General features: G+C 31.1%; 11 protein-coding genes across 19 annotated transcripts; 6 read left to right on the top strand and 5 right to left on the bottom strand.

The window, feature by feature from the left end:
* Positions 1-9612: 9612 nt before the first annotated feature.
* Positions 9613-16166, top strand: GDH1 (glutamate dehydrogenase 1). 4 transcript variants are annotated; one of them, XM_047303666.2, is made up of 10 exons: positions 9613-10223; positions 13112-13231; positions 13351-13464; positions 13763-13984; positions 14143-14217; positions 14330-14446; positions 14800-15050; positions 15312-15387; positions 15487-15573; positions 15795-16166. In XM_047303666.2, the coding sequence occupies exons 2-10, from the start codon at positions 13124-13126 to the stop codon at positions 15978-15980; spliced, it is 1236 nt and encodes a 411-aa protein (XP_047159622.1). In that variant the 5' UTR covers positions 9613-10223; positions 13112-13123; the 3' UTR covers positions 15981-16166. The 4 variants fall into 4 exon arrangements, with proteins under 4 accessions (XP_047159622.1, XP_047159620.1, XP_047159623.1 ...); XM_047303664.2 differs by having other exon boundaries at positions 9614-10223; positions 13100-13231; XM_047303667.2 differs by lacking the exon at positions 9613-10223 and adding an exon at positions 12516-12661.
* A 9409-nt stretch (positions 16167-25575) lies between these two features.
* On the bottom strand, positions 25576-27386 carry LOC124830052 (H/ACA ribonucleoprotein complex subunit 1-like protein 2). Its single transcript, XM_047303663.2, has 4 exons — positions 27157-27386; positions 26785-26933; positions 26575-26690; positions 25576-25913 (listed from the first exon to the last, which is right to left on the bottom strand). Exons 1-4 carry the CDS (start codon positions 27305-27307, stop codon positions 25742-25744), a joined length of 588 nt encoding a protein of 195 aa, XP_047159619.1. The 5' UTR covers positions 27308-27386; the 3' UTR covers positions 25576-25741.
* An 8060-nt stretch (positions 27387-35446) lies between these two features.
* On the bottom strand, positions 35447-42378 carry LOC124830051 (casein kinase 1-like protein HD16). Its single transcript, XM_047303662.2, has 17 exons — positions 41954-42378; positions 40753-41225; positions 40224-40352; positions 40051-40124; positions 39868-39937; positions 39732-39787; positions 39578-39649; positions 39374-39468; positions 39177-39243; positions 38962-39091; positions 38649-38867; positions 38418-38548; positions 37319-37493; positions 37113-37203; positions 36381-36538; positions 36104-36292; positions 35447-35612 (listed from the first exon to the last, which is right to left on the bottom strand). Exons 2-17 carry the CDS (start codon positions 41164-41166, stop codon positions 35553-35555), a joined length of 2130 nt encoding a protein of 709 aa, XP_047159618.1. The 5' UTR covers positions 41167-41225; positions 41954-42378; the 3' UTR covers positions 35447-35552.
* A 10779-nt stretch (positions 42379-53157) lies between these two features.
* On the top strand, positions 53158-57495 carry LOC124830050 (YTH domain-containing protein ECT4-like). 2 transcript variants are annotated; one of them, XM_047303659.2, is made up of 9 exons: positions 53158-53290; positions 53824-53900; positions 54022-54127; positions 54228-54295; positions 54702-55301; positions 55647-56213; positions 56307-56519; positions 56748-56894; positions 57048-57495. In XM_047303659.2, exons 1-9 carry the CDS (start codon positions 53263-53265, stop codon positions 57225-57227), a joined length of 1986 nt encoding a protein of 661 aa, XP_047159615.1. In that variant the 5' UTR covers positions 53158-53262; the 3' UTR covers positions 57228-57495. The 2 variants fall into 2 exon arrangements, with proteins under 2 accessions (XP_047159615.1, XP_047159616.1); XM_047303660.2 differs by lacking the exons at positions 53158-53290; positions 53824-53900 and having other exon boundaries at positions 54022-54132.
* A 707-nt stretch (positions 57496-58202) lies between these two features.
* PNSB2 (NDH-dependent cyclic electron flow 1) lies at positions 58203-60093 on the top strand. Its single transcript, XM_047303658.2, has 3 exons — positions 58203-58755; positions 58983-59423; positions 59596-60093. Exons 1-3 carry the CDS (start codon positions 58324-58326, stop codon positions 59791-59793), a joined length of 1071 nt encoding a protein of 356 aa, XP_047159614.1. The 5' UTR covers positions 58203-58323; the 3' UTR covers positions 59794-60093.
* Positions 60094-66740: 6647 nt separating this feature from the next.
* On the bottom strand, positions 66741-69717 carry LOC124830048 (ARM repeat superfamily protein). 3 transcript variants are annotated; one of them, XM_047303655.2, is made up of 3 exons: positions 69660-69717; positions 67829-69148; positions 66741-67424 (listed from the first exon to the last, which is right to left on the bottom strand). In XM_047303655.2, exons 2-3 carry the CDS (start codon positions 69137-69139, stop codon positions 66954-66956), a joined length of 1782 nt encoding a protein of 593 aa, XP_047159611.1. In that variant the 5' UTR covers positions 69140-69148; positions 69660-69717; the 3' UTR covers positions 66741-66953. The 3 variants fall into 3 exon arrangements, with proteins under 3 accessions (XP_047159611.1, XP_047159612.1, XP_047159613.1); XM_047303656.2 differs by having other exon boundaries at positions 69558-69693; XM_047303657.2 differs by having other exon boundaries at positions 67829-69142; positions 69660-69692.
* Positions 69718-80257: 10540 nt separating this feature from the next.
* On the bottom strand, positions 80258-86743 carry ING2 (PHD finger protein-like protein). Of its 2 annotated transcripts, none has more exons than XM_047303653.2 (7): positions 86540-86736; positions 86371-86442; positions 85898-86112; positions 82643-82706; positions 81602-81858; positions 81427-81465; positions 80258-80823 (listed from the first exon to the last, which is right to left on the bottom strand). In XM_047303653.2, the coding sequence occupies exons 1-7, from the start codon at positions 86583-86585 to the stop codon at positions 80710-80712; spliced, it is 807 nt and encodes a 268-aa protein (XP_047159609.1). In that variant the 5' UTR covers positions 86586-86736; the 3' UTR covers positions 80258-80709. The 2 variants fall into 2 exon arrangements, 1 of the variants encoding a protein (XP_047159609.1); XR_015779897.1 differs by having other exon boundaries at positions 80723-80823; positions 81554-81858; positions 86540-86743.
* Positions 86744-95268: 8525 nt separating this feature from the next.
* On the top strand, positions 95269-96296 carry LOC124830045 (NADPH-dependent aldehyde reductase-like protein, chloroplastic). The gene has a single exon (XM_047303651.2). It carries the CDS (start codon positions 95370-95372, stop codon positions 96159-96161), a length of 792 nt encoding a protein of 263 aa, XP_047159607.1. The 5' UTR covers positions 95269-95369; the 3' UTR covers positions 96162-96296.
* Positions 96297-102141: 5845 nt separating this feature from the next.
* Positions 102142-109096, top strand: LOC124830044 (HNH endonuclease). Of its 2 annotated transcripts, XM_088116348.1 has the most exons (8): positions 102142-102688; positions 103806-103860; positions 104254-104328; positions 104540-104631; positions 106202-106283; positions 108002-108082; positions 108469-108552; positions 108757-109096. In XM_088116348.1, the coding sequence occupies exons 1-8, from the start codon at positions 102336-102338 to the stop codon at positions 108868-108870; spliced, it is 936 nt and encodes a 311-aa protein (XP_087972474.1). In that variant the 5' UTR covers positions 102142-102335; the 3' UTR covers positions 108871-109096. The 2 variants fall into 2 exon arrangements, with proteins under 2 accessions (XP_087972474.1, XP_047159606.1); XM_047303650.2 differs by lacking the exon at positions 108002-108082 and having other exon boundaries at positions 102151-102688.
* Positions 109097-115449: 6353 nt separating this feature from the next.
* LOC124830043 (GATA transcription factor 9-like) lies at positions 115450-116790 on the top strand. Its single transcript, XM_047303649.2, has 2 exons — positions 115450-115699; positions 115949-116790. Exons 1-2 carry the CDS (start codon positions 115586-115588, stop codon positions 116645-116647), a joined length of 813 nt encoding a protein of 270 aa, XP_047159605.1. The 5' UTR covers positions 115450-115585; the 3' UTR covers positions 116648-116790.
* A 23166-nt stretch (positions 116791-139956) lies between these two features.
* LOC124845972 (O-Glycosyl hydrolases family 17 protein) lies at positions 139957-144144 on the bottom strand. The gene is made up of 2 exons (XM_047323162.2): positions 142772-144144; positions 139957-141215 (listed from the first exon to the last, which is right to left on the bottom strand). The coding sequence occupies exons 1-2, from the start codon at positions 143098-143100 to the stop codon at positions 140111-140113; spliced, it is 1434 nt and encodes a 477-aa protein (XP_047179118.1). The 5' UTR covers positions 143101-144144; the 3' UTR covers positions 139957-140110.
* Between the last annotated feature and the right edge of the window lie 35 nt (positions 144145-144179).

The following is a 144179-nucleotide window of genomic DNA, read 5'->3' as shown; positions in this document are numbered from 1 at the left end:
TTAAATACTCATATTTAAAGACAAATCTTGTCATTTATTATTTTGTTTTCAAACATTGTATATAAATATAATTAAATTTATCTTTTTTATTGACATTTATAAATCTCTCCACCCTTATCTCTTTCATACATATTAATCTCTTTCACTCATATTCATCTTCTTTATTCACACTTGTCCACTCATCTCCTTTATACACATTTTTTACTTATATCTTTCATTCACATTTGTCTCCTTCATCCACTATAATTTTTTTTTCTATTTTTTCGTTTACATTTTATTTTTGTAAACATAAAGACATTGTATGGGAATTTTTTTAAAGTTAATGTCATTAACGTCGATTTTTGCTCGTTAACTATTCTTTTTAGTGACTCGGCCTTATCCAACCAAAATCTAGAACTAAGAGCACACTCTTATACAATATGTGAAACAAATGGAAAGAGTAAAATATTTGTGTAAAAGAGAAGATATAATAAATGAGATTTGAATAGTTAACAATATTCGTATATAAAAGACTTTGCATTTTAAAGCTAATAATAAAACTTTATCTAACATAATGGGAGGGGTTTAGGTTGATTGTAGATCACTTATAATTTGTCTCTTTAATAAGTTTTGAAAGAAAATAATGAAGAATGATTGAAAATTAAATAATATAATAAAATATTTTCAAGAAAATGCTAGAAATCATAGAATACATGTTTACACTCAAACTTTATGATATAAATAAAATAGTGACTCACCACTTGTAACCTAATTCATAAGAATGTAGAGTTTATTATTTTCTCAAGGAGACACATATAAATGAAATGTTTTCAAACAAGAAACAAATAAGAGAATACTAATGTTAATTTGGAATGATATTCTCATTCGTAAACATGATTTAATTTTTTTTTTATTTAATGAGAACATGTTGATAATTAATAATGGTAACACACTTTATGTTGCATTTTTAGGAAGGAGTTATTCACATTTTAAACTCCAAGTGAGTTTGGAGTTTGAATATTGGCGATTGTGTCTAAGGAAATTTATGTCGATGATGTATATTTACAAACTAACATGAAAATGTAATTGTTGTCTATATGAATTAAACATGCTCTAGGTGTTTATTTTAATTTGAATTTTTTATAAGTGTTAGATGCTAGCAGTTATGATAATCATGGTTGAAGTGGAGAAACTTTATAAATTGTATTGAAGAAATTTGATGTTGCAAAAGACAATTTCAATGTTATGGATATGGAGATATCTTCATCATCAAAGCCTAGCCATATTGATTAAAATTAAAAAAGAATTGATTGTTTAGTAAAAAGGGATACACTTTAAAGATTGAAAAGCCCATAGTTAGAGAAATGTTTCAGTGCATGACAAGTAAGCAAACAAGGGCATCCACTAAGAAGCATCATTCCTATATAGCACATATGAGTGATACTAAACAACATTACATGAAGCCACATCACCTCCAAGTGATAATAAACATATTTCATTCTTTGTAACCTATCATCACACATAACCTACTAACCAAAGTAGTCAAGTCTGAGTCATTTTGCCTGGTTACCAAAGCATCATGGCCAAAACATGTCTCCCCTGCTTCCCAAAAAGCCTTACGAGTAAAAACTCTACTTGCTTACCAAAGACCTCCTACCAACATAGCAGTATACTCACCTCAAGCTAAAGTCTTACGAGCAAAAAAAAAATCTCCTTTTTCCTCAACTTACCAAAGTCTCAAGCAAAAAGGAAAAGGAAATGAACCTTCCTATTCCCCAACTAACCAAAGCTCAACCAAAAAGGAACGAAATTTCGCTTTACAAGTTACAAAAATAAGATATCGAACCAAACCCATCTCCTAATAAAAATTGAGATGGCAAGACAAAACATATCAACCGACAACCAAAAAAACAACTTTGCAACATAAGCAAATAGCTCAGACACAACCAAAAGTAAGCATGACAACATAGCCAAATAGTATAGCAACAATCCAGAAACACACTCAAACAACATAACAACAATTTGAAAACACACCCAACAATATATCAACAATATGGAAACACACCCAAATGATATAGCAACAGTCTGAAACACCCCCAATAACATAGCAACAACACAACACCAACAACGACAAATATTCAATCATACAATATACCTTACACTACATACGCCTCGTACGACATTGGAGAGATAAAAGGAACAAGAAAACTATGACGCCTATGGTACCAGTTTCATGCAAGACAAAGCTACACAGGGCATGATAATTACATTAATTACAACACGAAAAGGGTTGCACATCATGGCTTAATATAATCATGGAAAACCAACTCCAGCTCAACTAATAATAATAAAAATGTATATAATGGGTAACAAAGTCTACACCCAAAATTCACCTAATTAATTAACCTAATTACATTTATTACATACATATATATATATATATATATATATATATATATATATATATATATATATATATATATAATCGAAGTTAACATCAACATGTCATGTTAATGTATTTTTAACCTTGTTTAACCAATTTAATTATAAGAGTCTACTTTTATCAAATTTTAATAAATAAATACTCAATTGAGAATAAAAATAAGTGAGAGATTCATTTAAGACAAGGAACCAAAAATAGAGACCTTGAGAATAATTTAACTTAAAAAAGCACACTATATAACTTTTCTCAACAACACTTTCACTCATAGAGTTCTCATTCCAAAGACATTTGTCCTCTAACTTTGACATGACAAAGACTCTATAATACCATGCACACCCAAACATCGTTCATAGAATTCTCTGTCCAAAGACATCCATCCTATGGCTTTGGCATTCTAAGAACCATCTCCTCGTGGAGCTACCAACAAAGAGGTATTCTCTCAAGGAACACCCGCTCTAATAAAAGCTCAAACTATCATCATATTCACAACTCTCAACTAGAGTGCACCCATACAAAAATCAAAAACACCCTTAAAAATTCAAACTTTAAAATAATAATTTAAAAATCATAACTTTCACAACTCACACATCCCTCTACCCATAAAACTCATAAAATCATGAAACAAAATATTCTTTCATCAAAATATCATCTTTTTTTAAAAACACCCTTTGAAACCCTAAATCAATTAGTAATTTCTCAAAATTCAACATTTTTCAACTAAAAACCATTTTAAACTTTGAAAGATAATAATCAAATAAAAAATAATCACAATTTAACCTAACTCATCATACACACACAAACTAGAAGACAAGAAATAAAACAATAATGTTAGTTCCCCTACCTCTCTCACTCATCACTTATCTTTCAAATCTACTTAGTCACGTTTTATCTCACCCAATTATAACACTCACTCACTCGTTTAATATGTATATTTATAAGTTTCACTCTTCCATAGATACTTTTAAGAAATTTTAAATATTCCTTCTAATAGCCATAAAATATTACATATATATTTTCTTACCCTTTTATTTGTTTTTTCTTAAAAACATCTCTTTAAATTTTTTATATATAATAAAAATCACACATGTAATAAATCTTATATATTTTAATAAGTTGGTTTGAGAAATAACTATTATATATAACTTGTTTAAAATAACTATTTAGATATTTTTTAAGAAACTTATACTATAATAATTAATTTTTATATCTTTAAAATAAAATAATTTTTTTAAATAATTAGTAAATTATGTCTTTTTAAAATAAAAAACAATAAATTATTTAAATATGTAGTTCCTAATTATTATAATTTTTTAAAGTTTTACAAGTGACCTACTTAAACAAATATAATACAAAGAGAGTGAGTGATGGATCTAAGTTTATGGATTCCTTAATATGGATAAACATATTATGTTGAAATAAAAATAATAATAACTATCATAGATGTGAAGACCTGAAAAATGGGCCAAGAGCAGTTGGGTCTTATGTTGAGGCAGCTAGGCCCGTAAGACTAAGGGCACTATGACCTTAGAAAGGGCTTTCAGATCTAAGTTCATTATCTCAGCTTCCCGTTCTCTCTCTAAAAAGCTTGTTCCTCCATTTTTCTCTACATTCTCTCTACCCCTTCACCAATTTCGACCATTGCATTGTTGATTAGGTGGTGCTCAGGTGACCGCGCCGTAGAGACCTTCGCAACCATCCAAATACATTTTCATTCTTCAGCGGGTAAGTAGCTCTTCACTGTTCTCCGCTATTTGGGACCTAGTGTACCCTTCTTTACGTTTTTTCTCTATTCGTTCTAGCTCTAAGAGATGTTTCTATCGCCATTTGGATGATTTGTAGAGTGGGGTTGTGCCCTTGCTGTGTGAGGTGTTGTAGAACGGTACTGTAAGTTGTGCTGTAAAGTTTTCCAGGTAAGGGGAGCTAATTATTTTGGGTTGAGTTTGTTTCAAAGTATGGGTGTATGATGATTTATAAAATGAATGATGTTTGGCTGCATTTTTTATGTTCCGTATGTTGGATGGTATGAACTGAAAATGATGATGATGATATTGGGAGTTCTTGTATGTGTGCTGCGTTTGATGAATTCTAATGGCTGAAATTGGAATTGTAAGATCATTTTGTGGGTACGATAGAGGAATCTTAAAAATCGGAGTTGGTACATTCCTGATCATAGAGCAGCCTTGGCCTGATCCAGCAAGTTGTAACTAGTCATATGTACTGGCGCTTATGGTGAGTTTGATGCGTCAAACATTTGATTCTTCTTCGATGACCAATTGGGCTGGCAAGAAAGGGGTGGGGTAAGAATTATGTGGTGATGGTAGTTGGATAAACAGTTTAGAAATTTTGAAGTATTTGAGGACACTTTGAGAGGAAGTGAGATAGTGAATTTGGAAAGTAGGGGTTCTGAAAATAATGGGACTGTTTAAAATCTTACATTTAATAAAAATAAAGATGATAAATAATACATAAAATGAAAGAGTGACAAACTCAATATATTAAAACCTTATATTGAATTGATATTTTTAATAACGTTTATAAGTTTGTCTATAATTTATTAGTTTTAAAATTCATATTAATGAAGAAAAAAGAACAAATCATGGATTGACAACCAAGAGAGAAGGAAAATAAAAAATATGGGTACACCAAGAATGATAATGGACTACTTAATTTTAAATACAACAAAGTAAACTATGAATATATTTTTTTAGTGTGATGAATTTAGTGCATTTTACTTTTTGTTAATGGAAATAGTACTATTTTGTACTACTAAGTGGAGCAGTTAGCTCATACTCCGTGTTAGGATCACCAATACGTTGATAATTAATTAAGTATGAAAAACATTTCTAAAATTGAAATATGGTTTTGCAGTAATTTTTTACTTATTTTGGAAGTAAAATTTCTAAAAGATGTGAGATTAATCTGAATCAAATAAAAAAATAATTAAAGTATAAATATAAATTATTATTTTATTTTTTGTTTTAAAGTCGATATTATGCGCTATTGTTATCCTGTTGTTACGGCGGAGCACTGCCAGCACCCGTGCTCAAATAGATAATAAATTGTTTAGTAAATTTAAAAATGCAATAGCTTGTAAAATTGACTATTTAGAATTATTTTAACAGACATTTTTCTTAAAATTTTGAACTAAGGTAAGTAATTACACTTTAAGAATACTTTATATCATTCTTATTTTAAATTAATATAATATCATTAAACGCTTTGAGGAACCCGAACACTGCTTTACTGAAATTTATTAAAATTAACTAACTTTCATATGCGTGTGATATATATAATATGAATTCCTTTTAGGCATGTGAATTCATTAATGTTTTTACTAAATAAATATCATTTTCATTTTTTTTTCCTTTACGTTATTTTGGATGCTGGGAAGGAGATAGAATTTTAAAGGGTCGGTTATGTACCCGAAAAAAGGGTAGATGTTTAAAAAGACAAAATACATAAGTTCAATGAATATCATATTTGGAAGAATAAATTAAGGTGGTCCAACTCTCGAGTATTTTTAATCTTGCAATACGTGGGGTAACCTTTTCTGGTCTCATGTTATGGATGATGAATGGGTTTGAAATTGACAAAATGCTTCAATAATATTCTTTTACTTTAAATACTAATTTAGTTTTTATTTGTTTAATTTAATTTTTATTTTATTTTATTATTTAATTAAGTTTCAACTTTTTTTAATTTTGGTTGATTTAGTCAGTTTTGTGTAAATAGTTAACATTAAAATAAATAGGTGGCTTATTTAATCTTACATGACTCATCTCCATCATTATCATCCAATATTTAAATCATGTTATTAAGAAATACTAAATTGACAAAAATTATGAAATTTGAAACTTAGTTGAACAAGAAAATAAAATTATAATTAAATTGAATAGAAATAGGGACTAAATTAGTATTTAAGATTTTTTTTCCTCTTGTTTGTATTATTATTTTGAAAAAAATGATTTGTATAATTTATAATAATTTGTTGATGGGCAAGTAAAATAAAATTGTTCTCACTTTTATAATCTCTATTAATTAGATGAAAAGAGAAATTAAACTAGAAAATGTATACTTTTTATTGATAATAATGTTCAACATTAATTATTTATATTACAAGTTTCTAACTTATATATATAGTATAAGATGTGAGATTAAAGGTAATTTAAATATATTTTTTATTTAATTGTTTGAGTTATTTTTTAATGAAAAAAATCCTAACACAAAATCTTAGTTTCAAAACAAAAATATTTTCATTGCAGTCATTTATTCTAACAATGTCATTATTACCGAACAAAGGTTAAGAAATTGGTGTTGAAACAAAAGTAAGCTTCTAAACACAAATCTTCCTTCTTTAAAAGTATTAAAACTTTCCTTCCCTTACTTAGCCATCAATTATGGTAAATGAAAAAGTGATTCCAAAGATAAATTTTTGTTTTCCTTAGACCATAATTGGGTATTTATTTCAATACACTCAATAATCTTATATTACTTAGAAATGGAGAACAAGGACAATTTGAATACACATTCTCCTTCAATCTCCAAAGATTCTTATTCTTTACCAAACATTTATTAATTAATTGACACAACAACAGGGTTCAAAGTCGTTAGCTTTGTGGATGCTTACTTCAAACATGTTTGTATCCCAAATATGAGGAAGAAATTATATTCATGAAGAAATAACTAATTACTATTACTGTGTAATTCCTTTAAGGTTGAAAAATGCAAGAGTCACAAACTAAATATTAATGAAGATCTTGAAGAACATGTTAGACGAAAATGTATAGTGGAATAGATGGATAATATGATGATCGAATTCACCCTATGTAGTCACTATAAGATTAATTTAAAGGAATTTCTCAACACCAGCAATGAGTAGCAATTGAAATTGAACTTGGATAAATGTTTTTTTGGCGTTATTGAGAAAATTTCTTAGATTCATGTTAATACATTTGACATAAAAGTCAACCCATAAATATTCTTGAAGATGTTTTAACGATGAGGATTGTTCATTGTATTGTATGGTTTAACTTTCATGAGTGAATATATATGATTCATGCATACAACAAAGCTTTAATCTATGCTTAAAAAGTGCAACTCACTACAACTTTTACAAAATGTTTAAAGATTTTCAAAATTTTATTAAAATAGTTTTAGAAACAAACTAATCTCTTGTTAGAATCAATTGTTCTTTTGAATAATCAATCATTTTGATGATAATTCATTATTTTCAAAATCATTTATTTTCATTGTTAATTGCTTATCTTAATGAATACTTGATTAAGTTTTTAGTTAGACAAAAAAACTTTACTTTCTTTACATTGATGATTGAGTATACATTAACAGAATTGATTATCCTTCTCTAATGTAATAACTTTGCTTGCACAAATAACTTATTAAATGGAAGCATAACTCATTGTATTCTTCCAATTATACTTGTAAAAGCAACTTATAGTTAAATACATTATTATTACTTACCATAGTCAATTAAGCCACATGTCAAATTATTTCTACAAAATGGATTTTTTTTAGTTTTCTTTCAAAAACAAGAAGCTCAAATATCTACGAAAACATCACTTTCTCTTCAAGATCAAATTCAAGTTTGTTTATGAAAGTTTTGCTTGTTTTATTCATTGATTTTTGTCTTTGTAGTTCATCACATTAGATAATATTCTTTTTTAAATCGTATAATTTTTGGTAATACATTTGTTTGGCATAGTGGTTGTAGAGTATATATATATATATATATATATATATATATATATATATATATATATATATATATATATATATATATATATATATATATATATATGTATGTATGTATTCTTTAGAATTTTCCTTAACAATTATTCGAGAAAATTTTAGGTGCATTATCTTGAGTGTGATTTGATGTCATGAATAATGGATCTCTTGTTGTTTGATCAATTATATGATTAACTTCAACTTCAATTATTAAAGTATTATATTATTCATAGTCTAATTTACTAATGGATTAACTTTTAATATAATTTCTTAATATTGTCAATAAGGGATTATGCATAGTTTGACCTAATGATATGATTAACTTTGACTTTAGTTGCTAAAATATTGGATGGTTCATTGTTCAATCTATCTTTCTTATACTCATTTATTTATTATTGTAGGAATCCTAACTCCTTTATTAAAAGATTAATTAGTAATTTGGTCCCTAAGTTATTTGATTCATTTTGGTCATGTATTTTTTTATTCAATTGAGTTTCTATACTTTTTTTAAAAAAAAATCAATTAAATCTCTACTTTTTGTAAAATAAACTCAATATAGTCTCTTCCGTTAAATTGACGTTATCGTCTTTTGGAAGTATCATGTGTTAAACGTGTCAAAATCCATACCATCTTCTATTACGAAGGTACCACATGTCAAGATAAGAGAGATTTCAAGTAGAAAATGACTTTCACTTTGATATCTTGTAAACCTAGATTTTGCACATGTTTCTGAGAAAAAACATTCAAAAGACGAGAAATGATAAACTTTAAAATTACTTAGTTCAAAATTCAACATGAGTAATTGAATAAATTCCTATAAAATTACAGCGAAAAACACACATGTAAAACACGATCCAATCACACTTTCAAATTTTGAACAACCTCAAAGAGATATTACAAAAGTTATGCATAAACGTAGCGCACAATTCCTCATGAACAAATTAAAAAAGAACGAATAATATATTACCTTAAAGTGATCAATTTATATAGTATAAAACATCGATCATTCACACGACAAGAAACCGGTTTTATTTGTGCTCTGAATCAGTCTTTACTGGTTTTACTATAAAGCAAAATTCGACTTATTAGATAGGAATATGCGAATCTCTATCATATATCAGCATCTCACCTGATCAGTTTAAAATAGGGGTTGGATACCCTTGTGTGGAAATTGTGCCAAACTATATGTATATAGGAATTGAGCCAATTTGCAACAACACGAGCTTTATAGAGCACTACACTCACACCTAGATATTCACTTAAAACGTATCTCTGCTATATCGAGTAATAAATTGGACCACTTTGATCGTAACACATAACAACTTACAAAATATGTATATGACATCCTCGTAAATCAACTTTACTTGTTTTGTAAATGTCTAGTGTCTGTAAAATAGACCTAGAATTTTACAGAACAGACAATTCACTCTTTAATGTTTCGATTATGGTCCCAAGAGACTTTTAACTAAACATTTAGCAAAGGTAACATCATCAATGGAGTTTTGAAGATTTGATTGGTTAGTGTTATGTGTGGGAATCGCGTTGGATTCCCGTGTGTGATCAAACCATGTATATTTATAGTCACTGGGCAATGACAGTACAACCCTGCTATTAATATTATGCTTATGTTCCCTTCCTCCCAAGTGTGTTGTGTGTCAGTGAAGCGCAGTGTTGTGACTAATGGTGGAGAGTGGTTGAGATATGCTATATAGTGCCAAGTGGGATATAGGAAAGGACATCAAACACTTATCTTTCGTTCACACTCGCATCATATTCTGTCAGTGCAAAATTGTAGTTCTCAGTTCTGATCAAAATCAAAGTACATACATATGTTGATTTGAGTGTTTCTGGCATATTTGGGGTGTCTGCAAACTACACAGGGATTTTGCTTTTCAATTGAATTAGATTCCTTTTGGAATTCAATTCTGATTCTTTCTAGGGTTTAGGTTTTCTTTCTTTTCTTCCCCTCTATTTATATCTGGGCTGGTATTCTGCTAATCAAACCTTGCCTTGCTTGCTGCAATCCATTCCTCCGAGTCTGATTCTCCAAGTCTTGGTAAGTTTCTCAATTCACTTTTTTATCTGAAATGTTAAAAATTTGTTAAATAAATTTGGTTGCCTTAATTTCTTTCTGTTTTGGAACTGCAATTCGATGATACTAAGGTGTTTAATGTCTTCAATTAGAGAATGAGTTGGTTTTTGCCTTTGGTACTATGGCTTTGGTTTTTATTTCTGTAGAGTCAGGGATTCTGGATCATGATGCATTTGCTTTTGTAAATAATATACAACACTCGGTACTACTGACAAAAATTTCCCCTTTACCTGTTCTTAGATAACATTGTCCAACAAGCATGAGAATGATGATGACTTTATTTATTTGGATAAACCATGATCATTATCAGTGCAAAGTTCTGATCAAAGTTGAAGCAAAAGACCCTGTTTTATTAAATATAAACAATAAAATCACCATGAATATCTCATTTGATGGAAGATTGTTAAAATGACTCGTGTTGCATTTAATATCTAAGTTATCCCCTTTTTCCGGTGTCACTTGCCTCATCAATTAATAACTTGTTACTATATGAATTTAGCTGATATGTAGAATATGCCCAAAGATGATAAATTTGTTTACACTTTCAGAGTTATTTTAGCACAGTAAAATTATAACTAAATGGAATTTAAGTATAGGAGAAAATTCAGTCCACATAATTTGAACTGATTCATTCATATATTGATACGAAAATGACGTCTACTTAAACTGATTGGATACGTGCAATGATTAAATAAATTTCATTAACTTAGTAGGGAGGGAGTTAAAAGATTATCAAGCTCATCCCTCTTGCTTTGAATAACTAACTATACAGATTCTGGATATATCAGTATGTCCTAACCTCAGCATTTTCTTGGAAACCACTTTCAAAAGAAAAAGGTGTGATGTTTTTCATCGTGTTTTTCAGCTCATTGAACTTTTAATTAATATTATTAATCCTATGCTGATGTAGGGTTTAAAATTTAATACGTGTGTTTGGACAGTCACATGTGCCATATGGCATTACAAAAACTTACTTTTGGAATGAAATCTAACTTTTTTAAGTGTATGTTGACCCCATCAATGATGCAGAACTTGAACTACCCTTCTTCTGATAAACCTTTTTTTTCATTTTGGTAACTTAGACTATAAATATTATTGATTTCACATAGTACCAAAAACCAATTTCAGTGGTTGAAGCAGTGAATATGCTGCTGGCTTAGCGTGTTCTCTTTCACACACCCAAGAGTAGCTTGAACAATTAAAATGTTTTTAATGTTATTGTTATGACAAAGTCTAAAATGTTATTAGATTGGACTGAGCACTTGTGATTCAAATATAAAAGCAGAACAAGTTGGCAAGTGGGGCAGGTCCATATATATTTAAATCATTATAACAAAAGTAGAAAAGGAAGGGCACATAACTTTAAACTTGTTTCCTTTATTAAAATAATATCTAAGAGCTAGAAGGTTGTATCATCAATACCATTTAGTGGGGCATCGTGGAAGGCAAGTACTCCGAAAAATAATTTAGTGAAGTTTGGAATTGCCACATTTTGTAATTGATATATGAACTTTGGAACAAAAGAAATATATAATCTATGGCACGATCCGCAACAAAAGCCGTGAAATCTGTGTTTGTCTTAAATGCATAATTTATGTTCCTTCTTACCCCTGACAGGGAAACTTATTTCTAAGAATTGTTTATCAATATTATCATTATTTTCATGTCATATATTAGATTATAAAAAATTGAAGATATTTATGTATATAAATTACAATCTCTTATAAATTGTTAACCATAGAAGAAATATGAAATATTAGAAAAAGAAAGGATATTTTTGAGTTAAAAAATCTGTTAGAAGATACTCAATCGGAAATGAAAATTAAATTATTGTTTATACAAAGAGCATTGAAGATTGAAAACGTGGCAGTAACAGACAAGTGTGAAAGTATCTGTGGATGCAATGAATTTCACTGTAACCAACAAGTGCATGAGCCGTATTTAGATGTTAGACTTGTTAAACAAAATTTTGCATCTTCGAGGGTAGAATTTTGTCACTTTTGTTGAGAGTATCTTACTTCCCACCTCACCTGGATAGTGCCTCTTCAGATGATTTTGTAGCCATTGAGAAACTTCTAATTCTTAAAAGTTTCTTCTGCATGGAGATTCCAAAGAAGTTGGCCCTTCTTGATGTTGTATTCCTGAGATTCTCTTTTTGGGTCCATTAGCAAAGGCTTTGCCCTGTAGTAACTCATAACGTGTCACTAATAAAAGGGGCACTGGCTGCACAGTTCTTTCATAAGCTATTTCAGAAAAGTATATAACAAAGGCTTCCTGAACAGATCGACTTTGAATTCTCAGAAAGTGAAAAATAAAACTGTATTCTCATCCCAAGGAGCATGGTAGATCTTTCTAACTAGTTTTCTTCTTGGAGATGTGAAAGAAGATAGAACACTAGACAGGTACACTCAGTAGTGAAGAAGATTATCACTGCAAAGTTAACAATAGTTTCTCTTACCAGATATTCTTATTGGGATAATGCAACCTATTTATATTTTGCCTTGCAGAGAGAGAGAGGGTGGCATGTTTAACTTTTTCCTTTGACATCTTAAATTTTACATGATTTAACTGGTGATATTGATCCACATGATATGGCGCATTGCTGGCACTTATCCATTTTGCTAGTATTATATGGGCCATACCAACATCTACTAGTCTATATTGTATTGTTGACATTTGACTATAGCTAGCTTTATGTATATCTTGATATATAAATATTAGCTCAAATGCATCTCTTTTCATCTTCAATACAATATCTCTAGTCCCAATTCTAGTAACACTGCAGGGTCTATTTTCCACATCTCAGATATCTGTGGCTAAAAGATTGAATATTGTGTTAGTCTTTTCTGTAGTAAAGGGGAGCCATGAATGCACTAGCAGCCACCAACAGGAACTTTAAGCTGGCCTCTAGGCTTCTGGGATTGGATTCAAAGCTTGAGAAAAGTTTACTGATTCCATTCAGGGAAATCAAGGCAAGTAAAATGCTTCTTGTGTTTTTCATATCTCTCTGGAAAATTAGTTGACTTGTTTTCTCTCTGCTATCTCACGTGTTCACCAACCCTAGTTCTAAATAATGTTTCACAAAATGCAGGTTGAATGTACCATACCTAAAGATGATGGCACATTGCAATCTTATGTCGGATTCAGGGTTCAACATGATAATGCCAGAGGCCCCATGAAAGGAGGAATCAGATACCATCCTGAGGTTAACACTAAAAGCTTTTAATTATTAACCATTCAAGGCTTTTATCTATGCATTCTTTTGATTGAACATCTAGTCCAGCGCTGAACTGCCATTAGATTTTTCTCAAGGAAACTTGTTTGATTCTTAAATTTTTGTATAACTTCGAAAAGCTGTAGGGGTAATCCTCTGAACAGCCATATATTTAATAAAAGCTATGGTTCAAATTACAACTTTTTTTATGTGTAACTGTTTATATGTGTATATGGTGTGTAGTTTAGGTTCTCCATTCTGACTCAGAATCACTTAATGGAATAAATAGGTTGACCCTGATGAAGTGAATGCTTTAGCACAACTAATGACATGGAAAACAGCTGTGGCAAATATACCATACGGTGGTGCCAAAGGAGGGATAGGGTGTGATCCAGCAGAATTAAGTATATCTGAGTTAGAAAGACTAACCAGAGTTTTTACCCAGAAAATTCACGATCTGATTGGGACTCACACAGATGTGCCAGCACCTGACATGGGAACAGGACCACAGGTCAGTACTAATTACACAGATTTAGAATTGAATCTTCTGCTGTCTGTTTAAAGACAATATACAATTTTTTATTATATAACTGTTATTTTATATGTGACTGCTGATATGATTTTTTGCAATTGAATATTATCTTGCTGAATGAATGCTTATCTTTGCAGACTATGGCATGGATACTAGATGAGTACTCCAAATTTCATGGTTATTCTCCTGCAGTAGTGACTGGAAAACCTATAGTAAGTAATGTGCTTTGTTTGTATACTTCATTTCATTGGTCATTTCATTGGTCATTTCAATGACCAGATGAAATCATGCTTGAAAACAATTGAATTATTTTCTTCAATGTAGGATCTTGGTGGATCTCTAGGTAGAGAAGCGGCTACAGGACGAGGTGTTCTCTTTGCAACAGAGGCTTTGCTTAATGAGCATGGAAAGAGTGTATCAGGACAACGGTTTGTCATACAGGTACTTGTTGTGTCTAGTGTATTTACTTTCATTAATCTCTGTGCCAGTGAATGGATATTGCATTGTGCCAACTTGAAATGATGTTCAAATTAATGAACACATGATTGTGTTAGTGATAACAAATGAACCTCTGGGTTGTGTTGTAAGAGATTCCCACAGACCATTTAGTTAGAAGTTATTCATAGTAAATAGTTAATTTAGAACAATGAGTCAATTTTGGAGAGGTTAGACCTGTTTACTCTGTTCTAATACCGTTGAACTACTAACAAAGGACGCATTGGCTTTTCTAAAACCACATTTAGTATTCCAAATAGTTGAAGATAGACTCATGATATTATAGTGTATTTCTTCAGGGTTTTGGAAATGTAGGGTCATGGGCTGCACAATTAATCAGTGAGAAAGGTGGGAAAGTTGTTGCTGTGAGTGACATATCTGGAGCCATAAAGAACAGCAAAGGTCTTGACATCCCAAGCTTACTCGAGCATTCCAAAAAACACAAGGGTGTAAAAGGATTCCATGGTGGTGATCCAATTTCCCCGGACTCAATATTGGTTGAAGATTGTGATGTTCTAGTTCCAGCAGCTCTTGGAGGTGTCATCAATAGGTGATTTTCCTAACTTAACTACAAAACTCTTTTGTTATTAACTCAGGCAAACAAGGGACACCTCAAACTAATTGATTATTTTGACAAACTATGTAGCACCATCGTCATAGCTTACTTTCAAAAGTAAACATAAAATTAAACCACCCATTTTCTTTGTTGCTTTGTACTTCCTTCCAAAAGTCAATATTCCAAAGTTGAATTATTACATAATAAGGGGTATGTATAAAGCTACTTTTCTTGTATCATTTGGTATGGTTGAAGGGAAAATGCAAATGAGATCAAGGCCAAATTCATTGTGGAAGCAGCTAATCACCCTACTGACCCAGAGGCTGATGAGGCTAGTTTGAATTTTCTCCTCCCTTTCCTTCTTCATTCAAGAAAGAAAGAGAAACAAATCCAGTATTGCTAACTATTTATTTGTTTAATGAACTTGCAGATTCTTAAGAAAAAAGGTGTTGTCATCCTCCCAGACATATATGCAAATTCAGGAGGTGTTACAGTTAGCTACTTTGAGTGGGTTCAGGTAACTAACTATCTATCTGTCTAATGAACTACATGATTTCACATGCTTAAGGATAAATTAATTTGAGTGTTTCATGAAAAAAAAATGATATTCTAACACTGTTTGTTGTTCATGTAAGTTAACAACCATAATATCAATGACTAATTTTCGTAGAAGAAAAATGTTTTTGCTTGTGGACTTTATGTAGTCCTCATGTTCTTCATGGTTTTTTTTACATACAGAACATCCAAGGATTCATGTGGAATGAGGAAAAAGTGAACAATGAGCTAGGGAACTACATGACCAAAGGTTTCAAAGACGTGAAGGAAATGTGCAAAACCCATGATTGTGATCTTCGTATGGGAGCCTTCACCCTGGCAGTTAATCGTGTGGCACGTGCCACTGTCCTTAGGGGTTGGGAAGCTTGACACCTATTGCTGCTGCATGCATGCTTTCAATAAAAGAGCTCCATTCTCAGCAACACTTCACAAAGTTTTTATTGCTTTCATGTGTTGGGTGAATTGTATTTTCACCCCCAATTCTTCTTTGATCCGCATTATATCTCATTTATCAAAAGGGGAGCACTCCGTGTTCTATTCTTATTAATATTCCAATTGCTGTTCTTGCACTAAATACTTCTTTTTATAAGCAAAAGAAAGTATAGCATGAGTCTCTAGTTTTGACCAAATCAAGCCATCTCATTTCAACAATGGAGCATATTGGTATTACAACTCCATATAGTATAAGAGTCTGAAAAAGTTTGATCAAATGCCTTCTTAAGTCACAATCTGCAGCGAAATAAGATGTTCTGGATGCTTCCACTGAAAGAAATTGTTTGTTTTGAAATAAACACGTATTCTCCAATGCCACAATGTCTATGTTGTTGCACTCCATAAAATTTGCCATCTGTCGTTTGCCTTCCTATTGCCCCATTGAATAACATATACCTGTATGAAATGGGAGCGAGCAGATGCAGGGAATATAAATTGAATATTAAGGATATTAAACGATTGCAAATACCAACAGAAACTCACGAAAATAACACATGATCCAATGATTCCTTTGTTTCCAAAATGGGCAATAGAAATCCTGCTTTTGGTATCACCACTGCCCTTCTCAGATTGTCTCTAGTGTTGCAGGGTACATCTTAAGCTAGTTGGGTTATCAGATAACAATAATTGTTATCAGATCTAAGATCATGAGTTTGATTCCTAAAGGAAAAACTATTTAGTAGAAGATTGTTGTGGGTTATCTAACACCAATTTTAATATATTAAACAGAACTTTTGCAAATGTTTTATAAATACATCCACCAAAGAAATCAATCTAAATTTCCTAAATGGTGTAGATTATCCACCTTAGTAAGGAGTGAGACAAGAAAAAGTTTTGCCATTACAAAAGACTCCATTATCATGAAATTTATTCAGAAGTCTCATGACATTCTCTTTCAACAAAAACTTCTACAAATTTAAAGTTAAATCCATTTTAACTTGACTCTATTTACCTTTATACTCCATTCAATTTAGGCTTATTTACTACTTATTTATTGTTAGTCTGTACATTGGCAGAGGACAAGTCAAGATTTTTATCTTGTTTTAGTACTGAGATCCACCTCATTTTTGGTAGGTCAATGGAGAACCGAACCAAAATGAGTCAAACTAGCTCATTTTGTCATTTCTACTTCTATCCACTCTTCCTTCATACTTTTAATATAGGAAAAACTCTAAAAGGGGGTTTCAATAGAATTTTTAAAACTTTTTGCAAACAAGTGTTTAAACTCTTTTGTTGGGGTTAGACAGTCTGTAACAAGTGTTAAACACTTAAGTTTTTCAATGAGCGTTTAGGAAAACTTTTAAAATAAAAGCAGTAAGACAAGTTTATTTTTATACTAATTCGCTCCAAACTGAGCTACGTTCAATCCTCCCTTAAGCACTCTTAAGGGGTTCCACTAATCTTGAAAGATTACAATACGAGTTTAACCACTCCAAGTATTACAACTAACCCAACTGGTTAGAACGAGTTTCACAACTCCTAGTATAAACTAGTCCAACTCTCTACAATGTTTAACAGTACTGAGTTAAACTTACAAATGTATGAATTCACTTCTGAATCTAAAAACAACAAAGTATTTTTCGATATACAACAACATAATACAATTCTCCTAAAGAGGATATGAAATTAATACAGAGTGATTCTGAAAACTTGTAAAGAAAGCTTTTCTTTTTCAAAGAACGAGTCTCAGACCACGTGAGCTTTTAAAGAGAAATCAACCGCGTGAACGTGTGCAGAGATCATTCTTGTTTTATTCTTCTCTTCATGCAATCTTCTTTATATAGACTTCTTCAAAAAAGATCTATTACTCCAAGCTTTGACATTCTTTTAGGGATATAAACTTTTAGTATGAGGTCAGAAGTTATGTTGCATCTTGTAAAGGCAATTGTGTTGTGTGTACGGAGGAGACAAAAGGGTTTAGTCACTATGTACCTCTATTAAAGCTTTAGAAGATTCTAAGAGTTTAGTCATAATACGTGAGTAAGCATTTAGGCATTATTTGACTAACATATAGCGTTTAGGATATTTTTTACGTACAGCGTTTAGCACTTTGTACTTTTATTCTAGATGATTTGCTTTGTTAAATGCTATTTCGTTTAGAAGCTTTATTAAACTTCTAAACAATGTTTGTTTAGACAATCTTGTCTTAACAATCTCCTTAGTTTTTATGTTTGACAAATATATATGCTAACACGAAATAGGTATCAAATAATTGGCTAGATGTGATAGAGTTAAACCATTTCATCAATTCTATCATGCTAGTCGTTTAACTATCATTTTTTGAGTAAATTTTTCATGTATGTGTATCAGAGTAAAGATAGTTCTAAGATCTTATCATAACGTTTATATGAAAGCATGTTAATAAAAATAAAGTTAAGATATAAACATTAGAGCTTGTAAAAGGACATAGTATCATAGCATTTATTAAAAAAAAATAGGTCATCAGAGCTTATGGCTTTAACATAGAAACATTTCATATTTATCATAGCAAATAAATTACAGAATATATATGAATTGAATTAGAGCAAACATGACAATTTTATCAGAGTTCTATGAGCAATATGTATGAATGATTGAACGATGACTTCCCATAAGTCATAAATCAATTTACGCATTGTATTACAGCATGACACTTTTATCAAAGTATTCAAAAACATAGAGCATGTATATGCATAAGCAACCATGTTTCTATCTGAACAAATAATCATAATAATAAATTTTAAAGTATTATAGTATACAAAAAAATTAGCATAATCAAATAATACTTATTGATGAATGTAAAATTAATGAATGTACATATCTAAAACATTTTCTCTCATTAAAAGTATTCTCCCCCTAGAACTAATACCTCCCAAAATTGTTTAGCATATAATGTCCTCCACCTTATTTGATAAACATAAAAAGGATTGAAAATAGAACATCACGATTTAGGGTGTTAAGGAGGATGGTGAGGACAATTTGGTCTTCTTGTCGCGCATTGTTTTCAGCAAACAGGTGATAAACGTGATCAATAATGATTGAGGTGGGTGAGTCATTTGGCAAAACGGTAAGGCTAGGGTGGTATGTGGTGGCATGGTGGATATAGGTTGGAGATATGGATAATTATTTGAGGAGCTAGGCTAGGAACTGGTGATGCAGGGCTTGGTGGTAGGGCTAGGTGGTTTGACAGGGCTAGGAAGATGGTTGTCGTTGTTGAGACTGATAACACTCTAGATTTACATATTTTTCTCTGTTAAAAATCATTTCTTAGATTTCTTTAGTTTTTAATTTCTTAGAATTAAGCTAGTTTTATGTTTTTCTCTTAATTCTTTAGTTTTATAAAATTTTAGTTAAAAATAGGTTTTTAGATGTAATTTTTAGCTTTTGTTAATTAGTAGGAAAATAATAATTTTTTTTTAGAAAATCTTTAATAAAAATCTTTCTTTTTAATTGTTAGATTTTTTTTTTTAATTTGGTACTGTTTTTTTGCAGAGAGGGGCTGGTGCTGTTTGGGCCAAATTAGAAAGCCCAGTACTGATTAAAATGGAGTGCAGTGTGTGCAAGGAGTTGAACTGAAGCCTTCTTAGCCAATTAGTGAAACGGTGCGTAGAAGACCAAAGCTGAAGGGGGTCTCTTGTTTTACCATTGATTCGTGCAGAGGATCAGATTTGGGGAATTTATCCCAATTTTCTCAACACTCAAGCGAAGGCTTGCAAAGAGGACTTCTTCCCCAATTTCTTCAACCTAGGTTCATGGTTCAGCAAGGAGGAGAACCAAAGTAGAGAAGCAAGCTCCACGGCCCAAAAAGGAAGCCGGCCCAGAGCTAAATCGGTCCGGGGAAGCAAATAGGAAGGAGTGCTGAGCTGGATTGTTGGTTAGAAGCACGTGCGAAGCAGTTGACAGTTGAAAGCAGTGCGGTTCAGAGTTGTTGAAGATCAATCAAGAAGCTTTCCAGTTAGTTTTTTTTTAGCTCTTTCTTTTTCCCTTTTCTTTTCTCTTTTCGTTTTTCGACCCTATATAAAGGGGTTTTTCACCATGTATAGGGGACACTACTTTACACACTTTGAGATACACTCTCTGTTCATAGTTCTAAGCTCTTTAGGTTAGGGTTCCTTTCCGCTTTCGTAGAAGTAGAGTTCTCGACTTTTGGATTTTGTTGAGACGATCGCGAGGGTGACAGGCCGCGAGAGTCTTGGTGATTTCCGGTAGTTTGTAAAATTTTCTTTTCATGTTAATAAAGTTGAGTTTTGTGTTCTTGTTCTGTTCTTGTTTATGTCTCGATTTTGTTCTTTGTTTTTGATTTCTGTACTTGTTATGTGTTGAGAAAATGATTTGGATTCTGTAACTCTGCACTTCTATGGTTCCGTTTGGAATTAAATGTCTCCGTAGTGAGCATTCTTCATCGAGATGTCTTCTCGAGACAGAGAACAGTCCAATGCATAAAAATTGATTCAAATATGTGTTTCTTGAATTTGTTTGTGCATTTTAGATTGATGAATAGGTTAATGAACATTGATTGGAAAAATTAGTCGAAAGAGTCAATTTAAAGTTCTGAAATATGACTTAGAATATCCTGTATTGGAATTCATATTATCAGGATGTCTTCCTGAGAGCTCTAAGCACTCTTTTATTCAGTTCAATGTGCAATTCACCTATGACTTCAATTCTGTTTTTTTTATTGTGATACTGCTTTTAGAATTTAGGTACTGTTTTTGATTTGTTTCAATTCTAAATTCTGTTATTGATTGATTTCTGGTGATATATAGATTAGGATAGAGTGATCTGTATTGCATTTTAATTTTACTTTGATTTTTGTTTTCCTATGAATAGACTAAGTTTAGTAGATTAGATGTTGAACTGTCTACTCTTAGAATCTTGTTCAGTTTTAGTTTTAGTTTCATTTTGTTGTATTAGGTTAGTTTTAATTGCACTCAGTTCTCATTTTAGTTTAGGTTCTGTTTTGTTATGCAGTTATTTTACAATTTAGATTAGGTTCTAGTTTTGTTGTTATTTCTTTGCATTTTATTTCTTGATTTTTTTTTCTTTTATACAGATTTGATTCCTGTATTCTTTTCTCTTTAATTTCATTGTTCATATTTCTTTTCCCCACCTTGCTTTAGTAGTTATTAGATAGTAAATAAATACAAGATTTAATTCTACACTTTAGGCTTAATTGTACCGAGTCTTTGGATTGATACCTAGGTTGTCCCTATACTTCATTAGTGGGGAAACTTAGTTTGTTCTGTTTTTGTGCGACGAAAAACGGTTTAACAGAGACCCATTGTGTTGTCCAACTTCTTGGAGGCTTCATCATCATAAGCATCTTCAAGAAGAGCGTATGTTGTTGGATCATCACAATTGTGTTGGATTGCTGCATCTTCTATAACTTGCATGGTTGAAAAGACGACGATGAGAAATTGTGCTTGTTGGAAAGCGTCGTTGAGTGCATATTTATGCCCACATTTATGCCCACATTTATGCTTTAAAATTAAATTTTTGATGAAATTCATGTGCTTTAATGATTGATTTAAAGATGATTTGTGATGATTGGAGTTGTTGGGTTTGGGAATTAAAGAGACGTAAACAGAGAGTTTTAGCGCATAAAATATTCTTGGATGTTCTTACGTTTATTTCTGAAGTGAAATTATAAGTTTTATTGGTCCAAATGGCAATTCAAGGCCCAAAATCAGGTTTTATTTGGAAAATAATGTACATATGGGCCAAACAGACAGACTTTACCCTTGCACCTCCTAAAATCCCTACATACACTCCTATTTCTGAAACAGGCCAACAACAATGCCCAAACACTAAGCCTTTTCTACTTCACCTCCCTAAGTTTCCTATTCCTATCCCTCTTAAATCAGATTTCACCAGATTCTGCCACGTGTCCAAATCCTCCACACACAGATCTGACCAACCAGAACATCCTCATGCCTCTTGTCACGTCAGCCTTGTCTTCTCTAACAGAGAAACCCTAATCCAGCAGAACCCTAGCCGCCACCATGTGCCCCCACCGTGAAACAGCGTCGCCGCGTCGCTCCGTCACCGGACAACCATCATCATTCTCGCGCTTCCACCGTGATCACCACTTCTTCTGCTCTGAAACCTCCATCTCTATGCCGTCGTGAAGCCGTCGCGCACTCCTCCTCCGAAATCATCGCCACGACCAACATCCATTGACGCACAACAGCGATTCTCATCACCTTGTCGTCGCACAACTGCAAGACGCGCCACCACCGTGAAACCGTCGCACTGTTCCTCCATCAACCTTCAACGCACATCACCATCTTCTTCGCTCTACCAGAATCGCGAGTTCGTCTTCGCATCTCCACAGAAATCGCGGATCACTTTCTTCTTCCTCGGGAGTTCCGTCGTGCCATCACAACCACCGCCTCACCATGTCGCGACCACCATTAACCTCCATCACCTCGCGAGCTTCCTTGCCGCTGCCATCCAAGCTTCATTCATCTTCAAACCTGTACTCAGGAAAACCAAATCGCGCCACCGCAAGCAACCACCACGCTGCAGATCCAAACAACGCCACTGTTTCTCGCGATTCCTTTTATTGCGCCTCTGCGAGTTCGTGTCTCGACCACCATCGCACAACCATCTTCATCTTCTCATCCACGCTTATCGCGCACCATTGACGCAACCATCAACACCAACACAGCGCTTCCATCGTCCGCAAGCACCTCCTCCAAGCCAGCATCCAAAACGACCACCACCTGCACTCAGAAAAACCACACAGCAAAACCCAGAACAAAAATCGTCGTCTCCACTGTGGCAGCCTCCACATTCTCTCATACTCCTCTCACTTTTCTTTCATCTTGTATTCAACTCCATTCATGGAGAGCTAAGCATCTAGGGCTATTCTGCTGTAATTCCATGATGGATTCTGAGGTTACGTTCTGTTAATGCAATTGTTTACTTTGATTATTGATTTAAGTTGTTCTCTCTATGTCTTTCGTCTCTCTATCTTGTTAAAAGTAAAGATTTTTGCATCATAATGTGTTTGAATCTACATGCATATTGATTATATGAGTTCTAGGGTTTCTAGGTTTAATTAAGAATCTACTTTGATTTAATTTAGGAACTTTCATATGATTAAATGGTTTTTACTATCAATTGAGAATGTACTTTGGTTGGCAGTAATAATTTCAACTATAATTAATTGAGAATTTAATTTGATTGATTAACTTTTAACTTGGTTAGGAGATTTAAGAATAGACATGATTAAACACGATAGAATTTGATTGAGAATGTACTTTGGTTGCATTTATTGTGAATAATCTAGAAAGGTTTTGCATTTGATTGAGATTTTACTTTGGTTAAATGCATGATCGCCCTCAAATTAATTAAGAATGTACTTTAATTAATTTGAAACTTAAACAATAATTAATTGAACAATTATTCGTGCATAACTGTTTTTAAGTTTCTTATTTATTCTTTAAACATTCTTCAACCATTACTTTTATTCATAAGCATTGCATAACATTTATAAGAGCCAAATATTCGAAAGAAATTTTGTGTTCGTAGGGAGACGACTCAGGGTTACTTTAAGCCCTATCTACTTTCTTGGATACTACTTGGCAATACTGAAGTTGCCTTGAAAAGTAGTATGAATTTGATAGCTTCAACGACAGCCTATCAGTAAGCGCTGAGGGGCATCGCTTTTAGAAGACTTTTTCCCCTTACGATTGGATCTACTATAAAGGTAGCATTGGTATCATCAAAGTGATGTACCTAGCAAGGTTTCAAGACGTTTGTGCTGGGAGGAAGTATCATTTCCCTATACTCGTCTAGAGAATGCTGACTAGAATTGGCATGAAGAGGCCTAGACACATTAGTTTGGCTAAAAATACTTTGTCATCAAAACAGATAAGCGTCTAACTCATCGAAGAGCGTTGAAGGCTTAACATACTTTTGGATTGGCCAACATTGGTTGTGTAGGCGTCGGACAAGGGTGTTTGATCAACTTAACCTTAGTCATCTTGAAAACTCTCAATTCCTCGAGAGGTAAACGAGATGCTATAACATCTAGCACCACGAATACTTCCTCAAAGCATGCAAACCGTGTTTGTTTTGCTTCAACAACAACATAAACATATTTTTGAAGAATTCAATGAGTACAGACAAATTAGGATGTTCAATAGGAATAGGGTCAAACTTGAACCTCTTACAGTAGAATGTTCAATAGGAATAGGATCAAACTTGAACCTCTTACGGTAGAAGGTTACTTCTCTTTTGAAGAACATGATAGTTGACATATTTTAGACGTCCTCAAGAGACTTTTGAAGAGACTTTTGAAGAATTGCTTGAAACTCTTCAAACTCATTATCATCGAACGTGGGTAACAGAGAAAACGATGATTGGATAAGGTCATGCATCAATCTTTCTTCCATGGCAATGAGCATACCAGATGGTTGCTCATTATTAGCTCTCAAAATTGCCATTGACCCAATGAGAGATTAGTATAGGCTAGGTAAAATAGATAGATTAAGGTAGGTTTCTAAGGTCCAAATTGGTGGTGTCAAGGCTATTACGGCAATGGGTGATAGTTAATGGTGAAAGATTGGCATGTAAAGTGTGGTTATGCATGTGCATATGGCATTGAAGGGGTGTAAAGTGAATGGTTTAAAACATTCAAATGAATTAAAATGAGTATATAACACATGTACTCATTTTAATGTTTTAAATATATTAAAAAGATCTTAATATGTCAAAATTAGTAAACTAATTTCCTCTGGGATAAGCCAATCACCTTCAGCAATGAACTCATCCACCGTAGACTTCAATTGAGCATGAACAAGTGCAGGAATTTGCAGTCAATCCTTAACAAAAACCTCAAGTGTTTATCAAGCAAAAATTGATGTACTCCCATTAACAACCTACCATACGGAATTATCAAACGTTTTAGTGCAGAATTTTCCTTTCATCACTCTACATCTAAGAACCTTTGTCCATTCCAAATTAGTTGTTCATAGGTTCCAACTCTTTTAAAGCCAAAGCTTTATTCAAATGTTTAAAAGATATAGCTCACCACCAGCAGCAAACAGGACGGTGTCATGCAACTGATACAAGCTTTATCCCACTAATATATAACCTGTCTATGAAGTTTTTCATTTCTTTCAATAAAGTCGAAATTCAGCTTAATATAACCTGTCTATTGAAGATATCGCAGCTTATGACCAACCGGTCACATAATTTGTCATCCTATTCAACAGTCTTCTCATATCTATAAAATCGGGTGTGATCTACAATAAAAAATAACTTTTACTCATAAATACTAATTATTTTTTAACTTTCAATAAAGCACTATTTTGTAAGTATTTTTAATATGCAAAAATAAGTAGCAATTGCTCTTTCTTACACTCCAAAAAGTTGCTATCTAGAACCTAGTTGGAGTACATTAAAACTGGACTGTACTAAGAATGCATGTCTTTGATTCAGTTTTAATTGACTTTATAATATAGTCTGGGAATCTCAATCCACCTTTGCCAAAATGATAACAAGTTAAATAAACATCTATGTTATCTCCAAACAAAATGCAATGCAGCAGAACCACTCAATCCTTAAGAAATAACAAGTTAAATAAACATCTATGTTATCTCCAAAACAAAACTGCAGCAATATGAAAAACATTACATAAGACTCCCCCCCTATGATCTTCCCCTTCCCCTGAAACCCCCACCCCTAGGAGGACCACCTCTCCCACCCCTTGGGCCACCTCTCCCACGAAAACCACCACCTCCACGAAAACCTCCACCACCTCCACGGCCACCTCTACCACCACCACGACCTCCTCCACCTCTACCAGCTTGTGCTTGTCCCCTGCAAAAAAAACAGACCACTCGTGTTAAGTGAAATGACTCCAAACCATTTTAAATACAGTGCCAGCAATAATTCACAAACAAATCACTGACAGAAAAAAGTTCAGAGTCCTATATTTTTTAGGACTGCAAACACAGTACTAATAATTCTCTAATCCATATATAATCTAAAGAGGCTACAATAAGACTTCCATATTCACTTTCAACTTGTGGCTGTACAAGAAGCTGTTGTTCTATGTGTAAAAGAAGCACCACATGCCAACAACAAAATAAAACAGCGTTGGAAAATTTAAGAAATCATAAAAAAACATTGATTCAAGGCAAGAACAGCGCACACAATAAACAACCTGTGAAACAATTCGCATTTCAAAGTTAGGTTAAAAGAATGATGTGGCATGGGTAGTAAAAAACATGGTTGGACATGATATAAAAGAATGTAGCCAAAAACAAAACAAATAAAACAAAAAAACAGATTCAAAACAAACAAAGATGAACAAAAAAATAAAATACAAGGACAATCAGAACATATATAGAAGTAAGGAAAGTTAATTGGACAATGATTAACCCATATTCATCTCCATATAGTACATATCAATGAGAAAATAAATTGCATGATACTTGGAAAAGTTAATTTTTGGCAAAGAGATGCAAAGAGGCCATACTTAGGTTGTGGAAGAAATCTTGCAAGAGGCAACAGTTTCCTTGGATCAATGTAAAACTTGTCCCCAGCTGAATAAGAGGTAGCAACAATCCCTTCCATCATTTTAATCGAGAAGTACTGCATGTTCACAAGGAAAGCACCATAACATCACTACTCCGTTGCAAAACAAAAACTTCCAACATGTTAAAACACAAAAAGGAAAGAAACCCACAGCTTCGTTGATGGGGCCAAATATTTCATCAACTTTCCCGATCTGAGTCATGTTTTTCAGATATATAGGAGCATTGAAAAAGGGAACTTTCTCGTTCGTAAGCTTTGTCACTGCATCTCCCTCACATGCATGCATAAACGTTGCAACTTCTGCAGACAACAAGCCCCGTTAAAAGATTAAACGCCAACATAACTTACTTTTTATAACCGATAGAGTTATATTCTTTCACAGTAAATTATAGACGAAATCGTGCCAGCAACAAAAACAACAAAGCAGTATAATTTTAAGCTTCAAACACTTTTCGTTAAATACCCAACAGAGAACAAAAAAATAGAAACGTTTCTTAAGTTCCGTAATGGAAGAAAAAACAACCTACAACTTCGGAGGGTGGTCCTTCGTCGCGAAAACCGCCACCGCCGCGTCCTCCACCGCCACGACCAAATCCACCTCTACCCCTGAAACCGCCACCGTCGCGGCCACCCCTGAAACCGCCACCGCGCCCACCGCCTCTGGGGGGTCTCATTGTTTGGTTATCAGAGAATGCAGCCACAGACGCTTGCCAAGACAACGTTTGGGGGGTTTAGGGTTTTGGAGCAACGTAGTGGAAAATAGGGTTTTGAAGAGAGAAGAATACTTCAATGTTTGGGCCGCTATTGGGCTATGTTGGGTCTACAAATTATCGCTATCATCATTTTTTTTTCCACACACCTCATATTTTTTTCTCCTCCCTCCCACCCCCACTAAACACCCGTTTATTTTCTAATTCCTCTTCATTCACCGCCCATTTTACCCTATTTGTTTTTCCTTCTCATAAATTAATGAAAAACTTGTTTACGTCATGTTAAATTTTCCACTCCCAATTATACACGAGTTTTGTATATTATAAACAATAAAAAAAAATTGTTGTGTTAAATTCTCCACCCACTACTTCCAACGCTAATAAAGAAAACAATTTGTTATGCATTGAAATAAAAGTAAACAATTTGACAATCTCATGAAATATAATATATATATATAAATAAATTAACATAACATAATTTATCAATCAATAATATTAATAAGTCTATTACTATAACGATCCACACATGTTTATATATACAATGCATTTTCACAAGGACTATACATACTTTAGATTTTTTTCATTTTATTTTTTTATGCTTTATTATTCACTTGAACATCTATAATTGGATCACCATTTCTACTAATTTTAACTAAATAAAAAAATATTAAAGAATCATGACGTTTGAATCAAACATTCTAGAATTAAGTTCCAGATGGAGCAATTATGTTGATCAATTTTTGTGTTACTTATATTTTAGTGTTTTTTTATGTGCAAATAATTATGGTAATGAGAAGGGGAATGGTTCTTGGTAAGGAGAATGTGTGAGACCAATTGTTTTTATCACGCAAAAAAAACATGGGGTGCCAAAGAGAAAATGCACCATGAAGATACACATGTACACCGTAATGAACCAATTTTGTAGTGTTTGCATATACTTCCATATTAACAATGTATAAAGATCACATGGCTTATAATTTGTAGGATAGGTTGGTAAGAAATTTTATTTATTAAATGTTTACATTTTTTAAATGAAACTCACATGGTAAATATTACTATGAAACATTGACAATTCAACTGGACTATTATATATAGGCACATCAAATCTTATGTAAAACATAACATCATTTGTCCTTCTTTAAATAATGCATCTTTTTATATTTGTATTTTGTTTTTGCACTAAGATATTAATTATAGGTATATTATCAAAAGTTGATATCCAACTTTCTTAAGTGATTATTTCACTTATTGGAGAAATGATCATCACACCAACTTATGTGTCATCATTGTTGCATATACTAATCATCATCCAATTCTAAATGTCCATAAACTTAGATGTAACACAAATCATATATGTTTTTGTAATTACGTTTTTGTAATTACGTTTTTGTAATTACTTAGTATTAAGCACAGGGATACAACTATAGAGACAAGATAGTGTAGTGGACAAGTATCCCTACACTAGCCATGTGAGGTGTGCAATGATTGTTAAGCAATAAACTATGGATCTTTGTAACTCAAGCTAATTTAATGAATCTTATAGGTAGCACAATCTTTGTGAACATGAATGTCATCTTAGTCAATATATTCTATTTGGGTTTGTTTTGTGGTCTTAGGATAAGTAGAGTGTATTCTTAGTGAGTAACTACATCAACTCATCTCTATGAGCAACTTGTTAATGTTTTTTTGTTAAACATAAAGTAGCTTACAAGGATATATTTAGAATTTGTGAACTTTTTTCTTATTTTGCGAATTGTATATGCACTAACAACATGCATAAATATTTTTATATAATAAGCATGAACATATGAGTACTTTCCCTAACTCAAATTGAGGGAGGTAGGTCTAAGTTATGTTAAGAAATTGTCGTTGTATTATGCATATTGTATTATGCATATGTAGTAGGAAGATTTCTTGCATTTGCAATAATGTGATTCCAACTAGATAACTCAGAATTAAATGTTTATCATACCTAAAACCTTAGTTATAATTATAAAATCAAGGTTTGTGTTTATCACACTCAAAATCAACATTAAATGTAAAGTAAAACCAAATAATTAAATTAATCAATCTTATTAAAATAGAGAAGAAGAATTAAATGAGTTAGGAAATTCTATTATTAACCTCTAACAACAAGGTATCTAGTCACCCGTGGCTTTTAGATTACATTAATATCCTTATTGATTACTCTGACACTCTAAATGTTGTGATGGTGTCTGGTGTTTTTTGTTAGCAAAAGAAGAAAATGGACATTTTGCTTCAGTAAAGAATTTTGATGATGATGATTCATGGAGAAGTGTGGAAGACTTAAAAAGTGGTTAGATTCAAGAGATACATTGAAGACTTAAAAAGTGGTTAGATTCAAGAGATACATTGAATACTAAATAATTTAGTTGTTAAAATCATCGAAGTTTTGTATTTTATTTAAATTAGTAGACCAAGAGTCAATAGAAAGATCAAGAGTAAACAGACACAAACAACATAAAACTCAAGGACAATTTTATTTTTCATAAAAACCTTTAAGAGAATCAATTATGACTATTGATAATCGATTGTCACAGTTAATTTTAGGTTTTCAGAAAATCCTTTAGAATAAATTTTGAAATAGTTTATTTAATAATCGATTATCACTTATAATAACGGATTATCAATGACAGTTGCAAATAGACTCTTCAGTTTTCTAACCTAATTTTCAGATTAAGGGTCTATATATAGTTTACCTAAACCTAATTTATAGAGAACTTTTCACTGAGAGTTTTAAAGTTGTGACTACTAAAGAAACTCTGTGTTTGTGAAAAGATGGCTTTGAGAGCCTAGTGTGGGCAGAGCAAAAACTTTCACTGAGTGTGTCTACGTGATTGAGTGTTGTTGTTGTTGCTAGGAAAGTTGTTCATCCATTGTGTCTAAAGAGGTCTTTGCTAACCTTAACTTTATTCTCTATGATTATAAGTTGTTGGTTATTTTTAGTGATTGGTTAATCCCTCTTTAGAGAGATTAACAACTAGACGTAGGGTCTTTTAATCTGAACCAACATAAAATACTTGTGTAGTTTCTCTCTTTCCTTATACTCTTTAATTCTATTGTTGATTAGTTATAAAGAATCATGCTATAAAATTAGTTTATAAAAAGGGGAAAATTTTAAAAGGCCCAATTTTATTAAGCAAATCAATTCACCTCCCCTTTGATTTTCGTCAAGATACAAACATTTCGTTGTGTGATTCCAACAATTGGTATTAGAGTTTTCTTTGATAGTTTTTCAAATATTTTGAAAATATCACGATAAAACCAAACATTTTCTAAAGGTATTTTTATTAATAGACCTTCACTTTTAACTAGTAAAAATTATCTATTCTAGAAAGTCAAAATGCAAATCTTTATAGAGTTTAGCGATAAAGTTGTGTAAGATGTTATTTTAAACGGATCATATATGCCTATTGTACGTCTAAATAATGTGCAAAAACCAAAGTTTTATATTCCATGCACCACTGAGAAAAATAAAAGAGCTTAGTATGATGTAAGAGTTAAAAATATTATTTCATCTTTTATAACCATGGATGAGTTTTTCAATTTTTTTATATCATTTTATTTTAATGATGTAAATATGTATGAATGTTATATCTTAAATAATTAACCCTTACAAATTAAATTCTAATATATGAATAATATAATTTAAACAATAAAAAAAACTTTTTAAAGGTCAAACAAAAGCTAACTAAAAGAAGAAATTTAAACACGTTTCAGAACTTGACATGCGGTTAAATGTGATGCTGACATTTGATAATGTGTATTTTTGACACATGACACACTCTCATTAACTTACATAAAAAAAAATCAAAAAAGACATTCTCTCGTTTAAGTAAAAGAAGAAACCAACCTCGTTACATAAAAGCCTATAAATTCGACATATGATCATTTATTTTTCTTACATGTGGTACAAGAACAACCCATTTCTACAAAATACATTTCTTTTACATGTTACACATTACACTATATATTACATGAGATATTATTAATATTATTAATAATATTGAGTATTAATTTTATTATTATTTAATCATATTGTTTATATTTTGTAATGTTTTAATTGATATGAGAAGAAAGACGAATGTTTTTGAAACCTGTTTATTTCTATTAAAGGTCCATCCAGACATTTATCAACACGGTGTTGAGTAATTTTGATAAAACAATTTAAATAAAATACATTATCATATATTATTATTATTAATTAAATTATTAAATGAAATACATTATTAATGTTCTTTTCCTTATGCACATTGCATTTGGACATTCTCATATCTAATATATTTAATTTCCTTAAGTGTAAGGAAGCTAATTATTTCCACTTTTTCATTGTGTGATTTTCAATAACTTATATTTATTATTATGATTATTTTTGTTATTTTATTTTTAAAATTTATGTAACTTTTTCAACAACCCACCTTCCAAGACTTCTCACCTTCCCATACATCTTGACAGAAAGGTGAAAGAAATCGTTTCGTTTTAGGGTTTATTTTCAACAATCATGTTTCAAATGATTTTTCAATTTCTCCCTCCGTTCCTGTAACATTTCATGTTATTTCATATGTGCTCAAAAGAAACGGTCGAATGCTCTTTCCAATTTAGGCTTTAGGTACACTATTACTATTTTAAATCACTTTTCAACTTCTTCCTCCTTTAGTTTAACATTTTAACTTATTAATAATATACCCATTCTTAAATTGTTAAATTGTAAAATAGGCAGGTATAAATATTTGTAACTAATCCATTCAATTTAAATTTGTTCAAATATTTAATTTTCTATATTTAAAAGCTTTAATTAAATTCTGCTCTATATTATTCAAAGAAATATTTCTTTTAAAAAAATATTTATAAAATCAGTTTCTTACTATGTAAAATAAATAGAAAAAATATAACTTACATTTTTACAAAAATTTTAAAAATTATTCAATTTGATATTCATATGATGCAAAATAACTAATAATACTTTCAGTTTCAATATTTTTCGAAATTAAGATTCACATTGCCAACACCAAGAAAAATTTTAAATTAAAAATTTATGATAACAAAGTTTGAATTTAAAATTTAAAAGTTGCAAAAAATTATAAAATTGCCACATTTTTTTTCTTATAATATAATCCTTTAAATAAAATATTTAAATTAAAATAATTATTTTACCAATTTACTATTTAAGTCAATTTTTCTTTCAATTTTAACAATTTTTTTTATTTGAGTTCTTTTAAACTTAACTATTTCTTAATAAAAAATCCTACCTGTAAAATAAATAAAAATTATTTACAATAAAATTACACAATTTATTTATATTTAATTTTATAATTATAATAATATGGAGAATAATAATTTGATAATTATCCAAATACTACAGTCTCCAATAGCATGATCCAGTAAATTTACAAACAGCATTATAGCAATTTGGAGGAAACATTAATGGTGCAAAAGGGTATAGAATAATCATATAACATCATTATAATAAGAAGCAAATGTTAATTGTCCAAGGCTATTCCAAATCATCCTATAATACTTATCATATACTTAAGTTTTAAATTTAGATGTGAAATTGAAATTCAATTATATTCATGTTAATACATTTTGATCTTAAATTTTAAATACAAATTAATATAATTATTTTAATTCAAATATATTAATTATTTTCAATGTTAATTGAGATTGACATTTGAGCTAGTAACTCACACATCAATCCATATAAAAAAATTAAATACAATTGAATTAAAAAGGTTATATTTATTCATTTTTAAAATTTAGAGATTAAAAATATATTTAAGTCTAAAAAAATTATAATTGTCCTAATATTTACGTCAATATATACCAAGCTTCCTCTAAGATCAAATGCAAGTTTGTAGAAAACATCAATTGACAAAAAGTTAAAATTAATATGCAAAAGGATTAGTATATAACATTACACTAAATGAATTTCATTAATCAATAGGCCCTGCAATAAAGAGCAAACAAAATATAACAACTTTCAATATATATCTTTCAAACGCACATTCCTCACATAACAATAATCAATGAAACATGTCCTTCATATAATGTTTATTGTTTTTGTATGAGGTCGAGTCACCTAATCTTACACACTTTTTATCGCTTCCGTCCGATCTTCGCTGGATTCTTTCCTCCGTTGTCTAAGTTTTGTCCGTCTAGTCCGTCTGAGAGGGTACCTGTTAAAGGTGCTCCGATGCTTAAGTCAGTAATGGTCCGATCGGTGGTTTAAGCGCTGCAATAAATGTGTAATTAATGAATTTGTCTAACTCTTACCTTTGACCTGTATTTATAGTTTTGGTCGTGGGCCTTGGATTAGCAAAGCCTTAATCACGGCCCAATCCAAAGCCCAATCGTCCTTAACTAGCATTTTACCTTAATCATGTTCGGAGACCGTACCGTCCGTCTTGGGTGTTTATCAGGTATCGTCCCGGGATCATCTAGTACATTTATCAAATTTAAAACTAAAAGACTTAGGATTTAAAAAAATATAATGAACAAAACTTATAATTCAATTGACTATTGGTTCTTGAATTCTTTACATACACCCTTAAACCATGAGTTTTAGAAAAGCTATATCTCAATGCATTTTCACTCATCCTTATTTATCTCTATTTTCTTTCCAATTTTTTTGCCATTAATGCTTAACATACATTCTTCCTAGAAAACAAAATAAAAGGATTCACATGATTAGTAATGTAAAAAAAATGTTTACAATTTGGACGTTTTGCAATCTCCCTTTGAAGATTTTGTTTTTCCAAATCATTTCTCTTTCTCGTGGCTTTCTCTCATTTATTTGTTCTATTTTTCTTTCCTTTTTGCCTCTTTTCTTTGTCATAATCTTTGTTCTATTTTGGTGAAGTTTATCAAACTTTCACTTTATTTCTATACATTCTCTTTCACCACCGGAGATGGAATGAGAAGATCTCGAATTTATTATCGAACGCTATTGTCAATTTGCATCTCCAAAACTTAATTCAACATTTATGACAAAATCATAGAATAAATCTCCTTTTTTTAAAGACATTTTTCTTCAAAACAATATTAGTAAAACAAAATAAGACAAAGAAACAAAATAAATGGTTAGAAGTAATAAATGAAATATGCACCTCTCCACTCAGTAAATATCTACACTCAATTCACTTTTCCACAAGGGACTTGAATTATTAAAGTTAAAATCTTCCTTCTCCTTTATTATTGGAAATATAGGATTTACATTTTTATTTGAAATTTGAATTTGATGATAATTTGTCGTAAACATAGTCCTATATAGCATTTGTAAAAACACTTTTGAGATATATAAAATTGATAGTATTTTCAAAAGAAACATTCTTAGAGTTTTATCTTGATTTATAGAAGTCAATCAACGATTCAACAATTAGAGCTTTTGTTTGAAGAAGCATATAATTATCTTGTACAAATAGCATGTCATTCTTTGGAGGAGCATATAATTATGATTTTCTTATTTTCTGTTATTCACTGGGACATATGTTGATAGTTCCTTTTCTCGCTCTTAAGTATCATATCACAAAGGAAAGGGTTTGATGAGGAAGGAGAGAATAGATGGTGGAAAGGGAGATTGAAGGTAGAAAAGTGAAGATAGGTAAATGGTAGGAGGAAATGTGAAGAGACCAATGTTGTAAACAATACTCTAAACGGAGGTAGGTTCCACCATAGTCCATTAGCAGTAGGAGGGTCAAAAGAAAATGAGCGTAGGTGTTGGAAAGGGACACCCCAAGACCAACAGTTTAACACAAAAATCGTAAGGACAAAAGAAAAAAGCCTATGGAGCACTAAGTGACCCCCCATCGATTATTATGTCGTTTAGAGTGTGCATACCGACCACCACTAGGATCAGGATCGCAAATCTACAAATTATTATGGTCTTAGAATTCATTGTTATGTTTGACGCTGGTAAAAATTTATACCATTACATACAAAATCTTAAATTGTTTAAACCACAACCATGAATCATGGCCAAGGTAACCACCATAATTCTGACTTTCTCCTTAACTTTTTTCTTTCTTTTATACAATTATAACGAAATTTTTATAAGGGAGGGAATTATGTGAATGGATTCTGGGGTCAAAAGCAAACCTACCCATTCCAACTTAATAATCATGAAAAATATTCTCATCATAATAATTTTGCCTCGTTTTTCAGGGATACAAGCAAATGTTCACTACAGAAGCTAGCAAACAGTTCGCCCATAACATATAGAGGCAATGTAGAGATTCTTGGCCCATTTTTCCTGCACAAACATCAAACTATATATTAATACCTAGCGGGGGCAAATCCTACACAATCAGCAGCAGTACCACATATCACAAAAATCATACAGAAATCTTTGTATTATTTTGATAAGTTCTTCTCTAGGTTAATCATTCCCAACAAAGCTATCAGTACTCTCCAGATCCTCAGATGTTAATTTTCTCCAATCAAAAAAATTGGAAGAGGACCAAAAAACTCGAGGAAAACCAAAAAGGAATAACAGCAGTGGCGCACCATAGAAAACTGTTAAGATTTTAATTTCCTTTTTTCATCATTAAAAAGAACAAGGTTCACAAATCACTGTAATTTCAGATATTTTTTTTCGTTTAACAAGTTGGATTAAGTTTAACCATATTCATAATTGTCCAATTAAATTAATAAATAATCAAACCTAAATGGATTGGCAAACACCAACATGCATGCTAAAACTGCGCAGATCCCAAACATAAAATTAATATAACTGGAAATTACCTTAACATGGGTACTAGGAAAAGCAGATGTACGAAGCGTCTCCTGAGTTTCATCAAGCAATTTCCGCTTTGGTATGCTCAGTATGAAGGCTGCCTGGTCACTGGTAGCAGCCATAGAAGTAATCCGATAACCATTCTCCCATCGACGATGGATTCCTTCACTTGGATACAAAAAGTCAATCTCCACAACCTTGCATCATCAAACGAAAAAAAAAAAACAATCAGCGTTTAAAATATTCATACAATACCGAAAATTAGTGGTGAAAAGATTTAGATACCTGATCAGAATACCCAGAATTCCTGGACATGACAACACCCCAGCGGCTGCCAGCAGTAGTCATTGAGGTAACATGGAATCCTTCTTTCCACTTCTTGTTTATCCATTTGAAAGGAAATGATTCACTGACTTTGTATGACTGCTGCGTATAAGGAGTTCCTAAAGCAAGGATTCAACCACGAGACAACAAACAGAAAGTCATTTAGTTTGAAAAACAGTTGATATTTCTTTCATTCAATAAAATAAACGGGGTAAAACAAAAGTAACCCTCCTGTAAACTATTTAAAAGTTTCTTTTGGAGCTTCTTTAACTAAAGTTTTTGGAAGAAAAGTTCATTTTCATTACGTAGCAATTCAATTGCATATAGGTTAAAAAGACCGAACATATGGCATGAAAACCACCATGCGAACAAGGAGAGAATCAATGTCTTCTATAATGCAACACAAGGAGAAGTTTAAATTGATGTTAAAAATAACACATTGCAGTAAATGCCGCCTTGTAAGTTAATATTACTCAAGACACAACAATTGGCATCACAACCCCCATGCAAACAAAAAACGATATATTCAAAAGTTCAAATCAACTACCGCATAAAAGATTGTAAAATGGGACAACAATATTTTAAATTCAAAAATAGGTGCCATGGGTCATGGTGGCCAAATGGGGCGCAATAAGTAAACAATGGCGAAGCATAAAGATTTACGTCAGGCTTTTCAAAGTAAATAATATAAACCTTTGGACATGACAACCAAGGAACTCCCATTAACTGCACCAGCGATTGCACTGATGTAGTAATTTTTCTCCCATTGCTCCATTATCCAATCCTAAAAGATCAAAATACCAGTAATTCAGCACAAAGACATCAATTATTTAACTCATACATATTTATGTTTATTTAAGAAAAAATGAAATATATAAAGCAAGGAAGAGAAAACACGCCTTGTGCAGGAAGGCCAGAGATAACTCATAAACTTGTGAAGAAAAACCCGTTCCTGCATCCATGATTAGTGCCCATAAATTTGCTGCAGAGGCTACACAGCTTATATACAACCCATCCTCAATACCCTTGTCGACATGTTGTCGGAGCCTAGTGTCTGCAACATTATAGTGATATCTACAACAAAGAAAATGTTATTTAAGACAAGATCAAGAAAAGTAAACACTTTTTAAATGAATATGCCAATGCGTATGCTGGGCAATCTAACTTGTATACGTTTACTCCTTTTAAGATAATTACCACACATAATAGTAACTAAAAACCATTACTGCTTTTATGGCAATGGAGCGCAATAAGTATAAAAGCAATAGACAGAAAAAATCCATAAACCTAAAATCAAGTAATAAGTAGGTTCATTTAAAGAACTAAAGGTTCCTAAAATTGTAAGTATAACCCGGGATAAGTAGTTACAAATAAGGTAGTTTGAAAATACTAAATTCATTTAAAGTAAAACTATTTAAAGGATTAAAAGTTCCAAAAATTCTAAATTGTATAGGGGGGTAGGGGAGCAGTATAAGAATAATATTTACTCAAGATCATGAAATTCAGGGTGAAATCTTTTTAGGTTTAATTTACAAAATGTCCTTCAGACTAGTTCTTACACAAGATTATTGAACTTTCCTAAACAATGTCAGGTTGCACACCTTTGTGCTTTCGTGGAAAATGATTCCTTAGTTTGCTCTTTCTACTCCTATATTTATTGGCATTCTGATTCTGATGCCATTGCCCAACTAGGCAATATTGTTTCATTCTATTGCTAGGTCATAATGACAGAATTTGAGACTTCAACACGCATAGATATATAGCTGACTTCTTATGGCCTCACAGATGAGTCAAATTATGGGAAGCCCAAACCCAATAGTCAGGAATGGAAAATTCCTGAACCATGACACATTTTTAAAAGCAAAAAGAAAGAACGCCCCAAGTCAAGCAACAACACTCATTGCTCGGACACATCAAAGCAAGAAAATTTTATGACTTAACACATAATCTGGAACATCATTAAGAACAAAGCCAGACAAAGGATGATGTAATAACTACCTCTGCTTCATGGGACGACGTGCATTATACACTGATATCCATTGAGTAGCAGGACTCCCCAATCGAACTTTCTTCTTAGGTTGTTCATCTTCTTCAAGATTTATAAGCATCCTACCTCTTTTCTGACCAACCTATTTATACAAGACGTTTAGCATTTGTAAACACACTGCAATCATCAAAAATAGATGATACTGTATTAACCCCCTAAAAAAGAAATATAAAAATAGCCACCTTTAAAGCTCCATCTATTCTGATAGGTCTCAATGGAGTGCATGGTTCAATCAAGCTTTCAAAAAATGATATAAGCTTGGAATAATTTGGCTCCTCATCAAATCTCATATTAGTAACAGCTTCAAGAAACTGCTTAAATGGTGCAGGACAGAAGCAACACATCAACTCCGGGGAAGTGGCCATCTTTTTCTTACAAACAAGAAAGCTTTTATTGTCACCCTGTACATTTGGTCAATAGAGAGAAATTATATCACATACAAAGAAACCTCTAAGAAGCAAGAACCAACATAAAACAAGATACTAAGAACAGCACCTGATAACCCTGCCATGGTAATCTCCCTTTAATGAGAAATATTAGGGTGTATGCAAGAGACTCGAGATCATCTCTTCGACTTCCAGTTCTACCCAAATGAGCGTGTACACTAGCATACCTTATCGTTCCCCTGCACAAAAAGGCATATTATAGATATGTAAAAACAAAAATATAGCGACACAAACAAAAGCTTGAGACCCATAAGATTTACAAACCTGAAAATATCAGGTCTCTGGTCATAATCAACATGTAGACCAGACGATGCATCCTTCCATCTAGAAGCTGAAGAAAATGCATGGCATGGACATTTATGAGCCATGAAAATATGAAGTAACTCCAAATAATTAAGAACTATAGGTGAAACGGAGAGTCAAAACCAAAGAAAACAACATGTCTGAAAGAAAAAACATACCTAGACCAAGATCAATAAGATATAGTTTCTTATCATCAGCAGATCCGGGCTGGCCAAGCAGAAAGTTTTCTGGTTTCACATCCCCATGAACAAACCTGATTCCATGGTATGAGTTCCATTAAAAAGATCATTAGTCATGACAAAGTCAAAATGAATGAGAATCTTAGGCTAGACAGGACAGAAAAAACTATCACACGCATTTACCCTTTCAAGTGGAGCTTCTCAAGAATTGATATAGCCTCTACTGCAATGCATGCAGCCATACTCGGAGACATTCTGTTCAGAACAAAAAAGTTAATGGGCAAATGTGCGAAGCATTTAAGTAAATTGGGCTAATAAGGAAGAATTTGAATCTTACGATTGGCCAAGAGAATTCCATACATCCCAAAGACTGGGCCCAAGCATGTCCATGACCTGAAATAAATTGTTTTACTTTAGACAATAAAGAGAAAATCAATATACGCTGACACAGGAAACTGCAAACTATATCTTACCAAAATATAGAAATCTCCTTGTCGGCCCTTGTAATGAACCCAGGGAATTCCATAACAGCCATTCAGAGTACTTTTCAATGTAAAAAAATATAAGTGAGAATTACATAGTATCATTAGATCAATTGAAGCTAAAAATACATTTTCTTGATAATCATGAACAAACACAAAAGGCAGATTACTCACCTGTAAACTTGCCACTCATAAGGAGGTCCATAATTGCAACCTTTACTGTTTCTGTGCTCAAACTTAAGTGCAACCTGTAAAAAAGGTTAAATAAGGAAAAACAATGTATCGTTCAGCATAGGCTCACTAACACTTCATTAAATCCTCAAAGAGATTGAAATCCCGAGTAATACCTCAACCGCATCAGGACCTGTTCGATCAGAGCCACCACCAGTTACCCTTCGACCAACATAAACTTGACCAAAACCACCCTTACCCAATTTCCTTTCTATCTTATATATAGGAGAGTTACCAACTTGTACCTGCAATTAATAAGAAAGTATTCACCTCAAATAAAGTAACAAGGTACTGCCAAAATCTTTATTAACTAAAAACAATAACTGCAATGGAGTCTGGAATAAGTGGGAAACATAATAAACATTACTCTAAATATGTACAAGAAAACATCTATTACCAAACTCAAATCTTCTCCTGAACGGCCAAATTTACACTAATTCAAAATATCAACAAAACAAAAAAAAGCAAGAAATGCAATAAATATTGTAATATAACCATTATATCCAGCCCCAGCATACTTGTTAAGATTAAAGAAGTTAGCAGCTGTAACTATTATTTCTGAAAATAGCACCATGAAGAAAACAAAATTATATTTGGAAAGTAAATAATGCTATCCAGGAGAAGTATCATGCAAATAGGGTATACCCTCTCAGGGACAGGAGTTGTGCTGGGTTCTTCCTCAGCTACAGCCACCTTATCTGCACTTCCACCCTCCATCGCAATGTTATTATTGGCCACTACCTCTACGTGATTGTAAATGGGTTCTGGAGCCCCTAAAGCAACGGGTTCAGGTAAAACTTCACAAGGTTCAGGGTCCAGATCAATCAATCTTGCTCCACGGCCTCTACCAGCTGCAGTTCGCCTTGTGGGTACAGCTGGTGAAGGCCCTTTGCCTACAGCTGTGGCATTACCACCTCTTCCTCTTCCACCTCCAACTCTCCTCCTAGTTCGATTCTGAGCAGGTTGTGCCCAATTCTCTCCTTGCTCAACAGGTAGTGGACCAGTCTGAAGATCTCCAAGCCTTTTCGACCTTCTAGCTCCACTTCTCAACTCTGGCATCCTCTCCCCATTCAAATCATAGCCCACTTGAGTATCGCCCAACGAATGGTAAAATTCCTCTACAATGACAAAATCAAAGCAAACAGACAAATGAGACTGAGAAACCTTTTTAGCAACAAGAACATAACCTCCTCATGATCAACTGAAAAATTATAAAGACGAGAAAATATCTAAGGAACCAGCCTCGGTCAGACATCAGATAACAACATAAAGAAAGTAGCGTACTGAAAAAGCAGTAGATACCAAGAAAAAAAAGATTCCATTTTCAGCAAAATATACTCCACAACCAAAAGAATGTCCCTAAAAGCATACAAAGAAACCCGTCACTTTATGCATTCCAAATTCAACGCTCACTCCTTATATCATCATTGTCGGTCAATATCCTAAACTATTCCACAGAAAACCAAGAACACAAAAGAATCCAAAACATAAACCACAAACAAGTTCTTATCCTAATCTCCATAATCAAAACAGATGACACAAACTCCAAAAAACTCAACCGATTGCTTCATCCGAAACGCCGGCAGCACTAAAAACGAAAAAGCTCAAACCAGATTGAACACTCAAAGAGCAAAACCAACAAATCTTCAATCAGATCATTAAAAAATCATAAATATTTAAAAAAATCACAAAAATTAAAAAAAAATCCCCCAACCGTCATCGCACACACTCACCGGCAACATCTATCTCAGACCGATTCACACCAAAGAAAAAGTCCAGAAATTAAAATAAAATAAAATAAACATAGATATTCCAAGGTCTGCAGAAAAATAAAAGGAAAACAAACCTCACAGATCGATCTGGCAAGCTGCGGAAATGGAAGGATCGGGGAGCGATTGACGTAGGGGCGAAAAGCGAGGGCGATCGAAGTGAAGATCGTGAAGGAAGGAGTGAGGAATGAGCCGAAAATGCGTAATGGTGGAAGAGGAAAAGGTGGAGAAGGCTTTGAAAGAGTGAGGGGAAGGAAAGTACGGCTAAAGCATCGTGATGGAGAAATTTAGGGTTCAAAGGGAAGACGAAGAAGAAGAAGAAGAAAGAACGGTTCGTGAGAGTATATTAGGTGGATGAAGATATGGGTTACCCTCTTTTGGTTTTTGTTATCTCTGCTTCTCTTTTCTTTTTCTTTTTTTTTTTCTTTTCAAAGAGAGAATGCGGTAATGGTGAGTTTATTGTTGTTGGTTTTGTACGTGTGGGTTTGTGTGAGAAACTGTTTCTTTTGTGTTTTATTTATACACCATGCAATGCAAGTGTGCCCTCATTCGCACCAAAACGATATTACAACATTTTTATTTTTATTCTATTTCTAATTATCAGTTTCCTTTTTTTTCTTTCATAAAATATATCCGTTTCTTGCAATTCAAATATTTTTTATTTTTTAATATTTTCTTTGACTTTTCATGCTTCTGCAGTTTCAAAGTCTGATAATTGGCCGATTCACATGTATGCATGAATGTATAAAGATAGAAAACGGTATTACAATAATTATATTATGTGGGGTTTGATTTAATTCTCAACTTTAGTTAATCAATTAATCTCTTTCTTCTTTTAACTTTTTATCTTAATTGCCTCTGCATTATTATCAGATCATTTATTTATTCAAAACACTGAGAGAAATAAAATTTAAAAAAAAATAAGTTAGGGGTTAGATTGTGTGAGAATCATCTTCATTTTCTATCAGATTTTGTATTTATTTTGGTGTATTTTGTTTTACAAAATAATTCGAGTAATAATAATTGGGAAATTATTCACCCGTTAGAGACTAGCTAGGTTATGAATGAATGACTGTTGTTTTAGATTAATAATAACGTTATGATCTTGTAGAATATGTCTTTCTTTATTTGTTATCTATGTATTTATCTGTTTAATTTTATGCTAAGATAATTCCGTAAAAAATATTATTTAGTACAAATTATTTGGAAGTTTTGTAAATCATGGATCAAAATTAAGTTTTCAAAATAAAATCAATGGTTTTAATTGCATTCAATAAAGAATTAAATAACTGACATTAATATTATTCATATATTGATAATTAATATTTGTTTTAATGATTTTACGTAGTGTCTTTTATTTATTACCAGTTTTCTTTTGAACAAATAATTAAGGATAGAAATTAAATAATAAATTATTACTATTATATTATATATTTATAACACTCGTATCAGTTTACACTATCTTTAAATTTAATTTAATTCAAATCATAAATAACGTTATAAATAAGTATAGTCATATTTGCATGATTGTGTTATTTTTATTCACGAATTAATTTTGAAAATTCAATATTTGCATGATTGTTAAACTATGATTTGACAACATAATATGATATTTATAGATTTAAAAAAAATCACGAGGACTTCAAATGTTTGAAAATAAAAAACGAAGTGTAAAGAGAATCAATATCACCCACACATTTTTAGTTAAAAATTAGACAGTTCAATCTGATTTATTTCGTGAGTCACTAATTTTATAATCCAACTTAATTCGTTACCGTGATTCACTCATAATATTTTTTCTTTCAAATTACTTTATAAATTTATTAATTATGAATCAATCAATTAAGATTTAGTCAATTCAATCTAGTTTAATCTGATTCACAAAATTTAGTGAATTCAATCTAGTTTAATCTGATTCACTTTGTGACGAGTCATTAATTTTATAATTCTCCTTCGAGTTGGGTGGGTTTACTTATAATATTTTGTTTTCCAATTTATTTTATATATTTATTAATTATTTAAAAATAAAAGTAAAAATGTCAAAGTGGACCAATCTTATTCACACAGTTGAGTTAAAAATGAGTCATTTCAATTTAATTTACTTTTTAGTGAATCGATAATTTTATAACTTAGCTCGAATTACCATGAACTGTGAGTCCACTTATAATGTTTTTGCCTTTCAATTTATTTAATATATTTATCATAATATAATTAAAATATATTAATTCAACTTACTTTTATAATAATACAATCATTATTTAACAAACAAATAAATTAAACATTTAAATTATTTAAATATTATTGAATAATATTTTAATATTTAAGGACATCAAATTGTCAACCATATAATTAATAATAGTAAATAATTATTATATAAAACTTATGAAAAAAGATAAAAAAAATAAATAAAAGGTTGTTATTGTTGAATAATGGGTCAAGCCATTCTCAACCCAAATCAAATCTTTTAATTGAAGTAAATCAAGTTCAATTTAATTCATATTTAAATAAACTTTTTTTCCAACTCAACAAAACTCGTAAACCATATTAACTCACAAATTTCAACTTATTTTAAACTATCTATATAAAAGTGTAATATATCTTATTTGTTTATAAAAAAAATACCCTACAAATTATTTTTTGACCGTTATAAATTAACAATAGTTAAGATAAAATGTTGTTATTATTATTATAACAATATTATAAGAGTGATCATAACGCATAATTTATAACTGTATGTAAAAGGAATATGTTGTTTTATGGAACATATTCTATATTTTATTTTATTTATATATTATTTAGTGTATGGTATGTCCCGTTTAGTAAATGAATTAGTCGGATGGTCAACCACTCAGACAACTAAAGGTGATATTTTTATCATATTAATTGAGCAATCGAAATGATATTTTTACCAGTAAAACCTAACAATCAAGGTGGAACAACTTAAAACAAAAAATCATTCTAATTAGACTCGTAATCAATATTAGTAGAGTTTAGGTCGAAATTAGGTTAACTATAATGAAAAACTCATTACAAAAGTTGTAAATAGAGGTCCAAGGTAAGGTGTTAAGTTAGACATTAATTACTATTTATTACCTAACCTTTGGACCAGACTAATTTAGCATCGAAAAACCTTTGACAAATACTCATTGATGGGTGTTAGCGAACAAGAAAGCTTGGAGAAAGGAGCACTAAACGACCAATCCTTAGAAACAGATTGATCGACCCTACATACTAAAGCATTTTGGCGTCCACCATGGGACCGATCGACGACTTTCTAAACTCACATTGTGACCACAAGGAACATGACAAGCAATGTCGTCATGGAAGAAGCTTTAAAGTACTAATTGGACTTGAGGAAGATTATGAGTGATGAGTGCATATTTATGCTCTCATTTAGCCTTTAATATTGGATTCTTAATTGTTTTTTATACTTTAAAAGAATATTTTAATTAGGATTTGTTATAATTGGGATTATTGAGCACGATATAGAAAAACATCTTAAAAGTAACTTTTTGTTTGCAATGTTCTTAGGATATTTTGAGGTGTGTTAATGCAGTTATAGCTAAGTTAAGTTTATTGAGGTGTGAAAATAAATTGGTTAAAGTTTCATGACACCTTAAAGATAAATCCAATAATATAAAATAATCAATACTACAAGAAGTCAAGTCAAGCATTGCATGAAGAAGACAAGAAAAACATGAAAAAGTGAAGAAATTTGGCTAAGCTAGGAAGAGAGAACCGACAACAAAATAGGACCTTGCAATTTTCTCTATTTTTTCTATAAAAAAAAGTTGATAATTGATAAATGTTTACGATAAAAGATAATTTGGAAACATATATATTTGGATATTTTATTTGATATTTTTAAACAATTAACTTATTTAACTATATCAATAAATATCAAAAGATAATATTTGTCAAATTTTTTGAAATCTAATAAAGACCTTCTCAAATATTTTTAGATCACCACAACAATCAAATATATTTTGAAGATATTGGATTATTTAGAAGGTAATTGGAGGATATTACATTATCATAAAAAAAATTACAACAATAGAAAAACATGAAACAAATCCCAATCCAATTTCTATATAAAGAGACTTAGGGAAACAGATTAAGGAAACTTAGGAATCCTTTTGGGGCCTAATTTATTCCTCTCTTCTCTCATGTTCTTCACCCTCTCTTTTTTATTTTCATGTTATTTCTATATTTCACGGAGTGTTAAGCCTCTGAAGTTGATTTTGTTGTAATTTCTTAATTGGATTATGAGGTTAGATGGATAAATTTGTTTCTTCTTTTAATTTTTGTTGTAATTTATATTTCTCTATGTCTTTTATCTCTTAATCAAGTAAAACTAATGATTTTTACATTGTAACAAGTTAGCATGATGTTAAATCTTCATAATACATCAATCATATGAGTCTAAAGGTTTTTAATTTTAATTGAGAATTTACTTTAATTAAAGTTATAAACTTTCATGTGATTGAATGAGTTTTTTCCAATAATTGAGAATGTACTTTGGTTAAAGGTGAAAAGTTTAACAAGAATTAATCAACAATATAATTTGGTTAATTAGTTTTTTAATTGATATAAGAGGTAAAATAATAGACATGATAGACATAGTAATATTTAATTGAGAATGTACATTGGATAAATTTACTCTGATTAATTTATAAAGTTTTTGCTTTTAATTTAGAATATACTTTAGTTAATAGTGAGAATACCTACAAATTAATTCAGAATTTACATTGATTAATTTGAAAATCTAAGACAATAATTAATTGAACAATAATATTTAGATAACCAATGATGAATCCTATTTTGAAAAGGCAATGAAATCAACCTATTTTCTTTGTCTTTATTTTTATCTTTTTAAATCTTTTAATAAATTTATTTCTTTCTATCTTTTTTTATTTAATCTTTTATTTATCTTTATCTTCTTTATTATTTTTATTTTACTAACCCTTTTTGTAAAGTTTTTTTTAGAACTAATTTGTTAAAAATCAATTTTGTGTTTGTTGGGAAGATGATTTAGAGTTAAGAATCAATCTTAGTAATATTGAAGTTGTTATAGTTTAGTAGTATTACTTTGACGACGCCAATGACAACGTTATCAAATTTGGCACTGTTGTCGATAAATACGGTTAGTATTTGTAATATTTTTATTCTTGATTTTATTTATTTGTTTTTATTTTTAATTTAAATACATCTAATTTAGTTTGAGTTTTTGTCTTTGGTTATTTTTAAATTGCTAGCAAAGTTTTTGTTTTAATTAAGAATTTTTTTTGAGAAATATTTGAGATTAGTTGGAGAATACTCTAGCTAGGAAAGACTTGATTCTTAAGTTGTTCGTTGTGATGCACATCTCTTTCCTAGGAGTGGATCCAACAATAACTTATTTATTTCTTACTCGAAATATTTCTCCAAAGCAAGAACAAAGGGGAAAGAAGTAAAAAAAAGAGGAATAATTTCAGATGGATTGCGTTGTGTGTGACTCGAGCCAACTCGAGAGAATTTTATCAAATTGAATCGGAAGTTGAACGAAACTTGTGTAAGCTACGAAAAAGTTAGAAATTTGGGTGTTTATATACATCCATTTGAGTGCTTTTAGTTTGCATATTTGACTTCATACTTGTCATTGGACCATTGTCAAGTTCTTAGAGTTAAGTTTATCTTTTGTTTCTTTGAGTTTCATGCTCTATTTTGATTCTAATAGGTTTTTCTTCCATTTTGTGTCTCATGAACTTTTAAGCTTCCAAAAGAGTTTTCAAATCTGATTTGTGGTGTGTAGGGGTGTTTATGTTTGCTGAAAGCAAAAGAAAAAAGAACACACAAAAGGTACAAAAGAAAAAACACAAAAGTTAAAAAACAAAAGTATGTACAAGGGACCACTACCACTAACTTTGTGTGTGAACTTTCATGTTGATTTTGTGACTGTTTTTTACATGACAAATTGCCTCTATCCAGTAGCTTGAGTACATGCATTTTATTCTAAAAGAGTGTCCATAGTACATTATTACTTCATTGCTTATGAAAACCATTTTCTACTCTAGTTATTTTGGTTTTTGTATTCTATTGTAGTGTCATTCTTTAGGTATTTCTTTTGTGTGTCTAATGTTTGTTCTTAAGCTTTATTTTCTTGATTGTCTTGTTTAACACTCTTGGATTTGTCTTACCATAACTCCTTTTAAAGATTTTTTTTTTTCATTTTGACCTTTATTTGCCTTCTCATTGGATTTCTACCTCTCAGATTTATTTTGATTTTTGGTATAAGAACTTCTTTGGAGGAAACTAAACCTAGAGATAGAATTTTGGGGGATTGGAGAACTCTTTGGACCTTGAATCCTTAAGAAGGAGACAAGAAGAGAAGGAATGAAACACCTTGGAGAGAAACAAGCACCATTTGTTTGCATTGCACATTTTTTAGTTGTAAAACTATCTTATTTTTGGACTTGTAGCTCACGACCTTGTTAAGTGTCTTGGAGGAGTCTTTGATTATCAATCTCATCTCCTAACAAAAACATCGAAACCATATGTGAAATTGTTTTTAGTTGGTAAAGGTTTGAAGGTTCCAAAGTGCTTTCTAACTTTACCATTAGGTTACATAGTCTAGTTTAATTGCTTATAATTTAGTGTGTCCACTTGTGTATCAAACTTAATTTCATTTGAGGATTTTGGTGCAAAAGGGATTGGATTTTAAGTACTCCTTAATGATTATCCTCCCTTTTCTGAAATGAACCCGAGATGCTTTTGCTTTCTTAAAGCTCTTAAGGAATTTATTTTTGAAATACAAGTTTGTTTGTGCATTGCATATGTTTGAAAACCATAAGAATGTCTAAGGCACCTTCTTAACAAATTGGTAGTGGCTCTAGTGAAAAGGTTCAATCAAGTTTAAAACATTTGGCCAAGGAACTAAATCATTAAAAAATTTGCAAAAGCAAGAATTTAATTTTTGATAGAAAAAGTTTATTAATCTCAAAATACATAAATAGGATGCATAAACATGTCTAGGGATCCTTATTACAAACTTAGTAGTGACTCCAATGAAGAAGTTCCACAAAGTTTAAACCAAATTGCTCAAGAGCTAAAGTCACAAAAAAATTGAGAAAGTAAGTGGTCATATAAAAAGAAAAGGAGAAAATTAAAAGCGAGGCCCAACTTTCCATTCTAGAGGAAGAACTTAGAATTAAAAAAAATGACAGGATACAAAAAAAGATTAAGAGAAGAAGAGATGAAGACAAAAGAAGGAAGGAAGAACAAAGAAAGAAAGAGGAGCAAGAAAGAAAAGAGCAAGAGGAAGAGGAAAGACGAGACTATGAAGAGAAAAAGATATGAGAGAGGGATAAGAAAGAAATGAAAGAAGGAGAAGAGATTGAGAGAAGAGAAAAAGAGAAAGTGCTACTAAAGACACATATCACTCCTTCAATAACAATTGAAACCAAGATGATAAATGAAGTTTTCCAATCTTTGAACTTTTCTCAATTTATCATTAAACCATCTTTCATAATTCCAACCTTTCTCTTTAAAAGTTTTCAACTTCATTTTCACTTCCCATTATTTTAAACTCTTTAAATTTTTCAAAATCACACTTTAAGTTAGTGTTGTCTTATAGGTTATAATTAACTCAAAGTGGACAAAAACACTCTTTAGAAGTAGGCCTTGAAAACTCTAGAGGAAAGTTTACCAAAATTAACATAAGGCTGTCTAGTCTTTCATTCAGATATATTTTTCTTGTGAAACAAAAATTGATTGAATTTTTTTTTGGTGATTATTGCATATGGATCTTTGATCCTGGAGGAATGATACATAAGTTGACAAATAATAAAAAAAGGGTCTTGTCATGAAGAAACCCTAAGATTTGAGGAAAAATCCTTTATAAGAGGGAGGGGATGACGACATATCTCCTAGCCATGGCCTAAACACATTCAAGAAGAGCTAAAGTCATCTATGTAAGGTGAAACAAAGTTCTTTCTCTTAGACCATCATGGAGCACATATAGTAAATTAGGAATATTTAGATCTTGTATTAAAGGTCAAGTGACATAGTATTTCTTTTTAGGCCTTATTTAAGGACTAAGTACAATAGGGTTTTTCAATAATCTTGCTTAAGTTGTAGGGCAATATTTGCGCCTAACTTAAGCTAATCTTGGGTGATTAATTTTGCAACCCTAGTTTGGTGGAGGGTGTCTCACATGAGACATGGTGATCATATGACAAGCTCTTAGTGAAGATTTTTCTTCCAAAGGTAGTGACCATGTGTCATTTTCTTAGTGGGGAACTTTTGCTTAAGTGATTTTCCACATGACAAGCTCTTAGTGGAGATTTTTCTTACAAAGGTAGTGACAATGTGTCATTTTTCAAGTGAAGAAACTTTTATTAAAGTAACTTTCCACATGGCACTCTAGGAGTGAATTAGTGCCACATGTCAAGCTCGCCTTCACCAATATAGAATTTTTAGGATTTGGTACAATATAGTATTTTAGGATTTTGGTATACTTTAGAGACACTTTCATCTATAAATAGAAAAATCTCTCCCTTGTAAACCCACTTTGAGATTTGTAATAAAATGCTGTCAAATTATTGAGTCATTCTTAACTCATCTTTAAATCATGGCTAGTGCATCCCATGAGGTCTCTCTAACTATCCATCTCTAGAGTTGGCTCAACTTCTCTAAGAGCACCATCAATCATCATCCCCATTCCACCACTTAGACCTCCAAACCGAGAGTAACCACCACCATCTCCATAGCTTTCACACCATTGTCACCTCCATACCTTTATTTTTTTGCTTTGCCCCAACTTAGCTTAAGGAGGAGACTATCATTGAGTTAGATACAAAATTTTTGTCACCCGTAACCATACAAGTTGGCATATACATCATTATTTTTTAAGAAAAATAATTTCTAAAATTTTATCTTTAAAATATGAAATGATTAATTGGGTTTCCTTTGAAATGAACCACTATTGATTTTTATAAAATAAACTATCTAAACTTTTTAAAATTGAGATTAAATTTTAATTTGAAATAATTGTTTTAAGAAGCAATATTATTTATTTCAAAGTTTTAAACAATAAGAAATTATATTACATATATAATTATTTATAAAAGAACAAGAAAAAGTTCTTAATAGACCGTGTTTCTTTTTCTCAATAGTCACAGTGTTAATATTAATAAGTTAAGAGTGGTTCTCTTTGCACCTCTCAATTTTCGTCCTACACCTTCAAAATTTCAACATTGTCTTTTTGACTAACAACTAACGACTTTTGAAAACTGATGAAAAGTTTTACAAATTTAAAAAATTGTTAAAATCTTAATTGACTTTCGAAGATCGGTGAAATCTTAACTAGCTTTCGAAAGTCGGTTGAGTAAATTCTTTAACCAACTTTCAAAAATCGATTAAGATTTTTGTTTTTGTTTTAAATTTTTCTTTAGATTTTTTTATTTAATAACAATAAGACATATTAAAAAATTACAAAATAAAATTTAATATTTTAAATTAAAAAAAATATTAAATTAAAAAAATTATTTGTTTTACTTTAATAATAAAAAAAGTTATTTTTTTATTTAATAAATGTTTAATTAATTTAATATTTTTTGTATCATTTAGTATGTATTAATATATTAATTTATAAAATATTATGTATTAAATAAAAAAATTAAACATATTAAAAAATTAAAACAAAAAGTTTAAAAAAATATGTTAACGTATTTGGATAATTTTGATTTTTAACATATTTTTTTAATTTTTTTGTTTTTAATTTTTTAATATGTTTTATTTATTTTTTGTTTAGTAAATAATGTTTTATAAATTAAAATATTAATATATACTAAATTATATAAAAAGTATTAAATTTACTAAATATTTATTAAATAAAAAAATAATTGTTTTGATCACTAAATTAAAACAAATATATTTTTTTAATTTAATACTTTTTAATTTTTGTTTTTTAATTTAAAATATGAAATTTATTTTTGTAATTCTTTTAATATGTTTTATTATTATATTACTATAATTATTATTAAATAAAAAATAACTACAGAAAAATTAAAAAAACTAAAAACTTATAAATTTTTGAGAGCTAAGTTAAAGTTTTAATGATTTTCGAAATTCGTAAAATTTTTAATTGAATTTTGAAAATGATTATTTCTTTAATCAAAGGACAATGTTGAAATTTTGGAAATTCAGAAAAAAAAAAGTTAAGAAATGCAAGAAAAACTGTTCATAAGTTAAATTAAGAAATGCAAGAAAAACTGTTAATAAGTGTACAGCCAAAACTTATCAAATTAATATTTTTTATAAAGATATTTTAAAGAAGATGTTTATGAAACTCTTATTTTTAAAGAAGATGGTTCTCTTTTGGAAAAAATAATAAATTAGACTATGGTTGGACCTGGCTAACAAGACCTTTGTGAGCATTTTTGTTTTTTTCTATAAGGAACTTTTAGGTTTATCTATAACTATTTTTTTTGTTTGGAAATATACATTAAAATTGTTGTCTTGTTTTAATTACTTTTTTCTTTCAATTTGAGATGGTTGTATTTAGTGTTTATTTTAATTCTAAGATGAACTATACTTATATTTCTAAATTTTATTTTTGATTATGGCGTGAATCATAATAATATATTTTGGAGAAAAATATGTCTAAAAGTTATTTACCATTTATTTAAATTTTGGGTATTTTCCACAAATTCACAACTAATCGTAATTGACATTTTGAATGGATGAACTAATTTCGATTTCGATATATTGTAAAAGTTTTAAATAAATTCAATACCAAACTAAAATTACTTCCATACAAAGTTGAATAATATTTAATGATATTAGTATATCTTCTCATAACAAGATTGCTAAAAGAGATAGAAGATGAATCTCAATAAAATATTAGAATTTATTGGTTTGAACCATCCTTCCAAAGTATTATTCTAAAAATCAAAACACGACAACCTATATTTTTCACAAAATGAAATAATAATTTATTTTATTTTTAATTGTTTATCTTAGATGACATTTAACTGAAAAATGAAAATAAATTTACCAAATTATTAACAAAAGGAATAAATAAAAGGCTTTTGAGAACTTAATCTTTAATTGAATAATTTCAAAAAACAAAACATTTCATATTTAAGATAAAGGAATTATTTCATTCAATTTATTAATATTTTTCAACATTAATTTATTAATATGTTTCAATAGTAAGAACTTAATATTTTTGGTACACCGAAGAGGCAACCTTTCTTGGTATATATAAATAACTACATATATAAATATAAAATTAAAATATAAATACTGAAATAGGTTCTTAGCTCTCCCTCTTCTCTCTTCCTCTGTGTCTCAAACCCAAAGAACACGGAGTTGGCGGCGACCCTTTCTCTCTCTAATTTCAATCATGGCAGCTGTTGCTCCTACTTCTGACAGTATCCTTTTATTTTCAAACCATTTTTTTCTATTTAATTTCGGTGTTGCTCATTGCTTAAAGTTACAATATTTGTTATTCAATTCTCTGAGCTATGCATGCTAGGTGTGTACTTCACTGATGAAGGCTTCTATGTAATTTTTCTTTTGTAATTACAGTTGTGTTTCATTCTTTGGCTTTGAGAAGTTTAGGTTATGACTAAAACACACATTGTGGTCAATTCCTTTTAAGTCAAAACCCTTTTTCTTTTTTTATTTCTTAATTTCTTCCTTTTGTAAACTACCTATTCAGAGTCTAGAGTTTGCCAACAAATCTCTTCTTGAAAGGAAAAGTTCTCATAAGAATATATTAAGAGTCTTAGTTTATCTGGAAAATTTTATTGTTCTGTATAATAATTAGTTGCTCAATTTTTCTTCTTTTTTGTTCTGTTGTGTTTTGCTGTTTAACATGGGTGTCTTTGTCTCTTAATTTCTTGTGTTGTGAATAATGATGCTAGCTTCGAAGTAAATGGTTTTCCTTTACCATAATGCGTAGAAACTGCAGATTTATTGCAAAATTTGACCCTGGATTCTGAGCCAAAAGCCATTGGAGTTACTGAGCCTGCGAAGAAGGTGCTTCAACGCTTTCCAATTCACTGTTTCATTTTCTTTGTTTGGTCAATGAAGTGTCTTTAGCACTAGATGTTTGGTGTTGTGCAATGTTGACTAATTATTGTAGTCTATTTGTATGCAGGATGGACCTGGTTTTTCCAAAGGTGCTGCCAAAGGGATGGGCAAGCCGTTCAATCCAAATTCAAGCTTTGTTCCAAATGGATACCCTTCGGCATACTATTATGGAGGTAAGGTAAGCTGCTGTGGGTTTTGAGAATAATTATGTTATTGACTGCACAATATGGGTGCCGAGACTGTTAGAGAAATATGATGATGGTTATATTTCAGGTTATGATGGGCAAGGTGATTGGAATGTTTATTCCAGATATACGAACCTTGATGGGGGCATGACTCAGGTAAAAACCTTGTTCTCTGGTTTCCAATCTTGTGATTATTATGTTTTTTGTACTGAATATCATTGGTTGGATCATTTTGAGAATAATGTTGCCAAAGATCCATTGAATGAGGGCCATCAGAATTTCTGTTACACCTTAGCTTTAAAATTAATTGATGTTGGACTGGTTGTGTGGTTTTTTTCTGAGAGTTCTAAACTGTGCTGGCCACCATCAAAGTTATGAGTTTGTTTGTTTGAACTGTCTAACAATTTCCTTCTGTATTTTTTTTTCTCGAAGTCCCATCTTTTGTCTTTATCATTGTGTTAGGTTTTGTTTCCCATAATTTTTATGATAAAATGTAGATAAAAGAAAGCAATGGAAGCTTTTAGCCATCTAATAAAGATTTTTTTTGTTTGAAATCATGCAGGGTGTTTATGGAGACAACTGCTCTTATATGTATCATAACGGTTATGGTTATACACCATATGGAACATATGCACCGGCCAATTCCTCTTCTCCAATGATTCAGCAAGATGGTCAGCATTATGCGCTGCAACAGTACCAATATCCATGTTCTTATTACAAATCTCCAGCTTCTGCTGACGTGTCATTTACACCAAACAATATCACTGCTACGCAAGAAGAAATATCAACTGCAGTTGATGCTCATCATGTTGCTTCATTAAATGTTATGAATAAAGCAAAAACCGTTAACATGGCCAATAGTGATTTTACAAATAAAAATGGGTTAAAGTCATTTTTAACGGGTTCCCAGCATACAACATTGCATTCAAATGATTCTTATCAAGGGACTAGTTTGCCACCTTATGCCCCTTTGTCAGGATATCAAGGCCCTAGAATGAGTACCCATGCTACACAATTGCCAGTCCCATCAGATATGTCCTTAGTATCTGATAGACAGTCCAAACGTGGAGCCAAGGTTGGTTTATCTTCATCAATGGCCCCTGTCAAAGATTTTTCTTCTCAAAGGAATCAAGGACTTCTTCAGCAACTTCCACCTTTTCCGGTATGTTGGAATGGAGGTCCTTCCGGAGTGTGATTTTCCTAAGTGACCTTTGATTAATTGGGTTTTTTTTCCTTTAAAAGCATAAAAACCTTAATGCAAGCCGTTGTGTTGTGTGTACTTTTCTTAATTGAAAATGTCCAAGCAAATTAGTCTATGTTCACCAACCAACTTGCCATTTATAATACTGTCATTTCTGTATATGTTAGCAGTGCTTCATGTTTACTTGATCATAATGCTATGTAAATTCTGCATTTCATATAGATGCAGTAGATCCTCCCTCTATTTATTGTGCCTTCTTGTACAATCAATTCAAAATTCAACTTAAATACGATTTCTTAATTGCAGAACTTGAATGGTTCCAGACATCCATCTGGACTTGAACTGGTTTCTGGATTCATGAACGGGATGTATCCAAGCAACAGGATGTACAGCCAATTTGGGAACACATTTAGGGCTAATTCTCGTTTTGGATCTGCTGCATATGGATCTAGAATGGGCTCAGTTGATTACAAGCGTCATGCCACAGGTGACGGGAATGGTTTTAAAAAAAGTATGGAAGGTTTCAGTGAGCTAAACAAGGGACCAAGAGCTGCCAAAAGTTCTGATAATAAAAATAACAAGAGTCTTGGACCTGTTACATTACTACTGAAAGGACAGAACCTTCCAGTGAAGAGCGATAACAAAGAAGTTCTTTTAGTACCCAATAAGGAAGAATACAATGGGAAAGAATTTTCAGAGAATTATTCTGATGCCAAGTTTTTTGTCATCAAATCCTATAGTGAGGATGATATTCATAAAAGCATTAAGTATAGTGTTTGGGCAAGTACTCCTAATGGCAATAAAAAACTTGATGCGGCATATCAAGAAGCGAAGGGAAAGACTGGTGGCTGTCCCATATTTTTGTTATTTTCGGTCAGTGTCACATGCAGCGTTTAATTGGCCAATTTTTAGATTTTCTTGGTTTCTCTAATCCACTTGTTTCTTCTCATTCATTTTTTCCTTCAGGTCAACACCAGTGGGCAATTTGTTGGTTTAGCAGAGATGTTGGGTCCTGTTGATTTTGGTAAAAGTGTAGATTATTGGCAGCAGGACAGGTGGACTGGTTGCTTTTCTGTGAAGTGGCATGTCATAAAGGATATTCCAAATAGCGCATTGAGGCATATAACACTAGAAAACAATGAAAACAAACCTGTAACAAATAGCAGGGATACTCAGGAGGTATTTCCTTGGCAGCTTGTTTCATGATCAACTTGGATCCTCTACAGCCACGGTGCTGCAAAATCAGGACCATTGATTGGTTAAGATAATAGTAACTAGTAAAGAGAGAATATGATTAATGGTCATTATTTCTGATGCAGAGGCTGCAGAAGATCCTTGATGGTTGTATGATACCCCACGAACCCCCTCTTCCTTTCAACTAAACTCTTATATATGTCTCTTCTGCAGGTTAAGCTTGAGAAGGGAGTTCAAGTTGTGAAAGTTTTCAAGGAGCATTCAAGCCAAACATGCATCTTGGATGATTTTGAGTTTTATGAGGCTCGTGAAAAGGCAACTCAGGAGAAAAAATCTAAGGAGCAGCAGTTCCCAAAACAGGTGAGACTCGTGTCCTTGTATCATGTTGTACAACTTCCACATTTGACAGGTTTCTGCAAATTTTAGCGTGCTGTGTTTTCTTGATTTCCTCCTTCTATATGTAAGCTAAATTGAGTATAACATGAACCTTACAAGATATTTTGTTCAAAACAGATCAGCAAACCCAGTGATTTAACAATTGGGACAGTCACATTACTGAAGTCTCTAGATGCTACCTTGATGAAGGAAGCTGCTACTGCAAATACAGCAGAAGAAAGAATGAATTCAGAGGGGCCCCTAGAAGGAGGAGATGGATCTACCACAGCACCTGAAGACTCTTCCAAGAGCTGTTAAACCAGTGATAGTGATTCCGTGATTTTTGTTTGTTTTTTGTTTTGTTTTTTACTCATTTTCTTAGTGATAGTAGTGAGTGGTGGTGTTTGTAGTTTCAAAATCTCTTTGATTATGTGATCTTGGTCTGGAGTGGAGTATCTGATTTCAGCTTCTTTTATCTCGTTTAAACTAAAATATGTTTTGTATTATCATAGGAGCGTTTTCCTATAAAATTGTTGAATCAACCGAATCTAGTTTCGATTTGATTATTAATGGGTTTCTTACATAATTATGACCTGTCTTTTAGTCAATTCTTTCCACATCTCTATGAAGAGCTTATATACAGGATCTTCAGTTTAGAACATTATCTTAAATGTGTTTAAACGTTATTTATTAGTTTAAGACGTGTTTTATAAAACTTTTCTTTAAATAAAACTCTTGATCATAAGATTAAGTAGTTTTTGTTTTTGTTTTGTTTTGAAAATATATCTTTCTACCAATAATTAAATAAAATATTATTTAGAGTAAGAGTCTTGTAAAATGGTTGTAGTGGAATTATAGTTGCAAAACCATCTTAGAAGTTGTGTTCCGGTGAAATTTTCATAAAGTAAATTGTGAATACATGTAACAACTCTTATAATGACTCTTGAAATGAAAATTCTTTCCATGAATATTACAATAACTCTTAGCAATGATGATGACTTTGTAATAATGGGTTTTTAAAGCTTTTATCATGCTCCAAAATTGTTATGCCTGGCACTTGTTTCCGCTTTATCTTCCCCCGAGTTCCTTATTTTGTGATTACCTTAAACTCATGTCCTAAAGTTAAAGAAAAAGAAAGAAAAGAAAAATAGACTCGCAGAATAAAAGGAAAAAGGCCAAAATGGATAACAAAGGAGATTTGTGGCAGAGCAGAGTTTTCCTTCTTGTCCGTTCAGAACTTATTGGATTGACCCTTTCAAGATTTTTCACTTGGTAACACAGTGCCCCATTTTAGAGTAAGCAAAAAGCCAACAAAAAGCGCATTTTTATCCAAAATAAAAATCCAAATAGATAGTTCATCACTAGTCTGTGTGGAAGCTGTTAAATGAGGTAGCTAGCTTATTTCAGCTTCTCCATGGCTTCTTTTCTTTCCTTATCTCTTCCCAAGCTCAACTTAATAAAGGCCTCCTCAGCAGCAAACACCTCTACGGTGACTTTTCCCACTGCTGACTCACTCACTGAGAAATTTGGCAGAAAAGGCATCAAGTTCTTGGAGTCTGATAACATCCCCATTGTAGAGCTCACTATCAGAAATGGAAGCTCCTTGAGGCTAAGTATTCCTGATGCTCATGTCACATCATACAGACCAAAAGTTCATTGGAAAGACGATGGTTTCGAGGAGGCTCTTTACACAATTCCTGCAACTGAATCGGGTCCATACAAGGCCAAAGGTGGGGTTGGTTTGGTCATGAATGAAGTTCTGCAACCTGGAGCCAAAGGGTTACTTCCTTCTACTTTAGACTGGACTGTTACCGATGTTGACTCTGATGCCATTGATGCTCTCCAGGTACGTATCCTTTCACTTCTTCTGTATTTCTCCATTTCTATCCAAATTGTATCAAAATTTGATACAGTGACAAAACTGATACTAATGTAAATGAGAAACTCAATTCATTTTACTTTCTTATGTTTATCACAACAAAAACATATCAGGAAGTTAGTCTTGTTTTGCATGTGAAGCTGAAGATGGTGTTGTTTGGTTTTTGTTTCTTGCTTGTGTTGTATTTCCTTCAGGTTGAATTGAGCTGCGCTAGTAGATTCTTTGAACTGACATACATTGTGACTCTGTATCCTGTGAGCATGGCCACTGCAGTGGTGGCTAAGAACTTAGGCCCCAAGCCTGCTACTCTAACGAACGCTATACTAAGCCATTTTCGATCTAAGACAAGAGCTGGAACAGCAGTTCAAGGCCTGAGAAGCTGCTCATATATCCCTCACTCTCCTCCATCTTCTCCCTTTCAGATCTTGACTCCATCTGAAGCTACGTTATCTGAGCCTCCTAGATGGTTTTCCTTTGGTGCTGAACCTGAAGTCAAGTTTGGCACATGGGGTAAGCAAGATTTGACCATGACCCTCCTTGAGAATAAGATGAGTAGAGTTTATTCTGCACCTCCAGAAGAAAGATTAAAGACATTCTATAATACCCCTCCTTCCAAGTATGAAACCATTGACCAGGTTAGAATCAATAACTATCTATGTTCATTAGTATTTTAGGAATTATAAACATGTTTAACACTTTTCCACTTTTCCTTTTATTTGAGAGACATGAAAATATACTGTTAGAATTTTGTTTCATGCAGCAGATTTTGTGAAAGGTTTGGCTGAGTAGTTTCTGTTGGATTTTCAGGGACGTGAGATTTTCTTTAGGGTGATAAGAATGGGTTTTGAGGATATTTATTTATCAAGCCCTGGTTCCTTGTCAAAGAAATTTGGAAAGGGCTACTTCATCTGCACTGGTCCTGCTTCATTACTGGTGCCTGTAACTGTGAATCCTGGTGAAGAATGGAGAGGGGCACAGGTGATTGAACATGATAATTTAACATGATTAGTGTGCTCCAAAATCCACTGAAAAGTATGAAATCGTGTTTGAGACGTGAAATTGAAGTATAACTCAGCTTCTCACTAAAGGCAAAAAATCAAACACAACATCTGCACCTTTCATTCCTCTCTCTTTCTTCCCTCATGCTTCACTCCATTTTTAATTTTTTATTGGTTTTTTCTTTCTGGAGCAGGATTTCTGTTGTTCTTCCCTCAAATTATATATATTTTTATTTGATCTATGGTCAATAGAAAATACCATATCAATAAAAGAAGTTACATAATGCTTGCAGATTTTTCATTTCAATGAGCCTAAATGATCAAAACTACTTCTAATACTGCATTTGTTGTATTTGACATGAGATAAAACCTGTTATTTGAGCAAGAAGAACGAATTATGATTAAGCTGAAAAAATCTTTAACCTTAATTTAAACTTTTAAGCATAAGCAACCAACCTCTCACTAAATTTTCTAATAATAACAAAAAACTACAGGTACAATAAAAAGATTATTATTATGACTATTGGAAAGATCTTAAAAAAAGAAGACCAATGTCATTGAAATTCTTTTGTTATTTTTCTTTGTTCTGTGGTTTAAACAAAAAAGAAAAGTACATTTTTCAGTTCTGTATCAAAATTCTCATAAATATATCAATTATTATATATTTAATTCGAGATTTTTATTTATGCTATTAAACTAATGATTTGTCGGGAATTTAATTAACAAAGTTTAATGAAATTTCTCTCTTAATCTCGAGATTTCGGATGTGAATATTATTTTTAATTCTAAATTGAATTTTATTATATACAGAAAGATACGGTATGAATAAAATATATGACATTTTTAAGTATTCATACGTAATATAAAAAAAAATATATGATATATGAAAATGAAGATAAATAATTAAAATCTTTTATGAAAGCAAATCATTATATAAAAAGAAAAACATTATGTGCAGGGATATTCTTGGAAGTTTGAAGATGCCGCAATTTTCCTAAATCTTTAAAATTATATATATATATATATATATATATATATATATATATATATATATATATATATATATATATATATATATAATAAGAATAAGAATCAAAATTTATGAGAATTAGATTAGGTAAATTTTTAATCTTTTTATAAAACAAGTCATTAATAAATAGTAAAATATAAAATTAAATATAATAATAATAATAAATTATTAAAATATTTTTTATTTTTTCTTCTTTTTGACTCTTGATTTATTTATTACTTTTGTTTATCTTTCACTCTTTCATATGTTTTTTTTTTTGTTTTTTTTGAAAAAAATTAAGTTAAACACAAACTATTTTTTTCTCATTTCTCACATATTTTATTCCAGGAAAAGAATATAAATTTTTCTTATATTAAAATATTATTTTCAAATATATTTTTGGTATGACTAATATGAGAAAAATATATTAATAATATGATATATGAAAATGTAGTTAAATAGTTCAAGTCTTTCATCCATAAAAGAAAAAAAAAACATTATATAATAAAAAAAAATTATATGATAAGATGCAAATTAGTATTTTTCTTTTATTTTCAAATTTATGATATTCTTTTATAATTTATCATTATTCACAGGACGAGATCAGTTTCATTATCTAATATTCGTCCCAGAGAAAAAAAAATTCATCTTCATCCAATATCAAAACTGTAGAATATCGAATTTTTTTCTCATCCTCATCCCATCAGTAAATAAATATATTTTCATGTCTATCTATTTCTTACTATTACAATATTAATTAATTAATTTTAAAAAAAATTAAAAAAAAAGCATCAAATATTCAATATCGAAAAAGAGCAATTTATTTTTTTAATATCAAATATTTAGAAAGAAATTATAATTATATATATATATATATAATGTATATTTTAAATTAGAATATCAAATAAAATTTTATGAAAACTAAAATATTTATTAAATTTGCAAACGTTAATGAAACCTAAATGATAAAATTTAAAAATATTATCTTAAAAAAGTATTCAAATTAAAAAATAATTTAAAAGTCTCGTTCCTTCAAGTTTTTAAATTCTAATGAAATTTCTTTTTTTATACACTAATAAAAATTATAATACATGATCAAAATTACACAAAGAACATAAATTAAATTAATAATAATTGAAATTTAACATAAATATTTCATCTTTTTTGAACTTCATAAATAGTGATAAAAAATATTCATGATAATTACATTAAAGTATTATATTATAATAAATAAAATTTATTTATACATTTATAGTGATAAATTACCTTATGATAATGAATTAGAAAATAAAGATAATTATATAAAAGAATATCAAAACAATATTCTACATTACCGACGGATTTACCGAAGGCTTTTGGCCGTCGGTACGTGACGTGCACATTACCGACGGATTTACCGAAGGCTTTGGGCCGTCGGTAAAAAGAGCGGGATTTTTCCCGCCCATTATTTCGCTAGACTACATTACCGACGGATTTACCGAAGGCTTCGGGCCGTCGGTAAAAAGAGCGGGATTTTTCGAGACCAGCTTCGCATCCAGTGCCAATATATGTGGCAACCACTCATTTCTCCTCTCATTTCTCTCTATCTCAGTCTAATACTTCTTCTATCGTTGCTCTCCACCGCCGCTGCCCTCCACCGCCGCTGCCTTCCACCGCCGCTGCCCTCCACCATCGCTGCCCTCCACCACCGTTGCACTCCACCACCGCTGCTCTCCACCACCACTGCTTTCAACCGCTGCTCTCCACCTCCATTACTCTTCACCGTCGCTGCCCTCCCGCCGCTGCCCTCCACCACCGTTGTCCTCTACCACCGTTCTCTCCACCACCGCTGCCCTCTACCACCGTTCTCTCCACCATATTTTTTGGATTAGGAACATTTATCTTACAAATCTGAGAATTGTAGAAAAACTGTCCATGATTCCCTATAATTTTAACTATTGAAAATAAATGGTTGTTTGATACTTTGGACATTAATTTGTTACTCGCGTGATGCCGTTATGGTGGCGGAGTTCGTGAAAATGTAAAAAAAAATTGACACAGCGATGAAGGAAGAGGAAGAAGATGAACCAGGTCGCGACATTTACCGACGGATTTACCGAAGGCCTAGATCCTTCGGTAATTACCGAAGGTTTTACCGACGGCCAAAAGCCTTCGGTAATTACCGAAGGACGAAGGATCCGTCGGTAAAGTTTACCGACAACGTTTTTACCGACGGTATATTGGCCGTCGGTAAGCCGTCGGTAAATGCTAATTACCGACGGATTTTATACATTACCGACGACTTATGACCGTCGGTAATCTCAATCATTCTTGTAGTGTAAACAACAAATAGAAATATTAAAAAAATATCAAATTTGTGTCTTAAAAATAATTTGATAGACTCAATTGCATAAAGAAAAATAAATGTATAATTAAGAATATAATAAGATGAAAAATACTTAGAGATCAAAGAAAACTTTTCAAATATTAATCTAGTGGAATTGTTGAGAGATAATGAAAATATATATATTTGGGAAAGTGAGTCACAATAACTTGTGGTTGGTTCATCCGTTAAATTTACATACCAAAGACAGGAAGACAGACTCTCTCAGATTACTTTCTTTTTTTTAAATTAAAAATTAAAATATAAAATTATTTAAAAATGTAATCTTTTTATATTATAGTACTTTAAGTATACAAACATGAAGAAGTATCGTAATCTAAATTCTTATCTATTACAATTCATGTTCCAATTATTAGTTATAAATTATAGTTTACATATAAATGTAATAATTATTTTAATTTATTTAATTAAGAGCATTGATGATCAATTAAAAATTTAAAATCATTTTTATGATTTTAGTATTTATACATATAAATAAAATTAAAAAAAAAATTGAAAACATAGAAAGAAAGTTAGCTGACTAGCGGCACTAAACTGTTAGCTCACTCTTTGGCCAGACGAGTTTAAATTTCTAACCCATTTTTATATAGTAGGTCAGCCTGCTCCACCCCTTTTTGGTTAGCCAATGATAGAGAAGGCCAAACAATGTGAGTTGATTCATTTTGTCTTTCCTAGATGTATATTTATCTATGTAACATCATTTGGTAGAATTAGTACAAAATTGAGTGTTATGAAGACTTATTATGACAGTTATAATACATCTTTCATAATAAGTGTAACGATGAGATAATTGTAAATATGATAAGACTTTCTATGTCGGTCTAAAATTGTCACTGATAAAATTGTCATAGTAAGCGGATCAGTGACAATTTTATAATAAAATAGAAGACTTTCTATGTTGATTATCATTAGAATCACCATAATAAGTGTGATTTGTGTCAATTTTGAAATAAAATATAAATTTATTTTTTTTTAATTTAAAATAAAGATAATATGTCGCTTCATCACTGTAACCGTCATAATATCTTCCCTCCTATCCTTCGCTGTGCTTCACCATCTCGCACTGCATTTTCACTTTCACTTTCACTTTCCTTCACGTCTCGTCAAAGTCTCTCTTCTCATCTCCCCATCTATTTGTTGCATTGCACTTTATTCGCTCTAGTGGCTCTCACTCTGGTGGTTGTCTCTCTTGCTCTCGTAATTTGCTTTGGTTTTAAAAACACACTAGTTTCATCCCTCACTGCTACTCAATTTGTCAGCGTTAGAAAACGCTTTTGCTCATTGCGATCCACCATTTTTTGCAAGTTTTAAGCGGACATCATAACCCTAGCCATTGCATTCCACCTCTATTTGTCCTTATTGCAAGCTCACCACCATTGGAGCTCGCATTTCCTCGTTGAGTTGCATCGTAGGAACCCTAAGTCGATGTTGCCATCTTCTGTGAATTCCAATTGACGTCTTCATCCTCTTCTCTGCTAGACCTTGCATCTCCCTCTTTGTGTTTCGAGAGAACACCAATCGCCACTAGCATTTCCAACATCAACGAAGTCAATTTGTTTTTGTTCTTAGGAGCTAAGCCTTCTAATCACTTAGGTTCTTTCTCTCTGTTATTCTGCTTTCCAAGTTTATGCCTTTGATTAGAATTAATTTGAATTTTAATGATTTTATAATCTTTATTAGAATTAATTATATGCCTTTGATGTTTCTGGTTTGTGCATCCAAGTGTGGTTGTTATTGTTTTAAGGTTATATAAGTGCTTCAGTTTAATTGTTTAATTGCTTACAACATTTGTGTTATGTATTTTGCTACTTTAATTTATGATTGAGGTTCTTTTATTTTACTTTTGTTTCATATTATGTATGATTGATGGAAATTTGTGGGCATTTCTATTTTCTCGTATTGAATTTGGTGATCATGATTACTGAGGAAGAATTGTGCAAAAACACATTACTCTCAGGTACAAGAAATTTTCTACAGTGGGAAGAAGAACTAATATAAAAAGTGAACTTTATATGAAAGGTCCAAAAGAATTGATATAGAAAGTGAAAACTTTCTATGTCGACTGGATCTATAATGGGTTCAAAATAAACATAGAAAGCTTTGTTTAACTGTCATATAAAGTCTTTTATGTATTAGTGCAAGGAAGGATAATCATTTTTCAATAATTGACTCATCATGTAATTCAATATCATATACACATGTAAGATCATAAATATTATCTCTCTCCCATCTAACATTTTGTTTCATTTTAAGTTGAAGTTCACAAAGACAAAAAGATTTAATCTCAACTGCTCTAGGTGATTTCTTCTTTTCACATAGTTGAATATAATTTTAATTTCTTTGGCACCATATAGCCATGCAAGTAAAACTCACCATGGTTGCATAACTTTGCATCTCTTTACCTTCTCCGCCATAACTTTTCCACAAAAAGAAAAGGACAATTTCAAATAAAAAGCCAACATAAATCAACGTCATCTTATTTTTCATTTTTTTTTTGAAATAACAAGGACTAATTAAAAACTTTACCATATTGTTTTATCTTAATGTCAACTTTTATGCTTCTTCTTAACAAATCTTTAAGCATTTTTCATTCTATCAAGTTGTTGATCAAATTGAACTCTAGTATTTCTATTTTGGTTTTCCTTTTTCAATGATCTTATATAAATAATATAATATTTCATTATCCCTAATGAAGTTTTGTCATAATTTAACCTGATAAAAATATTAAAAAAAAACATAAGCATTAAAGACTCCTATAACCTTACCCTTTCCAGTTCATCAAACATTTTCTTGACATATGTGATCCATTACTATATCAATAAATTTTAAGAAAACAAATCAACTTAGACTATTCACCATAAATTTAATAATAGATCTCCATTTTTTTTTTCATTTGTCCAGCCATCAAACATCAAAGTTGATTTGTTTTCAACGTTATATTTTTTCAAACTAATTTATATATTTTTAATTACTTTTTTCTGAACAAGATAAACTAACTTCATGTAAAATGATTTAAACTCTTTCCAAATTTAGCAACAATTTTTAGCATTTAGACAAAGAGATAGCTTCTTACAAATAATTGTCATAGATGCATTTATAAATTTATAGAATCACTAACTCACATTTTATTTTGGTAAGAGATCTCCGTTTTTTTTTTCATTTGTTCAGCTTTCTTTTCCGTTTGTTCTACTACCTTTCTTCAGACAATAATGGCACCATACACTTTTTTTCCCTTCATGAATTCATTTCATTTTCTTCATTTTTGGTGCCTTCACACCCTTTAACCTCCCTTGCCTCATTGGATCATTCTCACCAATCTTTTATACATGACTATTGTTTTTCTTATGAAAAATGTTACATTAATTTATAACTTTCGTTAATATATGAGTGCATGTGGCGCGTGTATAAAGGAATATATAGACATTTTATGGTTACTAAAGCAAATATAAGTCATTGAAAATTCAATACTAATCTTATAATAAGTTTAAACCAAAGAATCCACCACCAGCACAATAAAAAACCATAATATTTTCATGATCTAGTCTTCAATTCTAACTGAACATTACGAAAAAAAGTGTTTCTTCTCTAGAAAGTAAAATTCCATAAATATTTGAGTGTTTACAGGAAAGCAAATTCACATTGAAGATGCTCAATGGACCATAACATACACTCCTGCTACACTGAACTCTCCAACATCGTTGGAATCAACACCTACTTTCACAAAAGCATACCTAAAATGCTCTTAATTCTAAGGATGTACCAGGTAATGAAGATGTTAAGTTGGTACAAGATAATGGCCTTCATCCTGAGCATTGATCCAAAGTAAAGGAGTAGCCACTGCAAGAACAACAAATGAAAGACCACAAACCAATTTGTATTTAGTCTTTTGTAGTGCACTTGGTGTAGTATTTCTGTTTTCAGAAACCACTTTGGTTGACATCTGCTTATTGGCATCTACAGGATGGTCATCTGATGATGACACGGACTCTGAGTTAACTAGAAACTCAGCCTCACCACAACTTTCAATTACTTCACTATCACACTTCACATCATTTGAGAAACCGTTCTGATCATATTTAGAACCTGGACTCCACTCAATGTTGCCTGAGGATAGGCTCTTGAACATTCTATTCTGTTTCTTAGAGCAATTCAAACTCAAATCACTTGAATCTTGAAGAGAGTGAATGAGTTTTCTAGGGGTCTCGAAGATTTTCATGCTGTCAATGGTTGCCTGAATGCCTGACTTCTGATTAACACCACACAATATGCTAACTCAATGAGTAAACAAGTGATTTAAGCGTAAACATTGCCAGCTCAAGAAAGCATTTAAACTTCACTTACTATTCAATAAAAACAAAAGCATGTTTTGAATTATTGCATTAAGTTATGTATGCATTTGGAGGGACTCTATTAGTTTTTATAAAAACCATATTAGCAATGTATGCATTTGGAGAGATTCTATTTAGTTCCGTTTTTAAAAAACAAAGATGAAAATAAAAAGGATTTGTACTCTATGGTTCTACCGCCAATTGTTATGCTCTGTTGTGTTACTTTTTTCTCTGATATGGGAATAAAGAAATGCAACATTCAACCACTGATTTTTGACAGGGATGCTTTCACTGGAACATCACAAATGAAAGAGAAACTTACAAGGGGACTTGTGGTGGTGCTTTTGGATACTCCATGCCTGGGATTTCTGTGCATGAAACCAGCAAACTCCTCTGTATAATATCCATCTCCATTGGAAAACTCGTGTATCAATGAATGCTCTGACAAAGCACTTTCCTTTCCTACTTGTGAGAACAGGCCATCCTTCAGGGACACATCAACACCTCCATTTTCATAACTCCAAAGCTTCCTGGTCACGCTTCTTCTTTCGTGGTCAAAGTTTCTTGAAATAGGAGACTCAGTAGATTCATATCCAGGGAAAAAGTCTAAAGTGCGAGATTCTGGTGAAATCGAGGAAGGAGTAGAATCACTATTCTCTCCCTCACCTGAAGAAGTATGTTCTCCTTCTCTCGTACTAAAATTTGACCCTGTCACTGAAGAAGGACTTTTTGCATACCTTGGCTTTTTATCACTTGCAATTCTCTTGGCAGTTTGCAAAGCCTCAAGTGCTGCACCTTGGACAAATGCCATTTTGTCAGATTGGCACTTCTCCAACTCCTCAATTACGAATTCAACCTCTGAGAATATGCTCCTGGAATCCAAACTTCTCATCAAGAAGTTGACCATCTGAATGGATGAAAGCCTTTTCTGAGAATTCCCCTCCACAAGACCAGCATTCACTATTCTTATTCCAGATTGTATGAGCAACCTTGCATATGCTTCAATGATCAAAGCATTGCGCTTGGCCAAAGACATAACGAGACCCATGTGTGAGTTGGTTTGACCAGACTTCCCTTCTAATGCCACAGCAATATTCTGGCAAACCCTATTCACCAATTCATCAGAAGCATACCTCCAGTTTTCTGAATCCACTAGAGCCTTCAAGCAAAGGGCAGCACCCGAAGTTAGGCCCTCCTGAGAACTCGCGAGAGAATCAGAAAGTGGCATGCAAAGGGACTGAATTATATTCCTCTTTTGATCTTCAGGGGTTGAGGGGTCAATTCCATATCTTGCAATTGCAGGAACCACCTTTGAACAAGCTTGTTGGAGAGGGAAAGATCCAGCGCTTGAAGCCAAAGTCTTAACTATGGTTTTCATGATTGTATCAATCAAGGGAACAATTTTGACACCATGAACCCGTACAAGAATCTCATAGATTGAAATTGAGAATTCCTCAGAACAACTTTCCTTGCTCTCTGAAAATTTGGCAAGAAACACAGGAATGGCCTTGAAGTCCAAATCTTTCACGTAGGATTTCAGTGCTTTCATGGCGGACTTACGACTTTCTTCATCTTTGTCAAGATTTGCCAGCTCTTGCCGCACCAAAGGGCTGAGACTCCTTGCCATCCTCATGAACTAAAGCTAAACACACATCACAATCAGCAATGACAATGAAATACAAAAAATCAAGTGCAAAGTTTTAAGGGCGTTGCAGTGAGAGAAATCCAAAGTTAACAATTTTTTTGAACAAAATCCAAAAGAAAAAAGAGATTCTTTTTCTTGAATTACCACCAAACACCCACCACCCCATGAACAATGACAATGAAGTAAAAAAAAACGCATACACACATGACAAACATTTCAAGGACATTGCAGTTAGTAAAAGAAATCTAAAATTCACAAATTCTCTTAACAAGAAACCAAAAAACCCAAACGGGTGAAACCCTACTGCACCCTTCCTCAAATTGCTGAATTTTCAACAATTAAACCAAAAGATAGAATCTTTGGGGCATTCAAAGGAAGGAAAAACTCAGTTATTTTTGTTTTTTACCTTTTTCCAAATGAAACACATACATTCAGTTTCTTCAACAAAAATGGAAAATTACGAGAATTATATAGTGCAGAAGGCAAAGATTGAAGCTGGAAAATTCACCTTGACGTGAAGAAAATGAAAAGATTGAACAGCTGTTGAATGAGGAAATGCAAAAGGATTTTAAGAAGAAAAAGCAGAGGAGTGTTGCATTCAAAATTTCTATAAAATTACGCCGCTATCCCTCACTGTGGGCCCCACATGATTCAGAAGTTATGCTTCCAAAACTACCCTCAATTGTTTTTTGAAAATACACATTATTAAGAGCATTGACTTTAACAAGTAACTAGCATGTGAGTAATTAAGAGCTTTGACTCCTAAAATCCTACCATTTACCAAAGCATTGATTCTTTCATTACTCTTCTAAAAATATCCTATCAATTACTACCCACTCCTATCAATTAGTACCCATCATAAAATAAATTAGTCTTCCAGTTTTTATTTACAAAATATTAATTTAAAATGTTTTTTATTAACTTAATTAACACCCCAGCTTTAAAAACATAATTAAGTATATGTGTATATTTTTACATATAATTTTGTATACTCGTAGTAAATTAATAATATTGGACATGTAACACAAATGTTTTATATAAAAAATAAATTAAATACTATTAAGAGATATGCAATATGTTACATTTTCTTACTAAGAACAATAGACACTAATATAATTGGTTAAGTCAAATCTAAGATGTTAATTAGTTTTAATTTTTTAATAAGTAAAAATATTTATGTTAATATTAGATTAACAACAATTTTTTTTAGTATTTATATTTATTTAAACTAATATTGACTAAATCTTGTTTTATTATTTATTTAAGTTAATATTTTAACATCTTAATTTGCATAATGTTCAATATATTACATTTTTAATAAAACAAAACAGTTGGTTCGAGAAAAGATATGGAAGAGATATATTACACTAAACCAAAAGTGTAATATAAATCTTACTAAGCAAACCACGAAACGTTCTACTTTAAGCTTTAGCTCGCCACCAACTAGCTTCTGCTCACTAGAGATACCTTCTAAGCTCACACCATTAAGATGATTATTAAAAAAAATACACATTCGAACAAACAAAGACAAACGGGTAAGCTAAAGTACCAAAAGAACATTTATACATTTTAAAACAATAATATCACATTCACTAGAGACACCTTCTAAGCTCATACAATTAAGGTGATCATTGCAAAAGAGAAAAAAATACACACACAAACAAACAAAGATAGATGGTAAGCTAAAGTAACAAAAGAATATTCATACATTTTAAAACAATAATATCACATTCATAAAATAAAAGCAATACAGAAATAATCATATCAACTTTAGACTTTGACCATCTGCATACATCTATTGATGTCGGACTCATGAGGGACTTGCTTCGTGTGTGGTGAAACAACTTGCCCATATCAGACAACCACTCCATCAAACCACCACACACACCAAGGTTGACCCGTCAAACATCTATAGTCAATATATGATCATCAGACTAAAGACCTCCTACTGCTTTCCACGACATAACCACCCATCTCTACTTGAGTTGGAGAGTTATTAAGAGTGTTAGAATCGTCCTCTAATCATAAAGTTTCTACTTCAATATATAACACAATATAACAACCATAAGGATTTTCTCGTGGAATACTTTTCACATTGTACTAAATCCATACTTACCATCCATAAAGCATTCATATGTACTAAAACTATATACATCATCATAACCACCATATCATATGTGAACAACTACCATACACATTAGTATTTAAATTATATTTCATGAAGCATCATGTGTACCATCAAATTCATCCACCATAAATATATATGTTAACATGTTCACAATCTATAAATATTCATTTTCTTATAAGGTAATCAATTATTAGGTCAGATAATTGATTATTCCAGAGAGTTTTAAACAAAAACAACAATACCTACTGAAATAATCGATTATTCAACCTGGTAATCGATTATCTAATAATACCTAATACAATAATTGATTATCAGATTTGATAATTGATTATTCCAGAGATTTTTTCCACTAAAGATATAATTTTGACTGAAATAATCGATTATTAGGTCTGATAATCGATTATTCTTATCAATTTTTGACAATAACTTGATTTTCGGATTTGGTTGCACCTAAAACTCATCCCAATAACCAATTTAGTATTCTTAACACTATAATTGATTCTAAAACATGTTTATAACCATAATTGAATATTATTTGCTCTTTTGGTCAAGAATTAGGTGCACCAGATCAAACCAACACTCTAAAAATTCTTATACTAGATTTTACCCATTTTTCATCAGATTTTGGTGAACTAAGATGTTACATAAGTCTTAAATGATCTCAAAAGAGATTCTAAACATCAAACTTACTCAAATAAGGATTCCTTTGACACTTTTTGATCATATGACCTAGTAAGTATAATATCTAAAGAGAAGGAGGAACTATAGAAGAGTTGTTTTTAGATAAATGATATGACTCGAAATAACGAAACTTGTTTTATAAAAAATTATTTATACTTTAAATTTTTAACATTAAAATATTCAAATTTCATTACTTAACTCACACTGTCAATTATAACATAATTTTACAAAAAAAAAAATCCTCAATGCTAATATATATAATATGGTAGTTGTTACTAGTTTTCTTTAATATTATGAATTTGTTGTTGATGAAAAATGGTTTTAGAAAGAGATGAGGTAAATAGAATAAGTAAACAATTTAAATATTTAAATAGATATATGATAATAAAATAGAAGTAAACATTATTGACTAATTAGTATCTACTTATTTTCTTACCTAGTTAATAGGTAATTGAATTACATTCCTCTTCTTTAATTTCTGTCTATTGATAAATTATTATTCGTCATTCTACTTATTAGAAATAAATTCTTTAGATAGTATTTTCAACTCCATATAGCTTTATAGATACTACTAATAAGACTTTTCACTTTAAGTTGTAAATGCTCTTACCTGCTTTTCATTATGGTCCATCCTCTATTATTTTCTTACTTTCAAATTTTTATATATTTTCTTATAATATTTCTAGCAACTCCTTTTTCTACTCCAAAATCCTCTTTTCTGTCTAAACTTGTCTATCCATATTCCTCATCCTCATGGCAACTCCAATCTCAAATAACTGATTTAATATTCTCTATTTCTGAAATTAAATGCTAAAAATTAATAATAATAACTTAAAAAAACCACTAATAAAATTTTAAGAATTTAAAGTTAATAAATCTTTTTACAAGTTAAAATAATATATTACTATATTTGTAAGGACTTGAAATATAAATTGAAATAAAAAGAAATGATTGTGACATATTAAAAAAGTAAGTTAAAATAATACATTACCATATTTGTAAAAACTTGAAATATAGTTTTTTAGAAATAAAAAAATTTCCATTGTGATATATTAAATAGTAAGTTATATTATAATTATTAGAAATATAATAATTTCAAAACGATAGAATATGTTAATTTATATTTCAAAGATCACTGTTTTTTAATTGACAGTATTTGGTAGTTTTATTAGTCTTTATCAAAAGCCTAAATGAATAATGGTTTCAAACTGATAGCAAATTTTTAATTGATATTAAAAAAATGCTATTTGAAGGGTTAAACTGAATATGTTAATTTGTGTTAATAAGTAACCATTTTAAATTTAATATTTGATTGCGTAAGAATGATAAAAATATAATTTTTTTTCAAAATATAATAAATATTAAAAAGAAAAAAATTAGTCAGTATTAGAAAAAATAGAGATAAAGATAGTGTTTCACACTGTTCAAGAGACAAAAAAATGTTTTAAAATCACTTTTAAAATATACTTATATTAATAAGTAGAAATTTGTATTCATCACTTATTAAATATAAGATTTTATTTGTTGCATTGAGATAATTTAGAATAGGAGAAAAATAATGAAAAATAAATAATAAGTTTATAATAATTACAATTAATTTTTTATGAATTCTTAATTTAAATATATATATCAAATATGATCTTCTGTATGAAAATTGATATAATTGATTAAGAATTAATTAGGATAGTAATAGAGAAAAAAACATTTATAATTAATTATCTATCACATGTTTGAGTGTGAATGATGTTTAGGGTTAATCCAAAATTATCAAATCATCATAATTTATTTCACTGTACAAGTAAACTGAAAATATTAAAAATAATATGTCAAGTTATGCACAGATTTATCCAAATTTAATAAAAATATAAAATTAACAAGAATGAGTTATTAATTTTTTTTTATCATCTTCAATTGTAAACTTAGTAGATAATTAAGTGTTTGATTGAATTGTTGAATACAAATGATATTATCCAAATCTATTATTTTGGTTTATACAGTCATGATTACAAAATCATGGGTGTGTTTGAATTAATATTTTAAAAATAATGAATCAGAGTTAAGGAGTGTATTGGTAATGGTGAGAGGGTAATACCGTGAATTGGTTTTCAATTTTGTCTTATTTACTTTTCAATTATAGATCTTAGTACGGTCCTTTCCCGCTTTTGAAACTGTAAGTCAATTTGAATTTTTAAAAGAGGCGCCTAGTTCCAATCATACTTTAATCACTGGGTACTTTTGAAAGGTTTTTGTTTGAAAAAAATATTTTTTTTATTTGTCTTTTAAAATATCTATGACAAATTTATTATTATTTTATAAATTTTTTATTATTTATGAAAATTTTAAATAAAATATGCCTATTAAAAAAATTATACAATTATTCTACTGTAATTAAAAAGATTTATTACACTTATTGGTTGATGTAATATGATCTTAAGCATTTTAAATGTAGAGGTCATAGTCACATCTTTTAACTTAAGATGTACAGATTATAAGAAGATTGAGATTTTTTTTTGTCTAAATACATTTATGAAACCAGAAAGTTGTAAATTTAAGATTTTAATAATAATATAAAAAAATCATTCTTTAATCTTAACATTATATTTTGATCCACTAGAAAAATATAAATTTTATAAAATTTTCGTATTAGAGTAACATGTGCAAAATATTAAAAAAAATCATATGGTACACTAAGACTTACTTAACATAGGATTTTATAATAAAATTTTATATATAAATGTTATATATGTTTTAAGGATTTATTTATATTTTAAACTTTAATACATTTTAGTTTTTAAATTTAAAAAATAATGAATATAATCATTTTAAAATCAATTATATCAATTTTTTTTGTTAAAAAATGTTATATGTTTATATTTGTGGTGTAACATGTTCAATGGTGTGACCATTCAAACACCAATCTTGAAACCTGTTTAACACATCAAATTTTCTTTGTGTAGTTGGGTTAAGGTGATTATGTATATTTATTTTAAAGTTTGATAATAACACGATCATCATCATAATTATTATTTTTTTTTCTCTTCTTGCCTTTATTATCTCTTGGCTGCTCAAAACAACGTTTTGGTCCATTATAGCCGGGGAGGCTACCTTGTAAGGGCAGTGTGTTCTACTTGTGGCCAAGGAGGTTGTCCTTTGAGGGCGTTTTGTACCATCATAGTTAGGGAGGTTGTCTATTGGGGCGATTGTTTCACTTTTGGTTGGGGATGCCACTCTTATAAGGTGTTTTGTGTGCATATGTGTGAAAAGAAATTATTTATTTATATGTTTGTTTTATTAGTTTATTAAAGGAAAATATTATTGGAATTTTTTTTAAAGAAAATGTTTTGGCTTTACTATGTTAGTTCAACCTTCTCTTTTGGTGTTTGTGGTTTCTAGCTACGATGATCGGTTTTATATGGAAGCAGGTGATACTACAAGTGTTGAGGAAGTTGTATGGCACGAGAGAGTAATTAAAATAAGAAGACACTTAATATAATCTTTTAGTCTTTTGTTATTACTTTTTAATAAAGTTTGTTTGTAAAAAATTGTACAATTTTGTTTATTGAGATTTTCAATAAAATATGAATGAAGTTTATTCTAAATTATGTAATTTCTATTAATTATAAATTCTATGAAGGGAAAAATTGGAGTGTTGCATTTTGGTATTACAACGATTAGGTCCTAGGTGATTTATGGGAGGTGAGCATATTGTGTGTTTGTTGATTCAAGTATGAATGTGTTGTTGTGTTTGTTTAACTGCATTTTTTAGTATTTCTCTTATGGGTGTTATCAAAGGAGGATAAGTGTTGGAGGACAAGTGTTAGAGTTAAATGCTCAAAAAAGATGAATTTTTATGTGGTGCAGTTAAATTTTATTTTGAAATGTTTTTTCTTTTGAAACTTAATAAGGTTATAAGAGAATAAATAAGAAATTTCATTTTTGTGGACGAAATTTTTATTCGTTAGGGTATATAAGACATTGAAAAATAATTAGGAAATATATATTCAAGGTGACTTATTGTTTTTTTTTATATAAATGATTTATGGCTTACTAATTATTTAAGAGATTTATTTATTTAAAATATAAATAAAATGGTTATTATAATATAAGTTTTCTGAAAGATATATTAAGTAGTTACTATAATATAAACAAATTGTATATGATAGTTATTTTTTAAATAGATTTATTAAAAAAAGATAAGATTTATTACGTGTGTGATTTTCGTTATATACACGAAATTTAAAGAGATTTTCTAAGAAATAAAAACATAAAGATAGGAAAAGATATAACCAAAATTTAAAGAAAATGTTTTGGTTTTACTAAGTTAGCTCACCATTTTGTTTTGGTGATTGTGGTTTCACATGTGGTGTTCATTTTTTTAGGGGACATATTATAGTATAGATGTTGAGGAAGATGCATGACATTAAAGAGAGTGGTTAATACTAAGAAAGTTTGAGATAATTTTTTAATCTTATGTTTTTTTTTTTTTTGTAAAACAATGTAAAATTTTATATATTGAGATTTTCAATAACATAGAAGTGAAGTTAATTCTAAATTATGTAATTTGTATTAGTTATAGAGTTGGGAAGCGAAAAATTAATTGGGTTAGAGGTATTGTCAATCTCTTTAATGAATTAGACTTGTGTCTCATTAACATTGTTTCTCTTAGATGAATCCCTCTTGAAAGATTCAAGTTTAGGTTTAAAGTAATTTTTTTATCACAAGAGACAAAAAAAATTAAATAATTAGTTAAAAGATTGAATGGTTGAATTATATTTTAAAACTTTTTAAAATTTATGTACAATGGAATGATGACATACACAAGTTTTTAATGCAATAGATGATTTATAAAGAACATTTAAAAACTCTAATTTTTCTGTTATAACACATTTAATAATATGCTATTTAAATAAGCTTAAAGAGAGAAAATTTTATAGTGCATTTTCTTATATTAGTTCATTTGTAAATGTATATTATATAGAGTGTTTTTATCAACTAATCAAGTTTAGTTAGACAGGATGTTATAAGAATATGAGTATTGTTTGAACTTTTGTTAGCCTTAATTAAAATAATATGAGTATTATATTGACATTTGTTCACTCCTTAAAAAAATCTTAAATATTATTTGTAATATAATCACTCATGATTAAAATTCCAAATATTATTTAATATCCAAAAACTCTTAATTAACCACCCAAAGATTTATTTGGAATACAACATGTTGAATATAGTGAAAATTATGTACATACTTAATCTCCTTGTATTCTATTGAAGATACACATAAACTCTTCTGTTTATAATAGAAGAAATATGAGTTAAGCCCAAAATACAAATAAATAATAATAAGACTAAAGATAAAATATAAAGATAAGATAAAGATAATATATCTAAGACTCACCTCAAACTTGTGCATACAAATTGTATGTACCAAGATTGTTACTAATATAGTCCATAAAGACTTAGTGAAAATATTTGCTTCTGCACTTGAGTGACACCAAATTGTTAATTATTTGCGAATGAGACATAGAAGACGGAATACCAACCTAGAAGACTCCTTTGAGCAACAAATCTGGAAGGTTGCTCCATGTAAATCTCTTCTTATAAATCACCGTTGAGGAATGCAACCAGTGGATAAAGAGGTCATTGTTGAAGAGCCACTATAACGAGCAACATCGATGCTCTGAACAATTGCTTAAGAGGAGACTATTAGCATAAAGCTAAAGAGCAGAAATTTTGGTGATGTCTCAAAGTCAAGTCTCAAGTGCTCTTATTGCAGGAAGATCTTCATGAAGACTTGTTTTTATATTAAAGCTTTTATAATTTAGTAGATTTATGTATAGGATGTGGTTTATATTTGATTCTATCTATTGTTTGTCTTAGGTTGTGTTAAATTTTTTTTTTAATCAGAAAACCTCATTTTATACTCAAGATAATTGATTATCAATTTATAATAATTGATTATGTATAATGAGAAATTATGAGAATTTTTAAGCAAGTTTAATTGGATAATTGATTATCACACGTTAATTAGTTGACAACGGATTTTTGGAGGTATCCTTGAGTGAGATCTCTATAAATCAGATTGAGACTCTTATTCTAAAATACGAAATACAAAATACGAAACAAGTGTATTTTGAAAAATCTTATCTGTAGTGTGCGGTGATAAGTGTTATAGGGTTTGCTGAACCTTTGTGCTGTGGCTTTGAGAACTTGGCGTGTTGGCATAGAGCGAGAACTTTCACAGGGAGTGTGATTGAATGTTGTTGTTGTTGAGTTAAAAGCCTATCATCCTTCGTGAAACATTCAGAGGAGGTGTTCATCCTTTGTGAAGATTCAGAGGAGGTGTTCATCCCTTGTGGGTTATAGGGGAAGTGACTTTCATCTCTTGGGGTAACAAGAGAGGTGGTTTCTAAAATTTTACAAATTATTTCTTTGTGATTGTAATTTGTAATTGTTTTGTGAGTAGTGAAATGTTTATCTTGATTTGAGATAAGCGACTGGATGTATGATTGGGAAAATCCGAAGCAGGATAAAATCATCTGTGCAAATTTCTCTCAACCTTAGTGTCTTTATTTGTTAGTTTTATTTGCTTGGTAAGTTTAATTGAGTATAAATTAAAAGGCACATGTTGGTATTAAAAACCCTCTTGGTTTGTTATTCCACGCTAATCATTCCGCTGTAGCCGCTCTAACAGAGACGAGACGTGCAACCACGCAACGATGAACCTGAAAGAGGAAAAAGAGTGATCTTGACGCTCTAAATCGAAAACTATGGTCACCGATTGAAACTGATGCTCTGGTAACAGTGACGACAACAATGATTCTAACTATGGCAACGAGAGTTATAGTGGACAGAGATAATGAACACTTTCCAAAGAACCTTAGACTCTAGATATCATAATCTCGCTTGTGTTGAATATACACATAAGATTCTTTATTTATAATAGAAGAAATATGAGTTAAGCCCAAAATACAAATAAGAAATAATAATAAACTAACTAAAAATAAAATATAAAGATAGAGCTGTCAAAACGGGTAACCCGGCCCGACCCGACCCACCACGTGTTGGTGGGTTAAACGGATTGGCTCATTGGCTCACTTAATTAACTTTTTTTTCACCCTCTTCTTCTGAAATTCTTATAACATGTTACTTTGATCGATCAAATTAAAACAATAATAATTGAACCAATTGATGTAAAAGAAAATGAAACAAAAGAAATATATTGTTATATATATACTCTAAGCTATCAAGTATAAAATTTTGCCAATTTAGTTTGATGAGACATACACAACTATTTGACCAAAAAACTACATATAGCTGTTAACAAAAATATATAGCACAAGAAAAAACTGGCATGCTTGTAGATAGGTCTAAAAACAAGATAAAACAAATTATATATTCCTGAATTATCCAATCTATAATATTATCCATTTATTAAATTGGAGTCCTGAATGGATAAATCCACAGTATTATGCTCTCTTGAAACATTTTCTTCTTTATCTCCATCTATAATATTATCCAATTTGTAATCTTAGGATTTTATTTGCAGACAGGAACTTTTGGAAAGACAGCAACACAAAAGGCTCTATTGCTAAGTAAAAGTTGTGCGTTTTGAATAATTAATTTAATTAATTTAATTTTAATAAAAAAAATAGGATTTGAATAATTAATTTAATTATTTTGATTTAATTAAAAAAAATAGGTGGATTGATGAGCCAACCCGATCCACCACGGGTTTAACCCATATGAACCGGGTTCTTAGTGAGCCGGGTCAAAATTGGCTCGCATTAAAATTTTTGCATTTTTTTCCAACCCAACCCGGCTCAAACCCGTGGTGAACCGGGTTGGTTCACGAGTTTCAACCCATTTTGATAGCACTATATAAAGATAAGATAAAGATAATATCTTACACAATCAATTATAATTAAAACTTGAGTATTATTTAAAAATACAACCAATTATAATTTAAACTCTAGTATTATTTACAACACATTCACTCATTTTATTAATAAATGAGTGATATAGAAAATCACAAAAATTTTGCTCATTAAAAATAATAAAATGTCTTTCGACAAAAGCCATGTTAAATCACTATTATATGACAAACAGTATTCTTGTCAAATTTATATCATGTTAATTATTTGGATTTTGAGACGAAAATAACAATAAAATAATAAATAATAAAATTTGTTAGATTTAAAAGAACATTATATATATATATATATATATATATATATATATATATATATATATATATATATATATATATATATATATATGACTATAGAAGGAGACAGAAATAAACAAAAAAATTATCAAATATTTTAATCAATAGTTGACATTTATTAAATAGAAGACTCCAGTTTTGTCCAGATGAATGGAATCCGTGTCAGCATAGTTGCAAATGCGTTTTAGACATGAATTTTCCAAGTTTGCAGTGAAGCTATCTAGTGTTGCTTTCTCGTTTTCAACAATTTGGATATGAATTTTGTAAACATAACATTCGTTCTTATACAACCACAGACACATAATTAACTTTCTCCAAAATTAAAATCTGGAATCATTTCTCTCAAATCCTAGAGGACTTTATACAAGGCCTGACTGAGCCCACTTGGCCTCCGTGACTTACACAAATGACCAAGCAATATAGAAGACAAATAATTCGAAACCCACATATTATATATTCACTAAAATGTCACGATTCTTTTGAAACAGTGGCCATTTATGAATGCAGTTTAGTTCGTGCAAAGATTCATCGTTGACATTGGGGGAGTAGTATGCAAGTCGGACAATACCACTTTCCCTTGAACCTTGTCTCCTGCGTTAGCCCAACACACGAATAGTGGAACCATTCACCTCCTTGGCACTATCACCAAAAACAGAGAAAAACTCAGATTCCAATTAACCAAGGGGGCAAACGAAAAAGTCAATCATTGGAAAAGAACAATATGATAAAAAGAAAAGTGAACAAAAACTAAAGCAGTAATTCAGGAAAGAAACGCTTCGAAAAGATAAAAGCTATAAACATTCATTGATAATATTGTAGGAGAAATCTGTATGTTGTTTCTTGCTACAACATGGCTATGATTTATAGAATTACTAGATGTACGCAATATAGTCGTTAATTCAAGTGAGTATGGTGCAAACACCATTCTACACTTTTTTTTTCTTGGGGGGAGGGGGAAGAAAGAAGTATCTCCTGAACTATCTTCAGAGTCCCTCTATATGCTCAAAATAGGAAAAAATATAACAAAAGTAATCCCAAAATAAATATTAAGTAACTTGCCTGATTGTAACTGGCAAAATGTTTAGTTACACAATTTTTATATGATCCCACATCTTGAGCATTGTAATTGAATTTGATGTGTGCAATCAAAAGATACAATATGCATTCTCCAAACCCCACTTCCCAAGAAACAAGAAGGTAAACATAGATAGCACAAGATAGAGAAAACTAAAATGTACTTACATTTTCGTTGTCACACGCAATCATATCCCCGAAAGATACCTGAATGATCAGAATAGAACTGCCTCAATATTCTTGTTTGTTTCAAGATTTTAAGCAAAAAAAACGACAATATGGCATAATTGCTCACATGGAAATTTTATAATTATGTTACATATTATGAGCAATTAATCTGAACCTGATGACAAACACAGTATGTAGGTTCATTTGGATCAATGGGTTGATCAACATCCATGGGGGTAGCATACTCTTTCTTATGACTTCCTGGTGGAGGCATTAACTCAAAGTCCCTATCGCGCTCCCGATCCCAATCTCTATCCCTGTAATCAATTCTCTTTGGCTGAGGAGTTATGTATATGGGCTTGCGCTTTTCAGCTTTAGTGACTATAGGCAATGGGGGCAGAATTGCTGGTTCATCCGGTGGTATTTTACCCTCTGATTGAATAAAATGAAGCAGAGGAAAAAGGCGTTAAGAAAGCTCATGACTAAATATTATACCACAAGAATCAATTTTGTTTCGATAAACAAAAATTTAGAAGAAAGAAAGCGCATATAAATGAAGAGTTGAAGTCCTCAACAAATATACCAAGAATGCAAGGGGAATTGTCTTTAAAAAAACAAAAAAAAGTATCTTGGCATACCACGGAATCTGTAGATCTTCCAAAGCCACCCCAAAAAAGATCATTAGAAGAATACCATAAAGGAACTTAGTTAGTGAACATCTGAATCTCAGATGAACTCAAGAAGCAACAATCGACCAGCAAAGACCACATAAATGTTTCCCCTAAATTTCCAAAAGATATTCGCTTTTGCTTTGGCACTTTCCTTCTATATACAGCAGGCTATTTATACAAGTTCAAAAATACTCCAATATGCACTATCCCACTGTCCTTTACCTCAAAAATTAACATATTTTTTTAATTGGCATCAACCGGAACAAAATATTATTGGGTATTTCTGAGGAAATGTTAAATAAACTTGCTGCATTTAGTAAAGATTATTGTTTCATTGGTAATGGCGAGAAGACATAACTACTTCCTTTATATATATGTTTATTGTACTATTACACCCGATCTCTTTACTGGCAAACTTAGTAACCACGATTAATATAACAGTAAGAGTTGCATATTACAATAATTTTTATGGTTAATTTTGAAAATACAAGTTGTACATACAGACAAAAAATAATTCAGAATGCAAATTTACTAGAATATTTTACCTTGCTTTAAATCTTCAGCAAAGTTGTTTAAATCCTCATCAAGTCGTTTAACATGGCTATCTATCTAAAGCAAATACAAAAAAGATTGAGTAAGAACAATGTTCCTTCTATGCACAAGAGGCAAAAGGCAAAAATCCACATGGTTTCATAGATAAGAGCAGTCATCAATAAGTATAGTGCACATAAAAATCAATTCAAAGCAACTTTTTCCACAGTGAAAGTGAATATAGGATCTAAACTTAGTATTAGAAAGTAGCCTTTTAACATAATAAAATTGACTTATAAGATGAGGTTTGCTCTCACCTATATATTATAATGATCATATCTATAGTTGATATGAGATCTAAAACACTTTCCTCGCACCAAGGACTGGAATTCTAAAGCACGAGATTACATAATTGTGAGTAATTCGTAATGGTCTGATAATAGATGACATGATATGTTTAATAAACTTTGTTAGGATAAGCTTTGATACTATCTTAAAAGTGAATTATAAACATAACTCAATCTCACAAAACCCACTTGTAAAGTAAGATTTCTACCCTTTTATACTTACATATATGTAATTCATGTGGAATCTCCAACACTTAAAACCCTGCCCTTACTATCTACTGTCATGTAATGTCGACAGACATAACAGAAAATAATAAAAAGGTTCCAAGACAAGAACTACAAGGATCTACTATAGTATCACATTAAAATAAATAATAAAAGAAAAACTACAACAAGAAAAATTATCTAAAAGAACTTCTAGTTCATGGATATGAATCAGGAGAGTAGATTGACAACCTTTCATGAGTACAACCACGATAGTCAAACTCAATATTTTCCAATGACTCAATAACGAGTCACAAAATTGTAAAACATGGTATTGTAACTTGAAGCACAAGATTCAAAATGATTTATAAAATTATTAAATGTATATAAATTCTTATATTTGCATCTAATATAATAAGTAAGAGAGACAAAAACCTTTATAACTCACAACAAGTACTTAAGCTTAAATTCATATACATAAACTCGTAACTTCATAAGCATAAAAAAGTCAATAATGAAAACTCCATATAGAATTCATAAATGGCAATCACTGAAACAAAACATGCATAATGCACTAGCTCCACTGAATTATGCCTACTCTAATGCTTGAAGAAAACAGAGAAAGAAAACTGTAAAAACAGAAGAACAAACAATAAGACATGCTGTTGCTGTTGGCATGGAGAAAATGTATGACTCAATAGCAAGCTCTGAAGGTGGAGGTTCGCGCAACTAGTTTTAGGAGTAGGGAAGGTTAGCCATTTGAATAGAAAACCTTTGAGTCACATGATTGACCAAAAAACTAAGACAATGGGTGATGTTCCAGTTTTGATGATTTTCAGACATTATGTTTTAAAAAACTGTTTCGTATGTTGAGCTTTAATGTTTTAACCTTTCAGAAGCCCAAAAAGGAGAAAAATAATCAGTTTTTACCCATGAAATAGAAACAGAAAAACATGTTTGATTTCACAGAATCATAAAATCATTCAATTCTGAGTTGAGTTGTGATTTTGGCTACCATGAGTAGAACATATTAGATAATATGAAATAACTATGTGCAGAAGTTAATATAAAAGGAAAAGGAAAATCTTTTAGAAATAAAGGCATCATCATACACCAGAATGTTAAACTTAATAGGACTACTTTGTTCATTGGAAATGCATTTCGAACCTTCCTCAATCGAATGAAAATACAATTAGAATTATTCAGAAGGAAGCAGAGTGATCTCATCCTCAATGAATAAAGCATCTTTGAGGGGAATGGAAGGTAGAAGTTTAAGGTTCATAAAATTCCAAGAGACAAATTATTAAAGCATCGAAGTATCAGGTGAAAAGACTGGAACACTGAATAAAAATAAAGAGTACAGGAGAAGTTGTGTTCAATTTAAATCACAGTTAGCAAAGCGTAGTTGGTCATCCCCAAAAATGCTATTCCGGGATAGAGAATACTATTTTGAAAATTTTATCTAATTTATATACATACAAAATCTCAAGAATGATAAAAATTACACAAGTATTCATAATTAACAATAACAAACCATTCGTGTCTTGAACAAAATATACAATTACTGACAAAAGTCAAAAGCAAGTTTCATAAATAGTAATAATCCAAGAATGATAAAAATTACACAAGTATTCATAATTAACAATAACAAATCATGCGTGTCTTGAACAAAATATACAATTACTAACAAAAGTCAAAAGCAAGTTTCATAAATAGTAATAATCAATCCTCGTCTTGTATATCCAAGTCCTTCTCTATGATTTTAACTACTAATACAACATGAGATTTTATGTTTGGAAATTGATATCCCAAAAATACCAAAACATCTATAGTAAAACGGACAATTTTGGAATCAACACATAGCACTGCTATCCCATCTGTTATGTCCACTTTTTGCAACGCTACATTCACTACACCAAATTGCTATGCTACAGCAGTACCTATAGGTGTGTTCAATTGCTATGCTACAACAATACCTATTGAAGAACTCCATCAGTTTCACAACCATCACAAGTTACAACAGAATATTTCACTCCTGCAAATTGAAACCCCATAAAAGTCTTAACATGTTCAGTAAACCAAATAATTTTGGAATCATCACATAGCTCCACTATCCATTTGCTTCGTCCAATCTTCAATATGCTATTCTGCTACACTAAACTGCTTTGCTACGACAACCCTTATAGTGGCCAGGGCTGCTCTGCATTGCTACACTGCTTTGGTGGCATATCAGCGTGCTATTTAACTGTGCCAGTTATTGAGGAACTCCATCAATTTGGCAAAATGTTGAACTCCATTATACTATGGCCGAGATATAAGGTTTTGTAAAATCTAAGTGAATCTAGAGGCAAAATGGCCCAATCCTGCCATTAATGCCTTGGATCTCCTGACATGGTGGTGAAGTGCACCGCACTTCTTAAAGAAGCATAATGTTTATAATTTTTTTGGGGTAAACATGTCATAATCTAAGTACATTAACATTAAGACCTTCTCTATTCTGTAGATACTATTCTATAAAAATATGTTATTCACCAAATGTAAAGCACTTGTTCTGTTGCTTCAATCGTGATGTAACCATTGAATCATTTGATCATTCCGTATCAGGTTTGTCCATTAGAGAAATATATAGTAGACATTAAATTCTCTTTCCTAAATCCAAATCTATAAAAGCCTCAGTTAATGGCACAACAATCATAGAAATAGAAAATAAAAGCTCACCAGGTCATACGCTTGTCGCGCCAACAAAACCTTCTCAGTACATAGACTCAATGCACTATCCTGATTTCCCTCAATTTCTTTTCGCATTTTCTCAAAAGCTACATCTTCGTCCTCATTACCATAATTGTTATTATAACTGTGATGCCCCTTCTTAGAGCCATGTGATGGGAATCCCAAACAGTACTTTGTCTGCTGCCTAGTTTGGTTTATCATAGCTTCCATAACACCACAAACAAAAAATTAAATTAATAAGTGTTTAAAAAGTAACTTAAAAGATACAGTGATAGTAAGATTAAATGTTTCACTTAATCTTTAATTAATTCGCGAGTAGATATGAGAAAAAGGGATAAAATATTTTATCAAGGGAAAGAAAATTTATAATATTTCTTGATTCTAAAAAAATGTTAAGACAGATAAAAAGGAGTATTCACCAAAAAATAAAATATGAAATAAAATTTCTAGATAGCAATTACATTGGGATCGTTCATCGAGTTCGCGGACAGTGTTGAGCAGCCTCTGAAGTTCAGCGGGTAATGTGCTGGCATCTGTGGGAATAATGGGAAATTCAGCAACGGAATTGAAAAACAATTCAAAGAACAATAGCGAAAATAGTAAAAGGAAAAAGAAACAAAAGGCAATTACACTCCAAATAGTCATCTACATAGACTCCGGTGCGTGCAATTGCCATGTTGGTGGAATGATTATCGCAAGTTAGTGAGGGTTAGGGCTTCCGATTGCGAGTCTCAGAAGAAAATAGCCTGTTCAGACAAAGAGGGAAGAAAGATTCGAAACGCTGTCGTATCGCGTTGTGAGTTTTTTATAATGAAAGGCAAAAAGTTATAACGAGAGGAGCGGATGAGCACAGTGACAGTTGTTAGTTGTTAAGGCGGGGTTCGTTCGGATTTCTTTTTCCCTCTCTTGCGGTTTAGAAAATGGAAAATATAAAAAAGTTAAATACTTTTCTTGCAATATAAAAAGGTTAATTTTAAGTTAATTGTATAATTGATTTACGATATCTTTTCTATTATTATTGTTAATGGAATTTTATTACTGGTTCAACTGATTCTGTTCATTTAAGAGTTTATGTAGTAATTTTCTTTTAATAATTGTCTGTGAGAATTAACTTGGTTGATTTTAATATTACTTGTTGGAATTTTTAAGGGGTAAATTATGAAGATTCTTATCAATCAGTTTTGTATTGTTGAGTTTTTTTTATATATATTTTTTTTATTTTTACTTTGTGTGAATTTTAAACATGATTTTTCATATAATTATCATCAATTTAATCTTAAAATAAGAAAAGAAGAAGAGAATACTTGCAACTTTTTAAGAGATAATAGTATACAAGATATTTTGATAATATTTTTTGATAAAAAGTTCATGATTTTTTAATAAAAAAAATGGAGTAAAGTATTATATTTACGCATTAAAGAAAGAAGAATATAAGTTTTAACAAAAGGCTTAAAAGCATTGTTGTTCCTTATATCTACAGTGATGGTTCAGTTTTTTCTTTATTTAATTTTACTTCATATGATTCCTATATTCTTTCAAAATATTTAATGTGATATAAATTTAAATTATTGCTATAAATTTAAGGCCTAATATTATTATTAAGAATTAATAAAAAATAAGAAGAGAATAGTTATATAAATGAATCCATACGAAGAAAAGGAGAAAAAAATATCTAATTAGCGTTAAATCTTATATGATAAACAAGCAATTTCTCCCATTGTTAAAATATACATTAAGTTAAGTAAATTAATAAACATAAAATTAATAATAATAAAATATTAAAAATTAGAAAATAAAAACATTATCTTTAAAAGGAAAAGTTTACTTATTATGCACATGAAACAAATATCTTTTATAATCATTTTGAAAAAAAATTATTAGATTTGAATTATATTATAAAATTAATTAAGTTTTAAATCACCTGTAAATTTGGATATTTTTAATTCAATCTCTATTAATCATATTTGAGTACTCAATTTTTATACTTTTTAATTGCGTACTTGTAAACTAATTTGTTTTTCTAACTGGGTGGTGTGATTATTATATTGTCTTGTCACCTTATTTATTATGTTCCTAAATACTAATAAAATTAAGATTTTGTAGTTAATATAAAATGATTCGAAGGTGAATATGCAAAATAACAAATGAATTTTATTACTAATATAATTTTATATTGATCAGAAAAATATCATATTTTTTAACACAGGAAGAAAAGTAAACAAAATGATGGAACGAGAAAACAATCCTGTCACCCAATTAAAAAAATAAATTAAATTTAAAAGTATAAAATTTTGTAATATAGAGAAAAAAAGGCTTAATTGGTCGTTAGGTACCTGTTTTTGGGTGTGTCTACTTGATATTCACTTTTAAAAAGTTTCATTTTTGTCATCAAGAGTTTAATGTGCCCCAATCAAGTAATTTTTTATTCACATCGTTTAAATCGATAATGTTGACTTATTATTTATGTTGACTTAGATATTCTATGATGTGGTGACATTTTTTTTTATGTGTAATATGTTGGGCATTATGATGTGGAAATTAGCTTTGCTCAAAAAAATAAAAAATGAAATTGATACAGTGGTGAATTAGGGATTGACAGAACTTTGACCAAAAACGAAATTGGGGATTTGAGAACAAAGAAGACAAGAGAAACTGGGATTCAGTTAGAAGAGAAGTGAAAGTGAAGAATCATAGTTTCATTGGCAGTGAAGTGGGTTGGAATGAATGTACGCTTGTGTTGAATGTGTGTGATTGGGTGTGTTGTTTTAGGGCTTTTAACATTGTTGTGCGTCTTTGTAATTTTGCGTGTAATGTGATTGTGTGTGTCCTTTTAGGGTTAGTATTTTATATGTTTTATGTGTTTCTATGTTGTGCGTCTTTGTAATTTTGCGTGTGATGTGGTGAAATGCATATTTGTTTATGAAATAAGTTGACAATTATGGTCCTACATTGTGTTGGCATAGAGTGAGAACTTTCACGATAGTTATGATTGTGTTGTTGTTGTTGCTGACTTAAAGTTTGTCATCTTTTGTGAAGATTTAAAGGAGGTGGTTATAATTTGTGACTAGGGAAGACAATTTTACCCGCGAGCACGGGTATCCGCGGGTAAAATCTGCGACGGGTAGTAACTATCCGCGGGTAACGGGTAGCGGGTATTTTAGTACCCGTTTCTAAACGGGTCGGGTACAGGTAATATACTACCCGTCCCGCGGGTACCCGTTACCCGCAAAAAATTTTAAAAAAAATAATTTATATATTTTTAATTAAATTTAATTAGAAATAAAATAAAATTATATTTTATTAGGTTAAATTTAATTAAAATTAAATTTTAATTTATATTTAATTTAATTTATATTATATATATATATATATTGTAATTTTATTTAAATTTTATTTTAAAAATGTATTAAATATTTTTTTTTATTTTTTGCGGGTATCCGCGGATACCCACGGGTTTTAAAATATCCGTGGGTATTTTTTAAACGGGTACCCGACGGATAGCGGGTCGGGTAGCGGGTATAATTTTATCCGGCGGGTCAGGTTGCGGGTAGGCACTACCCGTGCCCGACCCGACCCGTTGTCATCCCTATTCGTGACGCATTCGAAGGAGGTGTTCACCCGTTGTGGCTTTCAAGAAAAGTGAGCTTCATATCTTGGGGTAACAAGAGAAGTTTTCTTATCCTTTTGTTTATTTTCTTTGTGATTGTAACAATTTGTTGGTTTGTGATAGTGGATCGTTAATTCTCATTTGAGGTTAACAACTAGACGTAGGATCCTTGTGATCTGAACCAGTATAAAATCACTTGTACAATTTTCTCTCTTCCTTACTCTCTTATTTGTTTTAATTTATCTTTAAGGAATTTTAAATTGAAAGAGAAAATATTTAAAGGCATGATTTTTTATAAGAAATCGATTCACCCCCCTCTTGGTTTGTTGTTCACACTAACAATTCCGCTGCACCACTATGACAAGGAAGACGTGTGTCACAAATCCTCTCCAATGGTGGAGGGACATGTGGCCACTACCAAAAAGAAATCGTCTCCACTCTAAAGGTGCCATATGGTCACTTTCTAAAAACCTCTCCAATGGAAGCATAACACATGTCACACACTTTCTACTTGGTCTAAATATCTAACTTAAGGAAAATCCTATGCTACTTAGGCCTTAATACAAGCCTTAATCGAACCTACATTACATGGCCGAATACAAGGCCTAAATTCTACACAACTCATTATTCTTCAATGATGGCCTAACTGAAGCAAACATTTGTGTCTCCTTCTAAAGACGATTCTTCTTGGACGAGTTTGGTTATACTTCTAGTGGTTGAACCCTTGACTATGAGTTTGCCATCAGAATTGGAGGGAAATTATAGAGTCTTCTTTCTCTAACTAGGGAAGCCCACCAATGTAAGACATTGCCTTGAAAACTTAGGGTGTCTAGGGAGACTTTTCTTTCCTCACTAATTTGGTGACATTCAAAGGGTTGTTCTACCTTCATCTCCCAATCTAGATATGTCTCTACATCTTCCTTTCCATGGAAATGGGAAGATCAACCCTAATCTCTCTAGGATGGTTCTCTCTTTCACATTCTCTTCTCATTCTATTTGGTGGAGGTTGATAATATTGGTTAAGAACCCTACTATCTACCTCAAGATGTGAGGGAGTGTGTGTATTTTGAGTTGGAGTTCTTGAACTCCTCCTAGTGTGACTTCTACTTCTACTTTTACTCTTTCTTATCTCTTCTTATGATCTTTCTTGTTTATCATTGAGAACTCTAAGTTTCTCCTCCAATTTAGCAAGATATTCTTCTTTTTCTATCTTTTCTTTCTCTTTCAAAATAGACTCTTGCTTTTGCCAAATTTTTAGTGACTTTAGCTCTTTGGCCAAGTTTTTCAAAGTGGGTTTGACCTCTTTACTAGAGTCAATATCAATTTCATAGGAGGAGGTCTTAGACGTTCTCAAAGTTTTCGAAAATATGCAATGCACAAACAAAAAATTTCAAAAGAAGTTCCTTAGGAGACTTAAGGAAGTAAAAGATACTTAAGTTCACTTCCAGGAAATGGAAGTGAATCATAAAATATTGCTTAATATATAACCAAGCCTTTCCTATCAAAAGTTTACCTTAGAAACCCTTATACCAAACTTCTCAAAGGAACAAAAATTGAAATAAAAATAGACACACACTAAACTACCACAATTAAAGAAAACAAATAAATCTACATTATGCAGCCTAATAATGAATTAAAAGGAACTTTGTTCCCCTCTTACCCATCCACTACAAATAACGTTTAAAGAATAAGTGTCCAATGTTCTTCATAGGACAAAACCCTAACATCAGCTTACATGAAACATTTGGTCATTACCATCTATTCCAACTTCAGTTATCCACTCACCTCCATATTTTCCTTTCAAGAAACACCTATCCAAACCTATAATAGGTCTATATGAAACAAAGTTGTCCTTACATGCCTTCAAACACACATATAGTCTCTTGAATATTGGGTTCTCCTCATTAGGTTCTACATTAACTTTCACACTTGATCCAGGATTTGACCTCAGCAGCTCATTTGCATAGTCATATACTCTTTTATATTGTTCTTTGAAACAACCTTCAATTGTGTTGTATGCCATTGTTTTTGCCCTAAAGGTTGTAGACCGAGACACACCAATATTCCATTTCTTACAAACTTTGTTTTGGAGGTTAGTCAAATTAATATTTGGATTTTATTTTATGGTCTTCTCTAACCTGCCACTTAACCATTTTGAAGTCACTAAACGAATATTAAATTCTCTACTACATGTATGGGTATTGATAATCTTCCTTAACTATCATGTACTTTGGGCAACCTTATATGCACAATAAGCGTTGTCGCAACCGGAATCGCGACGGGACGACGATCCAAAAGATAAGGGTTTGAAAAAGAGATTTGGAGTCGCCACTATAGTTTATTTTGGAAAACTATAGAAAAAACCATAAAAGGATAAGGCATAGTATGTGAAAACCAGATTATGGGTTCGGGAGTCGGTTACGCATAGGGAAGGTATTAGCACCCTACCGCGCTTGCCCGAAGGCAGTACCCTTAATTAAATACGCGAATATGATGTGGTTTTCAAAATGTTTAATTATCCCCGAAAAAGACACTCTAAAGAAACAAAATATATTTTTAATTTTTTGGGCCCGACAAGGATTGACCTTACTCCTACGTATTCCATTTCAAAATGAGAAATTAACGTTACGTAATTTTTATGAAACTGTTTGAGAAGTTTGTATGGAAATGATTATGAATAAGTTTGGATTTTTGATAAGTGAACCTAACAAGGACTAAACTTGCTCCTACGTATCTCCATTTTTGATGGAGAATCAAGGATCACGTAGTTCTAGCCAAAAGATTGTTTGTTGTTTGAAAATGTAGATGTTTTTAGTTTTTGAAGATTTTATGTTTTTTTTTGTATTTTTGAGAAAAAGAAAGTAATGAGTACTAGGCTGACGTGGACGGTCACACGAATACTTATTCCTTTAGAATGATATTTAAATATTTTAATTATTTTTAAAAGAGAAATAACAGTGTTAAGCACTAGGACGATGCGAACGATCACATGAGCACTCATACCGTTAATTACTTATTTAGGAAGACTTGAGAGTATTGAGTGCTAGACTGATGTGGACGATCGCACGAGCACTCATACCATTATTTAAAATTTTTAATATTGAGGATATTAAGTACTAGGTTGATGCAAACGATCACAAGAATACTCATATCATTATTTAATTATTTAGAAAGACTTGAGAGTATTGAGTGCTAGGCTGATGCGAATAATCGCACGAGCACTCATACCATTATTTAAATATTTTAAGAGTAAGTACTAGGCCGATGCAAATAATCGCACGAGTACTCGTACCATTTATTTAATATCTTATTTTTCATCATTTTTTACTTTATAATTTTTACTTTTTATCTTTCATTTTTGTAATTTTTACTATATAAATTATAAGAATAATAGTTATATTTACATAGGGTTTAATAAAAATTTTATTTACCAAAGTATTTGAAATAAAATAATAACATCATAATAATATTTACATAAAGAAAAACAACGTATAAAACAGAAAACAAATTAAAACTATATTCAGTTTATATTTTAAACTTTTGTAATTATATACTTTTTTTGTGATTTTTATAACATAAAAAAAAGGTAAATAAAAGTTTAAAATATACAATAAAATTAACGCATAATAATAAGACAATTGGTAAGGAATAACAAAACGTATGCAGTGATTAATATGTAACAGATAAAATACAAAACAAGTAAAAAAAACATTATAATTAAGAAAATAAAAATAAGGCTGCAGAAAGTAAAATCCAATAAGAGCAAAGGGTGTAGAGGTGAAAAACCAGGGTGTTGTTTAGGCCCAATAATAAACGGGGTGTAAGAATGAAATTGGAGATACTTCGTATTTTCTTGTTCCTACATAGTCTCAAGGACATTGTCAACCAAAAAATTTGGGGTGTTACTCCCTCCACCCCCACACGTCTCTTCCTCCACCTCCCCAATTTTCTAAAATGTCAATTATATCCTTCTAAAATGACAATTATATCCTCAAAAGTTAAAATTTTTTATTTTTATTATTTTAATATTTTAATTTATTTAAAACTTCTGATTTACTTCCCTCTGCACCTCTTCCTCTCTTCCATTTTCGTTTACCTTTCTCTCTTCCGTTAAGCTTCTTCTCCACCTATAACAAATTCATATTTTAACAAATTCATATTTTAACAAAATTATTACGTTTAAAAACTAACCATATATAACATTTAAAATTATAAATTTAAATATAAATTACTGTAAATAAAATAAACAAATAAAATAAAAACGAAACGTAAAAGGAACACTGCCTCTGGACAGATGACATCCTTCAACGGATGTCAACATCCGTTGAAGGCAAAACGGATGTCGACATCCGTTTTGCCTTAAACGGATGTCGACATCCGTTTTGCCTTCAACGGATGTTGACATCCGTTGAAGGATGTCATCCGTCCAGAGGCAGTGTTCCTTTTACGTTTCGTTTTTATTTTACTACGTTTTGCGGCTCATGCAAGGATTATAGGCTTGGATATTAAAAGGATTATTGGAAGTCTGTAAAGTTTAAAATTAATTTCACGTAATAAAAGAACTAACTTTTTAGTGAAAATCCTTGTTAGGCAAAATTCTTATAAATATCATATATGTTAGTATACAAGATCTAGATGTAATCCTAGTGGTTATAAAATCATATTTTTTTCTAACCTTTTAGATTAAATTACTATTTTAAAATCATGCTTATCTTTATCCAACAAAGATCGTTTTTATTAAATTATTTATCATAATTGAGCAGATTGTAATAAAAAATAATTAAATAATAGATACAATATTTTTAAATAAATATAATGTTATAATTTATAATACTAAAATTCAAATTATTATTGTATTTAATTATTAACATATAAAATAAATAAAAATTATAATAATTATAATAATAAATAAATTACATCAATGTCTCTTAATAAGAAACTAATAAAAAAGACAAATGAATATAATATAAAATATATTAAAAAGACATAAAAATATATAAATTGATGTAAATGACTAAATAATACGTTTCATAAAATTTTTTTTAAAAGAATTATATAACTTTGTAAATAATAAATATTAATTTTATTAAATTTGGAAAATTAAAAAAGTTATTAAGTCAAAATTTTAACATGTTCACACCAATTAAAAATAATGTAATTTTGATCACAAATCTTAATCGAATGATATTGATTTAAACTAGTGACAAAATAGATTACCATCAATAAATAAATTTGTTAGTCCATCAAAATTTTACATATTAAATTAAATTTTTTAACTTTTAAACCTATTTTATGTGGATATCTCTGAATCGTCAAATTTACAAACCAAAATTAAGATGAAAAAATTATCAAAATAAAATTTGAAAATAAAGAAATAATTGTATAAAAGCATTATTATTAAACTAATTAATATAGAAACAGTTATGAAGTAGAAAATTAATTTTATTGGTAAAAAAATATAATTATACATGAATCAATTATGATTATAAGTTATTACTAACAAAGATAAAATGAAAGCTGGATAAAAAATACATATGATTTGTGATTACTTGTATGATGATATTATGTTTCTAGACGTTAAATTTTGTAAAAAGAAAAGCCCATGGGCTAGCCCTGGCCTATAAGGCTTTAGGGGTTTTTAGCCCTGTGGACTTTTTTAATAAAAAGTTTTTTTGGCCCTGTGGACTTTTTTGGCCCCAACCCACATAGGTTAGGGCCAAATCTTATTAAAGAGACTCATTTGACAGCTCTAATCACGATCAGCAAGGCTTTGGGAAGGTTGACAGCCCTTTCACTATAATCAGTCCTAGTTAAATCAGAGAACCCTTGTTTAGCTAATTCTTGAAGAAGTAAATGGCCACCGCTTCCCAAGCTCAACCCCAACCACTTCCTCTTCAAGACCGAGTCGCAATCGTCACTGGCTCCTCGCGCGGAATCGGCCGCGAAATCGCGATTCACCTCGCTTCACTCGGTGCGCGAATCGTCATCAATTACACCTCCAACTCGTCCCAAGCCGAGTCAGTTGCCGCTCAAATCAACGCCAACTCCGCCACGCCGCGGGCCGTCGTGGTCAAGGCTGACGTGTCCGAACCGAGCCAAGTCAAGTCCCTCTTTGACTCTGCCGAGCGCGCCTTTGACTCGCCGATCCACATCCTGGTCAACTCGGCAGGCGTTCTCGACGGCACGTACCCCTCCATTGGGAACACCACCATGGAGTCCTTCGACCACACCTTCGCGGTGAACACGCGCGGTGCGTTTGTGTGCGCGAGGGAGGCGACGAACCGGTTGAAGCGAGGCGGCGGGGGGCGGATCATTCTGGTGACGTCGTCGCAGGTGGCGGCGCTGCGGCCGGGGTTCGGTGTTTACGCTGCGTCGAAGGCTGCGGTGGAGGCGATGGTGAAGGTTCTGGCGAAGGAACTGAAGGGAACGCAGATCACGGCGAACTGCGTGGCGCCGGGGCCCATCGCAACGGAGATGTTCTTTGAGGGGAAGTCGGAGGAGACTGTGAATAGGATCGTGCAAGAGAGTCCTTTGGGGAGGCTGGGTGAGACCAAAGACGTGGCTCCTGTTGTGGGGTTCTTGGCCACTGATGCTGCCGAATGGGTCAACGGTCAAATTGTTCGTGTCAATGGCGGTTATATTTAATCGACCTCCACTGTTTGAACTGAATAAGATGGAAATAACATGCCAGAGTTCACACACTCGTATGTATAAGTTTCCACTGAATGAGTATAATCTCCCAATTTCATCAATCATATCTGTTTTCCTTTTCTTGTGTTAGTTTTATCTATACTTACTCAAAAGTTGGAAGATCCATTCGCTAGTAAACTTTCATTTTTGGTCTTTCGAGGATTTTCTTTGAGTTTACATCCTTAGGTTTCAAGAGAGATTTACCCTTAAGAGCTAAAGAGGAAGAACACCACAATTGGCTAGTGATAACATTGGGACGAATTAAACATATTGGTTTGGGATAAAATCAGTTGACTCTTTTCATACATTTTTCTCCTAAGTATAAGCCCTATTTGTAGTGAGACCACATAATCTAACTACCTCAATAACCCTTGAAAACATAAGTCAACAAGAGAATGAACCTAGATCGTCCAGTGTTAACAAGTTAAGCCCTTTAGTTGTCCTTATTCGGATGTAGAATGAAGCTCTTGACCAAGTTTTATATTTCCAAGTTGACCCTGAAAACAGTGTCGAATATCTCAGAGAAAGAACCTCTTGTGAAGAATGAACTTGAAAATTTTATGATTTTGATTAACTTAATACTGATTCCCTTAAATCAAGGATAGAAGATAAAATTGTGAAAATTAACTTTTCCTGTATAGCAGGGAGGGTCATACACTATTTGGAGGGTCATACACTTTGTGAAAATTGTGAAAATTTCACCTATAATTAGCCCTTAACTCACTATTTGGAGGGTCATACACTTTAAATGCATCTAGCTTAAAAGTAATCAATGTCTTTTGTCGGAGTATTTTTGGCGTCTATCATGGACACACTACTACAAAATTGTGAATAGAGAGTGTTCAATAAAGTGTTTGTTAAAAAAGTACTATAAATAAAAACACGAAATAATATACATTACTTTTTAAAAATAGTGCTATCGAATCAATAGATAGTGTATTTTTAAAAAACGCTACTATTATTAATTTTTAATAAATCTATTTTGAGACCAAGAGACTTTTTTTTTTTAAAACATTATATATTGTCATACTAGAACATTAGGTAATGTTTGTTTAAATAAGCACTCTCTATGATTTATTTTTATTTTAAGATTAAAAAAAATCTTTGTTTTGTATTTTCGTGGTGTTCTTCTCCTTTGTTTCTTCTATCTTCTTCTTCTACGTTCTCTCTTTTACTTCTCCAACCTTCTTCTTCTTATGCGTTCTCTCATTTGTTTCTCTAGCTTTTTTTTCCTATGTTCTCTCCTCTCCTTCTCTAGTCTTCTCCTTCTCCATTCTACATTCTCTTATTTCCTTCTCCAATATCATTCATTGTGTTTTCCTTTACTTCTCCTACTAGGTTCTTCTCATTCTCCTTTGCTTCTCCTTCACATTCTCCTTTGGTTCTCGTTCGACGTTCTCCTCATTCGCGTTTGGTTCGTAATCTTATCTCATCTTTACTTTAAGTAAGATCTCCTTTTTAGTTTATTATAAAAAAATGTTTTATTTCATTTCATTTTTTCATATGAGGTCTAATAAACTTAATAAGGGATTGAAGTTGGTTCTGTTATGGACACTGATTCGTGCCATTGATGCATAATCCTTTGTCTCGATGCTTGATTTGATTGATGTAATATGTGAATTGGGTTTGTGTTTTGAGTTTGACTATTTTCTTAAACCTAACCGGCACATAACTCGGTACTCCCTAACATCACAAAATTATCAACAATTATTATGATACAAGAGAATGAGGAATTGGATCCAAAGCATTCATACATATTATTATTGTGTATTTCAATGAACAAAGACAATGTCAATAGTAAGTAAAACTCAATAAAAATTGCAAAGCCTTTTCTCGATGTAGAATGGACAGAATTCACAGTCTAGAGAAAATATGAAGGAATTTTCTTATTTCTAGAGTTTTCAAGTCAACCACGAAGAAATAAAAACAAAGATGAATTTTTATACTATTTCAACATAAGTTTATACTCATAAACATAACCTTAAAGGTAATGATTAACACAACATAGCATAAGTAACCTACTACCTAATTATGAATGACACTTCATTTTCTAGATATTTTGACTAACACAACAGTTAATGATAATTTTAGATCCTAAAAAATTACCAGATCTTGGTTTTACATTTACTTCCTTACTTTAAAACCAATACTTTTTGTTCTTGTATTTTTTAAAACTTCAAACTACAATCACTAGAGTTATCGCTTTATTCCTATACATATAGTATGGTTATCTTATGAGTTGACTTAGTATTAGTATAAAACTAATAAGACATATAATATGATTATCTTATGATTTGTTTTCTCTTCATTCACATTAGTTGGAATCATCATGTTTTATTGTTTTGTTTAACCCGTCCTTTCATTTACTTATAGTTTTATTTAGTTTTATGTACATATAGTTTTATTATGTACATATAGTTTTATTTATAGTACTTGTATAATCACAATCTTCATTTACTAAAACTTAATCTTGCTTACCGAAAAGACATTTTGAAAAGTGTAAGATCACTTTATATTCTTTAAAAATCAGGTTTATATGTTGTGTGTATATTTATATATTAACTTATCATTTCTTGTTCTAAGCGTGCATACCCCTTACGTGAGTCTGTATAAGGGTATTCAGAGTTTGATGCATATGTTTTGCAATATGTTTTGCAATAAATTACCTTGAAACTTGTATCCATATGTTTTGCAATAAACTCTTTCCAAATATTCTTATTAATCATTGATGCATACTTCTCATGGGGTTGATTAGGAGGATTCTCTAAACAATTTCCATTCTCATCCTTTAGATACTTATTGGCCAAGCTAGTTCTAAAATTCCTAAGCAACTTACCTACCTCTCTTAACACATAAGTCTTGCGACATGTATCAACATTAAAAGTTAGCGATTAAATAAAATATTAGTAGAAAGAAGTTTGGAAATCATAACACATACTTTAAAATAATTAGATTTAATTAGTACACATTACTTGTATATAATTCCAAATGAGGTCTTTATAGACACTAAAACTCAACTCTTTCCAATTATCACACGTTATAGGAACATTAGATCAAACAATGGATCCAAGATAATTGATGAATTTTGTGCCACTAGGTTCAATTGGTTGACCCTTTGTATTTCATGAAACCTAATAATATGAATAAGTACATATTGAACAATAATCAGGAAAGTAACATATCCAATATACCGAAAACTAAAATAGGTACATTACCTTTAATTTTTTTCCTTCACTTCTAGCTTGAATAATTTTCTTCATAATCACTACATCTTTTTTCCCTTTTGCTTCCTCGAGAGGAAGATTATCATCTCCATTAGGAGATGTCATTTACCTGAAATAAAAGTGATTAAAAAAAAGATAACATTGGTAAAAAGGGAAAGACATATAAATAAAAATTTTAAATCCAAAACCTTTTCTTCTTTGAAGTGAACTATAAATGCTTAGGTTTCTTGTTGACACAAAAATGATGAATTTATCCAAATCTCTTTGTCATGATCATCTCTCTTGTACAAGATATCATCTATTATTGGATCAACATCATATGATGTCATACAAAGGATCATCTTCAACATTTGTATCTTCATCTTCAATATCCTAGTTGGAAGGACAGTTTATTTTATTAGTTATAACAAAATTGATCAATTGACATCAACAAGATCAGTGACATAAAAAATTTATTGAGCTTGGGATGCTAAAATAAATGGTTCATCTTTGTACCCCACTTTATTAAAATTCCCCTACGCAAATCATGTCTCATCTTGTGGAACTCCCTTATTGTTATCAACCCACTTGGAACCAAATATGAGTGCTTGAAATGTGGTGTAATCCAACTCCCATATATGTTCAATTATCATAAAATACGACATATTTCCATATATCGGACTTCTATCTTTAGCACTTGAGAGATATGCATAAATTCAGCCACCAAAGTGACATCCCCATTTTGCATAGTACTTTGATTATCTCGTTCTTTAGTGTTAAATGTGCACCCATTAATCATATAACCAATGTAAAAAAAGACTTTGGACCATTTGCTAACCATCTCAATCTGTCAAAAATTAAAGAGGATTTTGCATTTAACTCTGCAAAAATGTGGCTTTTTAGCCATTGTATAAAAGTTACATTGTGTTTTCTACTTATTCAATTGTAAGTCTTAGTTAGATTTAACTTTTTTAGCATGTCTTTGTGTCTCTTAACATATGATTCAATTTCATCGTTATTGTGTAGAATATACAATTGAGTTTGTTCCCAATCTTTCTTGGATGTGGTAATTATGGTATTTCCAATAATTTTTATCTCCTACAATTCTCACTAAGTGTTGGAACTTTGGAAGTCGTCTTGATTCAACATTAAAGAGGTAATAGGTACAAAATTCAATAACTTCTTCAAGTATATATTGTCTCACTATTCATCTTCTGGTCACTTTTTACATAGTCTTTTAATATCTTCATATAACGCTGTATTAGATACATCTATCTCATATAATTTACAAAGTCAAAGTTTTACAAAATCTAGAAATTTGCTATAATAGAATTGAATAAGTTGCATTAGATGTTTTCAAACCAACAAGGTAATTGTGACGTTACTTCTAGAGTCATGTTATTAAAGTTTATGTTAACTTACAAGTCAAAAAGATTTATAAAAATCCAATTTAGTAGGGAGAAAAATGTAATGATGGTCACGTTATCAAAGTTCAATATTTAATATGAAATTTGTAAATATGAACTTTGTGACCATTCAAACCAAAGTTCTAATACATTTTATATAAACTTAATTCATCTTTGCCCACTAAACCCTTAGATAGCATAACTTGGATACTTTGAATCGATGAAACTTCTAACCTTTAAAATAATAAATTAGGATTGGTTAAAGATCCAAACAAAGTGATGATTTAAAAATCATTACACTTATCATTCAAAACAAGTACCAATTAGGAAAAATACGAAATTTTACTAATAAAATAACAAAAACAACAATGATACGAATAAGTATGTTTGAACTAAATCAACATATATTATTAATATATTAAAATTCACATATACTAATTAATATTAATAAATTCATTAAATAGTTTAATATTTTAAAATCATGTATCATATTATTAATGACGTATCAATTTTATTTTAAATTATATTAATAACCACCCTTACAAAATTATATATAATTAATATTTTAATTAGTAAATTCAATTTTAATTTTAATTTTAATATATATATATACACACTAAATTGCTTAAAATAATTTATATTTTTAAAAAATATAATTTTTCACTAATTTAATGTTTTATATTAATAATAATTATCAGTATTAAATTCTATAAATGTCTTTTTTTGCATATATTTTTAAGAATATTATATTTTTAATTAATTAAATGTAAAAGCTTAATTGTAATTTTTCTATCATATTTATGAAATATTTATTTAATACAAAAAATAACAAACAAAAGAAAAAAAGTTACACAGGTATTGGCTTATGGAAGTTGATTATAAACCAAAATTAGATATGTTTTTGACATTTGGAATATTTTGGGGTCTTGTGAACCAAAATATGTAAGTTAAACACTCATCGAGTTAATTTTCAGAAATAAATGGGAGATGATAAACTAGAAAATTTTGTTTTTGGATTAGGATAAATTTTATAGAAATTTTTTGGAAAGGTTTTTTTTTTTTTCATTAGTAAATATGTGTACTGCAAACGTCTAATTTATTATTATACAATTAAAGAAAAAGTCATTCGACGACTGTATTAATTATTTATGACCTCAAATAATAAAAACTAAGACACGTTTAAATTAAAGAAAAAATAGAGTGCAATTTTGTTTACTTAAAATTTATGACCTGATTTTAAGTGGCATATTTGTGAATTCGGGTCAAAACACAGAGGATATTCGGAAGACAAGATAATGTGTGGTAACGGGTCTTTCCGTGGCCAGAATGAATTTTGTTGGGTCATTTGTTCTTTTCCTGCAAAAATCAATGTTTCAGTTTTTCAAGTTTCTCTCCGACCTATAATGGGGTCTCCTTGTTGAATGATCTACCAATAAAAATATCTCAGTGTTTGTTGCAAAAGTTTCAGCAGAAAGGTACAAACTTTCCAAGTTTGAAGGAGAAAGTAAGTGAAGGGTATTATGGCACAGTTCACTACGCAGGGTCGGCTGAAGTTGCTCTTCAATGGGGAGGGCGTGTCTTCTATTTTGGATCAGAAGGACCCTTTTCTCTACAAGTGCAGATCAGTTCAGACCAGCGAGCGAAAAACAAGGTGCATAGGTTCTTCTGCTAGGATTTACTATGCTTCAACATCTTCTTTGTGTAACAAAAACAACCGTTGTAATGCGGGAGCAAGCTCCACTGCTGGCAATGGGAGTGTTCATGATGAGGATGATGATGAAGATGAGGACGCTGATTTTGATGAGGACGATGATGTGTTTGACGGGGATGGCTTGTCTTGTTTCCGTGGTTTGGTTTTGGACATAGCTTACAGGTTACTTCTTTCTTAAGCAAAATTTTGCATTTTTTTTGCTGTTGCTGTGCATGTACAGTAATAATATTTGTGATCTTTACGTTTTACAGGAATTGGGAAAGTTCATTTGGGGTTTTACACATCAGGGTGGTCTAATGCTTTTATACTTCCTATTTCTGTACTTTGTTGATTGTTAACCTTTTCAGCTGGTTTGATAGTAAGGTTTTGGTAGTTGTTGTATCTCTAGGAATACTGCGTGACTTGGTGCTTCGGGAGTTTTGTGACAAGTTGTTTATTGTGATTTATTGTGCTATTTGGAGTGATGGTAATAAATAATTCCTTTATTTGGGGAAGTCTCCATGGAAAAATTATAAGAAACAGTGGGTTTGATTAGTTGCCATTTGCCTAACAGAAGGATTTGTGAGTATAGGGAGATGTACAAATGCATACTTCTGCCATCAATGGTAGATCCATTCCTTAATTTTTTTAGCTTTACACATTTGCCAGTTTAGTTTGGGCTGGACTTGACTTAATGAGGTGAGGATTCAATGTTGGATTTCAACATACTCCTGTTCAATGTCAGTACTATGATAGGTTTTAATACCATCTTGAGTTTGAACTGAAATGAACTCAACCCCAAAAGGCTAGCTCAAGAGGTGAGAATTACCTAAGTCTTTGTAAGCTCTTGTTTGGTCATATCTATAGTTGATGTTAGATCTCAATGTGTATTTTATCTTTGAGTGACTATTTTTATGACATATTTGTTGTTTGCTTCGGGAAATTCAGGATCACTACCAAGGAGCATTTGCATAATTTGGGATGTTGGTTCTACACACACACACAGCTTCATATTTATCACTATTTATTTCTTTATTGTTTTTTTAATCAAGATAAGTACAAAAATCTAGATTGATAATGAGTTGGTCAACGCATCATGCTTTTGAAACTGTGGTGTAATCACTTCCTGCCAGTTATCGATTTTTCAGGGATGAAATACTGTATACTTTATAGTCTCAGTGTTTAGTGTGTGTGAATAGTATGAAATAGTGACGATTTATTTTCTCTTGTATAGTCACCAATATCAAGACACCTGCTCAGTTGTTTGCTTATGGTTCTGACTGCTGTCATCCTGCTCCAGGCCAGTAAATGTCGTAGGCTGGAAACGTGCTATATGTTTGGAGTTTATGGAGAAGGTCAGATATTTCTGCTCAACTTTTCATTTGCTATGTTAATTATAGTGTGCAATAAGCCTATTTTATGTATTTTATCATTTTGTGATAGACATGAATATATATAGTGTTAAACTAAACCAAACTAATCTTCTTAATGAATTGGTGGGATTTCTCAATGCATATATCATTTCCAAAAGTCGGGTGTATCTATGAACCAAGCTTCTAATCCTTTTCTTTTTGGTTCAATATGTGTAATCTGAACTTGATTTGTTCCCCAGGCCTGGTGGTCAGTTTGCACATACCAAGATACTGACACATATACTGATTCCGGCTACAGCTTTTGACTCTATTTCTTCTTTATTTTAGACAAACACTGAAATGTGGTTATTATGTTTTGAAATCTCACTTTTCCAGGCTGATGTACTGGAGTATTATGCTAAGACAGTGAACTCCCCCAGTGGATCTTTCTATATACCAGCTGTTTTAAGGGTATGTACAACATAATATGCTTTTGGTTTATTAATATTTCTGGTGCTTCCCATCGTTGCAGTAAAACCGGTGGCTCTAATTTAATATCAACATGTATATTTTGTTTTTAATCATAATGATTGTTAAGCAAATGGTTATTGCTGAAAATTTTTGTGATTTGCCTGGTCCATTGAATGAGCTCAACTTAGTTTTGTTTTGGTGGTTGGTACAGGTTCCACATTTACTTCAGGTTGTTAAAAGAAGAATAATCAAGAACAATCTTAGTCGAAAAAATATACTATTTCGAGACAATTACACCTGTCAGTAAGTGCTCTGTGTTGAACTTTATTTTTTAACAAATCTAAATATGTTTAATTTCTGTCATTCACCACAACAAAACGGAAATATTGTTTTTCATACTGCCCCTAGCAAGGGTTAAGGAGGAGAGTTGTGTTGGGCCATTGATGGCCAAAGTAAACATGTTGATATACCAAACATGTCAGTAATTTTGATTGATTATTCAACTTGGACCAACATATTTGGTATATCGGCAAGTTTACTTTTTTGGCCATCAATGGCCTAACTCTCCTCCTTAACCCTGGCTAGGTATATATTTATATTTCTGTAGAATTGATATTACTAAGATTCATGCAGCTCCTAGACTTTAAGAATTTGACTGTGTTAGGAGTTAGGACAGATTGGAAGTTGCTTGGAAGATGAAAGAGAAGAAAAAGTGGTTACTACTAGTTAACTAAGAGATATAATAAGAAGGGATTAGTTAAATAGATGAGTTGGGGGAAGTAAGGGTTGGGTTGGGAGAGGACTTGGGGAATTGAATTTGAAAGAACCCAACAAGGGCTTGGTCGATTGTGAAAGGTGGAACTAGTGAAGGAAAGATCTTTCTCCTCGTTCTATCCACTTTCAGTCAAGCAATAAAACCATGTTTTTCTTTATTTTGAATGCTGGTTCCTAACACCATGTATAGATAACTTCAGAATTGCAAATACAGCCGTCCATGGTATTAATTAACAATTTATTCACGGACAAGACTTTAAACCTGGAAAGCAATGTAAGGCCAACTATGTGATAAGCTGAAGTACATACACCTGGAAAAAGCTCAACTGTGGCCATGCTTTCAGTTAAGCAATTTAAGTTGATGCTCACATTACATTATCGCAGTAAAGAAGACCTAGAAGTTGTTTTTACATTTTTTCCTCTAATGGGAATGATTCTCCATTTTGTGGGAGATATAAGACCTAGAAAAGAATTCCCTCCTTTACTTTCAGATGTGAAAGTAAAACTATTGAAGTGAGCATCAATTTTCTGAACTTTAACCTAAATCCAACTTAATTTTACCTTTGGTTGGGGGTAGATCAAATATAAAATTCTTGTTCCCCATCTCTAGTTTGGCACAGCAAGATTCATTCACCTTGTAATTTATGAGAATGAGAATTAGAATTAGGTAGCGTGAATTATTATGTATAAATTGTTATTTGTTCCTTATGGAAGCCCTTAGCTAGCATGAGTCTGTTCATTGCCTCTATAATGGAGAGCCATGCATAATGGATGTAACCCTTCTCAACATTTCATGCTTGTGGAGTAATTATGACTCAAACGACAAACAAAATCAGGCAAGAGAAAAGAAAGACTTCATTTAAATGGAATTGAGCAGAAAATAAGAGAAAGATCTTCCTCCAAGTATCTTGCTATTATTGTGACTAACCTAACTCCTAATAAATTATCAGTCAGAAGGAGCTTCCTGTGTTTTACCTTTAATTTTAGCTTTCCTATGAAATTACCTTGAGCACAAGGATGCAAAGGTGTTCTTACCTTAGGTAATTAGGTTAGTTAGGATACAAATCCTTGCACTGATATGATATGACCTTCTCAACAGGTATTGCTCTTCACGTGAGAATTTGACCATTGATCATGTTGTGCCCGCTGCGTTAGGTGGAGAATGGACATGGGAAAATCTAGTAAGAATCTTTTATGCATATAGATAATACTGCTGGAAACTACATAATAATAAACATGTTCGACTTTATAAGTTTCCAAGATTCATCATAACTTAAATATAGTTTAATTATTAGCCTAATTATTCTTTCTTATAAATTGCGTCTTATATTTACTTGTTCTATGTAATTGTTTTGTATATATTTCACTCAAGCAAATCTCAGACAAGTATCCTCCCTTAGCTTGTGTTTTGACTTGGAATTTCATAGTTTCTAAGACATTCAAATACATTGAATTTAAAATTAATCTAATTTTAAATTGTTTTATGTTTTTAAATGTTTTGTTTAGACAAGACCATTCAAATTTAATGAATTTTAAGTTTCTTGTTTGGATAAAGTATCTCAATTACCACCAAAACAGAAAATTATTTGAATATCAAATCATTATTAAAAATTCAAATATATCAATATTGATTATTTTTTATAGTCGGTCTTGGTTGATATTATTTCTCGGTTGAAGTTTGTCAAGATTTCTTTAACTGATATTTACTAAACTTTTACATTATTGACGTTAACCGATATCGCTTTTAGTTGGAGTTGTGAACAATTATTTAAGTTAACATCAATTAATGCTATTTTTACAATGCTGATGGTTGGAGATTTTTTCTTCTAACTTTTTTTTTATCGATGTTGATTGAAAAATTTTCCCTGTTGACATTGGTATAAAAGCGCAGCCCTAATTGTTGGCAGAAAGTTTTCCAGTTAACATTAATAAAGAACCTAACAAAATATTGACAAGAAATAACATCTTTGTTGATGATAAAAAAAATCATAGCAAACACTGACAAAAAGATAATCATGACAGCATGAATTGAATTTTTTTTAATTCATATCAGCTAGAAAATAACATTGACAGATAAAAATTTAATTAATGTCGAGAAAGAAATAATAGTGTCCACAACTTAAATTACAAAATAAATTCTATTAACATCAATAAAAAAAAACCGAGTCTGCATTAGCCGGAAAGTATTTATCCCGACCATGTCTCATGTCTCAGCCTTAGTCAAGATGATGTTCAAAAGCAAAATCGAGTTGAAGGAAAAATACAAAGAGCAAAATGTGAATTTGAAGATATGAAAAGTTTCAAATTCTTATTTTTTAAGGTAGAAAATGAAATTCTCTAATTTTAAATAATTCAATTACTTTAATGAAATTATAGAATTTCAATTTCTTTTGAAATTCCTTCCCCAAACGTAGGCTGTTTTTCTGCTTCTGTTCACTGTTCATTATTTGCTATTCAATTTGGAAGTCGGTTATTGTACTCATCATTGTTCATGTTTGCATCATTTACCTCTATTCTTCAGCCCCTATTCTGTTACCGTGGTTGAGTACATTCTAATGGCTTTTGGACCAAGTCCAACCTTTGATACCATTAACATTCTGTTAGATAATGAATAAAAAGAATGCTTTCGATCAAAACAGCTCAATCGAGATCATATTATATTGCTGTGGTTCATACTGGTAATTCTACAACGATTTTCTCATTGTATGCTAGGTAGATCCTGGATATTGGATTCTGGTGCTTTTGATCACATTGCTAGTATTCCTCCTCTTTTCTCAAAATTTTCATCCACCAAATGCTTCAAAGGCTAAAGCCATTTTGAATTAGTCAAGCTATATCTCTTCTTTCATTAACTTTGAATTCAGTTCTTTTTATATTTAGGTGCCCTTTTAACTTAAAGAATTGGAAAACTAGAAAGATAATTGGCATAGGCTTTGAATCACGTGAACTTTCTATCTTCAACCTCCATCATCTACCACTGGTGCTATTTTAGGATCCCCTGACCTTAACTATGGATTAGATCACCTAAAGTAAACAATTTAAAAATATTATTGCTCATCTCTCTTGTTTACAAATTTTTGAATGTGAGTCTTCTCAGCTTGGGCAACATGTTCGGGCTACTTTCCTAACGGAAAATACTCAACTATCTTCTTTTTGTGCATGAGCTTTCACTAGGTAAAAGTATATTATCTACTTGTTCTGTCAAATGCATCTTTTTTGAACAATCCTGTTTTTTTAATCCTCTGATTTTGAATACTCAAGAATCAATAATTTCTTCCCAGCCACAATAGGTGTTCGTTACTCCCTCGTTACTTATCAGCTTCTTCTTTACATATGGATCTAGAACTCAGTATTTTCTGATGACAGGTGACTGCTTGTGCCAAATGCAACTCCAAAAAGGGTAAAAAAACTTTGGAGGAGGCAAAAATGAAGTTGATTAAGGTCCCAAAGGTACTTAACTAGCTATAACATAGTTGCTTTCTTCCCATAATTCATGAAAGAGCAACATAATGGCTACCAAGAAGGAGTTACCAATGTTAAAATTCGAACTTTCGCTTACGTTGTTGAATTGAAACATAGTACCTATTTCAACGTATTCAGGCTTTTTAATGTTTCCATTTTCACGATTAAGTGAATGTTACTCTTGTAATTCAGGCTCCAAAGGACTATGACATTCTTGCCATACCTCTAACTGCTGCGGCCCTGAGAATGCTGACATTAAGAAAGGGAACACCTGAAGAATGGCGTCAGTATCTTAGGTCTCCTTGAGTTAACACTCGGTGATAGCTGTATAGTCCTGCATGTCATGAAAACTGAATTTATCCTTGGGCACCCCCCCTCCAGAATAACTAGAAATTGAAGAAAGAAAAAAAAATCTTGATTTTTAGGTTCTTTTAAGATACTTCAACTTTGTAAAGAAATTCATTGTAAACAAGGCCTTCAAACCTATGCATATTAATTCCTGTCTGAATGAAGTTACATATTAACATTGCCAGACCTTGTTCACTTTGAAGGATTTGGTTTTGTAGCTGCTTGTTGGTGCACTGATTAGTATGTGTGGAAGCCTTGATGGAATTCAAATATTTAACTAATCTATACTCAGATTTCACTCGTCTCATCTATTATTTTTGTTTAACTTTGTGAGTTAGAATTGGTTTTCATAATTAATGAGTAAGCTTGGAGGCCTGTCCTAACCTTGACTAAGCAACTATCTCATTGTAAATTTGAATTATTCACCACCAGAAAATTGAAATTTGATCATAATGTTTTCAAGATATTGTAATTGGCCACATTGTGATTCCTTTAGTGAACTCGCATTCAGTTTCATACTAGATGAGAACGCAGAGTTGTTGCAAGATCGGTACTGGTAAGTAATGTATGTCCTGAGCGAACATAGGCAATACAAAAATGAACTGCTGATACTCATTTTTGAAGGGTAATGCTACTGACACAAGTCTAAATTCAAATGCAATCATACCTGAGAATCTTTGTATTAGTAGACATTTCTTTATATTAATACTAAGAATGGATGATACTAAATTAATTCAAAATAGTTTTCTTCTTCATCCATTCAGACTAATACCTATATATATTAAGCAAATGTTGGTAATAGACTTTTCTCTTAATCATCTTCATGCATAAAATTTTAAGAATAGAAGCTTTAGTAACAAATAGGTAGTAAAAAAGATACTAGATATGATAAGCACCTTGGAGATGTAGATTTCTGATCCATCTCTGTTCTCATCCTTTGATACCATGTTCAGTCTTTTCAATGTTGGAAAATGGTTTTTCAGACATGATAAATGCCCCCTAAAATTTTAAATGTTTGCCCAGTAGGAGTTCCTGTTCTGGTGCTGCACATGGTTCTCTGTTTCAATGAAGCAACTTGTGTTGATCTGCAAATGGCACCACTATCATGCATTGGTTCAGTGAAATGGACCTAACACATGACAAGTATTTATGCCATTTACATATTTATGCAGTAGAGACAGGTTTTCTTATTGGCCAAAACTCAGATACAATTTTCAAAGTCTTTTTGTACTGTTCTTCCATCACAATTGAGGTTCAACTTGACAACATTACAATAAAGGTGGACATAAATTACAAGGTAAAATTTTAGTTTTTTTCATTAAAGAATCATAAAAAATTGTATTTAAGTTTGTCTTTTAATGTCAGTCTAATTATGTACTTTAGTGGTCAATGCAAATAAACGATGAAACCTTCCATAGATACAAGAGCAGTATTAGTTAGAAATAAATAAGTTCTAATAAAACTATTTCCAACATGAATAAAGGCTTTATACAAGTCTCTAGATATCAACTGTTGTTTTTTTTATTATTGATTATGAATTTTTATATTATGAGACATGTAAAATGATCATTCGTATTAATTTAAATTTAACTGCCTTGATTTAACTTGTATTTTAGAGTATGTAATGCACTTGAACAAAAAAATAATATTAAATTTTGTATTAAATACTATTTTATTATATAAATTATATTTTAGATTTCATATAAGTAAATTATATTTTATGCAACATTATTTTTAACTATCAATAACAAATTTTAAAACATTGAATTTTAATTTAGAAATAGATTTAAAGAGATGACCAGTTAAAACAATTTCAGGTATATTAACAAGGATAAAAGAAGAGTAAACTAGTTTCCTTTTTCTTGTTTTCAGCAATGCTAGTTGTTAAATCATATTAAACTTGAAATTAAAGTTAAAAGGTATATCAGAAAGGAATAAAACATTAACAAATAAAATATGATATTTAATACATGGTATTAGGATAAGACACGTAATTTACAAATACTTATATTAAAAAAAAAAACTCTTAAAGGCATGTTTGTTTATAAATAATTTATAAAAACACCTATCTATATTTACATCATAAAAATAAATATAGACTTAATTAAATTTTAAATATTTTATAAATTTGTATGTTTTTAATTGAATTCTTATTTTTTCTTATTAAGTGTTTAAAATAGTTTTATTTTTATATAAATATATTATTGTCAATGAGATGACATAATACTTATTTTTATCTTGTATTAATTTCATCGATAAATTCACTACTTCCTTTAATTTTCTTCAACTTTTCCAATCAATTCTTTCAGAGAACGAGCAAGTTGAATACTAAGTTATAAAAGATCAATTAATCACCAAAAGAACAAATTCATCACTAAATTATATACAACAAGGCAAAAAGTAAGAATTATATTACCCACACAAAAAATAATCTACAAATATTTAAATAAAAGTAAAAAGTTTATGACAATATTTTTAATAACCTTAATTAAAATATTTAAATTTATTAAATACTTAAAATTGAAATAAGTTATTATAATTTTTTTATTATAAATAGTTGTTAGAATAAAACATATTATATAAAATATAGAACTATAAAAGAAATGATAAATTCTAACTTTTTGTTAAAGATGACAGAGTTAGGTTGAGCACAATAATATTTATCCGTAATAAAAGAATTCATTTATTAATGTCAAGGTTTAAAAATTATTTTTAAAATTGATTCGTTATCCAAATTCATAATAAAAATAATCATTCGTTATTTATTTTTTATTTATCATATATTTATTTGAAAAATATCTATAATTATTTTAAAATATATAGATATTAGTGGATATCTATATATATTTAAAATAAATATTTTATAATTTTAAAATAAAATTACAAAAAATATATCAAATATAATATAAATCAAAATATAATTTTAATTAAATTTAATCTAATAAAATATAAATTAATTTAAATTTTAATTAAATTAAAATTACTAAAATATAAATTATATTTTCTAATTATATTTTCTAATAATTAATATTAGTATATACTATAATTCATTTATAAATAAATATTATAATACTTATCATTATTTATTATTCGTAAATAATAAACGTATGTATATCAAATATAACTATAAATTTATCTGTAAATACTCCCAAATACGAATATATTTTTCTTTGTAAAACATGAGAAAGAGAAAAACTCCACTTTGTGGACAGAAGATTGATGTAAAAAGGGAAAGATGGGTTTGGTGTCACATATTAAGGAAAAGGAAAAGGGAAAATGCGACATTTGAAATTGCGTCGTCTCGCATGTGGCACAGCCGCACAGGACGTTCCAGCAGGACTGATAGATCATCAAACACAATCCATCCTAATTCCAACATATCCAATTATCCATACTTAGGTGGCTACACTTTCCTTTTATCACATTTTTTTAATTATTGGAGATAAAATAAATTTATAAACAGATATAAATTAACAGAATTTCTATCATTCAAAATTTATTATTTATTATTTCATTCATTATCAAATTATTTATTAATATTTAATTTTATATTATTTTTAACAAAAAATGTATTAAAAGTTTAAAATTAATCATAAATAAAATAAATTTATAATATATAAGTAAATCGATTTTATAAGATTTTAAGTTAAATATATAAAAAATAGTAAAAAGAAAATAAGACTAATATATTGATTATTTTAAAGTTTAAGTTAAAGTTGATGGTAATGTCTTTGTATAATTTTGTTCAAATCCTATCTATGTATCTCCATAGTTAATAAAAGAGTGAAGAATATTGATTGGAAAGTAAATTTGAGATTTAATAAGAAAATAGGATTGAAATTGTATGTTATGTAAAAGGAGGGTAGGAATAATAGAAGAAGTGTTAGCCAAGATTTGTGATTTATTGGAATAGTTAAGTTGAATGGGTGTGAGTGATGAAATTATTGGTTGAACAGTGAAGAGTGATGATTCATATGGAGTCCCATTTCCAATCAAACTAGAGAACAGTGTTTCCTTCATTATTTTCCTTGCATATGAGGGCAATGAGAGAGAGAATGTATGGAAGTCAAAGCATAAGAGGTGACTTACTGAGCAGTTTTAATTGCATGTGTATGTCTGCTCACTTATACTCACAAAACAACCCTTCATGCTTCATTTTCAAGCACCTTCTAACCCTATTTCTGGGTCCTACTCCTCTTCCACCATGACCAAGTTCCCTGCATCATCAATCACTTCTTCATAATACAACATTTCTTATTATTCTCCTTCTTTTACACACCAAGATAACAAACCTTCATTACTCATCTCTCTTCTTCCCATTCTTCAATCTTATGTCTTTTAATAAGTCTTTTCAAATAATAATCTCATTAATATTACACTTTTAACTTATTTTACTTCAAAATTTCAATCTCAGTTTTGTTTTAAAAATGTCTCCAAAGATTAAAAAAATATATATTTAAATTATTCATATTTATTTTGTTATGTTACTCTCTAGGTTCTGTTTCAAGCCTCTTCTTTCATGATCATTCATTTTCAATTAATTACTCATCCAACTTTGGCCCACCATACTTCATCATGCACATATTGGTGCTGGAATTTTATTTTATTTTATTTCTTTAGTTTTCAACCAATCAACAAGAAACCATATTGTAATTGGGTTTCACTTTCAAATTCAAATATTCACTATAGTTTGTGTGTGAAGCCATGACCTTTCTTTCTTTTATTTACTTCTCTAAGTTACTTTTTAGTTATATATATACATTATTGACAATAATATGTAGTAGAGAAAAGTGTGAAAGTATAGTTTCATGAAATTATAAATTAAAGTGAAATTAAATATATAGTTGTTGTATATTGAAATTGAAAAGCTTAAACCTAAAAGTTACAAGTAGAAAATTGTAAAAAGAGATGAACTGTTCAAATATTGATGGATGGGTAGTTATATAAAGTTGGACACATGTACATGTAAAATAAGAGTGACAAGTGGAACAAGCACCGCTTGTAGGTTTTCAAATATTGAAACTTTGACAGCTAAATCTAACATCTTTTTAAACAAATATATTAAAAATTTATATAACAATAATTATAAAAATCAAAATGTTTTCTTGATATGGTACAACAAATAAATTATTATAACATGACATGTTTTATTGATGTGATCTTCGGAACTCATTCATAAGCATCTAACATATTTAGATAAAAAAGTCATTAGTAATGTTAATCAAGATAAAAAAAATTCACACACTTTAATTTTTTATTTATCAAATTTCTTTCTATAAAAAACAATATTATACATTTCTTTCAATAAGCCAACATTATTGTGAATCAAAGAACTTATAATTAGATAACCTTTTTTTTTTAAATAAAACATTTAGCATTTATTTTTAAAAATACCCCAAATACAATATATATATATATATATATATATATATATATATATATATATATATATATATATATATTACAACCACTTATATGAACTGAGCATTTAAATTATTCTCCTTGATGACTTTTTCTCAAAACTTTTAAGTTATGTGCGCTCCTAAACCCTTAAAGTCAAAATAATCAGTTATTTTGAATTTGAATTTGAAATTCTTGACATAAATAACTTTCTCAAAAAAAGAGTAAAGAGAAAATGGTTATATAAAAAAAAACTTCCACCAATTAATTTACACACTTTACAAGATACTTTTTTTTTTACAATATTACGTATCAATTTTTATCCAAATATAATGTTGTACATTCACTGTACTGAGTCACATTAACAAAATTTCATAAAGTGGATAAATCATTAGATTCTTAGTAACACTATAATCTAAGATTTAATTTGTAATACATGTAGAAAACTTTTTTTAATGGATTTGAACCAGAAGAGTAAAATAATAAATTTGAAGTTTTAATGTGTAATTTTACTGTAAGAGCAGTGATTTGAACTTAAATGTTGTTGGTTAGATTATAATATTTGCATTGAGAAAGCTTACCTTCCCTGGGTGTGATAGGACCACAAAATTGAAGGCAGGAAAACTTGGGAAAAGTTAAAAGATTTTGGAAGAATCTGAATGTTAAAACATTTAAAATGAATCTGAAAGTGGCAGAAGCAGTCTGTGCCCTGCTCTCTTGGACTCTTCCAATGCATCTTTTGAGATGTTTAGCAAAGCAAAAGGGAAAGCAGAGCATCTAATACTTACTTCTCTCTGCAAACCTAACCGCACTCTTAATATTTTTACCCCAAAAACAAATTACCAACTTTATTTTCCTTCATGCAGAAAAAAAAAACATGGCGGTTTATTCTATTTGCACGCCATAGGAAGAAAAAAACACAAGAGGAAAATAAGAAAGGTAAGCAACGAATATACAGATAACTAAATGATGTTTTGGGGTAAACAAGGTTAATGTGAGATGAGAGATGGTGATTGGTGTTTTTGTCTGCATGAGATAGTGATGTGAGCTTTCACAGTGATAATTTTGATTTGTTTTCTTTTTGCTTTTAACCTTTTATCTGCCGACAAAAAACCAAGGCCCATATTGATAAAGGGTACCCTCAGACAAACGTTCAGTTCTAACTTGGAACACCAATTTTGGCTCTCTCTCTCTCTCTCTCTCTCTATTTCTTCTCTTTCACTCCCCTCTCTCATTGCTTCAAAAATTACACACTCTTGAGTTTTAGCCTCTGATGAACATGAATATGTGCCAAAGTGTATCAGTTACCACTGAATGCCACCAAGAGCAGGTTTTTGCCCCTTCTTGCTCAAGCAGCCTTGATGACCTCTTCTCTGCTCAGAACACGGTCAGTCGGTCACTTTAATGTTGTCTTTTTTTTTTATCCATTTCTTTTTCTGCTTTTCGAACTGTTCTACCTTAATTTACCTTGCAAGTTCTACTGTCATGGTTTCTTTCTTGGTTTGAGAAAGTGTTTGACTAATTCTTTACCAGGTTTGTAGCTATAGTGCTATACCACTGGAGCCATGCTTTGTGGTGTATATAGTAATTTCTGATATGTTGTTATATTTTGGATTGTTCCACGAAACGTGTGTAGGAAGTGGATGTCGAGTTGGAGTGGCTTTCGGAGTTTGTGGAGGACTGCTTTTCGAGTCCCCCAAGTTTTGTGTTGGGAGGCGGTGGGGCTAAGAGTAATACAAGCATAATAAGCATAAGCACAGGCGGCAGCAGCAGCAGCAGCAGCAAGGGTTGTTCTTCAGGCACATTGAAGAGAGCCCAAGAGAATGAGTGTCCTTTGCAGAATTTTGCCGTGCCTGGGAAGGCGAGGAGCAAAAGGAAAAGGCTTTCGGCCCCTAGAACGAAGGACCCTTTGAGCATATGGTCACAGCATTTGAACCCCCAAAACGAAGCCTTGAGTTCTGACCCTCAACTCCTGAAACAGGCTTATTGGTTGGCCGACAGTGAACTGATGATGATGCCAAAGCCAAAGGAGGAGCAAGAAGTGAGGAAAGTGGTGATTGGGGAGTGTGAGGTTGAAGGTAGCAGTGGTCAACAAGCAATGGCAAGGAGATGCAGCCATTGCTTGGCTCAGAGGACCCCACAGTGGAGGGCAGGACCATTAGGTCCAAAGACACTTTGCAATGCATGTGGAGTTAGGTACAAGTCTGGTAGGTTACTACCAGAGTATAGGCCAGCCAAGAGTCCTACTTTTGTTAGCTACTTGCACTCCAATTCCCACAAGAAAGTCATGGAGATGCGGATGTCTGTTTACTCTTCCATTTCTTCTGACCTTTAGTTCTTCTTAGCCTTTTATTTTTATGTATAAATCAAACTTCAAATGTTAGGAACAAACTATTTCCAAACAGAGATACCATTATGTAGACTCGTTAATTTTACTCTGCTATCATTTATCATATCATAATACCCACATTTATATCATTTCATTTTCTCCTTTCAATCTTCTTATGACAACACATTTCTTAAACAAAATCTACTCAACAATGAAGTCTGCCGAAGCAAAAGGTAAAGAATGGATGTGTGTTATCAGTGAGTGATTTGCAGTTCCTTGACTTTGGCCTTCTTTCCCATTTTGCAATGGGCCATTTTTTCAGCTTTGAATATTTCTTTAAAACAAGAAAGACGTGAAATTTGTTCCAATAGGTATCGAATTCTGTCAGTATAAGCATGTGGGAGTGGTCTTAATTTATTTATTTATACTATGCAGTTGGCATGCACTGGCACAGAGAGAAGATCGTTTCATCCATTACGAAATATGCACATGCACGTGACTTTCAAATTCTTAAACCTAAACAAAATCCAAGACCATCAGAATTCCTCAAATTTCTTTATTTTATTCTTCTGCGTTACTGTGATTTTATTCCATTTCCAAAAATGGGACATATATGGGAAACATCTTCTTTAAGAAATTCTTCTCCTTCTCTACCCTCCAATCCTCTTTATTCGATCCTGCTGGAAGGAGTAATTTCAAGCTGCAAAATCATACCACAACCAAGGTTTGGAATACTTTTTCAATATAAATCATAATTATATAACATAATTCCCTCATAAAAACTTTCTCTTCCAAAATTTTAGCAGAAGAAATTCAAGAATCATTTTTACCTGCTGTTTGGACGGAGTAATCAATAGAGTTTAAATGAAAAAAATTAAAATTTAGAAACTTTTAGACAGTATTTCAAATAATTATAATGGTGAAATTAAAATTCACTAAAATAAGAAAGAAAATTGAAATTTCGAAACTAATAACTTTATCTTTATACATATGTATCTAAAAAATATAATTATTAAATATTATTTAAATATTTAAATTTGCATAACATTTTTTAAAGTTTAATTTTACAATTATATTTTAAAAAATTTCAAATAATTTATCTAAACAAAAAGTTAAAATATAAAATATTTTAATTGTTTTATTTAAATAAAATACTTGAAAAATAAAGAGAATTCAATCGTAACCGATTTAAATATTATATATTTTATTTTAATTATAGATATTCTTATTCAATCACAAACTTACAATATTTATTTGTCAGATAAATTTAATATCTTTGAGCAAAAAATTTCAAAATGCTTAGAAGATTTATCCTACCAAATATCCAAAAAAAAACTTGTTAATAATATCTTTTCTCTAACACTTAATTAGTTTATCTCTATTCTAAGATTAATGCACGCAATTTTTCTTTTTTAGATTTCACTATGCTAATTTAAGTACATTTTACTTAAAGATATGTCATAAAATCACACTATGTTAATGTAAAATAATTTTTCATTCCTATAATTTAAAGTCTTAAATTTTGATATTGTGCGGCATCTTTTAAAGTTCAGGTTTTAAGCGCATAACTTATTATGTAATTTTTTAAATATAGATCTACAAAATAGAATTATAAATAGATAGTTGTCATTTGGATTAATTTATTAAAAAAATCAAGATGAGGATTTTGAAAAAATAAATTAAGACATTTGTTTAACAAGCATAACGTTAGTTATTGTACCTTAGCAATGTCACATCATAAAATTGACCGTAGAGATGTTATACAGTATTTTTTTGGTCAGAGAAGTGCCGTATTTCTTGGCTTAAATGGTGAAATTTTGGGATAGAAAATAGTTGTCACTATTAATTTAAATATTTAATGAAGTCAATTTGATGACATCACTGAATTTATGAATTTTAAACTTTATTTAATGGTTTACTCTGACTTTAGCCTTTTAATTAATATATATTTTGAAACTAACAAGCTGACAATAAGTAACAAGTAGCAACTTAAATTATTCAAATTAGAGATAAATTTTAAATAAAATTGAAGTCCTCAAGGATTCAAAAGTCAAATCGAAATAATTCAACAGCTATTAATGAAACAGGACAAGAATGTTTAAATACTATTTGGGGAAAATAAGTTTATAACTTCATAAATAAATACCTGTATATCATGTATTATTACATTGTTAAAATCCGTTTAAAAATAACATAAATTTAAAATGCTTTTCTAATGTTAGTTTTATCAGAAAAACTGGGTTCAACAATATTACGTGTGAATTTACATCAGTGAATATTGGATTTGTCTTCATTTTTACCAATATAAAAGAACATTCAAGATAGATTCGAGGGTTTGATAAGATCCTATCCAAATCTAACTTTAGTGGAGTGTTTGAAAGTATTGTAATGCTTAAATAAATTTCTGAGATGAATGAAGTGTTTAGTATCAGGTTGAAGATTTACATTAACAAAGAAAGAAAAATGTCAAAATATACCTAAATGTGGATCAATTTTAACATGGGCAAACAATTAAAATGTGAGATGTCATTAAAACTAATGTTTTTTAATCAACAGAAATATATTATACGAGCATTACAATAGCACAGAATATAACAACAGTGATAAGAATAATTTGATAAAACAAAAGTAATTAAAAAAATAGTTTTTTTAATCAGCCAAAAATACAAACAATGATAAATAATTTGGTAAAAAAATTCAAGAAATTATCAGTAAATACATCATATAGAAAAAATAGATTTAACTTCTGTAAGTTTGAATCATTGCTAACTTATATAAAGGTTATGTAAATTTAAATTTAGGGAATGAAAATAAACAAAAATAATCTTTAACACTCTAAACAAGTATTTGAAAATTTTATGTAGATTCTTGTGGTAATAAAATCTTATAATATGCTTTGCTTTGATACCTTGCAGAAAATTTTATGTCAACTAAATATTTGCATATGTTATTATCTTATATTACTATCATAATACCGAGATGAAATTATCTTAAAGGCTTATACAGTTTTTAATCTAAATGTTGTCCACAAGACACTCAAGTTTTGATGTATCCAATATTTTGCACAAGTGAATTGAGGATTAAAATAAATCTAACTCAACACAAGACTTTTTGATGAAAAGAAACATAAATGACTACTTGTGCAAAAAAGTTTATAATATCACCGTGTTCATGTTAAATTGATGTTAAATCTATTCATAATAAATGTCAATTTTTTGTTTTAAATTTCAAAATAGCATTAGTGTCCTCATCTTTCTCTTCTACGTTTGCGTGAAACTTCTCATCAAAGTGTAGTGACAATATTAAACTCATAGGAACAAGTTGTCGAGGAAGACAAGTGTCGAGAAAGGGGAGCTGGAAAACAGAAAGTGGAAGACAGGTGTGAGCAGTGGAGTGACTGTTCGGTTTTGACGGTAGGAGTAAAACTCTGAGTTTTCAAAAAAATTCACGCCACTCTCTGCATGCAACCATCTTCTTCAACCTTCTGAAAATCCATTCTTCTCCTCTTCTCTCTAAGATTTCTTAATCTTCTCTCTACAAAATCTTACTCTTTTCTTCCTCCGATCATCAAAAAGACCACACCTGAGCATTCCCGGCGTCGAGGGCGTTCGTTTGAACTGATTAGTTTTCGATTCCGAGCTGGTAAGTTCATCTCTCCCTCAGCCATGTGGTTTCCTGGTACATGCAAACCTAGTTTACGGGTTGCATGAATCAATCATCTTGTTCTGAGACTTTATGGATTTTCTGTTTGGTTTAGTTTCGGAAGTTGTCGAGCGTTGAGGGTAGAAGGATTTGTAGAGGTGAACCAGTAACCATATCTGTGAGCGTTCGGTCACGTTAAGAGGTAAGGAAAGCTTATATAATTTGATTTTTATTCTCGTTTTTGAATGCTGGCATGCTTGTTTGATTGTTGGATGAAATATGAAGTATGATTGTTACTATGTTTTGGCTGTATGAATGTATGAAGATAAATGCTAAGGAATGTATTAATAAGAGTATGAATTCTAAGTCTGTATTTCTATGTGAAAATTGATGTTTGTCATTGAAGGTCATTGACCGTTCGGTTTTCTTGTGGACTCGGTTGGAACTGGATTTTGTCATTTGGAGAGAATTCCAGTTGAGGACCGAGCGTTTTCATTTTGGTTATAAACTTCAGTATATCTATATGTATTTGTATATTTCGTTCATTCTTGAACACTAGTTAAATGATATCTTATATTTATCAAGCCTTTATTCTATAAGTTTAGTAGTGTTCAGTCTTACACCAAGCGCTCGTACTAAGTAGTGCTCGGTGTAAGATCCTTGAAAATATTTGTAAGTTAAAATGTAAGATCCATGAAAAAAAAAATATTTATAATAGTAAATTTTAACATTTTATTAGTAATAATAATTTTAATGGATAGAAAAATGTAAATTTTTGGATATAAAGTTATAGTAATTTTAGAGGGAGAGCTTCAAATTTTTGATAACTTATTTAGGATTTTTTTTAGAAATGTGAATAGTAAATAGTAAATAGTAAATAGTGAATAGTGAATAGTGAATAGTTAAAAAAAAATATTAAAATAAATTATGGAAGAGAACACTCCACGTAGAATTAATCATTCAGAGATAAGAATGGTGAATAAAAAATAATTTTTGAATAGTAAAAATGAATAGTAAAAGTGAATAGTAAAAATGAATAGTAAAAATGAATAGTAAAATTTTTGGCTATAAATAGCCAAGGGGGGAGGCTGAAGATTTACACCAAAATTCTAGAGAAATTGTGAGAGAAGAGAGTTAGAGGAAATTCTAGTTAAAGAGAGGAAATTCTGGAAGTTTCCGGAGAACGGTTTGAGAAGAGGAAACTAAGTCTGGAATAGAGGTAAGGGAAGCTAACTTTGAGTATTTCTTTTTGTATTATCTTGAGTCTTGAATATGCTATATTTTTCTTTTGTCTGATTTTAAATCTTAAATATGGAGTATTTTGTTTCTGTATGATTTTGAATTTTAAATGAGAATATGTTTTTTTTGTGTGTTAATATCCAAGTGTGATAGTTGTAAAATGTGATATTGATTATGTTATGTCAATTGTATGTTATTAGTGGTTTATTTTTGTATTTTGGAAGGATTAGAAATTGTCTAACCGGCTCTGCCAGATTCAATTTCTTGTTTCCCCAAACATTTTATTGTTTTCCTTATTTTTTTATTGTATTTTGGAAGGATTAGAAATTGTCTAACCGGCTCTGCCAGATTCAATTTCTTGTTTCCCCAAACATTTTATTGTTTTCCTTATTTTTTTTTATTGTATTTTGGAAGGATTAGAAATTGTCTAACCGGCTCTGCCAGATTCAATCTCTTGATTCCCCAAACTTTTTATTTCCTTCCGTATTTATTTTATTACATTTTTGGAAGGATTAGAAGTTGTCTAACCGGCTCTGCCAGATTCAACTTCTTGTTTCCCCAAACTATTTATTTCTTTACTTATTTATTTTATTGCATTTTTGGAAGGATTAGAAGTTGTCTAACCGGCTTTGCCAGATTCAACTTCTTATTTCCCCAGACATGTATTGTTCTTGTTATTTAATTATAATGTATTGATGGATGGATTAGAAGTTGTCTAACCGGCTCTGCCAGATTCAACTTCTTGTTTCCCCATAAATTTTTATATTAAGATTATTTTTATGATTGTCAAATATTGTATTCTTCTATGACCATTTATAGTAATGTTTTATTATTGTTAATTGTTTATAATTATCTTGTATGAATTCTATTATGGATGTTTATTGTGATGATTTTATTGAATGAGTTTGTTGGCTGAAATTAATCTTGTTGGAAGGTTTGGAATAAGGGTTCTGTAATAGCTTGTATATGGGTATTAAATATATATACAGTGTTTGAGGTTGTTGTGAGAGGAAGTAAAATTAGGCATTTTAAGATTTAGAGCATAAGAAAACAAGGTAGATAAATTAAATAAACAAATTGTTAATTATTGAAGGCCTCCCTTTGTTGGTAGGATAGAGGAACCTTAAAAACCTGAGTTGGCACATCCCTGATCATAGAGCAGCCCTGGCCTGGTCCAGTCAGTTGTGACTAGTCATATGTGCTAGCGTCGAAGGTGAGTTTGATGCGTTCAGACATCTGGGTCCTCTCCGGTGACCAATTGGGGTAAAGAAAAATCTCTATTAGGATGAAAATAAAATAAAACAAGTTGATTGTAGATGCATAATATTATCATGGTAAAAATTTCATATATATTTTATTTATCATTACATTGAACCCAGACTTTAATATGTAGTTCTTAAGATATGTTGATGTATTTTGGTTGATCCATGATCTTTGTTTGGTGAAAATATGTTGAGTTATACTCGTTATGGGCAAAATGAGTTTATAATATGAAGCATGATATCTGGCAATATGTTTAATTTATCGATACCAAAACGGGTTATTATGAATTCATGATTAAAGAATGAACATGATTGAGTTAGGTGGATAAGAGGGTATGAATTGTTGGTTTTTATGAAATGTTGGAGTGGATATGAGAAATCATTACTTATGAAATGATGTTTACTACCGGGAGTAGTATGTTCGAGTTATACCATGAGAGTTTGGTATGAGCAAAGTAACACCTGAGGTTTATGGAAGCAGGCAGAGAGGGGTCTGACCATAAGGCTTCACAAAGTAAGACATAGTATGTAAGTGAGGCTTAAGGAAGCAGGCAGAGAGCGGTCTGATCATAAGGCTTCATGAGTAAGCATGGTACACTTGTAAGATTTATGGAAATGAGAAAGATGATTTTGATAATGATGAATTAATGACATCGGAATAATGATATTTTATCAATTGCAGAAATACATGATTTTAATATTTTTGTTACAAGTTTAATGATTTTATGATATGGTTGGCTTACCCTTATTTGTTTGTACTATGATCATATAACTCATGTTATATGTGATTAGATAATGTTGCAGATGCGGTTGAAAAAGCTTAGAGATGAGAGAGATGCGGGGAAAAACTTTCAGGGATTTTTGTAAAAAGAATAAATTTGTATTGGGAAGATTATGTTGTGTAAAATTTATAAGTTGAAATTTCAATGGTGAAGACTATATTGTTTAAAGTTTGTAAGTTTGGTATTGTACTTTGGAGTAATTGAAATAAAGTTTGATTGTTTATATGAGATATCAAATTAATTTAGTCTCTACTATCAGTAATACCCTTTAAAATATTCGGGTGTTACACTCGGTCTTACACTAAGTGCTTGTACTAAGTGGTGCTCGGTCTTAAACCAAGTGCTCGACCTTGATTCTGTAATTTAATTTTTAAATAAGAGCATTCGGCCAAAACCAATAGTGTTCGGTCTCTACAGTGCTTGGTCTTCGACTAGCACTCGTTCTCCTTGATGTTAAACTCATAAATAAGCTAAGTATTTATAGCGTTTAGTTTCTTCATATAATTCCGTTACTTATTATTATTCGATGTCCTACAGTATCAGTTTCTATGGTGTTCGACCTAGAGTCTTAGTACTCGGCCTAGGCTTATTGGCGTTCGGTCTAAACTCTCATGAGTCAGTTCATTGAATTGGCTCACCTTGTAAATAACATTCGATTATGTTAGTCTTTGAGAAATATTATTGTAATCGGCCTCTTTCTCAATCCCGATAGTAACTCTCTCGATTTTGATCTGTTTTGGAACTGGAGATCTCTCAGTCTCACTCCAAGTGTTCGGTCTCGTTCGGGGTTGAAGATTAACGGTCGGTATTTGGTATCCTATGGGATCTGTATTCAAATTGGTTCGATTTGAGGTTTTGAAAATGAAAGATGATGGAATATGATGTATATGAAATGAGTATGAATATGAAAGAGTGTTCCGGGGAGGAATATCTCATGAATGAATATTGGAAATTGGTAAAGTATGAATGTGGATAAAGCTAAGCTGGCGGTTCATCCTGATATTCCGTGATTACTCATTCTCACATAGAGAAGGGTAAGTCATGTGTGGGAATGACAGGAGGTCCTAGTCCTTATGGTTAATTTGGACAGATAGGACTAACCTCGGGTGGCAGCTGTTGAGGGTATCCCAGTTACTACATCACCCGGGTGCACGAACGTCGTAGCTACACAGAATTCATATAGTCCGGACAGTCAGAGTCTAGTATTAGGCTTTGCATGAAGGAGTTAATGATTTATCTTGTTTAGTTGATTGTGTGAAATATATGCTATTACATGAATTAAATTACATAAGCTTACCCTATTTTCCTGTCTTGTCCGTTTTGTACGTTCGGTTATTGTCCTGTCGCATGTGAGCAAAAGGAGAAGAGCTGTTGGAAGAAGCGCTAGAAGAAGAAAGTTTGGTCGAGGTAGAAGTTAAGACCGAACAGTAGAATCGTTCGGTTAGTAGTTAGTTTATTTGTACGATGACCGTTCGATCATCTTTTACCTTTTTCTTTTGTATGACCGTTCGGTATAGGTCTTTTGTAAACCGTTCGATCTAGATTGCTTATTTGTATAGTTTTAACTTTCTAGTTATTCTGTAAGGTCGTTCGGCCATAAACGTATGTCCTATCTTTTGTAAGACTGATCTGTAATATTATTAACATGTGATTATTCTATTATATAGTTTTATACTGTATTTTTGGAGTGTTACATCATCATACTTTTGACTACTTCCACGTCCTTAACTACAGTGACTATGTGACTATCTTTGTTATTATCATATATAGGTGATAACGAAAATATATTTTCTAATACATTTTTAATTAAAATCATAAAAATCACATCTCCTTTTTATATTAACTGTAATATTATTTTACATTAATCACAAGAAAGTTTATTAAAAAATAAAAATATTTCAAATATAGATAAGAAAGAACTAATTTAAAAAATATTTAAGTTTATGAGAGACTTCAAAATTAATTAAGCCTAATAATATGTAAAAATATATCATATTTTTTCTAAAAATAATTAGTAATATTTTATATTATTTGGCATGGGTTCTATAAAATTTAGAACGTTAGCATTCTTACATCTTATAAAATGATATATTTATACAATGTGAATAATATAATCTTTTCGGTCAAAGTTCATATTGATTAGTAATATGAGATTATTTAGAACAATATAATCTTTAAATATAGCTAATATTTCCGTTATTAATATTTTATTTTAAAAAATAACATATCTCTTACAAGAAATGTTTGATTCACCATATAATTAAGTTAAATATCAACAAGTTGAATATAAAAATAACTAATTGGTTAATGAGATAATAACCCAGTTTAACTATTTTTCATTGCAAGTTTATTATATAATTCATTTTAATAATATTATTAAAAAAATATGGATTAGTTTGGCGGAGATTTATCGCTGAATATTTCAATGTGTTGCTTATTATATGAGTGTAATATAGTAATGTTACACTGTGCTTATATTAATATTATGTACTATAATAGGGTAAAATACCACTTTGAGTATTGATGTATTTTATTTTTGGTATAGTAAAAATAATTATTCTCTTAATATAACAAGTATAATTTTGTTTTTTATTAATATTTAAGGTGATTGAAATTATATTTAATTTATAGTAATTATCACATGTGTTTATTAAAGGGAAAATTAATTTAACATTAAGAAAAAAATGGTTCAAATTATAGTTTTGCTTATGAAAGACTTAGAGTGGGTAGAGAAAGATCACGCAAACTTGGGAGTAGAGATGTGATGAGATCGTGTAAGTTTGTAGTTATTTGACTATAACTAATGAGTTCATTAAAAGGGTTAAGGAAGTGCAATTAGACGATCTTAATTTGAGATGCATAATAAAACTGTTAATTAGTACTAATCAAATTAATGATTTCAAGTTGAGAGAAGATGAAGTTCAAAGGGAGAATTTGTGTTTTTATAATGATAAAAGTTGAAGAAAGTTGTTGTTGAGTAGTGGTTAGTACATGAGCATAAAAAATCAGGTAATTGGTTACTATATTTGGAAGTTCTGATTTAAAAGTGAAATAATAATTGTATGAATGTTATCCATTTGTATAAGCTAGTTTAAACGGTTGAACACCAGGCAAAATATCACATGGGTAGAGTTTTCAATTTGGTAAGGATACAGTGGAACGGTAGGTCAGACAAATCTAGGTGGATTCTATAAGAGGAAATGAAGAGAATGTATCCTTATCTCTTACCTAATAAGTTAATTTTTTAGTAAGAAAATTTTTCTTTGTTAGTGAGAATTATAAGCACCTAGAAAATAGTTTAAGAGTAGTATTGGTTTTAATGATGACGTTCTATTATTTATTCATAAAAGGTTTAATTATAAATAGATATTCTACTAATCAAATTTCATTTCATGAGAACTACAATTTCTCAAAAACTTTTTTTATACTTTTTTATGTATTTTTTTAGATCTTTGACTTCATCCTTCATCTGTTTGAAGATTGAAGAAAGCTATAATACTTTTGGAATCAAGGTCTACAATCCTATTTGATCATAATCTTGAACATAGTAAGTTCATTGTTTGCCTTTCTTTTTGGTTTGTTAAGAAATTTGTTGCATGTGAGATGTTTTGGGTTTGCATGTGGTAAGAGCCTAAGATGAATATTTGTTTGGTTAGGATTGTCAAGGTGTTATGATTGTTGATAATAGTTTTCTACATGTAAGTAAAGCAACATGTGTGAGGCGGTGTTTATGGAGCTTGTGGTTTAATCAAATGAATGAACGCATTGTGAATTTGTGAATGGTATAGTAAAATTTAACTAGTATTTATGTTAATTTAATAATGTTGATATGTAAACTATGAATAGTAAAATTTAGAATTTGGTATGTTAAGAAATATTGGTAAAATTTTTTAGTATAATATTAGAATTGAATTGTGATTTTATTACTTAGAATATTATTTTTGGGTTGTTTTAATATTATTGTCTATGGAACTGATTTGATTTGGCTAGGATTGTCCAATTTGATTTATCTAATGGTTACTTTGAACTAAATAAGGTATTTTAAACTAAGATGAAACTAAAGTTGTGTAGATAGTAAAGTTGGACAACCCATTCAAGTCAATTTGGGAGTTAAAAGTCTGATACACTATCGGGCGATACCAAAAAACTGTTGGACGCCAGTTGCAGGATTCAAGTCATTGAGCTTTAGTAGTCCAAAGAGTTCGGTGAAACTTTGGGACTGTTGGACACTCAAGACAGTGAGCTCCAAAGGTATAGGGCGTTGGATGGTCCCTTAGTCACGTTGGGAACTCACTTGACAATGAGCACTAAGGGATCTGGTGTTGTGTGCCACCCTGTTTTGAGTTTTTGGTTATTTTGGTAAAATTTTGATTCCTAATTTATTAACCATTAGCTCAAGTTGAAATTTTGACAAATGGTTCTTTGCTTTGATTGTTGGGATTTTTTGTTATAGGTTTATGGTTAGTGAAATACTTTTCGCCATTTGATAAACTTAATGGAATTATTTTAATTGAATGTCATGCTTATACATTAGAAAATAAATGATGAATTATTAATATGTAAATTGAAATAAATAATAGGTGGCTGACATTAAGAGATGAATTCGAACTAAGGTAAAATACGTATGGACACTAGTGCAAAATTGGCCTTTAACATCACCCAATAGACATCCGTGCACGAAAACACCAACGTAAATTATTGACCGGTGACATTTTCGTAAATAAGTGAGAATATAGACGTCCGTTAGGGGGGGCCCGACGTCTATAATATTATAAACGTCCGAGCCCCCCAACGGACGCCGAAGTGCTAACAGGGTAGGTGAGGAGTTATTTTTTTCAACCCTTTAGACGTCTGTTAGGGGGGAGGGCGACATCTATAATATTATAGTCGTCGGCCCCCCAATGGACGCCTATGAGGCTGACAGGGTAGTTGAAGAGTTTTCTTTTTCAGCCACTTAGACGTCCGTTAGAGGGGTCCCGACGTCTATAATATTATAAACGTCAGGCCCCCCCTAACGGACGTCTAAGTGGCTGACAGGGTAGGTGAGGAGTTATTTTTTTCAGCCATTTAGACGTCCGTTAGGGGGCTCCCAACGTCTATAATATTATAGACATCGGAGCCCATCTAACGGACGTCTAAATGCCCCGTGAATATGAATATTTAAATCAGAAAAGCGTCATATTAGTTAGGGCCCCGACGTTTATAATATTATAGACGTCGGGGCCCCCCAGAACCCGAAGCATACTGCCATTTATACTAAAATCGCGAACCCGCGAAGAGTTACGCTCACTGTTCATCGTCTTTCCCGCGTTTTCTCTCTTACACATTGCATTTCCAGGTGCGTTTCCTCTCTCTTGGACCGTTTAAATTTACTTTTACTCCGATTAAATTACTCTTTAATGAAATATCTTCCATTTGAACCGATTAAAATTCGTTTACGTTACGTTTTGGTGCAGTTTTTGGCTTGTTAACTTGGGCGGCGCTTTTGATTGTTTTTGGTATACGCTTTTTGGCCTGCATTACTCCATTTCCCTACATTGCTTTTTTAATATGCTAAAAAGGTTAGCTTCTTTGTTGATAATTTTTTTGTATGCATGTTATTGGCTTTTGTGTATACATTTTATTGGCTTTTGCGTATGCATGTTTTTGACTTTAAGGTCTGCATGTGTTATTGGCTTTTGAATATGCATGGGATAGTTGTGTTATTATAATTGACATGTTAGATTATAAGTATCAAATCATTGAGTGAAACTTAGTTCCCGTTTGAAATTTAGCACAAACGATTAATCTTTTAATCGTTTGTATTAAGTTTTGAATTGTCCAATTGGACAGTTTGAGAAAATTATTTTTCATAATTTGCTATAACATGTACGTTGGAGTTTATGGATAAGATTGATAAAATTTCGGTTCAGTATTTGTGTTGTTCTCAGGATGCATATTTGATTGTGGTCATCCTTGACTACTCTCATTTCGTATATTTCGGAGACCAATGCGAAATGCTGCCGAAATCTTATAAAATTTATGATGTAGACTTCTTTGCACGTGTCTTAGCAAATTATGAAAAATAATTTTTTTGAATGGGTAGGGCCTAACCTTGTTAGAGTTAAAAAACTTAAACTAATGATTTTAAGAACATAGTATGGATCGAAGCTGGATGAATGAACGTCGCATCAGTGAAGAATATGATAAGGGTGTTTCGAAGTTCTTGCAATATGTTGAACAAAATGTTAAGTCTGTCAACGGAACATATTTTTGTCCTTGTGTTCGTTGTCTTAATCAAATACGGCAAGACTTAGGCAATGTGCGTGACCATCTATTCATGTTCGGCATAATGAAAACTTATACCGTATGTACTTAGCATGGAGAAGTATTGGACCAGCCTACCACGTCACGAGGAACGAATTATGTGGAAGAATGGATGAATGATCATTTAGAGGACATGATACGTGATGTCAGTGAAGATAATTTTGGAAGAGCTAATTTGTATGATTCTCTTATAAATGATTCAGAGCAACCGTTGTTCCCAGGATGCTCGAACTTTACATGTCTATCTACAACTTTAAAGTTGTTTAGTTCATGGTCTTCCCATATTACCCCACCACGTGCGTGTGACGATTGATGAGGTTTGGGATCCCCAGGCTCAGGTGCCTGTATCCACTCCAGAAATTATTTTTATGGGGGAGGCCATATGATCATTTATAGCCTGGCCTAGAGCATTGATCATGTCACACATCGCTACTCCACAGGTATAATGTCTTTGTTATTAGTATTTCTATGTTAAGTTTAAAAATATTTGTTGATAACTTTGAAATTCTTATCTTCAGTTCGCACGTCCTCAGAAGCAGCTGATTCATGATATAGTCATACATGAAGATGATGACATGGTTGAAGCGGAGGATGATCCTCTATCAAAGCTAATGACAAGATTATCCAGGTTGAAGAGAACATCATTAGAACTATACTGGGATTTGAGAGTATTTGGTCTTCCCCCCATGTGCCAGTATATATCACATTGACTGATGCATTGGAGGTGATTGGGGGAGACGGGATGTTGAATATTTCCATCATTCAACTGTGGTGCATGTAAGATAGTTAATTTTGTCTTCCATATTACTTTTATTTAGATTCCTAGTTTCTAACAACTTAACTTTGTTGTTTTAGGTACATGGACACAATCGTTGTAGACCAAGGTCGGTCTTCCATGTACAGATTTGTTGAACCTCAGACCATTCAACCTTCTGGTAATACACTTGAAAACAGACAACATTATTTGCAAACATGGATGGATGAGTCAAAAAGAGACGTATACCTTGTGCCATACATTGATGGGTAGGTGTTGTTATATGTAAAAGTTCATTATTAAAGTTTCCTTAATTAGTTAAATAACTATTTGTCCTTCGTGATAGGTAGCACTGGCAGCTGATGGTCATCATTCCCAAACAATGTAAAATTATATGGTTTTGTTCGTTGTACAGGAAGATGAAAACTGACTTGAGAACCATGTTTCAAGGGTAAGTGTTTCTCCAAAAATGACTTTGAATTTGATGTTCACCTAAAAATTTTATGATAAATATAGTTATATTAATTTTACTTTTGTGTTTTCAATCTATATAGAGTTATTGGTAAATCTCGAGGTCAACTAGTTCAAATTTTGTATCCAAAGGTTGTAAGTCATTTATAGTTCTAATTCATTTTCTATGTTATTGAATGATCTAAATTCTTGACTATTTAGTTTGTCATTTTAGTGTAACCAGCAACTAGATTCATGGGAATGTGGCTTCTATGTCATGTGTTGGATTAAAACCATCATTCGAGCTGTCATTACAGATAACTGGAATGAGGTAATGATGCATACCTTGAATACATTACAAATCAAATTCATCTTTAAACATATATGAAACCATAATGAATCTTTCTTCATTTTGCAGTGCTTCAAGAGTACATCTCCTATACCAGAGGACACAATTAGGCAGATAAGGCAGGAGTGGACAACTTATCTTCTGCAAAGATGGAGCTAGGAACACTTATATTTGTTGTTGAACATTGCTTAGGTTTAGTTTAAGTTTATATCTTGATAATTTTGGTATTGGATTGTTTTTTACATTAAGTAGAACTTTCTTTATATGAAACGCATATATATATATATATATATATATATATATATATATATATATATATTATACTATATTGTTCTGGGATAATTTTGTGCTTTTCAGGTGTGGTTTTATTGCAAAAATAAATTAATTTAAAAAAAACACCTAGTAGACGTCGGTTAGTGCACTGACGGATGTCTATAGACGTCTGACAATGCACAAATCGACGTCCAATGAGTTACAGTAAACAAACCGTTTCAGGGCCTATAGACGTCGGGTGTGGCCACATCCGATGTCTATATAGACGTCGGGTGTAAGATCCTTGAAAATATTTGTTAGATACTTAAAAAAAAAAAAAAAAAAAAAATTAGTGAATAGTAAATTGTGAATAGTAAAAAGTGAATAGTAAAAAAAAAAAAAAAAAAATTATTTTTGGAAAGGATAAGTGTTACACGTAGCATTGAGATCAGAATTCACCAATTTGCAAATAAAAAATTATTTTTGTAATAGTAAAATGAATAAAAAAAATGAATAGTAAAAATGAATAGTAAATTTTTTTACTATAAATAGCCAAGGGGGGAGGCTGGAAATTTACACCAAAATTCTAGAGAAATTGTGAGAGAAGAGAGTTGGAGTAAATTCTAGTTGAAGAGGGGAAATTCTGGAGGTTTCCGGAGAACGGTTTGAGAAGAGGAAACTAAGTCTGGAATAGAGGTAAGGGGAGCTAACTTTGAGTATTTCCCTTTGTATTATCTTGAGTCTTGAATATGCTATATTTTGCGTTTGTCTGATCTTAAATCTTGAATATGGAGTATTTTGTTTCTGTATGATCTTGAATTTAAATGAGAGTATGCTTTTGTGTTGATATCTAAGTGTGATAGTTGTAAAATGTGATGTTGATTATGTTATGCCATTTGTATGTTATTAGTTGTTTATTTTTGTATTTTGGAAGGATTAGAAATTGTCTAACCGGCTCTGCCAGATTCAATTTCTTATTTCCCCAAACATTTATTGCTTTCCTTATTTATTTTTATTGTATTTTGGAAGGATTAGAAGTTGTCTAACCGGCTCTGCCAGATTCAACTTCTTGTTTCCCCAAACTATTTATTGCTTTACTTATTTATTTTATTGCATTTTTGGAATGGATTAGAAGTTGTCTAACCGGCTCTGCCAGATTCAACTTCTTGTTTCCCCAGACATGTTAATGTTCGTGTTATTTAATTATATTGTATTTTTGGATGGATTAGAAGTTGTCTAACCGGCTCTGCCAGATTCAACTTCTTGTTTCCCCAGAAATTTTATTGTCTTAACTATTTTTTTTTATTGCATCTTTGTGGAAGGATGAGAAGTTGTCTAACCGGCTCTGCCAGATTCAACTTCTTGTTTCCCCTGAATTTTTATATTAATATTATTTTGATGGTAAGGGCAACTAATTATTTTTGTATGAATTTATAAATATACGAATGTTGAACTGGTGTTCTCTTGCGAAACTGTTTTATGACTTTTATTATATTGGGTATTATAACTGAAACTGTTAAATTGTACATGTTGAGATGCGATGAATTTATTGAATGAGTTTGTTGGCTGAAATTGATCTTGTTGGAAGGTCTGGAGTAAGGGTTCTGTAATTGCTTATATATGAGTATTAAATAGATGTACAGATACTGTTTGAGGTTGTTGTGAGATGAAGTAAAAATATTAAAATTAGACATTTTAGATTTAGAGCATAAGACAACAAGGTAGATAAATTAAATAAATAAATTGATTAATTATTGAGGGCCTCCCTTTGTTGGTAGGATAGAGGAACCTTAAAAACCTGAGTTGGCACATCCCTGATCATAGAGCAGCCCTGGCCTGGTCCAGTCAGTTGTGACTAGTCATATGTGCTGACGTCGAAGGTGAGTTTGATGCGTTCAGACATCTGGGTCCTCTCCGGTGACCAATTGGAGTAAAGAAAAATCTCTACTAGGATGAAAATAAAATAAAACAAGTTGATTGTAGATGCATAATATTATCATGGTAAAAATTTCATATATATTTTATTTATTATTACATTGAGCCCAGACTTTAATATGTAGTTCCTACGATATGTTGATATATTTTGGTTGATCCATGATCTTTGTTTGGTGAAAATATGTTGAGTTATACTCGTTATGGGCAAAAATGAGTTTATAATATGAAGCATAATATAAGGTAATATGTTTAATTTATTGATACCAAAACGGGTTATTATAAATTCTTGATTAAAGAATGAACATGATTGAGTTAGGTGGATAAGAGGGTATGAATTGTTGGTTTTATGAAATGTTGGAGTGGATATGAGAAATCATTACTTATGAAATGATGTTTACTACCGGGAGTAGTATGTTCGAGTTATACCATGAGAGTTTGGTATGAGCAAAGTAACACCTGAGGTTTATGAAAGCAGGCAGAAAGTGGTCTGACCATAAGGCTTTGACATAAACATATGATTCGTAAGTTATAAAGAAGCAGGCAGAGAGGGGTCTGACCATAAGGCTTCAGAAAGTAAGACATAGTATATAAGTGAGGCTTAAGGAAGCAGGCAGAGAGCGGTCTGACCATAAGGCTTCATGAGTAAGCATGGTACACTTGTAAGATTTATGGAAATGGGAAAGATGACTTTGATAATGATGAATTAATGACATCGGAATAATGATATTTTATCAATTGCAAAAATACATGATTATAATATTTTTATTACAAGTTTAATGATTTTATGATAAGGTTGGCTTACCCTTATTTGTTTGTACTATGATCATATAACTCATGTTATATGTGATTAGATAATGTTGCAGATGCGGTTGAAAAAGCTTAGAGATGAGAGAGATGCGGGCAAAAACTTTCAGGGGTTTTTGTAAAAGAATAAATTTGTATGGGGAAGATTATGTTGTGTAAAACTTATAAGTTGAAATTTCAATGGTGAAGACTATATTGTTTAAAGTTTGTAAGTTTGGTATTGTACTTTGGATTAAATGAAATAAAGTTTGATTGTTTATAAGAGATATCAAATTAATTTAGTCTCTACTATCAGTAATACCCTTTAAAATAGTAGGGTGTTACATCGGGCATAGCCCCTGGACGTCTATATAGACGTCGGGGGTATACCTCGGACATCTATACATATCGGACGTTAAAAGGCCAAAAGAACAAATGTCTAAAGCCCTTGCTGCACTAGTGGGAATTACATGATCATTTAAGATTATACAGGAATGTGATGATGAACTATGTCTGATATATTGTTTTGTTACTATTTTCTTGTGATTGTGCTTACTAATTTGGTAATGTTTATTGTGAATTAAGATGAATATGAGTGGAATGATGAGGTAGTTATTCATAGGGTAAGAATACTAAAATGAGTTGGTTTTGTGTAGGGTGTATTTATGTACTAAAATGAGATCATACTGACTAGTTGTGAGAGTCAATGGATGTTTATGTCTAGAGTCTCAACAATGGATGAACTCATGAGATATAGAATTTATTCTATCATGATCTATGGATCTAGGATGGTATGTTCATGTGATGGCTATAACTCTTGAGAAGTAGGAGTGATTGAGAAATGACAAGTGTAGAGTCTTAGGGTGCTAGTCAATACACCAATCCTCTTGGAGGTTGTGTCTGTTGTTCTTGATATATCATTTTGGGCTTTGAGAGCCTTTACTTTTGGATGTAGATTGTATGATTGATGTAAAGTTATGGTAGTAATTTTCTTACTGTTTTTATATAAGCTTTCTTTTCTTCAAAACTTGTAAGTTTTAAATTACACTAGTTTACCTTGTTGTGTGCTATGTTATGAGTTATAAATGAACAGATGATAGTGCAGGTGAAATGAGCATATGATAGTATAGGTGAAAAAGTTGTGAAACGATAGGATCGTTGATGGTCTTTCTAAAGAAAATAATAATTGTTTATGTATATAATTTTTATTTTGTATATAGCTTCCTAGTTGATGAAATATTTATTTTTCTTTCAAATATTTAGTTTTGCTTTCATGAAAAATTTGTAAATAAATTTTATATACTTATATGTTGGTTTATGTTTCTTTATCAACTATAATATAATATTTTAAATTAATAAGGTAAATCCTACGGGATGTTACATAAAGATTACTAAGGATTTTAAATTTGCAAAGTAAAAAATTAAAATAAAAGACTCAAATTCTATAATAACCTTAATTTTATGCTTTACATAGGTCAAACACATTTTCAATTACATTGTGTTTAAATTAGACGGGGACCGAGCTTCATTGTGCTTGAAAGGGGTCTTCACCTCCCAATTTTTTTTTCCTTATATATATATATATATATATATATATATATATATATATATATATATATATATATATTTTGTAGTATAAAATGTAATTATAAAAAGAAATATTATTTTTTATAATTTATGTAAAACTATATTTTATAATTTTCATAGTTTTCTAAAAAACATAAATTTACAATTTTTCACGTTCATTTCAGTGTGTAAATTATTCATCAACGCAAATTGATAAAAGTGATCACATTTAGTTTTAAAAAAAAAATGTAGCGACCATATTAAGTTAAAAATTGATAATAAAAAAAATACTGAATATAAGAACAAAAATGTAATTAAACCTTTATTAAAATTTGATAAAAATAAAAATGAACATTAAAATTTTAAATTCAAATTTGTTGAAGTTTCTGAAAGAGGATTGACTTATGTTTGGAAAAAGATCTCATCACAATTATTATATCCTTAATTAAGTTTTAAGTATCTTATAAGTTTGTTTATTTTTAAGTGAGTTTTTACAAAAAAAATATTATTATATTAAGAGAAATTATAATCAAATTATTCCATTAATGACAAAAATTAAAGGAAGAGTTATTCAGACAAAATGTTTTAGTTGTCTCCTTATCATTAATTTCATAAGTAGTGATAGGATATCTTGTTCAACCTATTGTATGTTCTTGTTTCTTGAAAAGTTCTTATAAAACTTAAAACTATAGTGGATTTGGTATAATTATGATGATTAGACAATTAACTATAATTCTTATGTAAGAACAAACTAGTATAAATATTGTGTCTTCCTCTATCTCTTTTTTTGTTTTTTAACTTGTTATATTGCATATTATATTTGTCTTATATATTTTGTCTTGAAATATTTGTAAGTTGATATGATGTGTTCTTTACCAATCAATTAAATAATAATTTTTCATCTTATTTTTAAAAATTGGAGATAGTTCAATTAATCATATCTCTTCAACTCAGTCTTATAATTCTAACAACTTTATCAATCAAGGTAGTAAGGGGATAGTTATTAATGGAAGGAAATCATAAAAGGATGTTCATCACCAAGAAGAATGATGATAAGATGCCCTCCCAAGAACCCCTTTAGTGATTCATTGTCTTCATGTTGTTTAGAATGAATATTAATATTTTTATCATTGCAAAGAAACATATAGGTAAAATTTTGAAGAAATTCAAAATCAATTTTCACACTAGCTAGAGAAGATTAAAAGCAAAGGAAAAAAAATTGAACATAATTATACAAAAGTTTTATATTAATAACACCAGTGCGAAGCTTTCTGGATGACAAAAATAATTTCGTTGAAAAACAAGAAAAAACATTATAAGATATGTACTTCCTCTCGGTGCGATATCATGATTTTAAGAAAATTCAACCATGAAAACATAACATAATTGTGTTAAAATAGTAACATGACTAAGAAGAATTTTAAAAATACACAAAGCAAAAATATTTCCATAAAAATATTTTGCAAAAGTTTATCATTATATTGAGTAAAAATCTTATTTTTCATGAGCTATTCAAATACCGATATAAAGTCTCAAAATATATGAAAACTAATGACCGGAAAAAATATAAATTAAGTATTTTTGCACTGCTACAGATAATTTTACAAAATCTTCTACAAGTAGAAACCAATATTTAAAATAATACAAACTTGAGAGATAACATTAGTTAAAATTAAAGCAACCCATAAGTGTTATTTTTATTCCTTTAACATTAAGAATGTAGTTTTATTGATATTTTATTTTTAAACTTTTCCCATAAGAAAAGACAATAACGTGTAGTATTTGAAAATCAATATGGGAATATCACCACTTGAATCCATTAGTGAGAGAATTTTCTTTCTCCTTTTTTTGTTATCCCATTGTGCTTGTGTGGTTTTTAATTTTATTCCATGCTTCTTCTAACTAAAATAATTTCATAGTCAATAAAATACACATTTGAGTTCAAAAGGTTGAGAAACAATTTTTCAACAAATATTCTATGTGCCCAAAATATAGAAACTCTAAACTCTTTCACACTCTCATTTACAAGTTTCAAAACGACTCAGATTTAAAGAAATCACTATCTCACATAAAAATCCTTACATAACAAACTTGACTATCGAATATTTTTATGGATAACATTCCCTAATTACAACTTTCCTCTGTTATGTTCTTTTGTTTGTTACTATTTTTTTTCTTCTGTGCTCATAATCTTTAATGTTAATTTAATCTGTTGTTTTTGTCGAAATATTCGATAGATTCTCATGATTCCTTGTTCCAAATCCAAGCCGACATTGGTTTGACAGATCACACATCACGCACCATAAACCATGCACCTGACTCTTCACAGTACTAGATTGCAGCAACCGTATAAAGACATGAACTTGTTGGAGATTGGAGCCACAGTTATGATTTTAAAAGATATCCATCCACCTTGAAACGATTGATAACACTGTTTCTAACGTTATTAATCCATCAAATTCTCACTAATCCCAAAATTTAAATTTGAAATCTTAGGTTCGGTCAAAGGGGGAATCGCTGATTATGAGGCTATTTCTTGTGTCTGTGTCCAATGCATAATAGGTACAAAAGTTAACAACTTTAACCCACGCCACAGTGCACATGATGGAATATGAGCATGTCACCAACACCAAGCAGAATGACCCTGTCTTAGAGCTGTAAAGAATATGAATTATTGAAAAGATGTTTTAATGGTCTCTAATTATTAGTAACAAAAGTCAAGAAAAATGAAAATGCATCTATCACTTTATCAGGAACAATAACAGCTAGGTAGATTTAAATATGCACCAGACTTTGGTTGTTCTACATGTATCAATGTACTACTAGTCCTTTTCTTTTACCAATTTTCCTTTGAATTTGTAGACACAATTAAACAAAAGTGTTTGTATATTATATTATATTTGATTTTTTTTTGTTTAAACTTTTTTATCTTTCTGCAGCTCCACCTATATACACTCAGTATGGGGGTACATAATCAGTGCTATTTTATGACATAGATCACATCAACCAAATACCCCAATTGAGCTCGGTAGGTGTTGGAGGATGCATTCATAATTGAGACTTGAAAGCAACCTCTGCCAATGAGTTTCAATTTCTTTGTCTGCCTCCTCAAAACCAATATGGTCCCACCATAATATATGATCACATGAAAGGAGAAAGATGAACAGGTAGCCAAATATAATTTGATTCCAAAAAGTACAGGGAACTGGGCATGCATTTTCATTGTGTGAATGTGTGTGATCAGATTTGGCCTAATTCAAACATAACGGCTACAGGGGCAGTGATAATAATAGTGAAGAGCTCTCCAGAAATCAAGCTTTTCAATTATCTTTCAAAATTTATTTAGTTTCATAAGCTGCACATTTATTTGATTTTAAATATAAAATTTCATAAAGTGCTGTTTAAAACCATTCTATAAAGGAATTTAACGTGTCTGCATCTTTAAAATAAAAGACTAATTTGAATATTTGCTTCCTGAAACGCACCATGCTAATGCTAAAACTTGAACTTTTAATTCTGAAAACTTTAGAACTCTGTTTAATGTTAAAACTTGCATATGATTAATATATTTGAAAATTTTAATGTTAAAACTTTAGAACTTTTAATTCTGAAAACTTTAGAACTCTGTTTAATGTTAAAACTTGCATATGATTATATATTTGAAAATTTCCAGACTTCTTTCTTTTGGTCCCCAGTATTTTAATGTTTAGCATCGTGGCATGCTCCCTCTTTTGTGGTTAAACGTAATTGGCCATTTCAGTGTCGGCATTCACCTAATCGATGACCTTGCTTTTCGTTAGTCTCTATCCATATCATAGATATATTTGAAAGGTGGAGTGTTTTTATAGTTACATTCAAATGAATTAGATTTTTTTCTCTTAACCAATGCAAACTTTCAAAGTTAACATGTCAACAATGAAGCTAAGCTGAGATTTCTTAAATAAATTTTCACATTTAAATCTTTTTATAGAAAAAATAAATAAGAATATCCCACATGCATAACTTGACTGCTGTCAGAGCTCAAGGTGTGAATAGTTTTATTGAAAGAATCTGTAAATTAATGATAAAAATAGTAGGCAGAGTATCTCTCCAAGAAACAATAAAGCCATAAATAAAAAAAAGAACCTCTAATGTATATACAAAGAAATCTTACCAAAACAGGATCATGAATAAACTAACAAACAAGATAGCAACAAGTGAGGGAATCAAAGAAGAGGCTGAAGAACCGACTATCTGAACGATAAAATTGCAAGTGGGTGTTGAGATATTGTCCGTAGTAATTTTGGCCAAACCTTGAAAATTGCAGGCCATGGGGTTCTGATTTTGCACCTGGAAGTACATGTTAAAGGCATACGAGGCATTGCCATTAGCATCAAGGCTGTTGCAAGAGGATCCGTATCCAAGTGCAGTGCAATCTCCAAAGGTGCAAGCATAGTTGATGTTATCTGGAAGGTTGGTTAGATCCTTTGCATCAGGATTAAACATGCACCACCTAGGAGCAAGGTACTTCACATTCTGTGCACCTATCAGAAATTTTTCTTGGTTCTGACCAGAAAGGTCCATTGGAAACTTGGGTTGTCCATCATATTTGAATATTCCCCAGTGGCGTTCGAAGTTTCCTGGTGCAATGCTCTTGGCATCCTCATCAATGAAACCAAAAAGATAAACTTCAATGTGTCCAGGGCGGCGCGGCGTGCCTCTATTGCCTGCAAGCCTTGGCAGAAGGCCATTATAGAACCTCAAAGCTAAGCGAACATTGGCATTCTTGTCTCCTTCTGTTGGCCATCCTACTTCTCCCACCAAAATAGGAAGGTCTCCAAACCCCACTGATTTGAGAGCAGCAACCAAGGTATCAAAATTTGCATCAAAGACATTCGTGTATGGAGTACCATTATCATTTACCGGATTGTCTACACCGTCGAAGAAGGCGTAGTTCAACGGAAAATCATCGTTTCCATAGAGACTTAAGAAGGGGTAAATGTTCACAGTAAATGGTGCACCATTCTTGCTGAGAAACTGCACCATCTGGGTCATGAGACCACTGATGTCAGGCCTGAATATTCCTGCAGATGGAACAGGATTGTTATCTGGAGACTGATACACATCTGCATTCAAGGGTACTGTAGCCTTCACTTTGTCTCCAAGGCCTGCTTCGTTAAGGGCATTTTGAATGTTCTGCAGAGCAGGAAAGGTGATATTCAAGAACGAATTGTTGTAGGATTTCAAAAACGGCTCGTTCCCAACTGCTACATACCTACAAAAGAATATAGATATAATGCATAATCCTACATTTGAATAGGCCAAAAGGAAAATCAACAGAGTTTTGGCAGGGAAAGAAAGTATAGATTTCATTGCAAATTACTGTTTCGAAAATAAAAATTGACAGAATGGTTTTAACACCAGAAAGACAGTATTTTAATGCTTCCTACAATATATGGCTGTGATATTTGGTAAGATTTACTTGGCAAATCAATTATTCGAGAGTTTGAGCAATCCAATGACTAAAATGGACTCTACTAATGTTGCTACCTGTGTTGTAGTCAAGATTCTACACACCTACAGATTAGTCCCAAAAATATTTTACAAGTTTGCTGAAGAATGACAAAAATTAGCATTTCAAGAGGAGTTAAGATAAATAATATTGAATATCCATCCAACAAAGCATAACATGTGGTGTTTAATAATATAATAAGAAACCTTTTGCATCTAAGAGAAATGTTCAAAAGTTTCCATTATTTAGACCCTAAACTTCTAGCTCCTTTAATTTTACTTAAACTTCTCGTTAACCAATGCAGAACTGCAAGTCACAGCACCAGCAAACATACCCTAAAAATATAAGTTATCCTTGTTCTGTTTGCGATTGTGTCTAAACTTGGAACAATTTTTTTAATACATGCACACATAATAGACAAACAAAAAATATTCCCTTCCCCAAAAATGCAACATGCTCATACCAAAAACTCTTCACATCCATTGGTTACTTGCACATATCAATGGGAATTAAGATGGATGGTAAAATAATGTACAAGATATCCTATGTGAGAATTTTGACACTTTTATATCTCTTCCCTCAAACATTCCGCAGCAATCACCTTCTAGAATGGAAAAATGATTCTTTGAACAAATATCCTTCTCCTATGCCCCAACAAAGTTGCAAAGGACTTCTCATGCACCACTACCAAAAAAAGAATCTAATTCTGGGGGATAGCCCTATACACAGAGCTTCCCTGATAAAAAGAAAAGACAACTTTTGGGTTCACTTTTGAAAGATTCCTTTCACACATTTCCAGGGTTGGTCCCTAAACTGAATAATAATAATACTAATATTACGTATTTTGACACTTTTGGATGATTATTATTATTTATTATTATTATGATCAGGTGGATTGCCATCACCAGTGCAAACGCTCCTAATGTGAATGATAGAAGATTTTTCCTGAGGACAAGCCCAAGCAGGCCATCATTAAGCAACATCAATGCCAGAATTAACAGTAGTAGAGCAAACATAAATTCACCAAGAAGTCTAAAACAGAGAATCAAGGACATGGCATCAAATGCACTTGTTTAAGATGCTCAGATAAACCAACAAGTAACAACCACATCATATACCAAATAACCTCTAAACTTCATTCGAAAACAAAGTAAGAAAGGAAAAACAAATTGTATACAATAACGATAATCAAGTTTAAACCTAAGATTGGTGCAAACTACACACCACAATGGATTCAAGGAGGGCCAAATTACACAATAGATTAAGAATAACAACAATTGAAGCAGTTAACAGAAATTGAAAAGAAAAGAAAAACTCACTTGATATTAACACCCCCATTGAAGTTGTAACGCGTGACGTTTTTCTTAACCCACTGTTTGGCCCTGCCATAGTCATTCATCTCAGCAAGCTGGATATTAGGGATAGCCACCATGACTTCAATGCCAGTCCCAGCCAATGCACTCATGGTCGATTCATCTGCATCAAAAAGCTTCACTTTCTGAATCCCATTGTCCCTCAACATCTGAACCACTGTTTCTGGCGGTAACTTGTGTGTTGCCTGGGTTCCCCAATTCACACCAATCCCTTCCCCATACCAACACATCACCCCCACCACTAACACCCATCTCAAAAGCCAGGGTTTTTCCATTCCAAGAGCAACAAAAGCTTTTCCTCTCAAAATAATAACAAGATTTTCCAGCAAAATTAAAATCAAAGGGAACACGAGCAAAAGCTAAAATGGGCTTGTAAATGGTTAACAAAACATAAACGGAAACTCTGTCTTGTTTCTATGTGGAGAGTGGGGCAGCCGAAAGCAACCGTTTTTGAAAGTGGAGTTAGAAATTTCACAACTTTTTCACACACGAAATCACGATCAATGAGACGGTGATAGACCTAATGGGGTGAAAGATCAAACAGTAAACAAATCGAAAACCATAAAAGACAACCAAGAGAGAAACAGCGTAACAAATCACAATCAACAAAATCTTGATATAAGAATATTTGCAAACAAACCACCCCAAAAAAATAGCCCTATTCTTGTTTTCTCTCCTTGTTCTCTTATTGGTTTGTTCCTTCTGCTAGAGAGAAACAGACAAGGCAGAGAATGTGAGGTCCTGAACCCAGATGAACAAAACGAAACCAGTTTCTCTACAATCTTGTTAGAGAGAGAGAGAGAGAGAGAAGAGGGAAAAGGTTTATTGAGTGAGAAGAACTCTGGAACTTGTGAAAGGGAAAGTGGGGTAGTGGGAACTGACAGAGCCAAATTCCCACACGCTTTTTAATTACTATTATTATTGTGGGAGCAACCTTAACCGCTGTTCTAGATAGCTATAACGGCTATCACTTGAGAAGTTAAAGGAAGATTTGAAGAGTAAAGAAGAAGGAATTAGAGTTTGAAGGAGAAAGGTATGATGATGATGATCATAATGAAATTTAAAACCATGAAAAGACAAGTTTATGTTATTGATGAGAATCAGTAAGCCTTTAGGTTGAAGAAAGGATCAAAATATGTCATTGGCTACGGTTTAAGGTCATTCTAGATATTTATTTTTCTGTTAGGGTTTAGTTCTTTGTTGTAACATCAAGTCACGGTGCATTAGTAAGTAGTTGGGTTCTCAAGAATGTCTAATAGGTTGAAATTTTAAAAGATTATTTTGGTATGTAAAAAGAATTTGTATGGAAAAATTCTGTAAACATTATTGGAGATATGTTATGATAGATAAGATT

The sequence above is a fragment of the Vigna umbellata genome, chromosome 5, assembly GCF_029865625.1.
Source record: "Vigna umbellata cultivar VRB3 chromosome 5, Vumbellata_1.0, whole genome shotgun sequence".
Lineage (NCBI taxonomy): Eukaryota > Viridiplantae > Streptophyta > Magnoliopsida > Fabales > Fabaceae > Vigna > Vigna umbellata.
This window is presented reverse-complemented; position numbering and strand designations above follow the sequence as displayed.

What these genes read in the sequence shown, in the direction of transcription:
- LOC124830044 (XM_088116348.1), top strand. Translation starts at nt 102,336, where the DNA reads ATGGCACAGTTCACTACGCAGGGTCGGCTGAAGTTGCTCTTCAATGGG. An exon ending in GTTTTGGACATAGCTTACAG is followed by an intron (nt 102,689 to 103,805) that starts GTTACTTCTTTC and finishes ATCCTGCTCCAG; the next exon opens with GCCAGTAAATGTCGTAGGCT. An exon ending in AATGGACATGGGAAAATCTA is followed by an intron (nt 106,284 to 108,001) that starts GTAAGAATCTTT and finishes TTTAACTTAAAG; the next exon opens with AATTGGAAAACTAGAAAGAT.
- LOC124845972 (XM_047323162.2), bottom strand. Translation starts at nt 143,100, where the DNA reads ATGGAAAAACCCTGGCTTTTGAGATGGGTGTTAGTGGTGGGGGTGATG. An exon ending in AATGGGGGTGTTAATATCAA is followed by an intron (nt 141,216 to 142,771) that starts GTGAGTTTTTCT and finishes ATTCTTTTGTAG; the next exon opens with GTATGTAGCAGTTGGGAACG.
- LOC124830048 (XM_047303655.2), bottom strand. Translation starts at nt 69,139, where the DNA reads ATGAGGATGGCAAGGAGTCTCAGCCCTTTGGTGCGGCAAGAGCTGGCA. An exon ending in GCACCACCACAAGTCCCCTT is followed by an intron (nt 67,425 to 67,828) that starts GTAAGTTTCTCT and finishes GGTGTTAATCAG; the next exon opens with AAGTCAGGCATTCAGGCAAC.
- PNSB2 (XM_047303658.2), top strand. Translation starts at nt 58,324, where the DNA reads ATGGCTTCTTTTCTTTCCTTATCTCTTCCCAAGCTCAACTTAATAAAG. An exon ending in ATGCCATTGATGCTCTCCAG is followed by an intron (nt 58,756 to 58,982) that starts GTACGTATCCTT and finishes TATTTCCTTCAG; the next exon opens with GTTGAATTGAGCTGCGCTAG. An exon ending in AGTATGAAACCATTGACCAG is followed by an intron (nt 59,424 to 59,595) that starts GTTAGAATCAAT and finishes TTGGATTTTCAG; the next exon opens with GGACGTGAGATTTTCTTTAG.
- ING2 (XM_047303653.2), bottom strand. Translation starts at nt 86,585, where the DNA reads ATGGCAATTGCACGCACCGGAGTCTATGTAGATGACTATTTGGAGT. An exon ending in CATACTGTGTTTGTCATCAG is followed by an intron (nt 81,466 to 81,601) that starts GTTCAGATTAAT and finishes CTGATCATTCAG; the next exon opens with GTATCTTTCGGGGATATGAT. An exon ending in TTGCGTGTGACAACGAAAAT is followed by an intron (nt 80,824 to 81,426) that starts GTAAGTACATTT and finishes TTTTGGTGATAG; the next exon opens with TGCCAAGGAGGTGAATGGTT.
- LOC124830043 (XM_047303649.2), top strand. Translation starts at nt 115,586, where the DNA reads ATGAACATGAATATGTGCCAAAGTGTATCAGTTACCACTGAATGCCAC. An exon ending in TCTTCTCTGCTCAGAACACG is followed by an intron (nt 115,700 to 115,948) that starts GTCAGTCGGTCA and finishes AAACGTGTGTAG; the next exon opens with GAAGTGGATGTCGAGTTGGA.
- LOC124830052 (XM_047303663.2), bottom strand. Translation starts at nt 27,307, where the DNA reads ATGAGACCCCCCAGAGGCGGTGGGCGCGGTGGCGGTTTCAGGGGTGGC. An exon ending in TTGGCCCCATCAACGAAGCT is followed by an intron (nt 26,691 to 26,784) that starts GTGGGTTTCTTT and finishes GTGAACATGCAG; the next exon opens with TACTTCTCGATTAAAATGAT. An exon ending in AGATTTCTTCCACAACCTAA is followed by an intron (nt 25,914 to 26,574) that starts GTATGGCCTCTT and finishes TTTTTTTTGCAG; the next exon opens with GGGACAAGCACAAGCTGGTA.
- GDH1 (XM_047303666.2), top strand. Translation starts at nt 13,124, where the DNA reads ATGAATGCACTAGCAGCCACCAACAGGAACTTTAAGCTGGCCTCTAGG. An exon ending in GACAACGGTTTGTCATACAG is followed by an intron (nt 14,447 to 14,799) that starts GTACTTGTTGTG and finishes GTATTTCTTCAG; the next exon opens with GGTTTTGGAAATGTAGGGTC. An exon ending in CTGACCCAGAGGCTGATGAG is followed by an intron (nt 15,388 to 15,486) that starts GCTAGTTTGAAT and finishes ATGAACTTGCAG; the next exon opens with ATTCTTAAGAAAAAAGGTGT.
- LOC124830051 (XM_047303662.2), bottom strand. Translation starts at nt 41,166, where the DNA reads ATGCCAGAGTTGAGAAGTGGAGCTAGAAGGTCGAAAAGGCTTGGAGAT. An exon ending in AAGGAGATTTCTATATTTTG is followed by an intron (nt 39,788 to 39,867) that starts GTAAGATATAGT and finishes AATTTATTTCAG; the next exon opens with GTCATGGACATGCTTGGGCC. An exon ending in ATTCTGGGTATTCTGATCAG is followed by an intron (nt 36,293 to 36,380) that starts GTATCTAAATCT and finishes TGATGATGCAAG; the next exon opens with GTTGTGGAGATTGACTTTTT.
- LOC124830045 (XM_047303651.2), top strand. Translation starts at nt 95,370, where the DNA reads ATGGCCACCGCTTCCCAAGCTCAACCCCAACCACTTCCTCTTCAAGAC.
- LOC124830050 (XM_047303659.2), top strand. Translation starts at nt 53,263, where the DNA reads ATGGCAGCTGTTGCTCCTACTTCTGACA. An exon ending in TTCGGCATACTATTATGGAG is followed by an intron (nt 54,128 to 54,227) that starts GTAAGGTAAGCT and finishes GTTATATTTCAG; the next exon opens with GTTATGATGGGCAAGGTGAT. An exon ending in TTGATGGGGGCATGACTCAG is followed by an intron (nt 54,296 to 54,701) that starts GTAAAAACCTTG and finishes GAAATCATGCAG; the next exon opens with GGTGTTTATGGAGACAACTG.